Source organism: Rhodamnia argentea, chromosome 9, assembly GCF_020921035.1.
Source record: "Rhodamnia argentea isolate NSW1041297 chromosome 9, ASM2092103v1, whole genome shotgun sequence".
NCBI lineage: Eukaryota > Viridiplantae > Streptophyta > Magnoliopsida > Myrtales > Myrtaceae > Rhodamnia > Rhodamnia argentea.
The window spans coordinates 2,332,350-2,455,809 of record NC_063158.1 but is presented as its reverse complement, the minus strand read 5'-3'; the positions used below and the strand labels follow the sequence as shown (position 1 = coordinate 2,455,809).

General features: G+C 40.1%; 12 protein-coding genes, 2 long non-coding RNA genes and 1 other non-coding gene across 24 annotated transcripts; 7 read left to right on the top strand and 8 right to left on the bottom strand.

Annotated features, from left to right (window-relative positions):
* The first annotated feature begins 2,248 nt into the window (after nucleotides 1-2,248).
* LOC115756105 (transcription factor EGL1-like) lies at nucleotides 2,249-7,531 on the top strand. The gene is made up of 8 exons (XM_030695788.2): nucleotides 2,249-3,442; nucleotides 4,076-4,330; nucleotides 4,565-4,661; nucleotides 4,816-4,830; nucleotides 5,470-5,526; nucleotides 5,635-6,465; nucleotides 6,566-7,009; nucleotides 7,220-7,531. Exons 1-8 carry the CDS (start codon nucleotides 3,318-3,320, stop codon nucleotides 7,307-7,309), a joined length of 1,914 nt encoding a protein of 637 aa, XP_030551648.2. The 5' UTR covers nucleotides 2,249-3,317; the 3' UTR covers nucleotides 7,310-7,531.
* A 2,550-nt stretch (nucleotides 7,532-10,081) lies between these two features.
* On the top strand, nucleotides 10,082-14,143 carry LOC115756107 (UDP-N-acetylmuramoyl-L-alanyl-D-glutamate--2,6-diaminopimelate ligase MurE homolog, chloroplastic). Its single transcript, XM_030695789.2, has 5 exons — nucleotides 10,082-11,996; nucleotides 12,398-12,514; nucleotides 12,602-12,777; nucleotides 13,213-13,358; nucleotides 13,695-14,143. Exons 1-5 carry the CDS (start codon nucleotides 10,103-10,105, stop codon nucleotides 13,711-13,713), a joined length of 2,352 nt encoding a protein of 783 aa, XP_030551649.1. The 5' UTR covers nucleotides 10,082-10,102; the 3' UTR covers nucleotides 13,714-14,143.
* An 8,109-nt stretch (nucleotides 14,144-22,252) lies between these two features.
* LOC115756111 (cytochrome P450 86A22-like) lies at nucleotides 22,253-24,867 on the top strand. The gene is given in 2 exon segments (XM_030695793.2): nucleotides 22,253-23,517; nucleotides 23,519-24,867. Coding segments are annotated over 2 exon segments (1,659 nt in total). The 5' UTR covers nucleotides 22,253-22,695; the 3' UTR covers nucleotides 24,356-24,867.
* Nucleotides 24,868-26,938: 2,071 nt separating this feature from the next.
* Nucleotides 26,939-30,325, bottom strand: LOC115756118 (short-chain dehydrogenase TIC 32, chloroplastic-like). The gene is made up of 8 exons (XM_030695804.2): nucleotides 30,067-30,325; nucleotides 29,039-29,270; nucleotides 28,732-28,811; nucleotides 28,345-28,498; nucleotides 28,126-28,204; nucleotides 27,634-27,718; nucleotides 27,346-27,389; nucleotides 26,939-27,241 (listed from the first exon to the last, which is right to left on the bottom strand). The coding sequence occupies exons 1-8, from the start codon at nucleotides 30,170-30,172 to the stop codon at nucleotides 27,077-27,079; spliced, it is 945 nt and encodes a 314-aa protein (XP_030551664.1). The 5' UTR covers nucleotides 30,173-30,325; the 3' UTR covers nucleotides 26,939-27,076.
* Nucleotides 27,739-28,088, top strand: LOC125316513. Its single transcript, XR_007199654.1, has 2 exons — nucleotides 27,739-27,846; nucleotides 27,929-28,088. It is a non-coding gene; the product is annotated as an uncharacterized LOC125316513 (long non-coding RNA).
* On the top strand, nucleotides 28,730-44,502 carry LOC115756121. Its single transcript, XR_004017202.1, has 3 exons — nucleotides 28,730-28,866; nucleotides 35,553-35,680; nucleotides 44,491-44,502. It is a non-coding gene; the product is annotated as an uncharacterized LOC115756121 (long non-coding RNA).
* Nucleotides 33,858-37,013, bottom strand: LOC115756120 (short-chain dehydrogenase TIC 32, chloroplastic-like). Of its 4 annotated transcripts, none has more exons than XM_048284908.1 (8): nucleotides 36,756-37,013; nucleotides 35,745-35,976; nucleotides 35,419-35,498; nucleotides 35,078-35,231; nucleotides 34,855-34,933; nucleotides 34,445-34,529; nucleotides 34,172-34,218; nucleotides 33,858-34,063 (listed from the first exon to the last, which is right to left on the bottom strand). In XM_048284908.1, exons 1-8 carry the CDS (start codon nucleotides 36,859-36,861, stop codon nucleotides 33,899-33,901), a joined length of 948 nt encoding a protein of 315 aa, XP_048140865.1. In that variant the 5' UTR covers nucleotides 36,862-37,013; the 3' UTR covers nucleotides 33,858-33,898. The 4 variants fall into 4 exon arrangements, with proteins under 4 accessions (XP_048140865.1, XP_030551666.1, XP_048140863.1 ...); XM_030695806.2 differs by having other exon boundaries at nucleotides 34,172-34,211; nucleotides 36,756-37,010; XM_048284907.1 differs by having other exon boundaries at nucleotides 34,048-34,069; nucleotides 34,178-34,211; nucleotides 36,756-37,011.
* LOC115756119 (aquaporin PIP1-3-like) lies at nucleotides 43,825-46,836 on the bottom strand. Its single transcript, XM_030695805.2, has 4 exons — nucleotides 46,367-46,836; nucleotides 45,707-46,005; nucleotides 44,223-44,363; nucleotides 43,825-44,102 (listed from the first exon to the last, which is right to left on the bottom strand). Exons 1-4 carry the CDS (start codon nucleotides 46,692-46,694, stop codon nucleotides 44,007-44,009), a joined length of 864 nt encoding a protein of 287 aa, XP_030551665.1. The 5' UTR covers nucleotides 46,695-46,836; the 3' UTR covers nucleotides 43,825-44,006.
* A 3,268-nt stretch (nucleotides 46,837-50,104) lies between these two features.
* On the bottom strand, nucleotides 50,105-57,554 carry LOC115756117 (signal peptide peptidase-like 2). The gene is made up of 14 exons (XM_030695802.2): nucleotides 57,279-57,554; nucleotides 56,371-56,529; nucleotides 56,143-56,254; nucleotides 55,770-55,889; nucleotides 55,240-55,391; nucleotides 54,946-55,128; nucleotides 54,672-54,706; nucleotides 53,515-53,671; nucleotides 52,553-52,606; nucleotides 51,404-51,496; nucleotides 51,160-51,302; nucleotides 50,901-50,971; nucleotides 50,730-50,813; nucleotides 50,105-50,638 (listed from the first exon to the last, which is right to left on the bottom strand). The coding sequence occupies exons 1-14, from the start codon at nucleotides 57,423-57,425 to the stop codon at nucleotides 50,523-50,525; spliced, it is 1,626 nt and encodes a 541-aa protein (XP_030551662.1). The 5' UTR covers nucleotides 57,426-57,554; the 3' UTR covers nucleotides 50,105-50,522.
* A 6,587-nt stretch (nucleotides 57,555-64,141) lies between these two features.
* LOC125316515 (puromycin-sensitive aminopeptidase-like) lies at nucleotides 64,142-71,010 on the bottom strand. 2 transcript variants are annotated; one of them, XM_048284934.1, is made up of 32 exons: nucleotides 70,934-71,010; nucleotides 70,797-70,841; nucleotides 70,491-70,628; nucleotides 70,320-70,395; nucleotides 70,006-70,082; nucleotides 69,702-69,815; nucleotides 69,542-69,616; nucleotides 69,336-69,443; nucleotides 69,031-69,243; nucleotides 68,872-68,933; nucleotides 68,712-68,739; nucleotides 68,525-68,611; nucleotides 68,393-68,418; nucleotides 68,182-68,245; nucleotides 68,015-68,095; nucleotides 67,776-67,823; nucleotides 67,661-67,679; nucleotides 67,499-67,503; nucleotides 67,399-67,410; nucleotides 67,254-67,310; nucleotides 67,020-67,129; nucleotides 66,858-66,938; nucleotides 66,584-66,767; nucleotides 66,339-66,487; nucleotides 66,102-66,240; nucleotides 65,836-65,982; nucleotides 65,664-65,745; nucleotides 65,389-65,564; nucleotides 64,938-65,048; nucleotides 64,728-64,844; nucleotides 64,565-64,636; nucleotides 64,142-64,467 (listed from the first exon to the last, which is right to left on the bottom strand). In XM_048284934.1, exons 3-32 carry the CDS (start codon nucleotides 70,551-70,553, stop codon nucleotides 64,387-64,389), a joined length of 2,664 nt encoding a protein of 887 aa, XP_048140891.1. In that variant the 5' UTR covers nucleotides 70,554-70,628; nucleotides 70,797-70,841; nucleotides 70,934-71,010; the 3' UTR covers nucleotides 64,142-64,386. The 2 variants fall into 2 exon arrangements, with proteins under 2 accessions (XP_048140891.1, XP_048140892.1); XM_048284935.1 differs by having other exon boundaries at nucleotides 70,491-70,594.
* Nucleotides 71,011-81,576: 10,566 nt separating this feature from the next.
* Nucleotides 81,577-86,039, top strand: LOC115740807. Of its 2 annotated transcripts, none has more exons than XM_048284932.1 (3): nucleotides 81,577-81,603; nucleotides 81,971-82,119; nucleotides 82,728-86,039. In XM_048284932.1, exon 3 carries the CDS (start codon nucleotides 82,795-82,797, stop codon nucleotides 85,783-85,785), a length of 2,991 nt encoding a protein of 996 aa, XP_048140889.1. In that variant the 5' UTR covers nucleotides 81,577-81,603; nucleotides 81,971-82,119; nucleotides 82,728-82,794; the 3' UTR covers nucleotides 85,786-86,039. The 2 variants fall into 2 exon arrangements, with proteins under 2 accessions (XP_048140889.1, XP_048140888.1); XM_048284931.1 differs by having other exon boundaries at nucleotides 81,583-81,804.
* A 1,296-nt stretch (nucleotides 86,040-87,335) lies between these two features.
* Nucleotides 87,336-87,407, bottom strand: TRNAT-UGU. Its single transcript has one exon. It is a non-coding gene; the product is annotated as a tRNA-Thr (tRNA).
* A 5,520-nt stretch (nucleotides 87,408-92,927) lies between these two features.
* On the bottom strand, nucleotides 92,928-96,947 carry LOC115733036. 2 transcript variants are annotated; one of them, XM_048284941.1, is made up of 7 exons: nucleotides 96,664-96,947; nucleotides 95,268-95,796; nucleotides 94,178-94,319; nucleotides 93,928-94,085; nucleotides 93,497-93,559; nucleotides 93,340-93,408; nucleotides 92,928-93,239 (listed from the first exon to the last, which is right to left on the bottom strand). In XM_048284941.1, the coding sequence occupies exons 2-7, from the start codon at nucleotides 95,460-95,462 to the stop codon at nucleotides 93,159-93,161; spliced, it is 708 nt and encodes a 235-aa protein (XP_048140898.1). In that variant the 5' UTR covers nucleotides 95,463-95,796; nucleotides 96,664-96,947; the 3' UTR covers nucleotides 92,928-93,158. The 2 variants fall into 2 exon arrangements, with proteins under 2 accessions (XP_048140898.1, XP_048140900.1); XM_048284943.1 differs by having other exon boundaries at nucleotides 93,928-94,064; nucleotides 96,664-96,944.
* Nucleotides 96,948-113,196: 16,249 nt separating this feature from the next.
* On the bottom strand, nucleotides 113,197-115,551 carry LOC115740806 (zinc finger protein CONSTANS-LIKE 4-like). Of its 3 annotated transcripts, XM_030674400.2 has the most exons (5): nucleotides 115,238-115,551; nucleotides 114,563-115,205; nucleotides 114,253-114,432; nucleotides 113,911-114,039; nucleotides 113,197-113,732 (listed from the first exon to the last, which is right to left on the bottom strand). In XM_030674400.2, the coding sequence occupies exons 2-5, from the start codon at nucleotides 115,127-115,129 to the stop codon at nucleotides 113,640-113,642; spliced, it is 969 nt and encodes a 322-aa protein (XP_030530260.2). In that variant the 5' UTR covers nucleotides 115,130-115,205; nucleotides 115,238-115,551; the 3' UTR covers nucleotides 113,197-113,639. The 3 variants fall into 3 exon arrangements, with proteins under 3 accessions (XP_030530260.2, XP_048140895.1, XP_048140894.1); XM_048284938.1 differs by having other exon boundaries at nucleotides 114,253-114,429; nucleotides 114,563-115,551; XM_048284937.1 differs by having other exon boundaries at nucleotides 113,198-113,732; nucleotides 114,563-115,551.
* Nucleotides 115,552-115,587: 36 nt separating this feature from the next.
* LOC115740848 lies at nucleotides 115,588-119,465 on the top strand. 2 transcript variants are annotated; one of them, XR_007199656.1, is made up of 9 exons: nucleotides 115,588-115,859; nucleotides 115,997-116,018; nucleotides 117,088-117,142; nucleotides 117,225-117,308; nucleotides 118,417-118,512; nucleotides 118,608-118,732; nucleotides 118,826-118,844; nucleotides 118,943-119,235; nucleotides 119,272-119,465. XR_007199656.1 is itself a non-coding variant. In XM_048284940.1 (9 exons), the coding sequence occupies exons 1-8, from the start codon at nucleotides 115,760-115,762 to the stop codon at nucleotides 119,183-119,185; spliced, it is 744 nt and encodes a 247-aa protein (XP_048140897.1). In that variant the 5' UTR covers nucleotides 115,588-115,759; the 3' UTR covers nucleotides 119,186-119,232; nucleotides 119,269-119,465. The 2 variants fall into 2 exon arrangements, 1 of the variants encoding a protein (XP_048140897.1); XM_048284940.1 differs by having other exon boundaries at nucleotides 118,943-119,232; nucleotides 119,269-119,465.
* Nucleotides 119,466-123,460: the final 3,995 nt, after the last annotated feature.

The following is a 123,460-nucleotide window of genomic DNA, read 5'->3' as shown; positions in this document are numbered from 1 at the left end:
TTTCTAACCTTTTTTTTTGTCCTTATAAGAGCCTATTAATTGGGAGTCGTATAAGCCGCCTGACCCAGCAGCAGCAGGAGAAAAAATTGTTAATACTCGAACACAATAATTTAAACGGGGCTGATTAAGAACAACAGCTTAATTAAAAGGCCTAATCATTGAAGAAATCTATTAATAGGACCCTTGTAATCAAAAGGCTTCATAATATTACCTGTAGCACATGTTATACATGAAATAAGTACCCAACCATCCACTTTTTGTGACTTATTAGGACAAAAATGATGATTAACTCACCGAGATTTTTTCTAAATTTATCTTTTCAAGTATGATCGACCGTCTTACTCTATGTCCATCACAAAATAAACCCATCTATTATCGAGAATTCATATTTAAAACTCTATTTGTTTTGTGAAAAATGAATGGTTTAAAATACATTTTCTTAAAAACGATAAATATTTAATTTTTGAAAAATATTTTCACTATCGGCAATAATTTACGTCATCAAATATTTTTATGGACGAGGAAATATTCTCATTGATTCATCTTTCTAAGCGGGATAATGGATCATTTTTAGCAAAATATTATTTTTAATTTTTTTTTTTTCGCGAAGCAAACGTATCTTAAATTTGTATTATTCGAATCATCAAAATCTATTGCTTTTCATCTGGGCCACTATTCGACCACAAAAAAAAAAAAAATTCTTGGCCCCTAGGGAGAGGAGAGGGGGGCAAATGAGTGGTTGCGTGGGCCCTGTCGGTCCCCCGGAGCCGCGCCAAGAAAAACAACTCGGCGTGTCACGCCGAGCCGAGCCGAGCCGGAAGAGGGCCAAATAATTGATAAAAAAGTGAAGATTGGTGGCACTAGGGGGATAATCATTTGGGCACATGCACAAATCTCGGCCAATGTACGACTTTCAAATCCCCCACTGCCGCTTTAGCAAATCCCTACATCTTTCCCTATTCGCAATCCCCACAACTTAACAATGTCACTATTGAGTAAATGCGACTCATAATATAATCTCCAATATATTAAGACAAAACGTAGATTACCCTTATGCAAAAAAAAAAAAAAAATACACAAACAAAACGACTCGTAAAACTCGTTTTTAGCAAGGAGTAAAATTACTAGCACAGATGAATGAAGTGAAGATAAAAAAAAAAAAAAACAGAACGATTGAATTAATCTCATACAAGATCACGTCGAATTGAAAAACTTCACAAAACCACGTACTTTCGTGCTATGATGGATCTTTTATGCATATTTGGCGTTATCAATTCGGTGATATAAATAGCACACAATTTTCGCCCAGAGAAGAATAGTGTTTAAATCCACTTTCGAGTTTCGATAGAGCAAATCATTTGTAAAAGCATTTATTTTAGCATCGTTGAAGGAAATGCACATGTATGCATTTAGACAATGCGATCAATATGATTTCCCATAACGACCCCAAACACAATTTATCTAATACTCCTAGTAGTCATAAAACAAACGCTTAGGCTCTATTTGTTTCATGAGAAAATTTGAAAAACATTTATAGGAAAATGATCGCTTATATAGCTAAAAGAGCGATCTAATACAATTTTTTTCATCGTCCTCGAAATATTGAGGCATAAATTATCGTTCATATCAAAAATATTTTTTATTGACTAATTATTAAGTAATATAAGTCATCATTCTAGTGGAAATGATTTTCAAAAAGATTCGTTTTCGTGAAACAAACGGAATCATTAGGCTCGTTATTTTGTCTCGAGATCGGATAAAATCCGTATAAAAGAGACGGTATACATGGTCAATAATTTTGCTTTGCTTTGGCGGAGCAATTTCATTGCACATACAAAATACCATAGAGAATTAAAAAGAAATTGATAGAGCGCAACGCTCTCAAACCACAAAAATCAATAAACGGGGACAGAAATTGCTCCCACGGGGTTTTCTCTAATATCTCTAATCTGCGATTTTCTATTACATGGGCAGTGCATGTTTTGTCTTATTTTCTGGAAAATTCAGATTCTATTGGTGGAGGAGGACAAAATAACTTTCGTGGAATAAAGAAACGACAACATATGAAGGGGTTTGCCATGGCCAGGGGCCATTTTTTTGTCGGAGCGGAATATGAAGAACAGCGGGAGTGGAAATGTGGATTTTCGGACCCGCACTGCATGTCCAAACGGATGAACATAATTATTATTCTTGGTTTTTTCGTTATAATTCCCCCACCAAACCGCACCATCAAGGATATACGACGACCGTGCAACTGCTTAAAATTTCCCCATGTGACCACTGCTCCTCGACCACGTCCTCTCTCTCTCTCTCTCTCTTCTGCCCTGCGAACATCGCCATGGACAGTGGAGTGAAGGAGCTCCAAAAGAAGCTAGAGTCTTTCTAATCCTCGTTAGTTTTCTGCGCCTTTTTGGTTTTGGGGCTTCTGGGCAGCTTAGAAACCAAGAGGCCAGCTCAAGCAATTCGCCAAGTTCTCTCCTTTTTTTGGTTTTGCTGTTGTTGTCGAAGTCCCTTTTGCCCAGGCGACTTTTCTCAGCTCTGTATTATTAGGGACTCGATCTTGAGCTGGTTGGATATTCTTTTTAGCTGAAAATTAAAGTGCCCGCATTGCAAGAAAGTGGGGGTTTTTTTAGGGGGGTCTCTCCTTGTAGGGCCAAAGTGTTTTAGTTCTCTGGGTGAAAAGGGCAGATCTTTGGTTTGGTTCTTGGTTTATGAGCTTCAAAACGAGAGGCACAGGCTAGTGATACTGATGCTTTTCCCCACCACTAACCTTTCGTTGGGGTCATCCGATGAGGGTTTACAACTATTTATCTTCTATTTTTGGTGAAATTCGACTCATTTTGATGTTCATGCCTTCAACTCAGATAACATTTCCCTTTTGTTCAGTTCTGTTCCTTTTATCAAGCTGTGTGCTTTCTTAGTAACAGGAAGTCATCTACTTCTTTTATCAACCCTCCAGCGTTGATTGAAATTATTGGCTATGCCCAAGAAAAACGCCATACCTTGTTTTTTTTTTTTTCATCTCATTTGATGCTCTGAACAGAAAGTCTCTAGTTTGACCTTCTCTCTGTGTTTCAGTGAACATCTTCTTGGGCAAAAGCCATATTCTTCTTTCATTTGGAGTTATTACTTGTCGGTTCAATTTGGAGGAGAGTAGTTGAGGAAAACCCATCTGGGTCATTGCTCTCCGGATGCAAGAGCAAGCAATTCGGAACAATTACATTCCTTTTTCCCGTTTCTTGAAGATTCTAGAACAAGAGGAAGAAACCTAGTGCAAAAAAAGGTATTTCTGCTGCTTTATTAGATTATTTTGGAGTATGGCAAGTGGAATGGAGAACCAGGGGAAAGTTCCTGCAAATTTGAAGAAAAAGCTTGCTCTTGCTGTGAGAAAAATCCAATGGAGCTACGGAATCTTCTGGTCCATCTCAACCAGACAGCCTGGGTACTAATAGTTTCATCTCAAACATTTTATTCCTAGTCTATTTTTGCCATTATAATAGCTATTAATGTTACGCTAGGCAGAAAAGATCCATTATTATTAGTATTCCATCCCACAATACTTTGTCCTGGCTCCAACGTTTGTCCTCTTACGATTCTGGAAACATTGCAGCGTGGCAAGTATGATTTGCAGTCTCAAAATCTGAGGGGTAGATGCGAAGAGACTATATGATGAAAAATTCTATGTTTTGATTTTCTTTTCCTTTTTCTGCGAATGCTTGCTTTGTATTGTTATTTGCCATTGTCTGTCTCTTCTGAAGTTTCAATTATAGGAATTAGCTCTATTACTTGCAATGCACTTGATGGCTGTCTTTTCATACTTACATGGTATCCAAGAACTCTGGATTTCATCGATGATTTTATGCTCTATCTGTTGTTATGTGAAATGGTTGGGGAATGTATCTTTACGGCAAGGTAAGGGAAATGAATAGCTAATTTTTATTGTTCAATGGTTGAATTATTTTTCTTGTATTTGGTAATTCCCACATTACTTCAACATATTTAATTAGCCCTTCAGCAGTGAAGGGTAAGTGTTTGATTTTGATTCTGAATGTGGTCCACAATGTGATTACTGCAGGGTCTTGGAGTGGGGTGATGGGTACTACAATGGAGACATCAAAACCAGGAAAACAATTCAAGCCGTGGAACTTAATACTGACCAGATCGGTATGCAGAGAAGCGAGCAACTGAGGGAACTATACGAGTCTCTATCTGCTGGTGAATCCAGCCCACAAGTTAGAAGGCCTTCAGCAGCATTGTCCCCTGAAGATCTCACCGACACGGAGTGGTATTATTTGGTTTGCATGTCGTTTATCTACGACATTGGCCAAGGGTAATCACTGATCACTCTCTGAGTCTGTTGCACTTGTGATAAAATGATTGGAATTCTAATATGCAGTCTCGTGTTCCTTGTCTGCACCCTCTCCACCTCCACATTCGACACAGATTATTGAGTTTTGATGCTACAAACCTCAATGAAGCTAAACCATTTGCGATGATTCTAATGTGCCAAAGGTCTGTCTGTTGAGGGTCATAATGGTAATTCTTCAGCTGCATTATGCTGCAGGTTGCCAGGAAGAACTTTAACTACAGGTCAACCTACTTGGCTTTGCAATGCCCATTATGCAGATAGCAAAGTGTTCAGTCGTTCCCTTTTGGCAAAGGTTCGTGACGATCTCGCTTGAGCTACGAGTTTTTCATGGATGGTATCTGATCTGCAAGGATTTTCTGATATGCTCAAGATGATTGAAGACCACTGATATAGTTTTGTGTTTGATTTTGTTGCACAAATGGAACCTGTGGGACCATCCTCCTCAGAGTGCATCCATTCAGGTACATTTTCGTTTTCAGAAGAATTTGAATCAAAACCCTAAAGTCCTCAAAATATCTTTAGCTACTTCTCAAGTCATCCACTCATTCTGGAGCCACCCAGACCAAGAGGAGGGTGAATTCCCATGCAATTTCATTAGTATTTGAGTGCCATATCCACCATTACTGTTGATATAGCAGGACCACCTTGGCCATTATCATCCATTATGCTTTTGGACATTCATAAAGTAACTGATGGCTTTAGAATCAGCAGAATTTAGCTAGTCTTAACGACTCTGCATACTTTGATTAGTTGTAACCATCCACTTAAAAGATGCTGGTGGGAAGTGATTGAGTACTTCAAAAGTAACTCATGGCGGTACCTCTATGCCCATAAATATTGCTCAACTGGGGCTAATGAGCCCAAACGATACATGAGTTGGCTTGTTTTCCCTGGTTTACTTTTCCCTGCTCAATGGCACATTTCCTCTTTTACAGTTTGAAAATACGTTTTGGGGTTGTAGTCAGTAAGCAAGTGATTGAGCTGATTCTCTTGGTCTCAAACTGTGAATAGCTAGTAGAAAGCCTGACTTAACCACCAGCCATTGTAAACATGGCCCCCAGATTAATGTTAATTGATATGTCATCTTTTCTGAGTTTCAGACTGTGGTATGCTTTCCATTTCTGGGGGGCGTGATTGAGCTCGGTGTGACTGACCTGGTATGATATCAGTATCTAACTCCTGTTTCATTTACGAGGAATTTCTTCGTTTTTGGAGAATGCAAATGCAATTTAAGCCAACTGGCCCTAATGGAATTGTTTGCGAAGGTTTTGGAGGACCCTGGTCTCATCCATCACGTCAAAAGTACTCTTTTGGAAATCCAGTACCCAACAGCTTCCAAGAAATTCAGTGCTCTCATTGGAGATACGAGAAACCAAGACGATGTTGATATTCTCGATCATGACATTCTCGATGCCAAATTGGTTCCTGTGGTAAGAGAACTGGATATGGCTTCTCCAGACACCTGCTCAAATGATTTTGAGGCCAACCAGCTACCGGAGAATTCATTTGTGGTTGAAGTGATAAATGGAGTAGCTTCTCAAGCACAAAGTTGGCAGTTCATGGATGATGAGTTCAGCAACTGCTTACACCATTCCGTGAACTCCAGTGATTGCATATCCCAAACCATAGTTGAACCTACGAACTTAAGGTCAGTCCAAGACGATGACAAGGCAAATGACCCTCAAGGATGTGATTACACAAAACCAACCTTGTTGGAGAGTGAAAATGGCGATGTGCATTACCAGAGTGTCCTTTCATCGCTTTTGAAAACGTCGCACCAGTTGATTATCGGTCCACATTTTCAAAGGGGTAATAAGGAGTTGAGTTTTGTCGCTTGGAAGAAGGGACGGTTTCCGTCTCGGCAAACAACACAAGGTGGGACGCCGCAAAGGGTACTGAAGAGAATCCTATTTCAAGTTCCGCGGATGTATGATAATGCTCTTGAGTCCCCCTTAGAAGATGGCAGGGAAAATGGAGTTTGGAGGCCGGAGGCTGATGAAATTGGTCTGAACCATGCAGTTTCAGAAAGGAAGCGAAAGGAAAAAATAAACGACCGCTTGTGTATACTTAAATCAATGGTTCCTTCGGTCAGCAAGGTACCTGAAAAATTCTCTGCTGCCTCAAAGCTATCAGAGTAGCTCGTCTATAGAATCTCTTATTATGGCTTTCTATCTTTTGTGATTGCATGTGAAGCAGGTTGACAAGCTGTCCATTTTAGATGACACAATTGTGTACCTGAGAGAGCTCCAGAGGAGGGTCGAAGAGTTGGAATCTTGCGGGATTTCGATGGAAGTAGAGGCAAAATCGAGAAGAAAGCCCCATGACATGGTCGAGCGGACTTCTGATAACTGTGGGACCCATGTGACAGGCTCGGGCAAGAAGCCGTTCGTGAACAAGAGGAAGGCCAGCGACATCGATAGCATGGAGCTGGAGACCAATTCTGTGGTGCAGACAGATGTGCCTGCCGATAATTTGACAGTCAAGATTAATGATAGGATTGTGCTGATCGAGATGCGGTGCTCTTGGAGGGAGGGAGTATTGCTGGAGATCATAAACGAGGTGAACAATCTCCATTTAGATTCTCACTCAGTTCAGTCATCGACCATTGATGGGATTCTGTACTTGACCATCAACTCTAAGGTAGGAATCAAGTTAAAATTTTGTTTTCAGTTTTCAGAAAAAAAAAAAAAAACATTAGCTATAATATCTTGCCAAGATCAGTCATTTTTCACTGAGGTTACTGCACTTGATTGCATATAACAGATGCACAGCACAACCTACATGAGCCTGAACATTTCGGTTATGGCCCAGATTGTACTTGTTCTAATGACTCCATCTCTAATTTTGCAGTTCACAGGGACCGCGGTAATGTCTGCTGCAACAATCAAACATGCACTGCAGAGATTCGCTCTGAAACGTGGAAATTCATCTCCGTTCTAATAACTGCATGTGGTTGTACACGATGCTGCGATATTAGCTTAGTCCTGGACATCGCAAGACCACTGTTGAAGTTTGTTGAGTAGTTTTTCACGACGGTCTCGGTAGATAGTCTAATAAAATGTAGGCGATGTCTGCGAACATTGCAATCTGTACTTAATATGAGACATTCATCACATGCCCTTGTACCTAAGAGAAATCAGTGACTTCATCTGTATTCTTGCTGCTGCGGATCTTCTTACGGTATTGGCGTTCAATGCGGCGCATCGAGCTGCATTTAATCGATAAGAAAACTGCTTTTCTTGATGTGCCTTTGTGTCGACTCGGAGAGTAGTTTACACAGGGCCTGCTCCATCATATGAATGAGAGAAACTGCTTTCTTGCCAAGCAGGAATGAGTCTTTCAGGTAAAAAAGCTTCTTAGCAAAAGCGCCAGCAATTAGTTTGAGAGTAATATGAGAAGTTGACTTCCAAGACCACCTTTATCTTTAACTCCTATCTATTTGAATAATAACTTCTGCCCAATCTGTATAAAATGATAATATGACCGACTAGTTGGTATTGAGATGATCTAATAGTCCATTTCATTAGGGTAATTGTCCAAAAAGTTCTAAATTTATTGTAAGGCGGTCAATTCGGTTCTAAATCTTTGAATTGTGCTAATATAGTTCTAAACCTTTTGGCTATTTGTTAATTCAATCTTAAATCTTTTGACGATTTGATGATTTAGTCGTAAACCTTTTAACGATTTCCCAATTTGGTCCTAAACCTTTTTGGTAATTTGTCGGCGTAGTCCTTTACGCCAATATAGTTTAGGGCTGACTTTAAAAGGTTTAGAACTAAATTGGTAAAATTTCAAAAGCTTTATGATTAAATTGATACAATCGAAATATTTATGACTAAATTGACGAAATTTCAAAAAGTTTAGGATTGAATTCACACATTTGAAAGATTTAAGACGGACTTGATCGCCGTACAATAAGTTCAAGACTATTCGAACAATTTTTTCCCCTCGTTTCGCTGGAAACATAGGCAAGCAAAACGTTTTGAAGCCCATGCTTGTTGAATGTTTCCGTGCAAAATGTGTCTGGATTCAGAATTGGGAGGCTTTCAACGACGACCCTCGAGCGAATCCCTTTGTCGTATTGTCCCTAATTGAAGTTGTCACCATTGACATGATTTTTCCTTTCCAAACTGCTCCACCACCCTGTATATTCAGCCACCGAGACGGCAAATCAGAGCTTGACTTTCGAAACCAACTCGTGATGAGAGATTTATCGATTCTCATTAAAAAAAATTTCAAGGTTCCTCACGTCAGCAAGAAACCCAAAAATATTTCCCTCTTATTTTTTATTTATTAATATCAAGAAAAATCCTCCAAACTTATATTCTTATGAAAATTTATCCCAGATTGATTTTGCCATAACGAAAATTTCAAACTGGTACATTCGCGATAAATTTATTATAAAAAACTGAGGGTGAGCAGCTGCGAAATTAGGTCAATACTACGAAAATTTCAAATTGGTACGGCTAAGGGTGAGCAACTTTTGATCCGGATCGGTCCGGTTCTCGAGCGGTCTAATGGAACCGGTTAAAATACAGCAAGATGGCACGGTGCAATCTTGTTGGAGCTGCGGCACCTAAATAACAATGGCACGGGGTTGCAGCTAGATTGGAGAAGCCGCGCGTTACCAGCAGCTCGGGGATGGCACGAGCAACTGATAGCACTTTCTGGCATTGCGCCGAGCCACCAATAACAGAGACCGAAGCCTTCGAGTCTTTCCGCTCACGCAGTTTAACAGCCGTCTCAGCACTCATCAAATACATTTTTGTCTCTTTGATTTCTTTTGCCCCGTAAGCATTGACATTACGAGCAGCAGCCGATTTAGATTTCATAAATGTCCATTTCAATTATCTGAGTGAACAAGGATAAAGTTTGCAGAAGAAAATTTACACTTGCTTAGAGAAAGCAACGACAAAGAGCATATTTAAAACTCAACAACAAAATCGACCGGTCCAATTTGGTCCGGTCGTGTGTCCTTGGAACCGGGAATAGGATTGCCCGGTCACCTATTCTAATTTTAAAGACCGAAAACCAGACCTCCGCCCCTTTGGAATTGAGAATCCGACGCCGCTCCGGTCTAATCCAATTTGCTAACCCCTAGCAAAAATTCTAAGTTGGTACACTTATCAATTGCCATGTGTCGTCTAATTCAGCAATCTTTAACGAAAACTGACAAAGAGTAAATCTGTCATAGGTGCACCAAATTAAGATTTTTTTTTGATCAAAAAATTAATTTGAATAAATTTATCACACGTATCAATTTGAGATTTTTTGTGGTATTAATATTTTTTTGGGTCAACATAATGACGTTGAAAAATGAGCATGAACCAAACAAAAAAAATAAATAAATATAAAAGTAGGTTACCGTTACACCGTCGGTGCAAAAAAACAAAAAAGCTTATTTCTATAAACAGTCAGGAAATAAATCATCTGTTAATAGAACGAATTCATTTGCCAAAATTAAAATCTTTTATGCGAGCGAGCGGGCTTCGTCTAGGCTGATTTGGGCTTTGGACAATAATACTCTCTTAGGCCCGAGGTGTGGCCCGACTTCGGGCCTTCGACTGTTTTATGAGCCCGGCCCGTAGAAGAATACTACAGTGACGAAACAATCGTCACCGGCCGTGACATGAAAAAAAACTCTCTCTCTCTCTCTCTCTCTCTCTCTCTTCCAACTGCCAAACCCGCTATCCATTTGTGCTAAAACCCTCTCTCTCTCTAAATCCACCATCAATGTCTCTCTCTGTCACACTCCTCCCTCTCCCTCACTCTCTCTCTCCCCAAGCCCCAAGCTTTCTCTCTCTAAAGCCCCGGCAGCACTACTTCCCCTCCAGACCCCACCGACCACTTCTCTCTCTCCGCCTCAGCCCACCTCTTGCGCTCCCCCCGAACGGCCAGTCCTACCCGGACCCCTCCGGCGACGACCCGCCCGAAGCCCCCGAGGACTCCGAGCACGGCGTCTCCAAGTTCCAGCAAATCCACCGCCAGGCCTCGCGCGCGCGCAGGATCGAGGAGGACGACTTCAAGAAGCACCGGTCCACGTTCCTCTCCGCCATCGCCGACGTGGAGGACGCCCCCGAGGACGCCGACGCGTTGGCCCCGGCGGACGCTGGAGACGATTTGTTCGGGGAGATCGACAAGGCCATTGCTTTGAAGCGGAGGGAGTTCGTGAAGCAGGGCCTGCTGAAGCCGAATCCCAAGAAGGGTAAGGTGAATGGGGAGGATTTGGCTGATGCGGTCGAAGAGTTGGAGCCGGAAGAGGTTGTGGACTTGGAGGAAATTCAGGAGCTTCAAGGGCTGCAAGTCGTCTCTGAGGACGATGCTGATGATGGGGAAGATGATGGCGCAGGGGAGTTTAATGACGAGGTGAGTGGTAATTTGAGTAGGAGTAATGGTGGGTCTGTGTCGGATTCTCTGTTTGATTTGGATTTCGATACTTATGGTAGGACTAAGGCTAGGATAGTCGAACCCAAGTTTAGGATCACTCTGGCTGAGCTCTTGGATGAGAGCAAGGTTGTTCCAGTTTCGGTTTATGGGAACTTGGAGGTCGAGATCACGGGGATTCAACACGATTCGCGGGTGGTGAGTTCAGGGGATCTGTTTGTGTGCTGTGTTGGGAGGAAAACTGATGGGCATTTGTTCTTGAGTGAGGCTGATAAGAGAGGTGCGGTTGCTGTGGTGGCCAGCAAGGAGATTGATATAGAGGAGACATTGGGTTGTAAGGCGTTGGTGATCGTGGAGGACACGAATGCCGTGTTGCCTGCCCTGGCAGCGTCGTTTTATAGGCAACCTGCAAGGCATATGGCAGTCATTGGGATAACGGGCACGTATGGGAAAACCACCACCTCGTATTTGATTAAAGGGATGTACGAGGCCATGGGATTGAGGACTGGGATGTTAAGCACGGTAGCTTATTATGTGCATGGGGATAATAAGTTGGAGTTGCCAAACACAGACCCTGATGCTGTGTTGGTCCAGAACTTGATGGCCAAGATGCTTCATAATGGGACTGAAGCAATTGCTATGGAGGCTTCTTCACATGGACTGGCTATGGGGAGGTATAATGAGGTTGATTTTGACATTGCAGTTTTCACGAACTTGACGTGCGACAATTTGAATTTTCATGGAACTGAGGAGGAATACAAGGCTGGTGAGGCCAAGTTGTTCTCGAGGATGGTGGATCCCGAAAGACATCGAAAGATTGTTAACATTGATGACCCTAATGCCCCTTTCTTCATGGCACAAGGAAACCCAGATGTGCCTGTTGTCACCTTTGCAATGGAAAATAAGAATGCAGATGTTCATCCACTGAAGTTTGAACTTTCCTTGTTTGAGACTCAGGTTTTGGTTAACACTCCTAATGGGATATTAGAAATATCATCTGGGTTGCTCGGAAGGCACAATATTTACAATATACTTGCAGCTGTGGCGGTTGGGATTGCAGTTGGAGCACCCTTAGAGGACATTGTTAGAGGAATAGAGGAAATTGACGCAGTTCCTGGTAGGTTTGAGCTAATAGACGAGGAACAAGCATTCGGAGTGATTGTGGATTACGCTCATACACCTGATGCCCTCTCCAGACTCCTTGATTCTGTTCGAGAGCTTGGGCCAAGGAGGATTATAACTGGTGCGCTTGTGTTGCCATCTTTAACTTCTTAATATCTTATAGTCACATGTCTAATTGCCTTTTCTATAAAAGATCATCTCCTTTCTCCAACTCCGGTCAAAGGTGATGCCGCTTGATGTGATACAAGAGCTTTTAGCAATAGAATTTTTTGGTAGATTCTACGGGCATGTTTTACTGGATATGTATAGTGCTTGCTTATTTCGCAGTCAAATGCAATTTGTCCTATGTCTTTTATGTGCTTCAAAGCTTGTAATCAGATTCACTGTGATTACCTTTTGAAAAGTTGGAAAAAACCTTGACATTGTTTTACTTTTTCCTTGAATTTCAAGTTTTGTTATCAATCCCTAATCAAATTTTCTGGAACTACTCTTTACATCTGACTGTTGCTGTGTCCTGTGAAGTAATTGGCTGTGCTGGTGAGAGTGATAGAGGGAAGAGACCCATGATGACAAAAATAGCTACTGATAAAAGTGAGGTGACAATGCTGACATCAGACAATCCAAAGACTGAAGATCCATGTGAGTAAAGTAAATGGAGTTACTTGTATATGTAGGTAAATTTCTCCTTGAAGTTCTAACAACAATGAGCTGCTCTGTTGTCAACAGTGGACATTCTTGATGACATGCTGGCTGGAGTCGGATGGACAATGCAGGACTACTTGAAATATGGGGAGAACGACTATTATCCACCTCTATCTAATGGTCACAGGCTTTTTTTGCACGATATTAGACGAGTAGCTGTACGTGCCGCCGTAGCTATGGGTGAGGAAGGCGATATGGTGGTAGGTTTTTCAGGCCTTTTTTCTGGTACTCTTGTTTTAGTAATTGCTTGACATCAATTATGTGCCACAAGATAAGTATCTAATAATTGCAAATAGTAAGCAGTGGCACATCCCTTTGGAGGGTGCATTTGTCGGTGTTGATTTTTATTATGTGTACGTATGAGGAGCTTATTTTACTGTGCTTTTTATGTGATATAGTGTTTTTACCTGTTCCTCTTTGGAATCAAGAATTTACCCTCTCAAAGAATTTTCATAAACATGATATATGTTCAAAGAGATGGATCATTGAATTTTGTGAACCAGCATATAAGTGCACCTTAGGAGGTTCGATAAAAATATCATATGCGAAGCTCCTACAGTACCTTTTGCATTATTCTGTTTTAATTATTCCCATTTTCTTCTAATCTTATCTCGGTTACTACGTCTTTCATATAGGTGGTGGCTGGCAAAGGTCATGAAATTTACCAGATAGAGGGTGACAAAAAGGAGTTTTTTGATGATAGGGAAGAGTGTCGAGAAGCATTGCAATATGTGGATGAACTTCATCAAGCCGGAATAGACACAAGTGAATTTCCGTGGCGGTAAGTGAATTTTCTATTGGAATAGCATGATATAATCTGATTTGGGTGATGATAATTTATTTCAAGGAAGATTTAGCTTTGTCAGAGAAATTTATATACAACCTACAGTTAGATAATGAGGTGGTGAAGTTGAAATTGATATCTATTTCCACAGCAATTTAGGGAGGTTACGCTCGACGCACATGACCTCGCTGGGAAGAGAGTGCTATTGTTCCTTGCACTTATCATGCCATTACATATTTTCAGCATGATCTACGCGTGTTTGCAGTATAGACTAAAAATTTGTGTTGTAATGTGGTTCTATGACTCATCTTGCTTGCTTTTGCGGGTCTGCAGATTACCAGAAAGTCATTAGCGCAGTACCGAAGGATAGTGCGGAGATATTTGAGTTTTGCTGGTTATAGATGAAGCTGGTGCATTGTGCGGCTCGCGTTTTCGGCGCTATAAGATTAACAATCACCTCAAGCTACAAATCTGAAGAGCGCCCGAGCCGTTACCCAACCTGTAAGGTAACATGGTTACTGTTTGAAGTGAAAGTGGGTGCTCGACTGAGCAGAGGACGATAGATCTCACTCAGTGCTTTTTCGGGGGTCGTTTTTGAGTTGCAAAGGTTATATACATGGTAGTAGCATGGGAAGCAGCCCAAAATTCCTGCAGATCGATGACCATTTTTTAGTTGCATCCGGCATGTAAGTTGAGCTGTTGTATTCGATTAAGAATTGGCTGGTTGTCCAAAATATTGAACAGAGCCAGTTGATGAGTTCATGGTAAATGGTAGATCAACTGCAATTGCCATGCACTGGATGTTTGCATGCATTTAAGACCATGCAAAAACATGAAATTTGGAATGGACCAAAACGAAATTCTGAAGTTAAATCTTTTCCCTATATATTCTTCTTTTGAATATGCAAGGTAAAAAAACTGCCTAAACATCTCCTGTGTTCTGAATCTGTTGGAATTTGACCTCCGAACCTTCTGCTTTTTCTCCTTTCCAAACCCTAGACTATCTTAAAATTAGACAATGATCCTCCTTCCATGAGTCAACAGTTAAGTCTTCGAATATCGATTGAGACTCTGTCCTTCAGGCAAAAAGTGATATTATCTCCCCTACTTTGATGAAGATTCTGAGTTGAACTGTCACAACTTAGAACCTTTTATACACTGCAGGTGTGCAAGATTTTTAGCTTCTAAACGAACTAAACTGCTTCATAATCTGAAGTTAATTGCAAAACTTTAAAGATGCAGTTTCAGAGGTAGATACTTCAATGAAGGTAGTGAACTATTGCAAATGCGCACCTAAGTCACTAAAAGAGATATATTCCCAAGGTGGTGATCATTTGAAGGTGACGGTTTACTTATTAATTACTTAACAGGGCGTGGGACTTAGGAATTGCACAGAGAGAGCAACGGCGGCGTCAATCATACAGCTTCGCAGGTTTGATTGTTCGAAAGACGATTTTCTTTCCTCGAGGAAACGGAAGGGATGCGCAAGGAAACGGAGCATTTACGCCAATTGCATTTAATATATACATGATAATTTATCATATAGATATAAAAATATACATTTAATATATAATGTGTTACAATGTGTCGGAATTCTCTAATTTTTTTTTTGAAATAACGTGTCGATGTATCGTGTTGTGTCGCTTGTCACTTGTCGGTGTCGGTGCTATTTAGGGAAGCACTATCGATCAACCATTTCGGTGGGGTTCCGTCCACGTTCATTATTGCATTCTCATTCATCATTTGCTTTTGGTCGTTAGGGCTGAGAATGCAGTTGGCGGTTATGAACTCATGACTTGGTAGCATCTGTGCTAAGACAATGATCGATTTTGTACACACTATAAACTGACTACCGGAACTTAAGGTTTGCATTCACTCTACTGTATCAAACCAAGAAACACGACATTTATATGACACCCACAAAAAAAGAATAACAATGTTTTTGTAGTGAAAAAAACGAAGACGTTTTGGTCGGCCCACAATGCCCGCCTAATACTATCGTGTAGAGGTGTCGAATGGCTGGGTCGGTCGGATTTGGATCGGGTCGAATATGATCCTTCCATATTGATCAATTTAACCCGTTTTGACTTATATTCATGCAATGAAAATTCAATGACCCATATCCGACTCGATCTATACCCTACTCAATCTATATTGACACCTCCCGCCCTTCTCCGCTACCGCCGGCCCGCTCTCCCGCCGCCCCTACTCCTTGCAATTCTCTCCGCTTCGAACTTGTTCGACTTCAACAGCAGAACTCCTATTCATCACAGATAAGAGAGTCCCAGGTAAAGTTAATTATAAGGATCGTTTAACCACTTTCATTAGTGTATAGCCGACTGACCGGTGCTTGGTCGGTTGGCTTGCCATGGGACTTTGATGCAAATCCTTCGCAAATGCAAGTAGAAGGGTCATTGATCAACATTTATTCTTGCAGCATTCATGCTCAGCTATCTGCACTAACAAAAGCCATAACGATACGAGTTCCAAGAGAAAAAAAATTCTAAAGTTTGATCGAAGCCTTCAAGCACAATCATTTTGTGAAAATTCTAGTACTTCAATCTTCCATCATACACATACGTGTGGAGTCAATGACATGAATAAAAAGTAGGAAGGAACGACCTACAAATGGTGGTCCACTTTTGTTCCTCAGTGCTAACTCCGGTACTTACTTTAATAAAAAGTAGGAAGGAGCGACCTTAAAAGGGGGTGAGGCCAAAAATGATCGAAAATGAGTTGAGCTAAAATTCATATTTGATCAATTTTTAAGGTAAAAGGATATTAAGAGTACCAATATTCGTATACGGCGCTTACTTTAATGTAAATATTTTTTTTTGGATTACGTAAGTGCCGTTTTTTTTGAAAAACCGTTATTTCAGTGCTAACTCCGGCGAGCTTCGCACAAAATCTGACATGGCATCTACATGGCTCACTGGAGCATCCTAGTCAGCAAAAAAAAAATAATAATAAAAAATAAAAACCAATAAAAAAAATCCATGTAATATTAAAAAAGTAAAATAAACTAAAAAACTAAAAATAAGCTAAAAAATTAAAAATAAAAAAAGTTAAGTGCCCTTGCCTCCTTCGGCTGGCGATGGGTGGGGGAATGTCCGAGGGAGTCTTCGAGCCTCGCTAGGGGTCAGCGAGGCCTAGTTGTCCCTCCCCGCCACAATTGCAAGTTTGTTTTTTTTTTTGTTTGAGTTATTTCCCTTTTTACTTTTAATTTTTTTTTTAAAAAAACTTAATTTTTAGTTTAAAAGTCCACGTGACCTCCACGTGGACTGAATTTTAAAAGAATAATTGCCACGTGGATGCCATGTGGACAGACTTCTTTTTTAAAAAAAATTACACATAATATTAAGAAATTAATAAAAAAATGTCACGTGTCTTGTTTGGCCTGATTTGGCTCTTAAGTGATCGTTTTTGGTCGGAATTGGCGCTTAAGTGATCATTTTTCTCCGATTTGGCACTTAAGTAATCCAAAAAAAATATTAGCACTAAAGTGAGTGTCGCACACAAATATTGACATTCCGGATGTCCTTTTGCCCATTTTTAAAATTTAATGAACCCATATATGACCCAAGTATATAAAAGTGAACTAAAAAATACCCATATTGACACCTTTACTGTAGTCCAGTTTTCGAGAAAAGTACAAAAAAAAAATCATAAACTTATTACATTGTTTTCATCAGTCATAAACTTTTTAATTAGACCAATTTAATCTTGAGCTTTTTTAGATTGGTACTAATTCAATCCATCGTGCAAATTTTGACCTGAAATTATTGATGTGGATACCGACCATTTTATGTGGCAAGGCCAGACGTGAACATTTTCAATATTATTTTAGTAACTTTTTGAGTGTTTTATAATTTTTTTGTTGTTTCTTTTCTTTTTTCTTTTTATTTTGACCGGTGAGGGTCACAACCCTTGCTCAGAGTCAGCGAGGGCCTTCGCGGCCCCGTTTGTCGCCCCTCACCCAAATCTGGTGAGGGCCTAGACGAGGGGCGCAACCCTTGCCAACGGCTAACAAGGGCTTATTGGGTCTCACCTAGTGGTCCGTAGTGACTCTCGCTAGCCAAAATGAAGGGGTAAAAAGGTAAAAGAAGAAGAAAAAAAATTCGCTCTATCTTTTTTTTTTTTAATTTCTTTCATAAAACATGTCCACCTCATAACTTACTGTGTCACGTAGAATGGCCAGTATCCACGTAAACGATTTCCAGTCAAAATTGGCCGCATAGATTGAATTTGTACCAGTGTGAAAATATTTAGGACTAAATTGATCCAATTGAAAAGTTTAAGATTAAATTAATATCAATGCAGTAGGTTTATGGTTTTTTTGATACTTTTCTCTCAAATTTTCAAGTATGGTGACTTGCTCCATCAATTAAATCATCATGAAATGGGTCCAAGTAATATCTTTTCCCCTAATTAACCTAACTTTTAACGGGGAATGTACAAACCATGAAAGTAGGACTCGTAGATCTTGAGGAAATATACCTAACGGCAGTTATAACTTCAATGCTGCAACCGACATCACAACCCGATTCTTCAAGCTGAATTTATTGCCGTTGACATTTGGGATTATCAGTGTCCCCACCACCCATTTCACGCATGCTAATAGGTTTAATTAGCCGTTCGAATTAGAGGACCGAAATTTGAAATTGACTCCATAATTTTCGGACATGCTATCATGTGTGCCAACGGAGTACGTATATGCTTGCACGACCATGCTTTCTGATTAGAAAGTTGCACGGTCAAATCTCAGCCGCAGATCACAAAGATGGAAAAGAAAAGATTAGAAGTTAGAGTAGAGCCCTCCTTTGATTTGTGGTTGGAATTTCGCCTTTAATGTTGCCATCCCTTGCTCCGCTGTTATGATAGCCGCTCCCTAACCAATTCCTCTTACGATATAAGACACGTGGCTAACTCAACACGGACATTCTCGTACTTTCCTTTTGAGTTGAAAGGATATAAAACATGTAAAGTGCCATGTTCCGATAGTTCGATCTTTTATTTACAGACAGTCAAGGAGATTTGTCGAAAATTCCAACGAGGCAATAGCTGGAGGGTTGAGTCGTCGCGAGTTATCTAATTAATCGCCTAACAAATTTATGGTGAGACCTAAAGCCTTGCATGACAATTCACGTGCTAACATGCGCTCGAGGGTCAATTAACTTTTCAATTTAGGAGGATTTCGACATCGACCTCAAACGTCGTCGTCCTCCAATACCTGCTACTGTTAGGTCCCACGAACAGTTTGATGTAAGATGTACGCGAGGAAACAGTTCCACCACCCGATGCGATACATTTCAAGCTGAATTCTAAACTTAGTACCCATAGCTCATGATACTACTTTAAGAAAAATTGTCCAAAAAATCCTAAATCTATTGTACTTTTGCAAATTCAATTCTAAACCTCTCCATTTTTGCCAATTGAGTCCATCCGGTCAATTTTAACTGAAAATTACTAATGTATAGACACCGGCCGTCCTACGTAGCACGATCGTCGTTGACGTGGACAATTTCTAATAATGTTTTAATGCACTTTTCATTTTTTATATTTTTTTTTCTTTTGTTCTTCACTATGGTCGGCGAGGGCCGTGGCGACCCTTGCCGGCACAAGAAAAAAAGTGAGGAAGAAAATAAAAAAGGCAATAGAAAATACAAAACTTAGAAAAATTTTGTTAAGATGTTATTAAAAATTATCCACGTCGATCTTGGTAGATGGTCGGTGTCCACGTCAACGATTTTTGGTCAAGATTGGCCAAATATATTTTGTTAAGATATTATTGAAAATTATCCACGTCAACGCCGGTAGACATTCGGTGTCCACATCAGCGATTTTTGGTCATTTGGCAAAACTTGGAAAGGTTTATGACTGAAATAGCAAAATTAAAAGGTTTAGACAAATTTAGAAATTTTTGGGCAAATTTTCTTATATTTTTCTCTATTTCTTTGTTAGAGATCAATTGAGTCGTGAGGAGTCAATTAGAAAATTATACATTTCATTTTGTTCCAATTTGAATGGTTAGTCCTTTTTCAAGCACGTCGTGCTTTTCAAATTCTGCGGGTCACGTGACGTAAGTCCTCATTTAAAGAATTATACATAAAACTTTTTAAAACTAAAAATATGGACAGGCAAATATAAATGTCATTTTTCATAATTTTTTGTATTTTTTTTTTCAATTTCATGTTTTGGAAAAAAGCAAAGTTGGCTTTCTATTTTTTCTAAAAGGGTAAATGGCACCCATGTTTCCCGAACTTTGGCCAAATGTGTGTACTATGGTAATTGAACTTTAAATTTATTCAATGATGTCCCTGAATTTTTACCCAATGTGTAATGTCGTCCTTGAGCTTTTAATTTGTTCAATGTGATCCCTGGACTTTTGATATATATTCAATTTAATCAATGTACTGTATGAAAATATTTAATGTGGTCTTTTGGCTAAAATTTAGGGACCACATTGAACAAATTTAAAATTCATGAATCACATTACATATGATCCAAAGTTTAGACGCCCGTTCGTGTCGTTATCCTTTTTTTCAAACACACTCAGGCAAGTGGGCTTGGATAGTGCAAAATACATTACACAGACCCATACAAATAACTCAAAATTATAAAGTTGATTTAAGCCACGACTTCTATTTCTCCTAGAAGATTTACAAACCTGTCCGAATAAATGCAGATTGAAGCTTTTCCGCGAAGGTTTTGGTCTCTCTCTCTCTTTACTCTCTGCCAAGAGAAATTCTTCATTTTTCTAGTGATAAAATCAAGTGCAAGATCTCCTTGTGGTGTCAGGTTTCACTCTTATAAATCTGCGTTTTGATTAAAGTCAATACATATTTTACCTTTATAAAAAAAAAAAAATCAAGTGCAATGAAGTTTCATTTTTTTTTTCGTATGATTTTCATTTTACGATGAGATGGGTAAACTTTTGTTTTGTTTTCTCTTCTTTTTTTTTTTTTTTTCCATAGCAAGTTATCTTTTTATGACAAGGAAGTCCATCTTAAGTTGGTAAACGTTGGGCACATGAAAATACCTTACTAATCTCGTGGACCAGTGAAGATGAGAAATCATCAAAAACTCATATAGCCACGGCCAAACATACTGCCAGACTTGGAACGTAAGTGGCGCAGCATGACGACAACTTTGTTGCCATGTTTTTAAAAGCAAATGGCAGTGGCATTGTCGGAGTGAGTGAGTAATTTAGGCGGCGGCCCAAGTGGATGACCGGGTTTTCGAATCAGAAGGCAACTCGGATCCATTCCATTGAACTTCACCTCACCGTCTCCGCCACGTAGACGGCGGGCCGCGACCCTCGCGCGAGGTTTGCATAGACAACGACCACCATAAGGCAGCCGACTGAGAGGGAAGCGCATGGGACGGCAGACTCGAGGGACTACGGGGTTGCGTCGGAAGTGACGGGCGGAGACCGATAACATAGCCTGTCATTTGTCAAGATGCTCACTCAATAAATATAGTACGATTAGCCTATTTTCAGGGGCGTCAAGTTCACTTGCATGTTTGGAAATCACTTCAAGAAAGATCTGTCCTTGTCTAGGTTGCGAGTTTCAAAAGGTCGGCCACATGCCGCTCTCTTGCGCTTCCGTGGGTTTCCTTTCCTTCGTATGTTGAGTACACACACCCTGTTTCGAAAATTGGACTAAACTACATCATTCGGTCCAATCAGACATGCCTGGCTTTCCTCGGCCGCTCTAATCCAGCTCGACCGCATATTGTAATCGCTTTCTGATGCCGATTCACATTATGGGCTACGGCTAGGAAGACGCTAATCGCACTAATTATAGAGCTATGGTATGTGATCACAGAAAACACTTGCTAAGATGCATTGCTTCAGAAAACGGAATAGTAGGGAACTACATCCAATCAGTTCAAATAGAATGCCGTGAGAAATGGGTGGTGTATGAGAAGCTATTAAATGTGGGGGTGGGCGGCTCACCGAAACCAAACCAGTCACATGAACAAGAACCAAGAAACAACACCCCCCCGCCCCCCAGCAATCAACAACCAACGTCTCAAAATGGAGACTCACGCATGTCGTAATATGTATGTATGTATATGCATGTATATATATAATATATATTTCATGATAAACTTGATGTACGTGCATATATTGATACATAAATGGATTTATTCCACGCCAATAGTTCCTCAACTAATCCCATTTACTTTCTACACCCTTCATTGAATGCGGGAATTTAAGGTGGGGAGCACTTTCCTGCAAAATTAGGTGAGCACCTCCCTCTCCTCTCTCTCTTTCTATTACCCCACATGAAGAGAAATTCGAACCTCCCGTATAATTAATGAGACACATAGAAAAAAGCTCTTGGTTTGGCAACCTGACAGTACTTTTAGTTATTTTTGATTACATAATCTTTCAATTAATGAGTATTTTATGTAAAACACGCGGCGATGATGTATGGATCCGAGGTTGAGATAGTATCGCCCCTGAAAATACTGTCGGGAAAGCATTTCCTTGAAAAAGAAATGGGAAAAAAACAGCAGAAGATGCATGGTTTCTAAGGATCCGGGCCTTGGTTCTCGATATTATGTTATGGTGTTAAAGAGATTAATTAGTAATGCATGAGGAGGAGGAGGAGGAGGAGATTGGATGGAAAGTCTATTCGGTGGGTTTCTACCTTAAATATGTCCAACGGCCTCAGTTGGCATTTAATTGTTGCTCTTCTTCGTGAGATGGTTTTGTTGTAATTGAGGTCCATGCAATAATAAACCCTCCAGGATATAGAGAGATAGATGTGAAAAATTCAACACCAGCGTGGCTCCTCCATATTAATGGCCTCCCTCTCTGTTTCTCTTTCTATATAATTACCTCCTTTCTCTTCTCTTTCCCTCAGTCACACACACTTCCTCTCTCTTCTTCTTCTTCTTCTTCGAGGACATAGCCTTTTTCATGGTGAAAGCACCAATCTTTTTCATGCTTCACAGTCTGGCTTCGATCTCGGAACTCCAGGAACGACACCCACTTGTGCTTTCTCGTTGAATCTCTCTTTCTCTCTTTCTTACTTCACTTGTTGCGTCTTTTCGTTCTCTTTCTGGGTTATCTTGGACCCGCATTGTTCATCTCTCAGCTTCGCCTTCACAGTTCCTCAGGCCCTGACAGCTACATTCCGACGGACACCTTATTTATATTTGGCGTAGCGTGAGAGTGTGCATGTCTGCTTTCTCTTTCGCTTGCAACGATTAGTAAAAGAGAGAGCGAGTTTAGTGCAGAGGCGGGGTTCCAGTGCGGGGCGGTGCATTGATACATCCTGTGCGGTCGGTGCGGTCACGCACGCTCTGAGGCCCGGATCGCATGGATCTATCGGCGGCTATCCTTTTCCTTTCGGCGTTCGCGGCCTATCTGTTGTGGTTCAAGCTCATCTCCGCGTCCCTCAGCGGTCCACGTGTCTGGCCCCTATTGGGCAGCCTCCCGGGCCTCATCAGGAACGCGGCACGGATGCACGACTGGATCGCGGACAACCTCCGGGCCGCCGGCGGCACGTACCAGACGTGCATCTGTCCCGTCCCCCTCCTCGCCCGGAAGCAGGGCCTGGTGACGGTCACGTGCGACCCCAAGAACCTGGAGCACGTCCTCAAGGCCCGGTTCGACAATTACCCCAAGGGCCCCACGTGGCAGGCCGTGTTCCACGACCTGTTGGGCGACGGGATCTTCAACTCCGACGGCGACACGTGGAAGAACCAGCGCAAGACCGCCGCGCTCGAGTTCACCACCCGGACGCTCCGCCAGGCCATGTCCCGGTGGGTAAGCCGGGCCATAAAGCACCGGTTCTGCCCCATCTTGAAGGCGGCGCAGCTCGAGGGCAGGTCGGTCGATCTCCAGGACCTCTTGCTCCGGCTCACCTTCGACAACATCTGCGGCTTGGCCTTTGGGATGGACCCGGAGACGCTGTCCCTAGGCCTCCCTGAGAACGGCTTCGCCACGGCCTTTGACCGCGCCACCGAGGCCACGCTGCAGCGGTTCATCCTGCCCGAGTTCATATGGAAGCTCAAGAAGTGGCTCCGCCTTGGGATGGAGGTCAACCTGAGCCGCAGCCTGGAGCACATTGACGCATACTTGTCCGACATCATCAGCACGCGCAAGCAAGAGCTGGCGAGTCAGCAACAGGTCGGCACCGGGCGGGCCCCAGCACGACGACCTGTTGTCCCGGTTCATGAAGAAAAAAGAGTCCTATTCGGACAAGTTCCTCCAGCAGGTGGCGCTCAATTTCATCCTAGCTGGGCGGGACACGTCATCGGTCGCGCTGAGCTGGTTCTTCTGGTTGGTCAGTCAGAACCCGAGAGTGGAAGAGGAGATCCTCATCGAAATCTGCACAGTTCTCATGGACACACGTGGCAGCGACCCCGCCAAGTGGGTGGAGGAGCCGCTCGTGTTCGAGGAAGTCGATCGGCTGATTTATCTAAAGGCAGCACTGTCAGAAACCTTAAGGCTCTACCCATCGGTGCCACAGGACTCGAAGCATGTCGTTGCTGACGACGTCCTTCCGAGCGGGGTATTCGTGCCGGCCGGCTCGTCGATCACATACTCAATATACTCGGTCGGACGGATGGAGTTCATCTGGGGACCGGACTGCCACGAATTCAAGCCGGAGAGGTGGTTGTCTTCTGATGGCAAGAGGATTGAATTGCAAGACTCTTACAAATTTGTGTCGTTCAATGCAGGACCGAGGCTTTGCCTTGGGAAGGATTTGGCCTATTTGCAGATGAAGTCGGTGGCGGCAGCTGTATTGCTGCACCACCGACTAATGGTTGCGCCTGGTCACCGCGTCGAGCAAAAGATGTCGTTGACATTGTTCATGAAGTATGGCCTAAAAATGAATGTCCACCAGAGAGAACTGAGGCCTATCTTGGCAAAGATAACCAAGAACAACGATGATTTGTGTGGGAAAGCTGGTCTGAGCAATGGACATTTTCCAGCAGCAGGCGAGGTCAAGATGGTCAATGGGGTAGCTTAACCCATGGCATTATTTTGGGGTTTTGGCTCATGATTTTGTGAATACTAAGTGCAAATGGTCATGAAGGCTCTCATATGATTGTCTTTTGCTGGAAGTCATTCATAAATAGCAGATGGCTAGATCTGTGCCATCTTTTACTTGAACAAATAAAGCTGGTTCACCATTTGGTTGTATGAGGATGTGAATGCTGGTGATGGAACAATGATGTCATACCTCTCGACAAGATTTCGGATAGTTTAATAACACTGTCAGAAGCTGAATCCATGGTGGAAGCAGAAGGATGGTTTGGTATTACAGAAACTACTTGTCAGGGCTCTGAAGGCTGAAGAAGAGCGCGGAGCGGAACTACTCACTCTTGATACTCAAAATTACTTGTCTGTATGAGATTAAGTTGTTGGTGTTATTCAAACTTAGCCCGAATAGAACCATTTATTGTCAGAAAATCAGTGTCCGTACTGCCTCAAGCAATGATTTAACATATGTAGATATTATATACTCGGACGTTTTCTTTCACAAAGTTGAATTTTATACTGGATTAGCAAATGTCTTGAGTGTGAATATATAGTTCCCTAGGGGAAAATTTCAGGCGCAACAGCTACAAAATATTACGTAATCTGGTTGTTGTTTATTCAGGCAAGTCCTGGTCTTTTTGTGTTTTTGATCCTTGACTAGTGTCCAGGATCAAAATCAGCAGATATCACCCAGCATTAAGAGGGAAAATGAATCCAGGCTAATGTCCGCAGAAAGTTTCATGACTTTTGGCTCATAACAGCACACATCTTTGTCAACACACGATGTCGGGGAGAATCCAGTGGCTCAACTTCTGCAATCATTGATTCAGGAAATTGGGTTCACAGAATTTGAGGGCGCTATCTAGGATCTGCCCTTTCTGGGTACTGTCAATGTCCTTTTGCTTCACAAGCTCCTGGGTTGCAGACTCCTGTGTTGCCTTTATTCAGGCAAGTCCTGGTCTCATATGTGTTTTTGATCGTTGACCATGGTGGAGCTGAAGCAAAACTTGCTGCGCCAATGATCAAGACCAGCAGATATCGCCGGCATTCAGAGAAAAAGGTGAATCCTGACTAATGTCTGCAACAAGAATTCATCATTTTTGGCTCATAACAGGACACATCTTTGTCAACACATGACGTCAGAGAGAATCTAGTGGCTCAACTTCTGCAATTATTATATGAGGAAAAATGGGGTTCCCAGGATTTGAGGGAACTTATCTACTATCTGCCTTTTCTGGGCAGAGTCTTTGGCTTCACAGGCTCCTGTGTTGCAGGCTAACCTGGTCCATCTTTGGCAGCTAGATATCTTCTCTGATGTGCCTCACTCTCTACCTAAACATTTATTGATTCTTGACCTGTTTGTGCCTACTCGGTGATTTTTGTGCAGTATGTTATGGACGCTAAAGAGTAGAGAGAGATTGACATCCACAAGATGATCTTGAATGGCTCAAAATATTGATAAGGGTCAAAAGCAGAATTTGTTGATAAAGCTGGTAGAATCCCTCCTTTAATTGCTCTGTAGTCATTAATAAAAAGTTTAACATCGCTCTCCGTCATTTCGTGCAAGAAATAGTGCACCAGTTCAAGTAATAGAGGATCTCCCAGGAGAACAGAGAGAAATCTTCTCTTTGATGCCACTGTCAGGTTCTGAGACAGAAAAGAACAGGGCAAATCTCAATCAGTCCCCCCTATGGTCACATTTTTTGTTTTCTTGTGGTTTCAGACTGCCAATTTCAACTGCCAATCTCAAACAGTGCACCAGTTAAAAAAAGGGTTGTCCTATTCGAGAAAACTCGAGTTCTTGTATCTCTTAACGAGAATATTTAACATTGAAAGTTGAAACTGACAGAATCTACTGATCTTCTCCCTTCATTGATGCTACAGATGGAATTCATTCTTACCCAAACTCTTGATCTTTGCTAACATGATGATCAGAACAATCACATTTCACAAGATATAGATGCTGTTAAATTGTTAATAGATCCTGAGTTGAACAATTGTTTGTGACACTAAGTGCTAGAGGATCATACACTGGCATCGGCACAATGGACACCTGAGAAAATCTGTTATTAGAGATGATTCGAGTCTAAGACGCTATAAGCTTGTTTGAAGTGGGATGGGCTAATGGAGTACCAGGTTAAATGAGGTAGAGATAGATCTAAAGCAATGTGAATTGAAAATTTAGGGAGATCACTGCCACCAAGCTTAAACTATTGGATGAATGCTTAGTTCAACGTTAAAATATTTAACACCTCCCTCCACGTGTAGTGTTAACTTTGGCCTAATGACTAACATTACAACTGTACAGCGGAGGAAGAACATCTTCCAGAATGATTAAAACCAGCAGAGATTACCTAAAGAAAGTTGTCATGAGGGAACTTTGGTTTCTACTGATTTGGAACTGCTAACGGATATCCTTCTTTTCACTTCGTTTGGAATTACCCTCAGCATAATGATTCAAGACCACTAGTTTTACAGAGGCGACTGAAAAATGAACAAGAACCTGCTTCCAAACGCTAGTTTTCACATTCACCAGCCCTAGCAAGACCAGATTGGCCCTCGACAATGAGTGTAGACATTACAACATGTTTGATTCAAATGCTCGTCTCAGTGAAGTTAACATCATATGGCTTCTTCATATCAAGTTCAGAAACGACTTGGTTCTCTTGACTAAAAGAAGTAACAGACAACCTATTCAAGCAGAAACTTATTATTTAGGAACAGTCAGGCTTATGCTGAAATCCCATAGTTTCTTTCCGAGTTCTGCATCTTCCGCGAGAGAGCTTGCTTTGGCTTTATTACAATCCATGAAGTATTCGCCACTAACCCCTTTCACCTGTGGGTGCAGAGCCACATAGCATGTAGTTGCCGCTCCCTACATTTATTTTTATTGAGCACACCAAATTCAGTGAGAACACGGATTATTTGTCGAGCAAATTTTGTCACACTGACTGCAGATGTAAGCAGAAATTGGCATACCTGCGCAACATTTTTTAGGAAGAATTTTCCAAGATTAGAAAGTACTGCATAAGCCAGGGGCAAGAAAGCATTAGAAATAAGAAGTTTTTAAATAGGTAGAACGGTGAGCAATTTGACCAAGTTTTAGTATCTCGACAAGCAAAATTCGTTTGCTCAACTGAGAACAAGCCTCTCGCTTAAGTCCTCCATATGACTAGTTTGCGCTTGGCACAAAATTTTATCATGATGCCATGACACATTTCTTAGCCATGGCATCAATAATGCTACTCGCCCTGCATGGCGATTTACCATTGAGAATGCTATGGTGGCGAGCAAGATTGGTCGCTATAGCTCCAGGATGAAGTGAATTAGCAGTTATCTGCACCCCTTCTTCCTGTTCGATTAAGGAAAAATCAATTTACAGCTAATTCACGAATACAAGAGGGAAAGGATCATGAAAGTTGACACTGAGCAAGAGAAAACTCAAGAAAATATAAGGGCGTCCCATTGCATGGGGCTCCAGTTTTGAAGGATCTAAGGGGGTGTAGATATACAGAAAACAAAACGCTATAGCATTTAACAACCAGAATCAGCGTCATGTAAGGTATTGAAGGATCCAAGGAGGTGTAGACATACAGAAAACAAAATGCTATAGCATTTAACAACCAGAATCAGAGTCATGTAACATGTATGGTCACTAGAATTTTAATAATAGTCTCCAGGACGAGAAACAACAAAGGCAAGCATTCTCGTTATGCAAATGCAAGTTAGAAGAATAAAATATGTAAATTTGAACCTTACCTTTAAGCGCCTTGCAAGCTCGCTAGCATGTAATATGTTTGCGAGCTTCGACTGTCCATAGGCTTGTATAGTATTGTACCTGCAAGTAGCACGTACATGTAAGACATCCACAAAATCCAACTCGAATAAAGTGATGTGCCAGACTGAAAAAGGACTGCTATAGCCTGAAAGAAGAAGGAAACAAAGAATCATCCTTGAGATAGAGCTGTCTTTTCTTACTCTGATTCGTTATTGATTTTGTCAAAACGAATTCCTTCACGGTATGTGAAGCGGTGACCCCCTGAGGACAGATTAACTATCCTTCCTTCTGCATGGCTTTCCTGTGCCGTTTTCTTCATGGTGTCCAACAGAAGATTTGTCAAAAGAAAATGACCTTGAAAAACATTTCAGGAGAAGGTAAGCCATATGACTCGCACACAACTTAGCAAAGACTGAAGGAATGTTATACAAGTTCCTCAACAGTATAAAAAAATATAAAATTCAATGCTAATGTAAGTCAATTGATCCAGAGTTTGGGACTTGATGTTTGAAAAAATAACTCATATAATCTAATACAAAAGGATGTCAGTCATGGAAATTCATGAGTGAAACATATATAGGACACACCTATATGGTTTGTTGCAAACTGTAGTTCTATGTTGTCTTGGGAAAGCGCGAAGGGACATGCCATTATCCCTGCATTATTACTTCCAAAGAGAAGAAACATTATCATACTGCATTCATAACACGTAATCCAACAAGGTAAAATAATCAGGAGCTTGTGCATGCTGAAACTTGTAGAAGCGTGAAATTGAAAAGCACTCAGCACATGACTCCTCATTCAGCATTTGCTAGATGGCAGTCAAGAGAAATTAAGTGACAGTTTTTTGAATGTTAAGGGCCACATTTTGGTAAAATGATTAAGATTTCTTACATAAGGAGATTCAAGGGAAGAGCAGATGATTGATAATCTAACGCGAATTTCCTAACAGATGCCATAGAGCTGAGATCCAACTCCATCACATCAATCTTAGCAGATGGGAGTTCCTTAAGTATAGCTTCTTTGACACTCCTACCAGCATCAACGTTCCTCACGGCCATAATAACATGGACTCCATGTAAAGCAAGAACTCTTGTAGTCTCCACGCCAATACCACCAGAGGCACCTGAAACCATAGCAAACCTCTGTAAAATTGAAGTAACCAGAAGGGATATAGATTAGCATCTCAAGTCAGATCGACACATGAGTATGAAGGTTGTCTGATTAACGGTCAATACTCGCTTCAGACAGGAAATAACTTATACCCTGAAAACCATTAGAGAGTCGGTGTCGTCAACATGCACGAACATCTAGGAATTTACCCTACCAAACCCGCAAACACAAAACGCCATAATCTTCATTTGAAAAATTTTCAATATGTGGAACACTTCAACATTGCAACAAGTGATCTAAGAATTGAGAGAGAAATGATTGGTCTATTAAAAAAAAAAATTCCACCTCTGAAACACGTTGACCAGACAATTACCAAAAATTTCTTTCTCGTGGCCAGATTAGATATCAAGCTATGGAGCAAGACCATCTCAAATCAACCCTAATGCAACCAATCATAGTTTTCTCCTAAATCATCTGCATCCACCAGTTGACAACATCTCAACCCATGCTAGACTAAGGGTGCTTATTATCCTAACAACATTCCCCAAGCATTCCACAAGCAGCAATCCAACAGAGAGTCAAATTCTAAACTCAGTTTAGTTCCTGCAACAAAACATTGATTTCTCTGCAAAGTTGACAGGCGAAGTCAAGAGTTTCCCAGTACCAGTAACTTGACACACACCCTTTTAAGGAAGAATGATTAAGATCCTTCGGAAGTGTTAAAGTATGCATTTTTATACGATCATCCTCTTCAAGAAAGGAAATAAGCTAAAGATGGGGGAAAAGCGCAGATACGATTATAACAAGACCTGTGACAATGGCAGTGAAACCAGTTCCATCGATTCCCTGAGTGACTTCTTCAGCTGTAGAGCGAGCAGAGTACCCAGAAGGCCCTTTCCACCCAAAAATCCACATCTTCTTTTCCGCTCTTCCCCCTCTTGTTTGCAGATTCAAGACACTACACAACACTTTATAGCATACACCAAGGCAAAAAACGATACTCCACAGACACAGACAGAGTTATATCGGTGGAAAAAGGAGGAAAGATGGGAATCTGAAACAGAGAACGCTGTCGTCATCCTCTGGAAATCGCAGGATCTCCTGGGCAGGGCAGGAGTAACATTGTTCGACTTAAAAAGGGGCAGAGACCAAATCGTTTTGGTTGGATGCAGAAACTATGAAAGTGATATTTCTCCTGGGAATGACGATGGCCCTTGACGAGAAATGCCAAAGCTGTGCCTGTTTATACGTGGGATGCAACCATGGATTTGACGTGTGGATTAGTCCGAAGCAATTCCCACTCAGTTAGTGGGAAAAGTGCAAAAAAAAAAAAAAAAAAAGAGCCTATTACATTAATGCCAATTTAACCTTAATTTTAAAAATATATATATTTAAAAATATTAAAATTATATTAAAAAATATTCACGTTAGCACCGATCATGCCGCGTAGAAAGATCGACGTCCACGTCCACGTCAGCGATTTCGGATCAAAATCGACTTGATTAACTCAATTTGCACAAATGCAAAAAGCCTTAAGATTAAATTGTCACCAATAAAAGGTATATGATTGAATTGATATCGATATAAAAGATTTAGAATTGAATTATCACAAAAAAAAAAATATTTATAATTAATTAAATTAATGTAATAAATTTAAGACTTTTTTTAAGCTTTTCTCCGTGGTCAGTAAGGTCATGATGACAACGTTGAATTCGATTAGAAAAACGACCCTCTTTGTATTTTTCCTTTGTAATTTGATGTTTGGATATGATGCGGGCCACTCACTCATTTTCTTTATATCTTTATTTTTGCAATAAAACCGGGCAAAAGCTGTCAGAGATTACATACTGTGGACTTCAGGATGGAAAACTCCAATTTATCACTTAACAGGAATTGACAAAAGACCACAGGTGGACATAGAATGATCTATAACTGATGCCATAATTTGCTAACTATCAGCAATTCAGTTGCCATCTCTATACAAATTCTTCACTCAAATAAGCAGATTTTACCGGAAGCGGTTTTGGATATCCCTATAAATCTGAGTTATGGCAGTGAGATCCTTTAATTGTGTTATGAGCATGAGCATTAGAATTTCCTCGGGAAAAATTGTTCACAAAGTCCTAAACTTATTATACGACGGTCATGTCACGTAAGACAGATGACGCTAATATGAACAAAATTTATAATTTTATTCATTTTTCTTTTTTTCTTCTTTTAACATAGGGCCGACAAAGTTGCCAACCACTGAGCATGGGCCGGCGATCCCTTCCAACCCCTAGACAAGGGTCGCGACACTCTCACAATGGCCGATGAGGGCTGCGACCCTCTCCCGCGATCAATGAGGGTTTTGTGGTCACCCAAGGGCTAGTGGGGGCTTGCTGGTCCTCGACCCCGTGTGAAAAAAGTGCCACGCAGGACGACCGACGTTAACGGGATCGACATGTCGGTGATTTTCGATCAAATTAGTCGGAAGGATTACATTGGCAATTCATTAAAATGTTTACAATTAAATTATCAAATCGTTAAAAAGTTTATGATTGAATTGGTATAATTGAAAAGTTCAGGACATTTGTATATAAATTTAACCAAGCTCCACACATAGGTTTTCTCTTCTCCCAAAAAGGGCTGCCAACCTCCCTCTTCCTGCAGGGTCTTTTCTGTGGGGGAGAGGGGGACCCCTCTCTCTCTCCTCTTTGTTTCCATATCTCTTTATATCCTCATCTTAAGTTTTCTTTGTTGATTTCGTAGATGATCCCGTCGACTTTCTCCACATGGAGAGTTTTGTTTGGTATGCTCAGAAGTTCAAAGTGTGAGCGTCTCGGAAGAATCTGTTATTTCAGATTTACTCGCTTGCTCCAGTTCCGGCGCTTACTCCTATAGTCAAGCGCGGCTCTTCTATTACTTCAACAGTCGATTCAAAGTTATTTTGTAATCAATAGATATCTATTTGGCAGACCTTCTCCCCCGATCTAGAGTTAAACTTAGATTTGGATGCTCTCCTATTCTAATCTAGAAATAGATATGGGATTTACAAGGCGTTATCTTTGCTTTTTTTACCGGTTGGTATTGTTGTTGTCTCTATATAGTGATGGTGCTGAGGCTAGGAAGCACATTTTTCGGGGGCCTTCGTGTCGTGTCGAATCAAGCACATTGAGATTGATTGTCACTTTGTACAAGAAAAAGTTCATCAAGGGGAGATCATTCTTCAACATGCAAGGATGGAGAATCAACTTGCAGATAGTTTTACTAAATCTCTACAGGGGAGTAGATTGAATTTTGTATGTAACAAGTTTGTATCGTTTGATATTTGCATACCAACTTGAGGGGAGTGTTAGAAAATATGTTAATGAGGGTAGAATAGTTATTTTATGTTTGTGTTTGGAGTGTTATATATAAGCTTGTAATCCCCTTGTTTAAGATATTGAATAACATAAGCATCTCTTCAAATAGCAATGATTCAAGACCACTAGTTTTACAGAGGCGACTGAAAAATGAGCAAGAACCTGCTTCGAGAAGCTAGTTTTCACATTCACTGGCCCTAGCAAAGACCAGCTTGTCCACATGTGCTTTTGCAGAAAAATTTGTTTTCAGATACTTTTAGTACTACTGTTTCCAGCTTTGGTTGTTTCTATCTTTTTCACGAGCCCCTGTTGAGTGTTGATGCCCTAAGCCAAGTTGGTGAGCATTTTGCGGATCCTTTTCGCAGGTAATACTTCCCTCTTGTTTCTGCATCATGCTCATGAAAGTGAAACCACGAAATAACCTGGTTTTCTGACAAAAACTAAGTTTAACAACTCAAAAAAGACAACCTCATTGAACTGAGAACGATCACGGTTAAGTCGAGCGTATGCTGAGTTACCATAGTTTCTTTGCCATTTATGCATCTGGAGCGAAAGAGCTTGGTGCGGCCTTATTGCTGTCCTCGAAGGTACACATCGCCGACTTCCTTAATTTGCGGGCACAGGGCCGCAAGGAAGAAGTTGTTGCTGCTTCCCAAACCCATTTTGATCATGTTCTACCGAGACAATCTCCTTGAAAAAATAGAGGCCTTCGTGTTCTAGGAATTCTTTTTTTTTTTCCTAAACTTAGATTATATCCACATCAAAAGTCACGAACCTGTGCAGTATTTTGAACAGGAATTTCCCACGGCTAATAGCAATTCCTGCATAAGCCAGAGAATTGATAGCACTAGTCTCAAAAGAAGAAAGACAGCTTCAAAATGATTAGAGCACGGAAGAAATTTCATCAAGTTACGGCGTGTTAATGTTAACTATGTCAAAGAGCGAAATCTAAATGCGCTTTCACAGACAAATTTGTTTTCCAGATATTTTAGTACGGTTTCCACACCAATTTTCCCTTTCGGCAACTTGGTTTTCTGTGATTCTCTCATGCTATCCGGGGGAAGACCGTCTTTAGAAATATCAAGAAGGACACTAATCAAGAAGTACGACTACCGTCTGCAGCATCCACAAACAGTAATTCAATGATGAATTCAATGACGAGTCTTCACAGCAGGTTTTATTCAAATGCTCGTCTCAGTGAAGTTGCCAATATATGACTTCTTCACATCTAGTTCAGAAATGACTCGGTTCTCTGGACTAAGAGAACAACAGACACTCTGTTCAAGCAGAAACCTTATTATTTAGGATCGGTCAGGCTTATGCTGAAATCCCACAGTTTCTTTCCCAGTTCTGCGTCTTGTGCGAGAGAGCTTGCTTCAGCTTTATTACTATCCATAAAGTATTCGCCACTGACCCCTTTCACTTGTGGGTGCAGAGCTGCATAGCATGTAGTTGCTGCTCCCTGTGTTCATTATTTTGAGCAACCAGATTCAGTGAGTAACATGGATTAAAGGGCTTGAATGTTGGGGAAATTTTGATGGGCTGACTGCAGATGCCGAAATTGGCATACCTGTGGAACGCTTTTTAAGAACAATTTTCCAAGAGAAGTACTGCACAGCCAGAGGGGAAAAAAGCATTGATGAGAAACAAGAAGTTCTAAAATAGATGGAACAGCAAGTAATTTGACCAAGTTATTATAATGTGTTTGCTCAATTGGGAACAAGCCTCTCCTTTCAAGTCCTTCATGTGACAAGTTTGCACATGGCACAAAATTTTACCATGATGCCACAGCCCCTCCCATAGCCATTGCATATAATGCTACTCGCTCTGCAAGTAGACTCACCATTGAGAATGCTACTGTGGCGAAAAAGATTGGTCCCTATTCCTCCAGGATGAAGTGAATTAGCAGTTATCTGCACCCCTTCTTCCTGTTCAATTAAGAAAAATTCAATTTACAGCTTTATATTCGGGAGTACAAGAGGAAATGAGGCATGGAAATTAACAGAGCAAGAAAAATCTCAAGAAAATATAAAGGGCATCACAGTGCATGGGCCTCCTGCATTGATGGGTCTAAGGAGGATAGATATACAAAACACGAAACGCTATAGCAGAAAACAAGCAGAATCAGAGTCATGTAGCATGTATGGTCACTTCCAAATATAATGAGTCTTTAGAACGAGAAAAAACGAAGACAAGCATTCTTGTTATGCAAATGCATTTTAAAAGAATTGAACTTATAAGTATGAACCTCACCTTCAAGCACCTTGCAAGCTCGTTAGCATGTAATATGTTCGCGAGCTTCGACTGTCCATAGGCTCGCATACTATTGTACCTGGAATTAGCAGGTAGCACATACTTGTAGGACATCAACAAAATCCAACTTGAATAAATTGGATGCACCAGACTGAAAAATGACTGCTATAGCATGAAATAAAAGGAAAAAGAATCATCCTCAAGACAGAGGTGCTTTTCTTACTCTGATTCGTTATTGATTTTGTCAAAACGAATGCCTTCATGGTATGCAAAGCGGTGAGCCTCTGAGGACAGATTAATTATCCTTCCTTCTGTATTGCTTTCCTGTGACGTTTGCTTCATTGTGTCCAACAAAAGATTTGTCAGAAGAAAATGACCTGGAGAAATGTTTCAGGAGAAGGTAAGTTATATGATACACAACTTTGCAACCAAAAAATAAATAAATAAGTCAGTCAGTTGGATCCAGAGTTTGAGACTTGATGCTTTGACACAAAAACTCGTATGATCTAATACAAGAGAATGTTGGTCCCGGAAATTCATGAGTGAAAAGTATACATGACATACCTATATGGTTTGTTGCAAACTGTAGTTCTGTGTTGTCCTGGGAAAGCATGAAGGGGCATGCCATTATCCCTGCATTATTACTTCAATAGAGAAAAAAATTACCATTCTGCGTTCTTAACATGTAATCCAACAAGTGCTCAACTCAAGTTCAAATCATCAGGAGATTACACGCGCACTCAAATTCGTAAAGTGTGAAATTGAAAAGCACTTGGCATGTGACTCCTCATTCAGCATTTGCTAGATTGAAGTCATGAGAAATCAAGTTACACGAGTTTTTAATGTTTAGGCCCATAACACATTTTCGTGAAATGATCAGAATTTCTTACATAAGGAGATCCAAGGGTAGACCAGATGATTGATAATCTGATGCGAATTTCCTAACTGCTGCCAGAGAGCTGAGATCCAACTCCATCACATCAATCTTGGAAGATGGGAGTTCCTTAAGTAAAGCTTCTTTGACACTCTTACCAGCATCCACATTCCTCACGGCCATAACTACATGGACTCCACGTAATGCAAGAACTCTTGTAGTCTCCATGCCGATACCACTAGAGGCACCTGAAAGCACAGCGATCCTATGTAAAATTGAAGTAACTAGAAGGAATAGGGATTAGGATCTCAAGTCAGTTCAACACAGCAGTATGAAGGTCGTCATGAATTAATGGGCAATACTCAGCTCCAGACAGGAAAAAACTTATACCCCGAAATCAATTAGAGAAGTCAGTGGAATCAAAATGTACATCTAGGAATTTACACTACCGAACCCGCAAACGCAAAATGACAATCTTCATTTAAAATATTATAAAAAGTGGATGCTTCGATGTAACAAGCAATCTAAAAATTGAGAATGAAATGATTGACCTATTCAGAAAAAATTACAGCATAACTGAAACACGTTGATCAGACAATTACCGAAAATTTCATTTGCGCCACCCAGGTTAGATATCAAGCTATGAACCAGGACCATCTCAAATCAGCCCTAGGGCAACCAATCATAATTTTCTCCTAAAAAATCTACATCCACCGGTTACAACATCTCAATCCATACTAGACAAACGGTTTGTATTAACCTAATAACATTCCCCAAGCAGCAATCCAAAGACGACCAATTCTAAATTCAGTTTAGTCACTGCAACAAAACATTGATTTCTCTGCGAAGATGACAGGCGAAGTCAAGAGTTTCCGAGTACCAGTTATTCGCCATAAACCCTTCCAAGGAAGCATGATTGAGATTGTTAGAACTTATTAAAGTTTGCATTTTGATTCGGCCATCTTCTTCAAGAAAGGGAATAAGCTGAAAAGTCAGGGGGGAAAGCGCAGACATGATAGCAACAGACCTGTGACGATGGCAGTGAGGCCTGTTCCATCGATTTCCTGAGTGACTTCTTCAGCTGTAGAGCGAGCAGAGAATCCAGAAGGCCCTTTCCACCCAATAATCCACATCTCTTTTTCTTCTCTTCCTCCCGTAATTGCAGAATCAAGACACTAGACGACAGTCATTCGCTGAGTTACTTCACAGACGGAGGCAATGTTACATCAGAGGAGAAAAGAGGAAAAGATGGGAATCAGAAACAGAAGAAGAGTGTCATCATCCTCTGGAAATCGTAGGATCTTTGGGCAGGAGTAACATTGATATCATAGACGCTATGGATGATCTATAATTGAGGCCTTAGTGTGCTAACAACCTCCACTTCCATTGTATTCTCCATTCACATGCTTTGTTATAACAAGCTGATATATGTCGTTATGAATGTCCTTATGAATTGAGCTGGGATAATTGTCTAAAAAGTCCTCACCCTTGTGCGGCGTCCAATTCAATCGTAAACATTTTAATTATGTTAATATAGCTCTAAACCTTTTGATGATTTGCCAATTTAGTCCTAAACTTTTCAATTCTGCCAATGTAGTCCTAAACCTTTTGATGATTTGTCAATTTATTCCTAAATATTTCCATTGTGCCAATTTAGTCCTAAATCTTATGACAATTAAGCGATTTAGCCGTAAATGTATTGATAATTTGTCAATTTAGTCATTTTTTACAATATAAGTTTAAGACTAAATTGGCAAAATTTGAAAATGTTTATGATTAAATTGAAAATAGTTCAAGAGGTTTAGGACTAAATTGACATAATTCAAAAATATATAATTAAATTAGCAAAGTGTCAAAAGATTTAGAACTAAATTAGTGCAATTGAAATGTTTATAACTGAATTAATCATCGTACAATAAGTTTGGAAAATTTTTGGATGATTTTCCCGAATTGAGTCATGGCGGGCTGTGAGATCCCTTAATCGTATGAGCATAAAATTCTGTTATTACCAATAGAGAAAAAGCAATAGTAACAAAAGAAAGCTCCATTCAAATTATATAGCTTTAGAGCGATGCCAATTCGATGCACCATTGATTAATGTGCTAAACTCTGTTGCTTATTTGAATATCATCAATCACTACAGATCTCTCAATACTCAATCTTAAATGTGAGCGGTTTCAAGTTTCAAGGTCAAGTCAAGTTCTAACTATCCGTTGAAACCGATTCTTTAATTTTTGAAACCCGAAACCTATCTTATATATCTTAGAAATTAGAACCTACCAGGTCACAAGTTTTGGGGTCGGGTTAGGTTCCACCTACCCATTAGAACCTGTTCTCTAAACCTACTATGCATATCTTAGAACGTAGAACCTACCATGTCACAAGTTATAGGATCGATTTTAAGGTCTACACGAATTACATCTATTTACTTCATTAAACAATTGCAATGAATCATCACTTCTAATGACCACTATTAGCTATAATCCACCGACGGTAACTCATATTTAGACACACGAAAAAGTGTGAAACATTAACAAAGTAAAAGTCTCAGTCATGGATATTGCTGGAAATGGAAGCTCAAACTAGTGTTCTATATTACACACTCATCTTTAGATATCATGAAGTATTATAGGATTGTGTGAAAATATAGAATAAGAAAAATACAAAAACATGTTCCAGATTGTGGGTTTCAAGTTCCAAGACCTGGAACCTGAAACCTACTCATCGAAATTTGTCTCCCAATTTTTGGAATTTGAAACATACCTTGCATACCCTAGAACTTGAAATCGGTCCGATTCCCGATCTAACCTAGAACCATACTCTCCCCTATGCCCCTACCAAATCCACACACTTTCACGTCTTCTGTGTACTCTTTCTTTCCAAATAAGAGGTACAAGACCTGTCACTTTTTTTGGAGAAAAATATTGACGGGGATGTTTACACGTTTCCATTACTTAGACTCTTTTTACATGATTAATTCGTATCTGTATTTATCGATATTTCATATTGTTGCGACCCTCTCGATTTTTAGGTCGAGGGAACGAGGACTAATGGATCGTTGTCGTCCAACTCGTAGTGGATGGATTTCAAACGCGAGCCCTTTCCAAGGCCCATTACCCAAATCACGATGGTGAGGTTTTATTAAAATTCGACCCTTATTTATAGTGGGGGGTCATATCCATGAGCGACATATGCATAGTATGCATGCCAACGAAGTCGCCACCATTTATTTTTTGAAGAGTATGATTAGAAATCCTATTGAGTAGTCGGAAGAGTCCGTTCGATTTTACGAAAACCAGAGAAGTTGGCTTAGGGACTTAGTTACATCAAGATTGTCACCGACGCCTTTTGGATACCTAAGTTGAGTGATTTCCTAAACTAAGAATTCATGCAAATGCGTCGGAAGATGAGGTAAGTTCTAACGATCTAAAAGGTGTTATGCGGATGAGAATTTTCTAATTTATCACACATCAAATAATGAAAAGTGCACAAATCAAGGAATCAATAACATGCAGATAAAATGCATCAAATCATCAATCAAATGGTCACATATCACATCTAGTATAGCCCTAAAGGCTTAAAGAGTAGTCCATTTAAGTTCAGAGGTGGTTGGAGAAAAATTTGGGACGAAGTGTTTAGAGGGGGAAAATGGTCATTTTCGAAGGCTTGGAAACCCAAAATGGACAAAATTGGGTTGGGCTAATGGAATGTGGCCTTTTTCCATTTTTGTGATTTTCGGGGATTTTTCTGAATTTTTCTGAATTTTTCTAATTTTTATTTAATTTTTATTGATTTTTATATTTTATTATTTTTTAATATTTTCCGAACCGAGTTGACCCAACCCACGAAGATCTGGACATCCGACCCACACCCTAATGGCCTAATGGTCCCGGGTTGGTCTAAATGACACCGCATTTGCATTTTTTTTTATTTTCTAATTTTTAAATTTTTTTTAGATTTTCTGAGGATTTTCTTTGATCTAATAACTAATCCTATGGTCCAAGTTTGCCCACGTGGCACCCTTGGATTTGATTACTAAAACCTACGTCCTAGATTGAATGTAGACTATCATCCTGTCCATCCAATTTGATTACTAGAACCAACGGCCGAGATCGAACGGGGGGACTAATTCTCAACCGTTTGATCAGATTACCAAAACTAACGGCCCAGATCGGACAACTCGGCTAATCCTTAACCGTCCGATCTAAGATTTTATTTTTTAATTTTCGAAAATGGTTTTATTATGCAAAAATGATTTTTATTTCTGAAAAATTTTCAGATCGCGACACGTGGTCTTATACCAATAGTTCGATCAAGGTTTTATTTTTAATTCTTAAAAATGCCTTATAATTCTCCGCTCAGAGCCACGTAGTGCTATGTCAGCATCACGTTGGACGTTGACCAAGTCAACAAAGTCGACTGGTCTTCGTCTTCCTCGCGTAACCATCGAACGGACGGCCGAGACTTCTCCAACTCCGATTGACGGTCAAACCTGAGCCAAATCGGCTGAAATGGGTCACGATTGACTTGTCTCGCTCTCCATAACAACATATGTAAAAATCAAATCTATTCAACTACTAGAACTCGAGAAATCAAGCTCACACAAAGAGTATCCACAGCAATCTAGTCATGTAGAATCGAGCATAACTATTCAATCAAAGCTTAGAGCACTCTCAAATCAAGTTCAGAACACTTACCCGTGAGTCCGATCGACTCGGTTTTGGCTAGCTTGAGCTAGGGAAGTCGCGACAGGTTTACAAGGTGTGGAGGTTTCGACTCAAGGTTTTCTCGTGGAATCGATGCAAAAAACCAATGCGATTGTGCTTGGTGATGTTCTAGAACAAAATGCACTCACACTAATTCACAAGATTGTGGCCGGAATAGTGAGATGCCATGCAAGCACAGTGAAGAATCTCAAAGTTCAACTAACTTTTTTTGGGATCGCCGAGCTGCGAGGCCGGTGGCGATCGCCTCCTTGGGGCTTTAGCAAGCTTCCTGAAGTGATCCAAAGGCTTGATTTGCCCTGGATCGTCCGACCTGAAGTAGAGAAGTTTCGGCTTGAAGCTTCGCCAATGGCGATGTAGAGAGCTCACGAGAGCTTCTCTCTCTTCTTTCTCACTCTCTCTCTAGTTTCTCTAGTTTTTTGTGTCTTGCGAATAGAATGAGCTCTTCCTCGGGTGAAAACGCGTGGGATTGATATAGCCCAAGTTTAAAAAAAATTTGGCGCGGGAGGTCCTCCACCAACTTGCTCCCGCACGTGACAACGCATGCCGATTGGTCCGAACGGCAATGGGGACGGCAAGGGATTCCGTCAGATCCGTTAGCAGGTCCATCAAGCGCAAATGGAGGTCTAATTTGGACGGTTTGTGCAACCGTTGACTTTTGCACCTTCGCAGTATTGACTAGCTTCACTGTCGCAACTCCAGCGGTCTTAGGCGGCGAGATTGAGCTTGATCGAAGCGGGATGGCCTGGCAAACAAAACCTCTCCCATAGCATCTCCAATTGAGCTCAGGAAGGTTGTCAATTTTATTGCTCAAACTCAACCTGCAAAACTGTGCGTGGGAATGGTTGGGGAAGAAGGTGGATTGGCCGAATCGTTGGGTCGGATTCGGTCTGAGCCAGGCATACCCAGCTGATCAAAAATTGCTAAATTGATCTGCCAAAACTTAGAATTTGTCAAATTAAATCACATAATTGAATTTAGGGGCATGAATTCTATTTAGAAATGGAAAGATTGGGTAAAAATAAGACAAATTGTATGAAACCCCCAAATCTCCCATTTGACCGAGATTGAGAATTGGTCAATTCAAACCCCAAATGGCATAATCAGTTCAAGACACCCCAACCAATTGATTCAGGAGATCGAAAAATATAGGATAGTGGCCTTACATTTGCATGATGATCCCCAGAATTTGATTAATTGCATTTTAATTGAGATCCGGGGACTTAAACTGAAAAATATTTGTGCATTTAGGTCCTTTTAGTCCAAATGGGGCAATTATTTAACATTCTGGGCCAAAATGGAATGCAAGGTATTAAAGACAAATATCATGACTCAAAAGAATAGAAAAGTTTGGCTAAAATGATTTAAAATGTAATTTTTTGGCCAATTTAGGACTACGCTCAATGAAGAGACCTGCGGTCCCACACTCAATTTTTTAAATTTTAAGAGGCCAAAATAATGAGGGAATTTAAAAAAAAATATATTGACTATTTTTGTGTATTTTTGCGGCCTCAAATGCTATTTTCCCGATTTTTTCAAGTATTTTTCTGTTTTTTTAAAATATTCAAAAATATTAAAAAAAATGTGAAAAATCATTTTTTTTTTTGTTTAAAAATGGTTCCTCAAGATTGGCCAAGGCTCCCAAAGTTGATTTTATAAAAAAATTTTTTGACTTTTTATGGATTTTTTTATAAATTATTTAAAAATAAAATTAATTAAAAATCGGCTATCAACACGTATGAATTTATTTATACTAGTAAAATCGTCAGCAACAAATTACCGAGACTCTGATTTCAGTGACTGTCTGGTTAGGATGAAAACATTCTCGTGGCAATTACAAACTAATATCATTGGGTCAGATTTACCAAAGAGTATGAATTTCCAGTTCCCCACCATTTTCCCATTGGGCAAGTTTCCATTTTTCATTTTTTTTTTCCTGTCATTTTCGATTCAAGCAATTAACGGACATTCCACATATGATTGTTTCTTTTTTTTTTAATCGGCCAGAGCACTCCATTTCTCAAACGAAGCTTTTCTTGATGCTGTCGAGTTGGTGTACATAAGGTTTTGTTTTTTTTTCTCGAAATGCACATGATATGCATGGACTTTTACAAGAGAAAATATTAAGGGAAAATACATTCAAAAACCCTAATTTACGCCCATTGTGACACATTTACCCTAAATTTTTTATTGTCATGTCAAAAAGCCCAAATTATACACGCCGTGACACATCTGCCCTAAACTTTTTATTGCGTCATTAAAAATCTTGAACTTGTACCATTGCGACACATTTACTTTCTAGTTAGAAGAAGCGATTAAAAATATAATGTGAATTCAAAGTGACGCTGATATGGCGCCACACAAGCGCCACATTAAAAAAAAAAAGAAGAAGGAAAATCTAAAGTCACCATTCATTATCTTCAACCTCATGAGTTCCTCAGCATTGCCGGGATTGTGCTGACGACAATGCTGCCGAAGCGCGTCGTCCAAAAGACTTTGGCGCCTTCGTCCACAAGCTCTAGCTCCTCCCTCCTCCTCCTCCTCCTCCTCCGCAGCCCACTCCTCCCAAAGCTCCTCACCCTCTCACCGGCCTCACGTTCGCCGTCTCCGACGTGTATGAACACCTCCCCTTCTCTCTCTCTCTCTCTCTCTCCGGCCTCTCGTTTCTTTCATGGAGGGATTCTGCTTCGTTGATTGCCGATGATCGTTCTAAGTCCCAGTTTTTTTTTAAAATTTTTTTTTCAGGTTGCTGCGGAACGAATCGCATAGTGATGTTACGGGCGTTTCATGTTTTGAGACCCAGAATTGCGAGCTTATCCGGATGGTTTCAATACCCAGTCGCATCTTTTTCCTGATTGTTATCATCTTCATTATGAGTTTCGAGTAGAGTTACTGACTGAACTTGTTTGACTAGCACTGATGGGCTCTTGGGAGGGGGAAAGAGGATCATTGCTCTGTCCAGTAACTTTTTTTTCCCTCTTCCCCAAAGGGATGGGAAACATCAAGTAATACCTACCCGTAATTCATCATTTTTCACTTTTCCTCTCTGCAAATATTCGCATGCAACACAGGGAAATTGACTCTATTGTTTTTTTTTTTATAAACTTTTGAATCCTGCAGTTTTGCTATTGAGAGGTTGAAGACGATGAATAGTGAGTGACTTCAGATTTTCCTTTTTTTTTTTTCTTCTTAATATCTTTCATATCAGCACCACTTTAGATTTACATTATATTTTTAACTGCTACTTTTAATTAGAAGGTTAATGTGTCACAGTGGTACAAGTTCAGGATTTTTAGTGTCACGATAAAAAGTTTAGGGTAAATGTGTCATAGTAGACATAATTTGAGGTTTTTGGTGGTATTTATCGAACTATTAATTAATGCATTCATAATCCGTCACAAACATAAATAGGAAAGCCGGTCCAGAATTTACACCATAGGATCAACACCTTAAAAAACCAACCAAATACAAGCCAAGAAATGGGAAAAGAGGATAGAATGATAAAGAGATGTTTCGACTCAAAATTAAGAGCAGCAGAAGAAGAGGAGACTCTCTTAGGCCCTGGCCTTGAAAGGGATGGCTCTGATGATTAGTTGGTGGTACACTGCAGCCAGTGCAGCTCCAATGAAGGGCCCAACCCAAAAGATCCACTGCAACCAAAAAATAAAAGGTGTTTTAAGTTAAAAATGAAAGACAAGAGAGTGTTAATGATGCTTGTTCGCCAAGTCAAGGATTGGACATATTGCAGATTGCATCAAGAAAAAGGATACCTGATCATCCCATGCATGGCCCCTGTTGTAGATGATGGCAGCTCCAAGACTCCTGGCGGGGTTGATGCCGGTTCCTGTGATGGGGATGGTTGCCAAATGAACCAAGAACACCGCGAAGCCGATGGGAAGAGGAGCCAAAATCTGCAAGATGATGGATGAAAAGGGAAATCTGGTTAGCACGTGCGCGGGGGAGCGCAACCCCGAGCGGAGATCAGGCAGAACATTGCACGGAATGTTGTGGCAACCATTAATAAACTTCGGAATGTAGATGACATTATTTAGAGCGAACGGGGAAACAGTAGATACAAATCAATTAAGATCACATGGGAGCAAAGCCAAACTTTATGCTAACATCTGGGTTAGAACTGGAGGATCTCAGAGAAATTTGTACAGAAGCTAACTGTGCCGTTAAGCTTGAAATTAGCAATGAGTTCACTTGTTTTGGACTTGAGAAATGTAACAGAGCAAAGTAAGTTCCTTTTTCACATCAAGCTCCTCTCATATTAGGAGGAGGATTGGAACCTTTTGCCGACTGCTTCCGACTTCTTTCATTGAGTCCCAAAACATCAATAATTGAATTGATTATGTTTGCCAATATATTGGAAAAAGATTGGCAGATTACCATGATTAAAAAGAGGAAAAAATACGACATGCTTGAAAAGTGCAAACACAGTAATTGCTATCATGATGAGGCCAGGATTTGGAAACAAACAATGAGAAATTTTAGCATGCATCAGTAAGTTTAAGATGACAAACATTCAGTAACGTCGTTCGTCTGCTGCCTATCTCGATATTAGGAGGAGAAAAACAAAAGCTTTTTTATGTACCTAAGGCCAATTATGTGATGAACGACCACCTCAGCTTTAATCAATGTAAGGCCATTTATCTACCCGCACGGCACATCAGCAAAAAAATAGGAACAACCACCTCAGATTTAATTAATCTAAGATTGGAACCTAAAGCTAACGACCACCTTTTTGGCCACCCTAATTTCCTCAACACTTACAGTTGATTGAAAACATACTGACAATGGAGCCAGAGGCATCTCAAAAATTTTTTTAGATAAATATTCATCGAATATATGATATCGCATACTCAATCAATTACAATGCACAAATCATGGGGATCTAGTGATCAACCCCACTTTGGTTTTCTGACAACCCAAATCAGTTGAGTGAAAAACACGCTTATGTAGCCAGAGGCATCTTGGGAATGTTTTCCATGAAACGTCACACAGCCATGGTGAACTCAATCAATCACAGGGCACAAAATCATGTGAATTTACCTTATTCCTCAGAAGTACATTATTTTTTAAGCAATATTTAGCAAGAATTACTTGAAAACATAGTGAACCCAGCTAAAAGATCACGAAGCCAAACCAAACCCTACATTCACAATGCTATTAACATGCCAAAAGGAAGGCTTTCAAGAGTTCAAAGCAATTCATAAACTTTAGATCAGAAGAAAAAGAGAGAAACACATACAGGAACATGGGAGTCTCTGGCATGTCTCTTTGCATCAGTGGCAGAGAAGACAGTGTAGACAAGCACAAACGTGCCAATAATCTCAGCACCAAGGCCATCACCCGTGGTGTATCCATGGTTCACAAAGTTGGCCCCACCTTTGAGCAGCTCATACCTGGCCTCACCTTGCAAGCCCTTGACCACACCAGCTCCACAGATGGCACCAAGGCACTGCATGATGATATAGAACACTGCCCTGGTGAGGGACAGCTTCCTTGCCAAGAACAGGCCAAAGGTCACTGCCGGGTTAATGTGTCCACCTGTATCAATCAATCAGAAAGCCACTCAGGAACACACATGCTTAGACCAAAGGTCTCTCTTTTATTGCCAGATCTGTACTTGTTTAACCATAAATGGCATAAAAAGGGAACTTTTAAGATGGGCTTAATCGAATTGCATAGGCTAAGCTGATGAGTTAATGAATGTATTCGCCTGTAATCAAGAACCACCCAACATACGTATGCTTTAGCCAAAGGTCTCTCTTTCATGATTAGATCTACACTTACGCAAAACAAGAAGAACATTACTAATCTGCCCACATATGGCATAAAAAGGAAAACTTCCTTTCTTGGGCTAAATCCAACTGCATTGGCTCAAAAACATTTCAAGAGAGGCTCTAACCTGAGATACCAGCAGTACAGTACACGAGGGCAAAGATCATGCCACCGAAGGCCCAAGCAATTCCCTGAACGCCGACAGTGGCACACTTGGTCTTGCCCTGCGACACACCCATCACAGTCAAGATGGCGATGTAGAGGAACAAGAAGGTGGCCACAAACTCTGCAATCCCAGCCCTGTAGAAGGACCATGACTGGAGCTCTCCGGGCTCAAAGAGTGGTGCTGGCGGTGGCTCCTTGTAGTCCTTGTCTGTCTGAGCAGCTGTTCCAATGGGTTGCCTCTCAGGGAACTTGTTGGCTCCAAGCTTCACATCTTCTTCTTTACCCTCCATTATCTCTTCTTCTTCTTCTTCTTCTTTCCTCACCCAAAATGCTCAACAATGAACAATGCTTGAGAAGATTGGAGCGAGCGAAGCAAAAGGTGGTGAAGCAGCAAAGGGTGGTGAAGGATAAAAGGGAAGATTTATAGACAGATGGAACTTTGGAATGTCTTACCTGCACAACAAAGTGGGAAGGCTATGATTATTTGTTTTCCATTTTTCACACTACCAATATTTGTCTGGTTACTATTGGAATTTGAACTTCAAAGTAAGCTTAGCAATACAAAAACAAGGAGGATTTAGAGGTGGAGCACAGTTCTTGAGAGAGAGAGAGAGAGAGAAGAGATGATGATGACACGTATTGGCTGGTTGGTTGCCGGTTGGTGCCTTGGTTGTCCGGTTCTATGTACTCAAAATAACTTTTTTTTTATTTGTCCTTTAAAGTTTTTATTAAAGGTTAAAATTCTCCGACAGTTGTATTGGCCGGTGAGTCCAACCCATCCAGGCCGTCCGTTCCAATCATAAGAGAATTATAGTTCAAATATAATCTCCGCATATGAAAATGAAATTAGGATCACGTTTGTCCTTGGAAATTCAAGTAAGAACAAACAATGGACTCTTTTTATGGTTCGAACTCATACCGAGAATAACGTCGAAACCTTTTTTTCAATTATTCCCGCTCAAAGAGCTTTTCTCGGTATAAGTATCACAGCATAATTCAATATTTTCTTCCTTTTTTTATTGTGAATTGAATTCTATCGTTCTTCTTTTTTACCTCACGCAGCGAAATTCGAACCGTACGTCCTTAACTCGTGATGATAATGTTTACGGTTATTTTCGTAAAATCATGTTACTTTCTGGGCCACGGTGGGAGAATATATAAAAGAAAAAAAAATTAGCAACAACAATGTTAAACTTATTTCATGGAATATCCCAAGAGATTATTAGTTTCTTTTGCATGATTTGTATGCAAAAGAATCGTCTCCACCTTTGGTTGTGACCGTTGAGGCGAAAAAGAAAAGGAAGGTGGCGAGAGGGCCCGAGGAAGCACATGGGGGAAAAGGCAACGGCTACCCTGCTCGTGATTTCGTAAAATTACATTACTGTCCCTACCGCCAAATGTGTAGGTGAGTCGGTGGGCTCCACTTCAACGGCATGATGATTGATTAGACATGATGATGGTGATGGTGATGATGATGATGATCCGACACGTCGTTGCCACCTCAATGAAAGGACGACCGTTTTTGCAACCTCCCTCCGTTCCGCAAAAAATATCGATTTTAATTTTTTTTAAAATCAATTGACTTGTGTCGTTTAAAAAAATTAGTCCATAAATTTTTGTTACCGTTAAAAATAATTCGGTTCCAAAATAATTTTGCGGACGATGAAATCTTTTTCGTGATTCACTTTTTATAAACAATATAAGCAACAATTTTTAGGGAAATCTTTTTTTTAAAGTCATTCGTTTTGCACCAAACAAACTAAGCGGAAAATAGCATAAACTTTCCTTTGGAGAGATAGATTGACCATAGGCTCGTAAAATATCCAATGTCATGTGAATGTATGTCCAAGCTATGTGCTTCCAATTCATGAGAACTTTAATCAATTAACCTCGATTGCAGACTTGACGAACGCTTTAAGCGTGAGATACTCGATCTTGAGAGTAAAGAAGAAAACGTTAATTGGAGCGGATCTACAAGTACTCCTCGATATTCCAAAACAATGCTGAGGTTTTTGCAACACACCCACCCCCAACCCCCCCCCAAAAAAAAAAAATGAATTTCTCAAAATAATTATCGGTAAGCCAAGATTAAATATTTTCGATTTCAAATCATTCTCACAATAAAAACAAACACTCACACATTTCCGAAAACTATATACATGTACTCACTTCAAATGAATAAAAGAATATGACGGAAGATCTAAATAAAGATAAAGTGTACATAGCTCGAGGATAAAAAGGAAAAAAAAGGGAAAGTAGGTAGTGATCCCAAATATGACTATAGTCAAAATCACTTTGATTGACCCAAAAAAAAAAATTTCACTTTGATGACTCGACATGATCCATGAAGTTCTTTTTTTTTTTCTTTTTTTTTTTTTATGGCCAAGAGTCGTGAACAAGATTGGTTTAGTTTTAAGGTCACTTTGAAAGGGGAAAACAGAATCGTGGGGGAATCAATGATGCTTTACAGCGCAAAGACATAGGATACCCACCTGGTTTTGTGGCCGCAAATCACATGCGAGCCCCCTTTAGTCCCCACGATGCACTGCAGCCTTTTTGGCAGAGTGGGATACATCATACATCTGTTTAAGAACTACGTGGAGGGAATTCGCTAATGAAAGCAAAAAGACATGGTTTAATACCATAAAAAAAAAAATCCTAAATCGATATACCTATGATAAATTTATTCCAAAATAATCGGTTTTTGACCGACCATGGAAAAACGTTCAACTCCATTTGGTCACCTCTAGGTTAAGACCATAAAAAAAAAACCCTAAATTGATATACTTATGATAAATTTATTTCAAATTATTTTTTTTACCACGAAAAACTCCAAATTAATACTCCTGCGATAAATTTATCCCTAAACTATTTTTTTAACCACCAAAAATCCTAAACTGATTCTTTTAATTTTTGTAATAAATTTACCCTAAACTAAATTTTTTACCAAGAAAAACTCCAAATTGGTGTGCACTTGTGACAAATTTACCATCCGTTAAATTGAATTAATATCACGAAAAGTTTCAAATTGATAACATAAGGTAAAAATCCCAAACGGGTGCACCCGTGAACCGCCACATGCCATTCGATTTAACAATTTAACTGTTAGATTTAACGAAAACTAACGTATGGTAAATTTATCATAGGTGCACCGATTTGAGGGTAAATTTATCACAAGTGTACCAATTTTAGATTTTTTACGGTAAAAAAAAATTATTTGAGGTAAATTTATCACAGGTACATCAGTTTGAGATTTTATGTGGTATTGTTAAGCCAAGGAAAAAATGAGGAAGAATCCTCTGCCTTTCTTGTGGGGTAGCCTTAGGCGTGCAGTTTTCCAAAAACGAACCTACCGAGTCGCCATCATTTGAGAACCCCATCTCATAAATCCTAGTCCTGTGTTTGCATCATGTGTCCTAAAACTAGAAACGATTCAATTCCCTGACGGACGCCACAAGGCTGTTACCATCCATGAGCGGTTTAACTTGAGAGGATGATCGGACAGTCGGATCCAGCTATTCGGAAAGCCAGCAATGGAGAAGTAGAGGACACCTTCAGATTCCCTGTCCTAGAGCATCATCAGTGAGAACTTAGCTTTGATGGCGAGGCTTGATATTCTACCTTAAGTGAAACGCGGGGAAGATGGCAAGCACATCATTGTCATGTGCATACCGATTGACACAGCAAGCAAAGCTCTCAAAACACACAGGGATCTTACTTCTCCATAGCAGGAGTTTGCAGTCATAGAGCCTACAAAGTTACACCCTATACTAAATAGCATCGCTCTAGACAGTGATAATAATACTACGAATATAACATGTTGTTTCTCCATACATGGGTTAGTAGCCGTTCGCACATCTAATACAGCCTTAGATGGCTCTTAAGTCTTTAAAGTTGAAGCGGGTACCGGACAGGGAAGAGAAAGATCTGCCAATGATACACAGACAACGTTTTTGTCAACTTTTGCTTTGTTGCAAGCCGAAGGAAGCAATCTTGTTCTTGCATACAAATCATCATCTCACGGTAAGCATCTGAAAAGCATTTTTCTACCGCATAATTCTCAGTTTCGGCAGTTGACTTCACCTGATGTGCAATTCCAAGCTCCAATCTTATTTTTCTTAATCCTGTTCCTGGCTAGAATGTAGTCGGACGTGTTGACAGGGTCTCTCTGGTTCTCCTCTGGTCCATAGTACCTTTAGATCACCTCGTCTCCTTCCCAATGCTAAAAAGGTTCCTGCAGAAATGCACAAATCTCCCAGTTCGTAAAGAGTTCTGTCAATGTGGCATTGATACATGCTTTAATTAGGTTTGCATGAGGACATTACCAAGTGTAAATGGAACAATGTAAAGCAAGGCAGGTTGCCCATGCCCATCCATCAAATTCAATGCCACATAAGTTACAAGAAGACCTGCGGTCGGTTGTGCAGCAGAAAATTGTTACAAAAACAGTTGTATTCACAAGAAATGGCAAAAAACATTTAACAATTTTTTCATACCTAATCCATAAGCAAGCATTGCCCACAAGAAGTATCCAGCTCGAAGATTCTTATTTGCCAGCCAATCATATCTGCAAATAGCACATTATTGCAAAATCCAACGGTGGACAGACAGCAGTTTACCAAGATATTGATTTGCTCATGTTCCGCCAGTTACAAAAATGAATACGTGTCAAAAGTAAGCGAGAACTTATTCAATTAAACATTTTAGTTATACAGCATAACCGAATCTGATCCAAGCTGGAGGAAATGGGTAAACCTGAGAGAAAATGCTACCACCAGTCCTGGCAAAAGAATGTCACCAAATCCTATGATGCTATAACCACCCCATGGATCGAACATCCTGGGAATCTTCAGCAGCATCGGAATTCCATCCTCTCCACTTCTATCACCACGAGCTACCTATGGAATTGCAATCAAAAGATCAACAACAACATTGTTGAGCTCTAAAGAAAAGGCACTTCTAACCTAACTTTGACTAAATGATTAGCAAGAATACTTACCACAATCATCACACTTTCGTGGAACAGCTTCTTTGAAACGAACACCCAGAAAATGTCATACAAGAAAGCACAGCTTAGAAGAACTGTTCCCACCTGATTAAGGAAACAAGAAAAGTCATGTTAGAGAGAGATTCTCCAATATCCAGGATATCAGCCCTATACAGTTAACTCACTCAGAAGACATACATAGTCAACTACCTGTACAAGGTTTAAACAATGCCGAAACATTAAACAGGGGAACAACATGCGGAGCAACTCTCGAAATAAAGCAGGGGAACAATATGTAAAAAAGATTTAAACAATACTGAAATAAGTCGAGATCAAGGGAGAAATGGCAAATTCCACAACCTGACTGATTCAAATTGAATTTCGACAAAGCAGTGGTAGAGAGTACTGGGGTTGCTGATTGGTGGCATATTAAGGGAGGATCGATGGGAATGGGTGAAGGGTTATACTCTCTGTTCAGAAAAACTTCCGCATTTGCTGCAGAAGTGTGAGCTGTCAAGGAGGGACTATCTATCCCTTTTTAGAGTAAAATATAACCTGTTGAGAAATTGAATCTGATGCTAGTAATGGGACATATGCTTTGCAGAATACTAGCATTGACATTGCTAACTTGAACTCAATTTGTGAATACAAAGACACGTTAGCTGAATTGCAGCAGGCGAGGATTAAGCATGAGGTCAGGGCAGCAAATCTAAATCCAGACAAGCTAGCAAAGATGGGATTGACGGGATCTTACGATCTACTTACTTTTGATTGTATTCCTTTTGGTTTAGAAACAAGAATGACTTTCACTCTCAACTTGAAGCCCATGTACAGCCACTTATGCTGTGTATCAAGCTTAATTATCCTAATTATTAGGCCTGGGTATGTTCATAGATGTCAAATCCTATTCTACTAGGATTAGGATTTATTATAAACAAGGAGACTAACCAACTACTGTATGTAAGCAGCAAAGATACAAGATTCCTTCTTCACAAGACATATCTTTTGTCATAATAGAAGACACCAAACAACCGAAGAAAGAATGACGGCCTCGAGAGAATCTTATTGATAACAATGATGTAGAGCTTGTTCTTTACCATGTTCATTGGACACCAGAATTCTAAGAGCAATCATCTGAGCAAAGTTAATTGGAATGACTACCTTGAGATTTGGAATTCGAACAATTTGAAGGACGGTGACTATCAGAGCAATCCCCTGAAAGGAAGCAGACAAAACAAGTCCATAAATTTAATGTTCCAACAAAATCTCATAAACCTTACTTTAGCTGGATATTCAACCAACAATTGTCCCTGCTTTACGCATAAAAAATCCCAAAGAATGGTCTCACTTGTTATATTCTCGTACAATGTAAGCAGCAAACACGTTAAGAAAGATCTAAAAGAGTTAATAACAGAAGAGGCGGTGTAAATAAATCATTTTCGCAGACACTATGGTAACCCTATTTATCAGGAGAAATAATAAAGTAAATGATGACATGTGGAACAAAGAAAAGTAAACGTAGCATCTTCAAGTCACTCTTCAAAACAGCTAGTGCACTTGTAAAAGAGGCAAAAGTAAGAAAATATGTAAATTTATGCTGTACATACTCGTATAGCAAGATATTATAGGAGAGGTTGACATATTCTTTCCTCAACGAAAGCAAGAGGAACTACAAAACCAATGCATATGACTCAGTGACAAAATAAGGAACAAAAAATATCAGAGATCAGCGTTAGCAATTGCTCATCCCAAAAAATATAACTTATCCATTAGGATGATGAAATCTCCAGAGACCTGACCAACCTTGAGCTTAAGCAGTGACTGTAAGTTATTATACCCAAGTCATTTAAAGATGGAGGCAGTTGGATGTTTGTCAGGTAAAGGAATTTTACTTGTATAATAAGATTGATGAACACAACAATACTTAACAGTCAAGTATCTGCAAAACATACGACAGATACAGTCAAGAGATGACAAGAGGACAACTTCTGATGCAGATTCTCCTTACTTAACCAACTTCACTATTCTCGCAGAAAGGGAAAAATCATCTAGAGCATCACTGGGACTGCGCTAAAGATTACATTAAAAAGATTGCAGAAAGCATAAGGGCAATTGAAGCTTACAAGTATGTCTTGACCAATCCAGGCGAAAGAATAGTTCCGATAAACAGCCCAAACAACAGCAAATGCTATGCAGAATGGAGAAACAGCCAAGGTCAGGTACGACACAGCTCCAAAGATCGGTACTTTGGTGTATGAATCCCCAAAATTTCTGAACCATCTGTAGAAATGGACAAATAATTAACTCTAGCACAGAAAAAGTATAAAGAGAATCCAAACTGTTGTCTAATAACCACCTACCGAACCGAATACCATCCCTCCTATCCATAGCACCTTAACTATTTCACCTTCATATTCTAATGTGTTAGCGTCGTCTTGTCAAGAAAAACTATCGTGGGCTTGCTATTATCAGGTTGTCAGAGAATATTTATACAGGGAAAGTTATAATCAATAGCCAGCCTCGCATTCAGGGAGAGGTGTCTCTAGCCACTAGTAGTGATAGTAGTTACCATGCAATACGACCTTATATTACATGACCATAGAAGATTGTAAAGGCGCTACAAAAAATAGGTAAAATTCCAAAATAAGATCCAATAAAAGGACCAATTCCCTATTGAACATTGTTTTTTGGGTGAATTCTCAAATCTTAGCCAATTTCTCTTTACAGCTTCAATTGACAAGTTTTTATGTTTGTTCTGCACAAAAATGCACATTGATAGGGTTACCACTGTATTCAACATAAATAAATGACTTCGGCAGAATAAAACCACCGTCTTCGACATAACAAACAACAACATAATCAATTAACCAACAAATGTTTCTATAGCGAAATAATGAGACTTTAATATTCTATTGTAAGAATTTGGCCCAATAAATAACATGCGCCAGTTCCCGTAGAGAACCAGGAACCAGACCAGAACCAGCCGGTTCGGGAATTCGGGAACTGGCAGTTCCAAAACCGACAGGTTCGGTACATGTCACAGGGCCAGTTCCCAGTTCAAGGCCAGACCAAGAATCAACTCACCTGAAACCAATCACCCCAACTGCATTGTATCGCATCTTTTGTTAGGTAAGGCACGATATTTAGATCCTTATACCAATCAATTCAGCCAAATGCACAAGATTAATTATCCTTGCAGTCGACCAAGTATGAGAAAGATGAGCTTATGAATCTAAATTATCATAACATGCAAGAAAAAACATGTCGAATAAGGAACTACCTTGACAATAAAGCAACCAAGCAAGTTTGTAAGCCCTGCACAACAAAGCAGCTACTATGTCAGATTTGCACTTAAAGAGTATGCACACAGAAGCACAACAATCCCAAAAGATGAAGCAAATGCTGGAGCTGCATCATGAGCTATTGTCCTCTAGTAAAATGGAACAATCTAGAACTATCAAGTGACTGGCCTGTCATTAGCTTAGCAGGCACAATTCTGTGCAAAAGAATGCGCATATTTGCAATAACAGGGGATGTCAACCAAAGAGTTATACCTCTACACCACCTATGCAGAACAGAACTACCAAAAGTTCTATGAACCAGGAAGACATAAGTTTGTAGAGAAGAATCAGGAAGCACGAAGCAATGATGACAAAGAGGACGGCTGAAGTTGTGCTAATTTCTACAACACCAGTTGCGCCTACATGTTTGTCGTCTGTAAGTTCATCCACAGCATCCTACAAGATTGATAAATGCAGAGAAGGTAAACCATTGAATCAGACGAAAAGCATCTACCAAAGGAAAGCCCAGGTGTACATTGTTTCCCAGCACCAAATCAGAAAAACAACCTTCATTAGCTTGTCCTGTTCTACAGCTGCTTCTCTAGCACTCCATGCAGACCAGTATGAGGCACACAGGATGGTACCAACAGCCATTAGCCAGAGAAATACTTCAGCTATGTCAACTAAAGGACGCCTAGGAGAGTATAGCTGCACATACACTGCAAACAATCTGAATGTTTAGCAAACGAACTGCATATTGAGCAAGTTATACTTTAAAGATAAAAGAGAACTTGAAGTATGAGAAATGGCAGACTGAGAATTGAGGTTTGAGAGGGAATTTTAATTAATACTATAAGGAATTGTTGGGCCTAGGGAGGGGGAACCACCACTGCCCGTCCCCCATCCCACAACCCCCCCCCTCCCCTTCCTCTCCTAGGCATCCGCCACTGCATATGACTAAGAAACTTCTGTAGATAAATAAATTTTGTACACTTGAAGTTATCTATATGTTTTCAGATTGTATCAAGGTATGGAACCTTAATGCGGAAAAGACCTGACATTAGACATGCAGCTAATTCAAAAGAAAAATTGCTTACCTGATGAACTATTCATCAGCATTTTCTCGAGGCTTGAACCAGCATCCTGCGGGAGCATGATCGCTGGTATTTTTATGTCCAGCTCAGTTTCATCGGGATCACAAACCATCTTGTATAGTTCTGTCGTGGAAAAGAAAGCTTCATTAATGTGGCGAACAAAGCCACGTACTAAACCGACTTATCTCAATGGCCAATGAAATGCTCAAGTTAAAAAGATTTGGTTTCTATTTGGTTTCTATAGGCAGGCAGGAAGCAGCAGTTATCTTGTCCAAGTTCCAATTTTCATGTCACCCACATACTCTTCATTACCAGCAACTCATGCTTGTAGCAAGAACAAGTATTGGTTTTCTTGACAAACTACAGTCACGATTACCTCTTTGGTTGTTTACAATTAGGATAGCTGATGCATTAGCAGCTTCTGCATTATTTGCTTTTGCAGTAAATGTGCAGCTGCCTCGATCCACCAGGATGACATCACCAGTGAGCTTAACAATATTGAAATTATAAAGTCAGTCATACTGACGATGCAACAATACATCTTCAGATGTAAGTAGGGCTTCTTGTGAGTCACTGGAGTGTTGAGGCGACCTAAAAGAGATACCTTCTTTGTTTGCGAGCTGCAACAATCGCGAGGATCTGATAGAGTAAGGCGCGAATGGTTTGCATTTTTCTCCTTTGAAACAATTGGTTTACCGAATCTAGCACCAACACCAACAAATTCGCTGCTCTCATGTCCATCAACCAAGGTTTGGACTTTAACCTGACAGAATCATTATGAATCAGTCCCCAGAAAGGCAACTATGGTAACACTTTGCTTTAAAATGAGAAATAATTCCAACTCTACCAATTCATAACCTACGCGTAACCTAAGAAGATACCCATCTTAAAATCAACAGCTATTTCCCCAACCGCAGCTCAACAATGATAAGGGCAGGCAGAAATTGGGGTAATGATATATCTACTGAAGAAATGAAACCTTCTTCACAAATAACGTGTCCCACCTGGGGAAATCTCCTCAGAAAGACACCGAAAACCAAATTGACAGCAAATCACACCAAAGAAAAGAAACACCGAAAACAAACTTTCCCGGATAACAAGCTATAGCAGCTCACAGCTCTGCATGATTGTGCCTAAAGTAGTAAAATTGCTCTAAGCTATCAACTCCATCAGCTCCCTCATCCTCTTAACAAGCAGCAATAAAATGAAAAACAACCCGGTGAAAGCATCAATGATTGCTATAATCAGTCCCTCCCTTGCATACAATCAAGCAAGAAAAATCAAGCAAAGCACATTCCGACCCCGAATTCTAAGCATGACTGGGTCGCTCATCCACCAAACAAGCGCCGCGACTAGTTTCGACCAACGCGAACAAAGCAAGACCCAGTCAACAACACACGAACTGTGACCGGCGACCAGCTCAAAGATCGCCAGATCAAAGCATGCTCCAGTCAAGAATCGGACGCAACAAGAGCTGCGAAGGAGGAGGGGGGAGGCAAAGTCATGAGTTACCAGAACAAATTGGTTGTTGCAACCGGGCTTCTTCGGAGCGGATTCGTCGTCGTGGACTATGTCCCCGGCCCTCGCTGAACGCGGACCACACGCCAGCGAAATCACGGCGACCACAGAGATCACCCACCACACTCCCCGGAGCTCCATCGTTTCCCGACTGCAGATTCAAGCAGCGCGCATCACAGCTTCAGAGAGAGACCGTCAAATTAACTGTTTTTCTTTCTTCTTCTTCTTTTTTCTTCCTCCTCTTGCCGGTGGCGTTAGGACAGGGCCGGTGGTTAAGAAAATGGTCGAAAAAAAGAAAGAAGTCAAAAAAAAAAAATAAAAAAAGGTGTAATAAAGTTGAAATTCAAACAGGTTAGCTGATTCCAAGACTCGACCCCAATTATTTAAAAGATTTAAAATACTCTAACTCAAACTCATCGACACTCTCAAGACGATTCCACCACTAAAAGCACTAGAAATTAAGTTATTCGATTGAGTTCACAAGTTATAACATACTGTATTCGAATTAGATCTAACTTTTGTGTCCGATCAGCATTCGAACCGTTTGAAATCAGCTCGAGAAAAATAATATCTATCGAGCAAGCCCTACCAATTTATTAGCAATTTGACATTCGATTTAACCACCGACATATTTATGTCGTTATCTTATTCATCGATAGCCTAATCGGAAAAGACATTACCAGCAAAAGAAATTAGTTGTTGGATAATTTTATCGTATATTATCGACTATTAATTGTTGAGTGACATTATTAATAAATAAATAAATAAAAGGGATAATTTGTCAAAAAATCTCAATCCTTAATAATTTTCCAGGAAAACCAATGGTTGGAATAAATCACCGGCAGTGGCCGGTAAATGGACTATTTCCGTACGTTTCCACCGGTCAGTTACGGTCGTCAATCTATTTCCGCATCTTCTTCTTTTACTTTATTTTTTTTGCCCAACATTTTTGTTCTTGATTGGTCACATAGTCAACGTCGTCAAAACCGGGGCACAAAGAAAACGTCACATATCACGTCAAATCTTTAAAAATTATACGAATTGACATTTAAACCCCTCGAATTCTTTGCAAGGAAAAAAACTATCAAAAATCTTGAATTATTATCACCGTGACACATTTAACCTAAACTTTTTTTGTAATGTAAAAATTCTTGAATTTATATTTGTGTGACGCATTTAGCTTTCATCAAGCTTTCGTCAACCAGTGATGCTAAAAATCTGTCTTCATGAAACGACGAAAGGCAAACGATGTTTGACATGACGCAGATGTGACTTAAAGAAAAAAAAAACGACGCCGTTTTTGTCTTAAGATCGACAGATTTGCAGTTCAGAGCTGAACACACGGCAACAAGAGAGGGGAGACCGTCCTCCTGCCCTTTGTTCTCCAAGTCTCGGACCGACCATGTGGTCTTCACTGTGTGTTTGCGAATGGGGAATGAATGCTTGTGACAATGTAACTAGTACCACTCTTCAATCATAGTCATGGTCGCTTCAAACCCACCCACAAATCCTCCTCTATGCCGGTTGGATCTGATCACGAGGCCGACGATCCGCGAGCTTGCCCGAGACAGACGAAATCGATATGGGGCGGACATGAATAAAGTGCATTTTCTGGTTAATAAGGCCCGCCAGTTCTGATCATGCCCAAGCAAGGCCCGACTCGATAGATCCCGTATATGTTTTTTTTTTTGGAGATAGGCGGGTATGAGCAGGTTAAGTTTGTCTTCAACTTCCAGTTCGCGGAATGATCACCCCTAGTTTCACTTCCAGTTACATCTATTCTGAGTTATTAACAGGAGGAGCTGAGATGGAAGAAGTTGGGTGATGAGACGAGGAGCATACGAACTGTACTGTTTGCTTCAGACCGTTTCACTTTAAGATGAACACAGAATGTACCATTACATATAATATATCAAGGCAAGTCAATTGATTAATTTCCTGGAAAGAAAAGTAGACGAGGCATCTCTGACTTGTAGATCGAAGTTGTTCATTTGTCAATTCTTCTGCTTCGTGGAAAGAACAAAGTCCGTCGTGGGAATCAACAACCTTTTTTAGGATCCGGGCTCTGGAATGCGGCGAGCCGACCGTCTGAGCTAGGACTAGGACGCATGAGGCCGAGGAAGTTGTTAGGAACGTGATATTCTGATAAACTGTGCCTGTTGCTCCACATTGCTCCACCGCTCAGTCTCAGTCCTAGCGCACTCTCATTCGCTCGAAGCAAGTTCTCCAAATTCGAAAGCTGGTCGCTGCCGAAGCTCATGTCCATGCCCGGATAGAGTGTCGTGGGAAGCCTGGCCAGTGTGCTCGGTTCCGAGGCGCCGCCGTGATTCGACGAGCCTTCTTTTCTAGGACATGCCTGAGCGAGGCTCCCGAGTCGTCCTCCTGGATTCAGAGCCTCTCTTTGAGAGAATCTCGACAGGACAGGATTAATCCTGAGCATGCAGTTTTCACTCAGAGCGGCGGCTTTCGAGATGGTAGGGAACATTGAGCATTCTGGGGGACCTGTGGGATTCGAGTGATTGGACAAGCTGCTGAGATGCGAAAGGAAGCCCGAGTTTTGCCCATTGTCCTTCTCGACCGTCCTGCAGTTGGCTCGACTGTCGGGAGTCACCTGGCGATTGCTTGAGTCGGGTGCGGCTTTGCTTGCTAAAGGCCTCTCCAGGAACCCAATGTTCCAATCCAGAGCACCCTTGCTCAGGTCAAGTTTGCTCGGCTGGAGTTGGAGATTGCTCTTCGAGGGATCAGAAGATTGTATCGGCTCATTAGTTCCCGGGACTTCTTTGACGTTCGTCTTCGATTTCGAACCACAACCATCGCTTATGTGATTTTCAGTGGGTCTAGGACAAGTAATGGAATCCGACGCCTTCTTCCTTTTGGCTGGTTGCGTGGAATCCCTGCCCTTGCTTTGCCTTTTCTTGGCCGGCTTCAGCTTCTGTGCTCCAGCATCATCATTGGCACGAGTCCGATCCCTCATCTTCACATTCTCCTCGATGCTCTTCTGGTGCTGCGATTGCAATTCCTCTCCTCTGTTTCGTCCACGGCGCGTCCGAGTCTTATGCCTCTCGCTTTGAAGAGCCAGGACAACACCCTTTGCAGAGCTCTTCCAATGCATCGCCTGATCGTTCTCCACGCACGCGTGACTCAATGCTGGTTCGGTCTTGTCTCCACTGCAAGTGTTGTCCTTCCTGGATGTGTGCGCCGAACCATCTCTGGACACCATCTTGTCAATTTCCTCCCTCATCCACGCAACCATCTTTATCCTTTCATCTTCGAGCTCCTGCACTACGGACTTCGTGAATGCTCGAAGCTCGCTCGCAATGGAAGGATCATAAGCAATGCCTTTTCGCTTCTTAGTACCGGCTCCAGCATTGGCTCGCCTCTTCTTTGTTTCCTTTACTGAATTATCCTTCCTACTCCTTGTTTTCGCCTTCTTGGTTTTCTCATTGGCCTGATCTGTTCCATCGGGGCATGATGCTTGTCCTTTCTCCTGAGGCCTCCTAGAATAGCTGGACTCGTCGTCTCCTGGAGAGATCTGATCGTGGACCAGTTCATTCTTCTCCGACGCTCGATGACGGCTCGAATTGGACTCGTCATCGTCGCTGGACGAAACATCTTCGCCGTTCCTGAACTCCCATCTCTGCTCAAATTTCAGGTTGCATCCGATTTCGAATCCTGGTGACATCACATTCAGGGCCATCCTAGCTAGAGTTTGCGCTTATGCAGCCTTACGAGTACGTGATTTCTCGTCTGCCCTATAGTTGATCTTCTTGAGATTTGAGAAAGATTGCATTATCAGATGCCACAACGAATCAATTATCAAACACTGGTTGAAACGACAACAAAATTAACAAAAAGATCGAGAGCATAAAGCAGATTCTCTTCAAAATCCATCCCGGGCACGGCATACTCCCTGTGGAGCAACAAATCAATCTCAACCAAACTGCTTCAGGCATAACACTGCCGGAGCTTATCACTTTAACAGTAAGCTGACGAAACCGAGCAACGCCATAAAACATTAAGACAGCAAAATGGAACCGGCGAAAATCGTTGCGGACTGTAATAAAACTCTTGGCATCGCCCATTCAAGTCCCAGGATGGATGGGTGCAAGAACTAACCTATGCCCTTATCAAACTTTCACAATCTCCTTTTCAACAGAACAAACCAGGAATTCGACGAGTATGATTTGATAACTATTAGTACTCCTTCGCCACATTCAACGCCGAATGGCATGGATTCAAGGACCCGATGATCAATTTTTTCTTTTCAAAAAAAAAAAAAAGAGAGAGAAAAAACTAATACTGCTAAAGAGCAACAAACGAACTTAGTCAATATTGCTCCATTATTTTCAGCAGTTGGAGATTGCTTCTCACCATGTAACCACCTTCATCTTACTGATGAGAAGAAACTTCATGCAGAGCATCATCTTCTTCACGACCTTCAGCTCCAGTTTCTGCACGCCATCTCCGGCTCTCTCTCTCGTCCAATTTATCTTCCCGCAGCGTATCTCTAAAACGGGGAAAAGATCAACGTGCTCTCCGTAACTTGAACGCGGGGTTTCCATATACTTCGCTTGTTTCCCTGTACAGCGAGTCAGCTGAGTTGGGTGTCGAGTGGCACAGACGTTACTCACCATTTTCGACGGCTGTGGTCATTCTTTAGCCTCTCTTTTTCCCCCTCAAGAACAAGTCTTTTCCTTCCCCATTTGGCTAGAAAACTTTATTGGTTTGAACTTTTCAAGAAGTGTATCAAGGGTTAAGGGCTTGAGGGAAAACACAGCTTATTTGGAGGATTCTGCATTTGCTGCATGGAGAGTGGTCAACATGATTTGCACAGAAATGCAAATAGCAAGCATTAAATGCGTGCCATCAACCGAGTAAGAATTACCAAAAACATCCTAAACCTATTGTAATTATGCTAATTCAATCCTAAACTTCTTTTTTTTTTTTTTTTACCAATTGAGTCTTAAACCTTTTGTATATGGGCCAATTCAGTCCATTTGGCCGGCCAACCAGCGTTGACGGGAGAGAAAAGCTTAAATTTGGAAGTAATAACTATTTTGCTTAAATAGGTAGAGTGTTTGCTGGTTAACATATGAGTGATTATGATATAGTCCCAGCTCACAGTGCAATGCCACTGTTTAGATGAGTTTTGTACGTCCTTAATTTTCGCTAAATAAGACAAATGTGTGTCTATTTGGTAACAATTTTGATTCTCAAAATCAATTCTGATCAGAATTGATTTTTTCTAATTATGTTCCCTGAACGAGTTTTAAAGAATCAAAATGCATTTGGTAGTTGCACAAAAGTTCTGTTCTTGAAACAGAAATACGTTTGGTAAATGTACATAATTTCTGTTCTCCGGAACAATTTCTTTTCCCATTTTATTTTATTTAAGTCAAATAATTACGTCTTGTCACTATAAAATCAATCTATATAGCATCACTAATAAAATGAATACAAATCATGCATAATCCATAATTAGTTTATTTATTTCATGAAGCATAAAGACACATGCAACGTCCTTAAGAAAGAAAATAAGCTCAATAGACAATTTACACTTGAATTTTTACCACGAATTTGCACTTAAATACTTCTATATTTAGCCAAACTCATACCCAACCCGACCCATATTAATTAAACACTTTTATATTTAACCAAATCATGGCATGTTTGTTTCTTATAATTGGTTAAGAGTGCAATACGAATCTAGAGAATTTTTATTTTTTTAAATTACTTTTTTAAAAAATTATTTGTTGTTTTTAGTACTAAAAAAATAATATTTTTTAAATGTATTTTTATCTTGCTTTTATTTTCTATTTTCTTTTTCTTTTTCTCCGGCGACCGGTGGCAATTGGCGGTGGTCGGCGACGAACAATGGTGGACGAAACAAAGTAATTATGGAAAAAAGAATAAATTTTTTTTTATTCTTGTTTCTGCTCCAAAAGTGTTCTCGGGAATATAATCAAAAAATTTTATAATCGGAATCATTTACGTTATCAAACAAGTTTTTCATCCTTTTTTGTTCCGACAAACAAAACCAGAAAATCAGAATTGTTGCTAAACAGGCTTTTAGTGATTTTCTTGAATTGCTTTTTTCCCATTTCACTTCTGAGGTTTCGAGTTCGAATCCTTAAACATTTCTTTCCAAAGAAAGAGACTCATTGCCTCTTGACGGTTATCTTGAAATATTTTAATCTTGACCTCTCAAGAATTCGCAGAAGTGCCCGTTCTAAGTAATGTTACAAGTAAAATAGGACAATTGTTCAAAAAGGTCTAAAAATATTACACTTTGGTCAATTCAATTATAAACATTTCAATTTTGTTAATTTTTTTTATGTCCGGCTCTCTTTCATCATATTTTACTATACAAGCTACACTATATGTACTATGTGCCATGTGCAAGTTGCGAAATCTTGCTTCCTCCTTACACATTCTCGCCCCACTCCCCCCCAAAGGTGGGGATTCGAACTCCCCACGTTCTTAACACCGACAATCTTACATGACACCACTAGAGTCCAAATCAGCGATTTTTGATTAAAATCGACCGATGAACTCAATTAGCATAGTATCAAAAGATTTACGATTCAATTTGCAAAATCGAAAGGCTTAAAGACTTTCATTTGGAAAAAAATCAAATCGTCCAGGGTTGATCACTAATCAATTTTTTTGAATTGCTGTTTATTATTGGCACTAATTTCTTTTAAGCTCACGAAAGTTCTTTCTGGAGCTTGGGGCACATTGGAAGAAATTCCTGCATTACCTAATGAGCTGACTCCTTTCCATATCATTAGTTTTCTGAGGCGAAGAAACATGCTCTTGCTGACCAAGTTCTGAAATATTTGGCAATGGACAATGAAAAGTGAGTGTATCACTCTTTGTTGATCCTCTTACTTTTAAAAGTGCCAATGGAATATGTATTAAAAATCAACCCAGCCAGAGTCTCCTGAACTTTCCCTTCTTAACACATCATCATCCCCATACATAATTTCCACCGCAAATACAGCGTGCAGCAGTTGTTTCCGGGCAAAGAGATTAAGCACTTATTATGATCGTTCTTTCTCAAAGACATAGCAAACACGCGAACACCAAGGAGAGATGATGTTCAAGCCGCCAAGCTTTTCGAGGCGATCTCAAAAACATTCTCGGACAGTCCATTGGTAGACATGATCATCTCTAACTGTGCCTGTAAAAGAGGCACGGAAAACAGCATCGATGAACGAAATTGGCAAGTGAAGTAAAACAGGGTACAGAAAACACCGTCCATGACAGGAACTCCATACCTTAGCAAGGTTCTGCCTCGTCTTGTCGTAGCGTCTCCATCTTGAGAAGGCAGAGACCATGCGGGACGCGACCTGAAATTTATGAAGAGAATGCAGGTAAGCACTAAATTTACCTAGGATATGTTAGCATACCATCACATGAGACACGGTTTTTCAAACCAACCTGAGGATTTATCTTGTCTAGTTGCACCACTACTTCTCCCAAGAACTTGTAGCCTGAACCGTCCTTCGTGTGGAAGTTCACAGGAGAACGACAGAACCCGCCAATGAGCGAGTATACCTTATCACCCAGAGAAGCAGATTGGTTAGGTCAACATGCATGTAGAATGCAGTTGAGGATGAACACACTCCTATCCATGGAGCAAGTGCTTACCTTGTTTGGATTACGCAAATCAAATGCCGGATGGTTCAAGAGATTCCGGACATTCTCAACATTACCAGGAATGTCAGACGTTGCTTGAAGAGCAAACCATTTATTCACCACCTAAGGGAAAGAGGTTGAAACATGTCATTGAAGACTATACCCGACAACAGTTGGAGATTCCAACTGTCACCCACTAAATGAATCCACAACATGCTAATACTGACAAAGATTTCACAAAAGATAAGCTTTTAAACACTATCCTGCGGTAAACAGCTAAATTGAAATAAAAATCCATAACAAACCCAAAGTTTTCCCACATAAGGACACACTGAAGTTGTATTTTCCTTATAAATAAATCTGGACACACTTCTTATTCAACAAGCTCCATTCGTTCTCTTCCCCAAAGAGTCGCAGGCACATTCTCAACCAAGGAATTCGAGAATGGATATGAAGATATTACCAAGGAGTTGTGCTGCCACTTGCTGTAGAAGTCAGCTAGAACCTCCTCACGAGTTTTAGTAGGATTCTGGGCAATTGCCGCCAAAGCTGCAAATTGTTCGGTCATATTTGCGGCAGTTTGGTACTCATGCATAGCAAGGGCAGTACACTCGGGATCATCCAGTGCAGCCAGATATACTGGTTAATTTTGGAAAAAGAAACACGCAAACTGGTCAGTAAACTATAGCTTTCTTATGCTAGAATCTTAAACACAACTTCAAAATGCTAAACACATACCAAGGGCAGTGTTCTTCAGAGCCCTCCTTGCCATGTTGTCATGGTTAAACACATACACATCTGAGCTTCTATTATTTTCAACCTGAAGGTTTAACGAGAAGAGCAAGCTCAATAATTTTATTAGACATATTACACCTTTTTCACGTGCAAGAGAAAGTACCAGAATGGTTACCGTGCTTATTAAGTCACCCTTCAACTCCTGAGCTATCTGCTTCCTGATGAATACTCGAACAGCATATACTGCATCAGGATCTGCAACATCCATCATGTCCATTATCTCCCCCTCACCAGGAAGAGTTATTGCCTTCGCAATGAATTCCTGAGCATAGCAAGAATGTCAAGGTTCTTCTAAGCATTAATCTTGTTCTCTCAAGGAGGCCAAGAAAAGATAAAGAAGAATCACTAAATCAGGGTGTCTGAGTAGGAATGAGACCCTACTTTGTCCAGACTTGGATCACGGAGGATGCTTCCAAGTCCATGAACGAATTTGGGGTCCAAAACCAATGGTTTCTTTTGTCGGAAATCGGCAACCAAGGTAAGCATCAGCTTCCTGGCCAGTACTTGCCCGGCTTCCCAACTAACACAGAAATAAAAGTGGTAAAGCTCCTCCATCATTTGGTAAGGCAAAAGATCGGTATATGAAGAAATAAAAAAACAGTCCTCATTAGGACGAACCGGTTGAACTCATCCGAATCGTGGGCAAGGAGGAAAAAGAGGTCACTATCTGCCAGATCAGATTCAAGGCGAATAGGAGCACTGAAACCCCGCAAGAGAGATGGGATTGGCCTCTCATGGACATCAGCAAACACAAATTCTTCTTCTTTCTGCTTCACATTATCAAACCGTAAAAGATGTTATATCCGAACTGATGGATAGTGAAAAAACTACGGATATTTGATCATGAGAGGATATCAACAAACCTTGGTAACACGAAGAACTGTAGAGTAGACTGGCTGACCATCTTTTGCTATAGATTGCAGTGTCCCCTCATGATGTACGGAGGACAAAGGTATGTCCTTGCCAGTCGAGTCCAGTAGACCAACCGACACGGGAATGAACATCGGCTCTTTAACTGGCTGCCCTGGAGTTGGTGGTACCTCTTGGCTGCACATAACAAGAGTCACAAGGCAACACACTGATTGAGCTGGAAAAGATGAAAGGACCAGACCAATGCTTCATTGTTTGGATGCATACCAAAATTTCAAGGAGAAAGTATGAGCTTCAGCATTGTAGGACGAAGTCACTTTTACCATGGGGGTCCCGGCTTGCGAGTACCTATAATACAATCATAAGTAGTTATTGACATGAAACCAAACTAGCAGTTTAGCACAGACATCGGGGCAACATGCTGTATACCATAGTAAGAAATTGGAGAATTCTGCATCATTTGCATCCCTCATTGCAGCAAAGAAATCTTCACAGGTGACAGCCTGACCATCGTGTCTCTGAAAGTACAGATCCATACCCTGAAACAGAAGATAGAGTTAAGTATCAACCCCAGGATGAGGTCTTGTCAGGATGAAGACAGACGTAACTCTTCTCACTCAATTTTAGGTTCTCCCATGACCAGATGATCACTCTCAACCTTACCTTCCTGAAACCTTGACTACCCAGCAAGGTCTTGTACATCCTCACAACTTCAGCTCCCTGAAAGTTTGATCCCCGGTTATCAAACATGAAATATGATTACTTGATACACCAAAAGAATTTCCAAGTCCAGATAAAAGAGTCAAACCTTTTCATACACCTGCAGACCACCAGAAACAACCAAAAAAGAGTATTAGAAAATAGAATCAAAGTATGAAGTAGAGTAAGCAAGAAAATGTTAAACCTACCGTGACTGCATGTCATGCGATAGTGAATCCCCAAGTTTTAATCCAAAATGATTGCAAAAGAACCAGAGTCAGAGAAGTCAAAGGAAACAAACAAAGAGAAAAGGAAATATTAGAGGAAGAAATGTACTGCCCCCCTAGGAATCACATAAAACAAGTACTTGCCTGTGTAAAAGTTGTCCATCTGAGAAATAGAATATGGAAAAAGTTAATAAGGCATTCCAGGACAATAATCATGAAAGACAAAAATTAAACTAACAGCATATATTTGACTCCAAACCTTGATGTAAGAATGTGGCCGCACAGGATGAGCCATTGGACCAGCATCCTGAAAGGAAGAGGGAAAGCAGAATATGACCAAACAGTTTGGAGAAAAATTATCAGCAACTGTATCATCCTAATTCAAGAATAAACCTGGCTCACCCGCAAGATTAATACATGGATAATTCCATGAAATCCTTCCCATCAAAAAGATGAGTGAGGAAGGCATAGATTCTCTAAACACATGAGAAGACAAACCTGTGGATACTGATAAATACGAAGCTTTGAAACATCACTAATCCGCTTTACAGTTCGGCTTCCCATGTCAGAAGAGAATTCCTGCCAATCTTATGCACAATGTTCAGAAATTCATGTAACAAAAGGATAATAACTTTGCTTTAAAAGTAATGAATAAGACACCATACTTGATCACGGAAAACAGTGAGCCCTTCCTTTAGACTGAGCTGGAACCAGTCGCGACACGTAACTCTGAAGTCAACCAATCCACCGGAGAAAAATGAAAATGATGCCATCACAAAATGAGGAAAAAATTATACAGTGCAAAGCATAATGTGGCATGCTGACTGCAGAAGATTTGCATGGTTATGTGCGGGTGTGGGTGAGAAAGAGACAGACCTGTTGCCAGTCCAGTTGTGAAAATACTGCACGGATAATAAAAAGAACCAAAGTCATGATTGACTTACCATGCAGATTACTAAAATAAATTACAATTTAACTTATCTTCAGCAACAAAGACAATTTATTAACCTCATGGCCAATAACTCCTAAAATTGCAGCATAATCAGCATCTGTGGCAGTCTCTGGAGATGCCAAGACAAGCTTTGAATTGAAAATCTGAGGAGAACAAACACATATGTGATTCCCAAAACCTAGGTAAGTAGTAGAAGATCGATTATGGGGGAAAGAAAGCTCGAGACAAATGAGAAAACATTACATTCAGACTCTTGTTTTCCATGGCTCCCCTGTGCATAAAAAACAAAAGCACTTTCACCGAAAGAAAGTTGAAACGGAATCATAATACCACTAATCGACAAATGTTGTATTGAGTCTACAATTACACCATCAACTTCAACATCACCAAAGGTAACACATACATGTTAAAATCTGGAACGGCCACAATATTAAAGAGATCCAAGTCATACTCGAGACCAAAAACCTGTTACACGAAAGTATCATAAGTTAAGTGATAATGGCAGTTGCTTACATAACCTAAAGATTGCAAGTGAAAACTTGAAAAGCTACCGAAAACATACATCCTCATCCCACTTCATAGCTGCTTTAAGTGCATACATGGCGTGTCCAGTCTTAGGCAGGTCCTGCGAAGGAGTCCAAATCCTAAGGGACACTTTACGTCCAGAACGAGTAATGAATGAGTCATCTCTGCTCTCCAACTTCCCAGCTACCAACGCGAATAAGTAGCATGGCTTCTTGAAGGGGTCCTCCCAAAGGGCATAATGGCGGTCATCCTGCTTAAGAGCGAAAAAGAATTGTTACTGATGATCCATTGACGGTCAAACTTTCGAAATTTCATCAACTGGCAAGAAAAAGTAAAGTCAACCTCAAGATCGCCTTGCTCAACAAGGTTCCCATTAGACAGTAACACAGGATATAGAGCCTTATCAGCTTCAATTCGGCAAGTATATCTTGCCATAATATCAGGGCGGTCCTGTTTATATAAAAAATCGATCATGAAATATTGAATTCACAATCATTTATTTGACAAAATAAAAGAAAAGGGGAACATGCTAAATCAACTAATCAGACCTGATAATACGTGATCTTACGAAAACCCTCTGCTTCACACTGAGTGCAGAAGTTCCCAGATGACTTGTAGAGGCCCTAACAAACATTGAAATATACGAAACATTAGAAAATGTAAACAGAAAATACCAGGAAATAACATAGCCAACGAGGCAATTTTCACCTCTAATGATGTGTTTTTCTGAGGATAGATTTCAGTAACAATTTCCAATGTGAATACACTGCTTGGTGGTGATGGAAGAGTCAGATGGCGTGAATCCAAAAGGTAATCCCCATCCTACAAAGGAAATCCTTTGAATTAGAAAGGCTGAAATAATACAACCCCCATAATGCTGTTCAACCTGTGGGAAGGAGTAGAGACATATTTTCCTAAAGCATTACCAGATTCACATTTTCCTTGAAAAAAGTGAGAACAATGTAAGTCCTAAGTGATGGTTTGAGAACACCCTAATGTGCTATGTATATACCTTCAGCTCCTTCTCATTGACCTTGGCAGAAACTAGATTTAAATCCTGTCCATTCAGAACCAGCGGTGCTGAAGAACCTGTTCGTTTACATTGTAAGTCATCACATGAAAACCGTAAGATTGCCTCACAAATATTTTTCCAGAAAAAAACAAAGCTCACAGTCAGACCCCTGGAGTACTGAAATTAACACAAGAAAAAGGTAAAACGTGCCCCCCACCCCAAAAAAGAAGCAAAAGAATAAAACAAAAGTACACTAGACATAGATAGTTTTTACTTTCTATGTATAACGCATGAAGAGCAGATCATGAAGCTACCTTCAACTCTGGGAATAACGCTTATCTTTGAACTGACAAAGGTCTTCTCCTCGCCCAGTGAAAATTTCAGATCCACCTGAATGGCAGTTTTACAAGGAGACAAATGATCTAGCATGTTTAAGCAGAAGATCCCAGAAGCTCACATCACTTGGCTGATGAAGCAATTCATACCGTATCAAAATAATAATATGGCAATTTGTAATCCTTCAGAAATATTTCTTTTGGGCCATCCATTTGTGATTCCTCAACTTGCTTAGGTGTAGCCTCTGTGGCAACTGAACAAATTAACCTGCTCACTTGCTTAGATCTCTGAGTCCACATTTAGGATAAAATCAGTTTCAATCAGCAATAAATTAAATAATATTCTGCATGCCAACTATAATTACAGTGGCTAATGACCAGACAATTATAGGTTGTACTGTTTCTACTACCAGTATAAATCCGGAAGAAAAATTAGATTTAGTTGCAGCGACTTACACTTAATGCAGCACTCAAAATCCTGTAATTCCTCCTGCTCGTAACCTATGGAGAAGCAATTACCAAGCGAAGCTCAATACAACAATTGCTTCAAAATGGATATCCTCCTTTATGAAAAGCACAAACTAAGGTCCTACCCCTGAGCTAGTGAAAGTCCTATACTAAATAATATTTCTTGCTGACTTGATGTGCGAAGCACCACGGAAGGCTGAATAGAAGCCAATAATTGAAACCTTTTAGCAAAAGTAAATGACAATAATAAGAACCAAAAGAGAGAAACCATTCAACCGAGAACAACCAACGCCTTCAATTTTCCCTGACTTCCCCAGATAACCATATCTCTATCTGGCAAACCAAGAAAACGGAACTAGACACAAGCGCGCGCATATAAGGAGTTGATATTATACTACAAAAGTGCAGGCTCATTCATATGCTCGAGCAGACTAGTCCCATCACTCCACTCGCATATTTAAGCAAAAAGAAGTTAAATGTCAAATAAGGGTCTGAGTTTGAGTGATCACAGGAGATGAGGAGATCAAACCGAACAGATTTGTCTTTGCAAAAGTCGAAGCTTTGCACGGAAGAATCAAGCGAGCCATTCAGCTGGGTAAAGAGAAACGAAGACGAAATCCAATCCTAGACGTAATAAATTGAAGTAGCTAGTATCAGCTCTAAAAGCATTGAACTTTGGAAGAAACAGAAACACCCAGAACCAGATCAGAGAGACCCACGAAAGCGGAAGAACAGACGAAACTTCAGTCGCTAACTCCTATCGTCACCAGGTCTCAGAATGACATATATAATTGGATGAGGATAATTCAGAATATGGACAAGAAAATTTCAAACGCAGGAAAAACAAATTAAATCGAAATAAAACCAAAATGGGCACAACACTGACTCAAGCGTGCAAGCAATAGAAACCGAATTCTGTCGAGAAGATCGAATGAAATTCAAGAGCCGAGGCCTTTACCTCTGTCCGACGATCAAAATGGAGACGAAAGGTGAGACAGAGGATCTCCCGAAACCTGAGATGGAACAAATTGAAAGTGTGCCCCACCACTGGAAGTCTATACCGGAAATAATTCATCTTCTAAAATAGAAAAATCGATATAATGGCGCTATTTTTTTTCCCTTTTATTGGCTCCTGCATCCTTATCCTATTGATTTGACTATATTACCTAGGGATGGCCGGTTCGACGGAACCGCCGGTTCCGGTTCCAAAAAAAGGTGGAACCGGAACCGGCCCTTAAAGAGCCGGTTCCGGTTCCGGTTCCAAAGCCAAATTGCTCTTTTCACCCAACTTACTTCCTTTTTTTTTTTTTTTAAAAATCGGGTTGGAACCGGCCCGGAACCGCCGGTTCCGGGCCGGTTCCAACAATTACAAACCGGAACCGGCCCTTGAGGGCCGGTTCCGGGTTGGAACCGTGGGCCCGGTCAACGGGCCGGTTCCGGGCCCACGGGTCCATTATTACCCCCTTGTCACTCTTAATTTAAGATTATTTCTTTTCTTTTCTTTTCATTTTTTTTTTGTTTCGACTTACTAAAACATAAAACTACCATGCTCCTCTCAAATAATATTTATTAAAGTTAGATGTGAGGCGGATCATTTAAGATTATTTCTTACCATCTTTTCTTCTTTTTTTGATTTTATTTTCCTTTTCTTCTCCATTTGGAACAAAATCGGTGCTCCCATCTTCCAATAGAAATAGTATATTTAGTATATAACCAACGCACTACTGTGTTAATAAGTTGATATTTCTCTATCTTCGTACTAGGAAACTATTATACAAAAAAATTACCTAAGCATAAATAAGGGTGAAAAGAACCATTTATCAGTCATTAATATATGTCATTAATGTTGTAGTATGTATATTGTAACGGCTCAACTTTCATTTTATTTGGTGAATGCAGTAGTCCTATAGCTATTATTTGTCATGCCATCGATGCATGATGTTTTAAAAAATACTTTAAAAAAAATAAAAATACGACAAAGCTAAGCACATAAAAAATATGAACATCTATTGTTATCATACAAATGCAAAAGAAAATGTTCCCTAAACATTATTATATAGAATACTATCTTTGTTACAGGTATAATCAAATTTTGATAAGAAATTATGGCAATTGTAATAGCATTATAAGACAACATATTCAAATCATTTGCAAACACATATTTTTTTTGTCAATTCTAAATGCATTAGAATTTTATAGAACCATCCTTGAAAAGAAAATTATCCGCAAAGTATAAATGTACTGCAATAATATGTTGCGTATGCAGCTTAATAAATGATATTATCTATTCAGCTACTGGGCTGCTCTCATGGAGAAAATATTGCACCTAAATTAGACAATAAAATTTTTCAATTACATTAATGAGAAGTAATTATTTACTTAAACCATATATATCAAGGAATAATTTTGGGTAGTTTTCTCAAAAATGGACAAAAAAGGGAAACATTGATCTTAAATCAATAGCGGGACACACAAAAGATAATATAGTAAGTCAATGCAATATGGGGTGTCGGGAGTCAATAAGGGGTGAAAATAGCTCAAGCAAGTACTAAAACATCTCGTAAATTGTTCGATAAATGTACACTTTGGCTATGTTTTTTTTTTTTTTTACGAACACTTTGGCAATGTTTGGTAAGAGAGATTTAGCGTGGATAAAATATCACATATGTCATACGGGGAATGATAAAGTTGGGTGGAATTTTTTATGTCCATGATATAAAATTTATTTTTCTCTAATAATTTTTTTTATTAAAACATTAAAACACTAACATAAATAATATCTAAGTTTTAATATAAAAAAGACAAATCAAACACTAATTTTTACTTGTTTCTATTGTTAGTTATAGAGGAAAGTACACTACTAGTGCTATAACTTTTGTACGGCGATCACTTGAGTGCCATAACTTTCAAAAATTGATTACTTGAGTGTCGTCGCTTATGTGGACGCCAAAAAAGCTGACTTGGCAGCCGGACAAGCCGACGTGACACCAACGAACTATTTTTAAAATATTTTAATGCACATATGAAAATTTTCAAATTTTTTTTATTTATTTTGAAAATTCCTTCTTCTTTTTTTGGTTCTTTACTGATTTTTTGTCCCTTGGCCGGCGAGGGTCATCGGCAACCCTCACCGGCCACCAATGGAGGGCCTAGGGGCCATGGCCGACTCGTCCCGCCCAAATGAAGCCGCAACGGCCCCGAATAGTGGCCGTCACAAGCTCTGCGGCTACGGGCGAGGGCACCAAGGCCCTTGCTAGATCTCGGCGAGGGCCTTCACGACCTGGCCGGCCACGGGCGACCAACTTCCATGACTTGCACACCAAGCTGGTCTTCATCGCGTCCGTCGCCCCAACAACCTCAAAGTCTGCACCAGCACATCCTCCGGAAGACTCTTGAAAGCCCCCGGGGACGATCGGGCCGGTGAGCTCGCGCGGTTTGTCGACTAGCCGGCGGTAGTGGAAGACGGCCGGTTGGATGCCGCCAGTTCGACGATCTTCCTCAGGATCGTCGACATCGCAAGCCAGATTCAGCGGAGGAACGATGAGCGGAGATAATGACGAACAAAGCGAAAAGAGCAAGTGAAAAAGGGAGGATTTTCATTTTCATTATTCATTTGTATTTTTGTCTTTGGTTTGGGGAATGCAAAACTACAATTATCTGGATGTGGAACTCGGCGAAGCGAGAATCCAGACCGTCGGCAACCATGAGCAGGTGAGAAAGAGCAGATGGTGACGAACGCCGATTGTTGACACAGATGCGAGAATACGGACCGTCAACTACCACGGCAACAGTTGATGGGACGTCGGACCGGCGACCAAATATGGATGTGAAACTCAACGAGGCCGTGACGGCTCTCACCAAGTTCGGGCGGGGGCCCCCTCCCCTGTGGCCACCGGGGCTGCAAGGGCCCTCGCCCAAATCCAGCAAGGGCCTTCGCGCCCTCGAGTGCGGCCGTAGAGGCCACGACGACCGCCGCCCGGGGTCGTCGCGGCCTCGTCGGCTCGGGGCGAGTTGGCCCTCGTCGCTAGACCGACCGATCGTGGCCAAAAAATATCAAAATAAAAAAATAAGAAAAAAATCCAAAAAATTTAAAAATATTGAAAAAAATAAAAAATAAGAAAGTATTCTAGAAAATATTAAAAAATTTAAAAAATTCATGTGTCATTAAAAATAAATAATAATAATAATAATAATAATAATAATAATAATAATAAAGTCCACGTATGATGATTTGCCGGAATTGGCACTCAAGTAATCGACTTTCGTCGGAAATGGCACTCGAATGATCGATTTTTAAAAAATATGGCACTCAAGTGACCGAAAAAAAAAAGTTATGGCGCTCAAGTGAGTGTTGTACAAAAATTGTGACACTTGCGGTGTACTTACCCCGTTAGTTATATATGTGAATCTTTTTCTACTCTACAATTATATTCTCTTTATATATTTATGATATTCACATTTGTTACATGTTTCAAGTATATAAGCATAGCTTATTATTTAATAAAAATTTAATTAAGGAATGATGAGCGAAAAAATGAAAGGAAAAAAAAAGGAAAAAAAAAATAAGTAAATAATAACGAAGCGGAAGAGCTTAAATTGTAAACAAATTGATTCATACTTATAAAGGATAGTTCTAATTATTAAAGAACGAGAAGCAAGAAGATTTCTTAAAAAAGCTACCCTCTCTTTCTCCTTCTCATTCGTTAGTCCGGTTCATATTAAAGCTTCATGACTTCTTGGTAGTTTTCTCAATCACATTGAAGCTGCATGAAAACCACGAAAGAGCAGAAGCTTCATTTCCTTTGTAACTCTCTAGTTCATGATAAAGCTCATGAAAGCAACAAGAGAGTCAAGACACTATACTACTCGAAATCACATATGAGAATGATCATAGTTATTTGTCTTACTACATTTGGAATTCGTTGATTGATCTATTGCGTTGATAACGTTGTAGCTCATTTATATTTATCACGACCTATGATTCTAGAATGCTGCAATGAACTCATTTACCATTCAATGTTTAGCTCGTACAATAATCACAAGTTAATTGCCAGAATGCATTCTTACCACATCCATTGTCGTATTTTTGGGTTCTTTTTATAATGTCATACATTTCCCTACCAAAAATGCATATGATAGGATATAACATCTTGTTTTATTATGGTGATTCACCAAATAGTGGATAAAATATAGCAAACTCTTTGATTTCATATCCCATCATTTTAGTTCTATCATGGTTAGAAATTAGCGATCAAACACAACATTTGAAGCATGAGATAAGATCTTATCATGGGCATAACAACCAAGACTCGACTATATGAGCGATCAAATTACGAGAATTCTGATTGATTGACTTCAATCGCTATCACAATCTTCTCAACAATCGTCCAACGGTTAGATTGGAGATTGATCCTCTTGAAGATTAGATGTTTAAGAGTATAAAAGGAGACCAAGGCGTCGAGAGAGAGAGAGAGAGAGAGAGAGAGAGAGAGAGAGAGAGAGAGAGAGATCACAAATTCAAATTAGGGAAAGCTTTAAATTTATATTGTCTTCTAAGAGCATTCAATTCGCAATTTTTCAAAAAGTGTTTGCGGTGTTATAGTTTATGCTTAGGTATGAGATAATGAGGTCTATCAAATTGGATATATGTAGCACCAGCTTCAAGGAGAAGTGCTTGAGTACAAGTTGTATATTCTAGTGTAATTTCAAGAATATTTTTAGTGGAATCCAACAAGTATGCTGTTGATCTAGGAGAGTGGATGTATGCTTACATTAAGCCGAACAATTATAAGCTTTGAGTGAATTGTTATTTATCTTTTTGCTTGTCGTTTATTTACTAACTGATAGAAGCACCGCACTACATTGCTTGATATAACCCTAACCTATTTACAGCAACATACCGTTTACCCAATCACGATCATATCAAACTTGACATTTTTAATTTCGTAATATTTTTCAAGGTATTTCAAATCACTTATTCACCCCTTATAGGTGATACGGTTTGCCAACATCACCTCTCTCTCTCTCTCTCTCTCTCTCTCTCTCTCTCTCTCTCTCTCTCTCTCGTCATAATCAAATCCGCTCGATCGCAGTCATCATCTTCTCCATTTGAGCAAACTTTATTGCAGAACCTCAAGCTCAACCAAATCAGCTCGATAGTAGAACCACAACCTGTTGCTGGACCGCTGGCATTGAACCAACTAACTTTGCCGCTGAACCATCTCAGATTGAGATGCGGTCCCCTACTTGGTACCACAAAATCCACATCGATACTAAACGCACAAATAAAACTGTGACGTGCTTTTGAATTGGCCAACTCAACACTCCCTCGGCCAAACTTAACGGCGATTTTGATTTTTAAGGGGGGTGTCATTATACCTTAGATTTATTCACAACAATGGGGATAATGGTTTAAACAAGGGGAGACATAGATTTAGGCTTGGGCTCTGATAAATGAATTGTTTTTGGGCCAAGATGTGGTTGGACCTACTCAACCCAAATAAGAAGTTTAAAACGTACAAGATTTAGTGTATGCAAACAAATGATGTTCTTCACTTAATGATACATTAGAGAATATAATTTCAGTAACGCCCAACTCTTCAAAAAAAAAAAAAACAACCAACTCAATTATCATGTAGGTTTTTTTTGTTTCACTTCTTACAATTAATTCACCGATTAATAACCTTAAAAAGGGGGCAATTACAGGAGCCATACAGTGATAAAGAACCCCTTTCCTAACTCCGTTCAATATTCAAAACACGGTCGCATGTTCTAGAGTTACGGTTGAAAATCGAGGTGCACGTACCGAAATGTCCAACTAAGCACTTGTGATAATTTTATTTTCTAGGCAATGGACTAGATCTGAGGCTAGCCCCCGTCGCTCTCCACTTATAATAATACTTCCATTAACAGCTATAAGCACATTTTTTTCTCCGCATAATCGATTAATTTAATCACCCAATATTCTATTTGAAATGACACGAAGGCTTAGGACAACTAGATTATTAAGGTTTTTAATACGACAAAAAACATGGAGCAACGTTGCTGATTATGGGCCTCATTATGAGTGATTGTGACTGTTGGACTTATATAGACTTGGTATAATCACTTTCCAGGTCGGATGTTGCGCCCGCATTGTCCTAGGCATGAAAAAAGTGCAGAAAAGAGGACGACGCACGAAGAGAAATTAATGGCTTTTCTTTCTTTTCTTTTCTTTTTTCCTTTTGTGTTGCATTAAAATGTAATTTATTTGAATAAATAAAACTGAAATTATAGGGGACAAGGTCAATTTTAGAGACAAGAAAGCCTAATTTAGTGGTGGACTTACGAGGAGGTCGCAAGCAAAAGTTTGACTTTTGAAAATCTTCTTTCCATGATAATGTCAAAAGGCGAGGGGTTTTTGGTTGGTTGAGTTGATTGATTAAGTAGAACACCCCTTATTACGATAATATCCCTCGTTTTATCCGTGCCATTTCTAAGTGATTTTGAAGATGATAAATTTACAGTTTTTTTTCGCTAACATCAATAAAATCTTCCCCGGACTCAATTCCGATCAAAATTCATTCCCATTCGTTTGGATAAAATCGGAATGAGAATTGCACGAGAGCGAAAACTCGAACCACATACTTCTTTAGTCGGAACAATACGAATTTGGTCATCGATCCCATCGCTACTAAGTCACCACCCAACGAGCCGATAAGTGCGGTGATAATGCTGTAAGCTTTCTAAGATTAGTTGGACTTAAAAGGTACATGACAATATACACGAAAAGAGAACCAATCGGCCACAGACAAAAAAAAGGGGGGGGGACCTAACATGTTCTATCTTCATGTGTATATTTCCTAAATTTTTTGGCTTATCCACATCTCAACAGGTATTCGAAAGTGGAATAAAATTTGGGTTCTCCCCTCCATCCGAACACAAGTTAGCCAATTTTAATGTCTTGTTGCGTTTCTTAGGAATGGACAAAGGGCCTATGGTGGAGATGATTGATTAGACTTGGGATTGGGTGACAATCTAATCGGACCTCTGTCCGAATCGGGTCCACCTACGCTTTTGCTTGCACGAAAGATGGGGAAAACATGGACATGAACATGACAACCCCATTAATATTTCGATTGGAAAAAGGCAAGAGATTGACGACCTGTTCTTAGCTTCGCCTCTTCAGACGATGCCGAAGACCTTCGTTTTATTGCGCTCGTGAGATCTTCAAATGTTAATGTCGTGTTCTCCGTTGCACAAGCCAGGAGCCATTTGGGGAGAGGGGGAGGCGATTGTCCGACCCCACTTCTTCTGTTCCCTCTATCTCGAGACCCGCGACGTGTCGGACCCTAGAGGTGATGATCGATCTTCGGAATTGGCCACGTGGGGAAATCGGAGCCGTTGAGAGCAGCTTCTTCCTCTTGTTTGGGGGGGGTTGGTTTCCGAACCCTTCTTCTCGAGACCCGTGACGTGTCTAATTCCATAGACGATGATCGAGCTTCGGAATCGGCCGGCGAGAGCAGCTTCTTCCTCTTTTGTTTGGGGGCGTGTGTGTGGTGTGGTGTTGTGTTGTGTTTCGGTGATCACGTGATTGCATGTGCTTGGAGGAGCCCCAGCCAAATGTTCTTTGGACTGATGCTGGAGAACACGGCCAAAATTGGACATCGCACGAAGTCAACTGAACAGTGTCCTTTCGGTAGACGAGAGAGTGATTATCTTACATCGATGGAGGGACCCGCGCAAAAAAAAAAAAAAAAAAACAGAGAGATAAAAGGATTCGTCTGCAATGTGATATTTTGATTTTTTTTGTTTTTGGAAATTCGTTATTATCCGACAATACAAAAGATTATTTTTTTATCTGTCCTATCTTTAATTTTCCTCTTTTCAAGTTTTGTTCCGCCTTTTTGAAGAGCGCGAAAGTTGAATCCCCGTACCTTTAATACTAATACCATATCGGCCAAGAAATGGTTGAATCCCGAACATGCTCGCCACTCAAAGTCTTTTGGTCAATATAGTGTCTCCACATTTATAATTTCTTTTTCGTGAGAGTGATATTAACATATTACTAATGCCGATATGTTTTTTATTAGATCGAGTTGATGTTGTTAGTGCATTTCTTTTCTATTTACAACAAAATAAGAAAGCAATTAAGGAATCTATTAACATCATAAATGGATAGGGGTAAAGGGGATACGTAGGTTTTTTTTTTCTCCTTAATTTGACGAAAGAGCCATCAAATTCAAATACTTAAGAAAGTTTAAGCAAGATACTCATATTTAGATACAATAATTACCTATAATTATGATATCCTCGCTGCATATATCATTATGAATTATCCAACAAATTACTAACAAAAATTACGTATGAAAAAAGGGTCTAAAAAAAAAAAACATTCATTTGGGCCATATCATGATCTTACTTGTACATGGTAATCGACTCGGTCAATATCATTTGGCTCCCGGTTAATGGAAGCTCTAAAAGGTAAGCTAAAAATGCAAGTCAAATCGAATCGGATACGCCATAATGACGAGGATTAATTGCCAAATCTGGACTTAAACACGTCCGTCCGCTTCCATACTAATTGATATTTCAAGGGTTATTCCGCGATTATCTTCCCTAGGGTTGCTTAACCTCCGCCGGTACACTTATTACTTGACCATTAGGCCTTTTTAGGCTTTCATAAAATCAGAAAACTTAGAAACCCTAGGCCCAATGTTATGCAAGACCAAGGGCAGAATCAAACGGGTGTCTATACGAGGTTTTGCACCTCAAAGGTTTAGAGTTCATTACATCTTGCAATACGAAAATGACGAGCGTGCCGCGGCGACGATAATCAGCGAGTATATTCGAGCGATTGGAGCAAATCAATGCGGCCAATAGATAGCCGGTTTTGCTAGACTATTGTTGTCGGTGTACTTAATTTTCTTGTTCGACCACACTTTGTAGCACAAGTACGGTCACTCGAATGATTGAAGTCGGAATGATATAGTAACCGTGAAACATCTCTATTGTGGAGTCTCATATATATATATATATATATATATATAGTGGAGTACGTAACCAATCACATTTGAGAAATCGGTAAAATTTCAAGAAAAATTGAAGATGTATTTATGACTTTTTTGTATAGAAAATAACCGGCAACTCAATTTAATGATGATCGAGCAAAATCACGTCGATCTTTCTTTTTCCTTTTGCCGTGTTGTCGAGGTTACGATCTACCTTCATCTTATCCATTAAACCGGCGAGTCCGGCGATAAACATAGCTGATAGAATGAAGGAAAAATAACTTCGAGTAGTTTAATGAAGGAATGCACATCTTTTGCGTGTTTCGATCGAAAATTAGAATGTCCAATCTAGAAGCTGAAATTATGGTCAGGGGAAGAGCATTTCCGACGTCGGCCTCACTTGGTTCTTTTATCTTCTAGGAATATGAAATATTTCTAAATTTTGACTGACTAAAATTCAAAAAAGAAAAAAAAAAAGGAAAGGGAAAATCTAGGATTGGATTGGATTGGGACCCCACAACATTGTATTACCATCACCATCTCGTCAGATCCATCTCTTCGGGGTGGGATGGGGCCCACGCTGCTTCTTCTCCTTATAAGTACTAACGGTGCGGCCTTTTTCTTCTTTTGCTAGAAAACCAGAAACTCATCGCTCATCAGCAGCACAGAAAAATATATTTTCCTGAGAGGGAAAGCGACTTTTAGAGAGAGAAAACAGCTTCTGCTTTTCCAGCAGGCATTGAAGGCAGTGTGGTTTTTTTTTTTTCCTTCCTTTTCTGGGCTGCTATGTGTCCCTCGAAAGGCTGGTGAGTTTCCATTTTCCCGTTTCACCACTTCGCGCTGAGTTTTGCGTTTTTTGCCATGTTTAGGCCTCGCATTCGTTCATTTCCTTTTCGAAGCCAAAATCTTCCTCCACATCTACTACTGCTGCTGCTGCTACTACTACTCTCTCTCTCTCTCACGCAAATCTGAAACTTGGGTTGTCTGAAAAATTCTATCTTTACGAGGTACGAGACTCAGATTGCTCGCTTCGCTTTCCCATTGACCCCGTCGCTCTCCCGTCCGATTTGAATTCTGACCTTTTAGATTTCGAGCCCTTTTTTGGTGGGTTCTCTGTAATGTGCTTGATTACGAGGCGGTGTTTCTTTCTGTGTTTTGCTGGTCTCTCTGCAGGTTTAAGTTGGATTGACTGCGTAAAAGAGTGAAGTGAGATTTTGGGGTTGCTTGGAGTTTACGTAAAAAAGTGGGATTAATTTGGATTGGAGACCGTTTTGCTTTGAATTTGAATCCGCCCAATCCAATGATCGACGATTTCGAGCTCAGTGAGTCTCCAGATCTGAATTTCATTGCTAGTTCTGTCTTTTGTTTCTGATGAATTCTTCAGCCGACTTTCTGTTTTTTTTTTTTCCTTTGTTTTTGAATTTTGGTTCGTCTTGGATAGCTCAGCTGAAGCTGTGCTGTGGTTTTAAAAAACTGTACTTGTAGAATGCAATTCTCTTTTTGTGTTTTTTCAGGTCTGCGATCTCATGTTGTTGATTTTTGTGCATCTGTTGCTAGGAGTAGGGACAAAAACCTTGACGTGTACCCATCATGTCCTGCTCTCATGTCTGTGCTACTGGGAGCATACGGAACACACTCATCTGGCTGCTGTTTATCTTGTAGTATTTTGTTGATATCATGTTTCGTTTTTCAATTTTTTGCTTGTCGAGATGCTGAAAGGCAGTTAGTTGCAGTTGTCATGCTGGATAAGGCTTGTTAGATTGTCAATGGAACTTTTCCATTTACGACAATGATGACACGCCGATGGAATTTACTTTGTTCTGCTTTCCCAGATCAACTGTCTCTATATATTCGCTTCATTTATGTGTCCAAGAAAACTGACGGAAATCGGCAAGTGACCTTACCTAATTTTGGGTTGTGCCTATTTCAGGACGATTCTCATAATTAATGTGGTCTAATGGAGCTTGACGTGTGTTGAGAATGGAAACTGCAAAGATATGGATTTTCGAGAAGATAGTTCCAGGTCCGGGTCGTTACCAATCGCTACTTCGAGGAATATGTCGTCATCGTCTTCAACATTCTTCTCGGCAAACCAGTCGCCCTTTTTCTCTCCGAGGTCTTCGACATGTCAGAGATCCAGCTCTATAGGATCGAATGTTCTGCGCGGCAGATTAAAGCACCAAACTTCTAGTACAGGAATTTCGGACCCCGAAGTTCTTGATGCAAATATCGCATTTATTTTGTCCAACTCATCACAACCACCCGCTGCTGGAATTTCTGGCGAGCCCCATAAGTTCGACCATGTATCTAGTTCAACCACTTTGTCAAACAGCGCCGCATCCGTCTTCAGCAATGCCAATGACATAGTCTACTCTGGGCAGCGAGAGAAGCAGAGTAGGCATGGGAGAAGCCATGGAACTCCATTAACTCCAAGTTCAGTCTCTCTCTCCACTAACAGATTGAGGAGCTGTGATGTCTTTATAGGTCTGCATGGTCGCAAGCCGTCATTGCTCAGATTTGCCAATTGGCTCTGTGCCGAGTTAGAGTGTCAAGGAATTAGCTGCTTTATTACTGATAGATCTCGATGTAGGAACTCTCGCAAGCATGGCATTGTCGAGAGGGCCATGGATGTGTCGACTTTTGGTGTCGTGATCTTAACGAGGAAATCCTTTAGGAACCCTTATACCATAGAGGAGCTGCGATTTTTCTCGAGCAAGAAGAATCTGGTCCCAGTATTTTTTGACTTGAGTCCAGGTGATTGCCTTGTCAGGGATATTGTCGAGAAGAGGGGAGAATTGTGGGAGAAGCATGGAGGAGAGCTATGGGTTCTATATGGAGGTATAGAGAAAGAGTGGAAAGAAGCTGTCGATGGCCTCGCTAGGGCTCATGAGTGGAAACTGGAATGTCTTGATGGTAACTGGAGAGATTGCATCATAAGGGCCGTTACTTTACTAGCTACGAAGTTAGGAAGGAGAAGCGTCGCGGAGCGGTTGGCTAAGTGGAAAGAGAAGGCAGACAAAGAGGAGTTCCCATTCCCTCGAAATGAGAATTTCATTGGTAGGAACAAGGAATTGTCTGAGCTTGAATTCATTCTTTTCGGAGACATAAGTGGCGATTCCGAAAGGGAATATTTTGACCTCAAGGCTAGACCTAGGCGAAAAAATCTGACGATTGGTTGGAAGAAGAGCAACCTTTTGGAGGAAAGAAGGAAGGAGCATCAACTAGATGAAGCCCGCTGGAAGGGAAAAGAACCAGTCGTGTGGAAGGAGTCAGAAAAGGAAATCGAGATGTACGGCTCAGACTTTTGCCCAAAGCAGTTCCAGCCAAAGCAAAAATCGGGTGGAAGGTATGTGAAAAGAAGGAGATCTACGAAGATTTTGTATGGGAAAGGCATTGCTTGTGTTTCAGGTGAATCAGGCATCGGAAAAACGGAGCTTCTTCTGGAATTTGCTTATAGATACCATCAGAAGTACAAGATGGTTTTGTGGATTGGAGGGGAGAGCAGGTATATCAGGCAGAATTATTTGAACCTGTGGTCGTATCTAGAAGTCGATGTTGGGATTGAAAATACTCTGGAGAAAAGCAGGATCAAAAGCTTTGAAGAGCATGAAGATTCTGCTGTTTCTACGGTTCGGAGAGAACTCATGAGGAATATACCATTTTTAATTGTGATTGATAACTTAGAAAATGAAAAGGATTGGTGGGATCATAAGCTTGTAATGGATCTACTTCCTCGATTTAGAGGAGAAACTCACATAATCATCTCGACACGCCTTCCTCGGGTCATGAATTTGGAACCGCTGAAACTCTCTTTCTTATCAGGTGTTGAGGCACTGCAATTAATGCAGGGAGGTGTCAATGATCATTCACTCACTGAAATTGACGCCCTCAGAGTTATCGAGGAGAAAGTGGGACGATTGACCTTGGGTCTTGCTATAGTGGGATCTATTTTGTCGGAGCTCCCCATAAACCCTAGCAGGCTATTGGACACCATCAACAGAATGCCCTTGAGAGAGTTGTCATGGAGTGGAAGGGAACAGAATTTGTTGAGGCGGAACACTTTCCTATTGCAACTCCTTGAAGTATGCTTCTCGATATTTGACCATGCGAACGGACCAAGGAGCCTAACTACCAGAATGTTTCAGGCAGGTGGTTGGTTTGCCCCAGCTGCAATCCCAATTTCCCTATTAGCCCTAGCGGCTCATAAGATAACTGAAAAGCATCAAGGTACTCGGCGGTTCAGAAAAATATTGGGCTCCTTGACTTGTTGCTGCTCTTCATCATACATAAAGAGATCGGAGGCGGAAGCTGCATCGATGCTGTTGAGGTTCAACATTGCGAGAACTAGCATCCGACAAGACTGCATCCATTTTAATGAGCTCATCAAGCTTTATGCACGTAAGAGAGGAGTTGTAGGAATTCCGCAGGTCGTGGTTCAGGCTATAATCAGTCGTGGTTTTGTATACGATTACTCTGAACATTTGTGGGCAGCGTGTTTCTTGCTCTTGGGGTTTGGTACTGATCCCGTAGTTGTGGAACTCAAGGTGTCTGAGTTGCTATATTTTGTCAAAGAAGTGGCTCTTCCTCTTGCGGTGCGAACATTCATCACATTTTCGCGTTGTAGTGCCGCCATAGAACTGCTGCGCCTCTGCACCGATGCTCTTGAAGCTGCGGACCAAGCGTTTGTCACTCCAGTCAATAGGTGGTTGGACAAATCACTTTGCTGGAGACCTGTCCAGACTAATGCTCAGCTCAACCCTTGCCTTTGGCAGGAGCTTGCCTTATTAAGAGCGACGGTGCTGGAAACCAGAGCCAAGCTAATGCTGAGAGGGGGACATTTCGACATAGCGGACGACCTCATAAGGAAGGCCATTTTCATCAGGACTTCCATCTATGGTGAAGATCATCCAACAACTGTATCAGCTCGTGAAACTCTGAGCAAAATCACCAGGTTTCTTGCAACTATGCAAATCAATTCTTCTCCATAGCTTTTTACCTTTGAGGCAAGCAAAGGAAAATCAGAATAGATTCATAGAAGAGTATCCAATAAACCCGCTTCGAAATTCCCCAGAGAAGTTTGTATACCATTGTCTTGTTATTCATAAGATGACTGACAAGTTCTCTGATTCGACCCACCTTATCATCTTATGATTCGCTGGCCTCAGTTTGACAGGAGGTTGTATAGCTTTTGACATAGAAAATCGTTGTTAAAGTCTTATACTAATCTTCAAATCTTTTTTCTCTGCTCTGAGCAATTGGTCTGATCGGCATAATTTTTTTTTGTTTTTAATCAGCTATCGACTTGCCTGAATAGCTGCAATGTATGCATATATTTCTTCCTTTATGTCTGGAGCTTGTTGGAGACTCAATGGAGACTGCAAAGTAATTATGTGCCTTCTTCTGTTTGTCTTGTTGAATCAGCGGTAAGCTTCTATAAATCAATGATAGCTGGCTATATGCATATGTGAAGCTTCAGTTTCTGACAGAGAGGTTCAAAAGACAGCAATAGAAATTCAGGGGATTTCTAGCATGTTTCGTGGTATATGCGCGCTACTGGGCTAACTTTTTTTTCTTGGCGAGTTTCGGTTTTGCTATTTCTTTTTATTTGCAGAAATTTTTGGTGTTCAATTAGATAACCCTCGATAGTTTCTGGAACCTACATTGAACAAGAACTCAAGAGCATTGCTAAGTTGTCTTGAAGTTGTGCTAAGTTGTCTTGAAGTTGTAGTCCCAAGTTCCAACAGATCTCCAACTCTGAACTATATGATTAGTCTTCTCCTCTTTGATCCTGCATAAGATCGATTTAATCTGTTGTAGTACGCGTTCATGATTATTCTGTTAAAGACTACCCCGTAGAAGAGCTATTTACCATCATTATATTCAAGAAGTACCAGAATTACAGATGAGCTTCTGGGCCTGAAAATTCGGCGTAACGACCTGTCACGTAGAAGGACGATTCTTCAAATCTTTGGTGAAAAAGCCACACCAGAAGATTACGGCGCAAGAAAGAGAGTGACAGGGCATCAAATTACTCATCCATTTGAAAAGTTACTATCATGCATCGAAATTTACCTTAAAGGACTAAACTTGTCGGAATTCTGCGATTCGGAAAGGTGAACCGATGACCTTTTCACACTTCCAATTGCCGGATGTGTGCATGGGTGATGTGTGAGAGGGCCAAAAGAGAGTCGGAAAGAACCCAAGGAGGGAGGATACATGAAGGAAGCTTCAGGAGAAGATGGTGAATTGTGATCACTGTTTCTTGCTGTTGTTGTTTCATATAGCTCATGAGACACACTCGAGTTCCAGCTGCAGCATCCATCGACGATCCTTTCCTTTGTACCATATGCCAATGTGCCCAACCAAAAAGAAACACTGCTTTGCCTGCCTTCCGATCTCTTGCCGGCCGGAATGAATGGTGTTATCTCACATCTCCAGTGCAAAATATCCAGCTCGATGTCTTCAGTTCCAATCGGAAATTCATCTGAATTCGAGCAACACCGCGCGAGACAGAGAGGAACAGAAAAGGCAAAAAGAATGCCCTCACGCAGGATCGAACTACGGACCTTCAGTTTACAAGACTGACGCTCTACCACTGAGCTATAAGGGCCTCCTTTTGGACTCATTGACTTGAATATTATCATTTGATCATAATTATGACATATGTTTTTGACGTTTAGCAACAAAAATAGCGGAAATATCATTAAATTCCACGTAAATCGTAAGATATGCTTTTATTTTGGTTTTCCGAAACCCATAAAAAAAAATGAATTCATAAGAATAGTTGGTTAGAGTTTATGAATTCTTAACGGGACAAATTACTATTCCTCTCTTGATTTTGATAGATCAAAAACTTGAGGGAGAAGTGTCAAAAAAGTTCTAACCCTATTGCATTAGTGCCAATTCAATCGTAAACCTTTTTTTTTGTGTCAACCTCTTGCATTTGTGTCAATTCAATCTTAAGCCTTTTATTGGTGACAATTTAGTTCTAAATATTTTGCATTGGTGCCGATTCAATCCCAAACATTTTGCATTTATACTAATTTAATTGGCCAGTTTAAGACTGAATTGGCACAAATGCAAAAGATTTAGCACTAAATTGACATCAATCCAAAAGGTTTAAGAGTAAATTGGCATCAAAAAAAGGTTTAGGGCTGAATTTGTACCAATATAAAAGGTTTAGAATTATTTTGACACTTTTTCCAAAACCCGATAAGCGACGAGCCCCGTTAAACCTCCAATTACAAGGGTCGTAAAACTCGTAATGCTCACTTGCTTGTCGATGGCGGTGGCTTCACCTCCATGATACAGAAAATTGACCTCCTTGTAAGTTTCTTCCAAGTCTTTGTAAAAAGCTGGCTCCTTTAAAAGTATCACGAGAAGTACTCACTATGGCTTTAGTGCATCCCAAGCCAAGTATGTTCTTGCAAGGTCTTGGAAGGGGTCGCACTAGAACTAACAAAACCGAATTATAAGAGTCTCGGAGGAATTTGTCTACGGCAACTGATTTTGTCAACCGAGAGTCAAGTAAGAGAATCATTATGAACAAGCTTTTGAACATAATCAGCAATTGTGTGAGAGAGAGAGAGAGAGAGAGAAGGTTCATCTAAAGCTAAACTTTACTTTGGAAATTTTGCATTATGCTCCAAAATCCTCTTTTGACAGCCAACAATAAGGACAAGAATGCCCGATAAATTTTGGTATCTTCACCACGTTCGGCCCACTTACAAAGGCCAACAAGGTCCAATAAAAGGTTTGGTACCACTCAGCCCATTAAATGTATTTGTAAATATATTCCCTAGGAAGCACCGATATTCTCATGGAGCCTCCGTGTCGTGTCGGATACTCCAATACTTTCTGACAAGCGATCGACATGTGGTTAGCACTCCGAGACACGTTAGCGGCACTCTAGTCTAATATCGCGACAAGTACGAGGTCAATTTTAAACATTTTTAATAAACTAAAGGTCAAAATATAAATCTATTAAAAATACATATATACTTAAATCATATACCCATTCACCCCAAAATTAATTTAACATAAGAAGAAGAAACTCACTGTTGATATTGTTATATATACATGATATTTTATCATGTACACATAATATAAATATACAACGTGTCCCAATGTGTCCAAATTCTTTATTTTTTAAGCAATGACGTGTCTGTGTCTCGTGTCGTGTCGTGTGTCGATATCGGTGCTACTTAGAATATTCCCTACCCAGCTCCTATGAAGAATTTTGTTGTATGGTCACAAAAATGATAAACAAATTAAATTGTTAACATCACAAAAAAAAAATCCCAAATTAGTACATCTTGCCACATTCATTCTAAATTAATTTTCATATTGTAAAAAAAAAAAAAAAAAACCACATCACACCAATGTCCTATTTATCCCAACCTTATTTTCATCTCACAAAAAGATCCATGTGGCATCCCAGTCCGCGACTTACTTATTAACTACGCGTTCTACTTTAATCTCTTATTATAATATAGAATAGTGGTGCATGGAGAAGGCTAACTAAAACAATCGGTCGGCCATGCAAGGTCAAAAGTGCATGGAAAGAACGATTGACAAGCATGCCTAAAGGGTATGGCATTTTATGAGTTCTCTAACCTCTTGTGAATATAATCATGCACGCATAAACAAGATCCTCTCATTTCATATATATCTATATAAAACAGTTAGTTACATTATTCAATTCAACAGACAAGTGGAAGGCAATACAAATATAACTACTTCCTTGTCTATAATCACGAGTTATACATCCGACACCACCTCCTACTTCAGCTTTATCTCCATCTTCATGTTCTTCTTCATTTTCTTCGGCAACGGCACCACCGAGAAGCTCCCTCACCACGCTGTTCGCCGCCTCCCGTTTACACCCACGAGCCCTTGCCTTCTCGCTCGTGGTTGCCAAAGCAAGCTCGAGAAATCGTGATGCCGATACATGGCAGTTCTTACACGTGGGAAAATTAAGGCTAGTTCAAGCTAGTGGTCGCGGTGGTTCGGACTCGTGGTAATTTCCTAGCATAGGATGTCAGGCGAGTAGAATTTCTAATTCGTCGACTTTTGGTTCATTGATTCTCCTTGCATGTCCCTCATTTTTGCTGGATGAGGCACTATTGTTAATGGATTGATGGATCTCGAGGTGAATTGGGCAAAGATGGGCCACGAATAGTGCGTGGGTACACGAGATGGGTCGGAAATGACTTCGTACAAATGCATGGGCGAACTCGATGACTTGCTTGTTGTGGATATTGTTTGATTGGTCTGGAAGGTCGTCGATTCGCTGGTTTTACTTGCCCCGTATGGACTGCTTGTTAGGTGATTGATGTTTCCGATTGTCGAAGTCTTAGAGATTTTACTTGCAAACCTTCGGCTCATTCTCGTGAATCTAATTTTTTTTAGATGAGCAAGCTAGCAAGAATGAAGCCAGTATGATGCTTTGGTTGAGGTGCTCGTGAGACCTAGCTACGGTTACGATTTGTTAATGACGTCGATGGAGCATGCCGGTGATGCCAGTTTAGTTGGGAGTAGTGGGGAATTCGTGCCTTATGAATCTTCCAGCAATACTTTGAACTTTTGTAAAAAACTGGTTAATATATATATGAAACTAGAATTTCGTGTTATGTGCTATTATTAGATGTACAGTAGTGGAACCTAATAAGGCCATACCCTGTAGGCATGCATGCCGCTTGTTTTGTCATGCATTTGTATTCGTAGAGCCGACTGAATGTTTTTAGTGAGTCTTCCGCATGTGCTATTGTATATATATAATAAAAAATTAAAGCAGAGTGCTAAGTTAATAAGCACGTGCGAACAGGGATGCCATAATCCCAGACATATATCTTGCGTCATATTTACCCCAAGTTAATTTTCGAGTTAAATAAAATCACAAATTGGTATATTTGTCACAATCCACCAAAATCTTAGAACAAAATTGTGACAAAATTAGGAATCTTAGCAATTTTTATGAACCTCGGTTCATTTTCTTCAGATCCAACTTCCCAAAAATGTCCTTTTGGAAACACATTGATGTTTAAATTCCATTTCGGATCCATGTCACACGCCGATCATCCGAGTTATTCACCACGTGTGTTTCCACGTCGCAATTGAAACGGGTTATTGGATGGAATCTAACTGTAGGCAAATTTGTCACGCATGTATTAATTTGTAATTTTTTTTTTTTAAGATGCGAGAATTTGCATGGGACAAATGCGATAAAAGTGTACCATTTTAGGATTGTCTTTTTTAGTATTAACCCTAAATAAATAGATAGTACTGTTTATTGGGTGGAGAAGAAAAAACAAAGCGGCAAATTCTAACATATCCTGCTTCGGCCTCCCACAAGATAAGGTCTGAGGTTCATTTGTCTCAGTTTCGGAAAACTAAAGGATGGGAACCTAATGACAAATAAACTACAAAAGATCTATGTGCACGTCAAATTAGATCTTGCTTTCATATTATTAATTTTGTAGTTATATGTTATGGTCATCACTAATCAATTTATCTATGAAAATGACCCGATTGACACAATTCAATCCACGTGAAGCTTTTCTTGTGGGCTAATTCCCTAAAAAAGCACCAATTTTAGGTCCAATGATGATTCTAACCTAAACTTTTTTTGTTCCCATAAAAAATCACCAACTTTAATACGAGTCTTAAATCTGGCCCCCGTTGGACCATTAGTTGTCCAACATGGCAATTCGCCGTCATCAATAAATCAATATGGCTTGCTGACGTGGATTTAAGACACTATTCACCATCTTCTTTGCACGGAATTCGAAATTGTTCATCCTCTTCGCCTCGGTCACGGCTTGAAGGACAACTATTTCGAAGCTTCAAGGGAGTTGGGCTCGTTAAAAAAAAAGGCTCTGGTGGTGAGCTTGGCAAATGTCGTCCATGGCATCTCTTCACAGGTGATAATGTATAGCTTCGAATTCCAGTGCAACAGCGAATGCTTGCGAATGAAGTGAAGGAAACGATGAACAACTTAAGCGTCATCCTTCAAAATGTAATAGAGCTGAAACGGATGAATAATTTGGGCTTCCGCGCTAAGAAGACGATGAATAGTGCCTTGAATCCACGTTAGCAAGCTATACGAATTTATTGATAATGTAGAATTACCACGTTGGATAGCTAATGGTTTCGAATTAAGGGGTATCAAATTTAGGACTTGAGTTAAAAGTTCGGGATTTTGTACAAGACAAAAAAAAAAATCGGGGCAAAATGGTCATTGAGCCTGAAGTGGGTGTTTTTTTAAAAGCCCCTTTTCTCGTGCAAGGTTTGTTTCGACCGGTGGAGCTTTTGGATGGACCCCACGGGGCCCATAATAAAGAGGAAAGGAATTGGTGGGGGCCATTTCCAATTCCACGTCACATCATGTGGTCATGAGAAAACATCAACATCACACCATCTGTCGCATAATGCCTCGTGACAGCCTGGCTTGTCCCCTTTCCTTTTGACAATAATCTTTTGAATAATGCAGAATAATGAGGGTGGTAGCGAGACTAGTTAATCTTAATCGCACCAATTATGATAACATCATCCAGTCCATCGTGATTGAACATATATAAAATCATGCGAAGAAACCTTAATTTGGGGGGAGCTTTGTCTTCTCCAATTGCTATTCTATCGGCTAACCATCGAAACAGTACCAAGTATCGTTTTAATTTTAAACAATTTAATTGAACTAATTTAACCCTAAATCCTTTCATATTTTACAAATTCATTCCATCCATTCAATTTTGATCGGAAATCGCTGATATTTACGCCGGACATCTTATGTAGCACAATCGATATTTACATAGATAATTTTTACAATTTGAAAAAGGTCAAATTTTTAATTACACTTTATTATTTTATTATCATTTTTTATTTCATTTTGATCAGCAAAGCCTACAAGCGAGGTTGCGAAGGGATGCAACTCTCACCGTCGACAACCCTCGCCGGCAAAATGAAAAGGGGAAAAAAGCAAAAACAAAAAGGTAAAAAATAAAAAAATATATATCAAAAATATCCACATTAATACGGATCGAGTAAACAAAATGTCTTGCATCTAGCACGATCTGCGAAAAAACAAATGTTGTCGGAGTGCCACGCATCGAAGGGAGAAAAGACCATTCAATTGAAAGAGAAGAGATGGAGACCGCTAAAAGTTGGAATTAACAGTTAAAAAGCGTTATGCTGCATGAGCCTTCAGACTTCAGTCACGACTAAATGGGTTAGGATCTGTGAGATAATGAACATGGTTTCTCATACCAACCGTTTCCACACATCATTCTATCAGTCATCTAAAGGTGTTAGGGTTTGAGGAGTGAGCACTCTAATCACAAGCACCCCGGCGTTCGAGGAGTAGTCAGTAATCGCGGGTGTCGCCCGCTTTTTGTTTTTTGGCCAGACGGATGAAGTCCATGATCACTTCTCTCTCGTTCACTTGCTGCAACATTGTATGTGAAATATGCAAATGGAGTAAGTTTGTTACTTTCAGAGAGAGGAAATAAAAAACGGGGAGCGTGCTTGCACAGAGAGAGAGAGACCTGTGATGCGAAATGCCGACCCACGGCTTTAAGCATCTGTTCCCTTCCAAGATTGGAACTGGTGTTCACCTATGTACAGAACATCAAGAGCAAAGCTGAGCAGACAACCCTTTCGACTGGCAAAAGTGTGTATAAGAAACTTCTCAGATAGGCTTACAAGTTTGTAATGTTTGCAATATCTCCACAGCGAACTCGTCCCTAGTTTCGACAGGTTTACCCTCTGAAGAGCAAATAACAGAGAATTCATGAACTTTCAGCGGGTAATGTTAAACCTACCGCTACCCTTGTAATCTGCAGTTTAAGTAGTTAAGTGTAGCAACACTGGTTCTATAGATGAAAGGACCTAAACCACAAATTTACTTCTTCGAAGCAATCAATGTCTGAGGCGTGGAATGAACGGGTATCATCACATCCTCAGAGACCTAAACTTTTTTGTTGATGCTATTGGAAAAGGTGAACAAAAAGACTTGCTGCATGTTACTTGTGCTGTGATGAATACACTCGGTTACTTTCTTGAGGACTGTGAGATTAGTTTAACAAGAACAAAGTAATCCAAAATGCCACATGAAAGAGCCATAACTTTCTTACCAGCTGAGGAGTCTGAATAATGGATTGTACATCTCTATAGCATCCTCGGTTCACTGATTTGGCTGGTGCAGATGTGATCCATGGCCTCATATGCCTAACTCTTGGCTTGCAAAATTTGTGGAAGTCAAAGCTACTGGCTGTTTGGATGAAAAGATCACCGTAGAAAGTTTTCCCATAAGATGTGAGATCGATAATACAACTAGAGAAACAAGGTTGGACGACAAAATAAAAGAACCAAAACACAACATACAGAAATGACGATCCTTTTCAACGGTTTCAGAGCCGCTGCTAGAGTCGAAATCATAATCATCATCCTCTTCATTGCCCGTTGGATGTTCAAGCACACTTAACGCGTTCCTTTGTAGCTTGACTTCAACCCCATTTTTCAGAACCTGCAGTACCAAGCATCTGTGTCTTAGTAATTCGTCATGAAACTTGTGTCCTAATGTGTAATTCCAAATCGATATCCAGAGTAAAAAAGACTAATCTAACATGACCATTTTAGCTAATTAAGAAGGAAAAACATGTCAAGTTTTGACAAAGACAGGAATTGTCAGTAGCATTGCACATGGACATTGAGTGTCTTCATACGGAAGGTCAATGACAACTTAATGACATGAATTTGCTCCCCAGGAGTTTCTTCTGATGGAACTTTTATGATCAAATTATGTTTAAATAGGAAACAAAAGCCTAGTACACAGAATGACAGACGAGTAGTAGTATTAAATAGAAGTGAACCATCATTGTGCTCGATAACAATTTGCTCAGTTCATCCTCTGAAAGGGTGTAGTTAATATAAATCACCCACATCACGCAATCTTTGATATTTGCTTGAGGGCCACATAGCCTACAATAAACAAATCGTGCGATCGAACTTTACAAGATTCGCTAATAAAATATTACACCACCATCATATTTTAAACAGAGTACCAACTACTGACCAACTCGTCGGACATTCATATTCTGAACTAACTTTAGATTAGCAAGAGCTATAGCACTTTTTTCCAGGTTTGCAATAGAAGGACAAATTAAATGAAACTTTGATAAGTTATCATGTCACTCCATCCAAGCAGAAACAAGGCAGGCAAACACGTCCCAGACTATTTTACTCAACAACCAATTGTTTCTGTTCATTGATAGGACATCACAACTAGACACTCTAATCCTTTCAAAATGTTCAGATGATGACTTTCTTAATTCACAAGACATTGGTTATGCAGTTCAAACAACAAGCAGATACAGAATATTTTTACCAACCAAGCAATTACCCCAGACAGATGGATACAAAATCACTAATTTAGCTAGAGCAAAACAATGGATGCATAAGAGAGGAGACATACCAGCCAGTGCCAGCCACCGAGGCCAACTGCCTTCTTGACAACGCCTTGAAGTCCCACTAATACAGACTTGGTCCGGTTATTTCCAGTCACAATGACTTTGGTGTGCCTCGGAAGCACGGAGAGCTCCTCGTCGCCGCTTTCCTCGCGGAACGGCGACAAAACCCGAGAAGAACAAAACTGAGGCTCCTCTAACATTTCTCTCAAATTAGGGGCAAAACAAAGATGCTTAATTCACAAGGAACCCACCAAACCACCTTTGATAGTCCAAAAAATCCCACCTCTCGGAGTTATACCCAGAGCCTCAACTACGCAAAAGGCAAATGCATTTTCTTGCCAACTGAAAACCCATCAATTTTTAACGAGAGTAATGATTCGTCTCAAGAGATCTTCCTCAAAATTCGCAATCTTGGGTCACGTTAAAGTTGGAATTTTGAAATATGAATTGCGAAAAAGCAAGGTCAATGATAGAGCGGCAGTTAATGAAACTACAGGCTAACATCCTGCCTTCCTTTGCTTTCAGCTGGACTTCCTGAAGAAGAGGAAGAAGAAGAAGAAGAAGATCAGAATGTGTCGTTAAAGAATGCAGAGAGATACTACAGAGCTCGTGAGCTTCTTCAATTTCATGGCATTAGATATGGAATGACCCAAAAGAGAGAGAGAGCTAACAGTAAATGGAGATGAATGAGCCTGACACGAATTTTCCAAGTACGTGTCCGAATAAAGGATGATTCCAAATATGCAAAAAAGGGGTCACAATGAATGCGTGAGTGGATTTATTGGTGATTCAGCCATTTTAGCTCTGCTTTCAAGTCAGAGTGACATCAATTTACAGTACATTGGGTACACGTACACTTCCCCCGATTTTCAAAAGAAGAGATCAAAGGAAAAAGGTGAGCACTCTGCTAAATATACGCTAAGTTCCTTCAAACAGATAATTAGCTTAATTTTCTGCGAAAAAATAGGAAATGATGACTTTTCTACTTCTCCCTCAGCGATAGATCATCAAATCCCAAGAGGAACAGAGCATCCTCAGGGCAAAACCCCCCATTTCTTCAAATTTTTTAAAGAAACTGATGTAAGAAAGGAGCGAAACCCAGAACGAAAAATCAGCAGGAACAAATCGATAACAAGCGAGGGTCAAATAGAAATCTTTTGCTTTCATTACCCAGAAAAGAAGGCAAGAAGCCAAAGAATCAATCAAAGGCTAAAAACAAAATCTTTGGGGCTGGAAAGAGCTCAATGGGGGGAATGTCGGTAAAATCCACCATTTCAGAATTGCACTCTTTTTCGCATAAATTACGAGAAAAGCTCGTTCCAAAGGGAATGCGCGAACATGGAAAGCTGGAGAATCGTCGCGATCATGAACATAAACATCACTCACTGCTCACGCACTTACCTGTACGGACGGAGAAGAGCGAACCAAATGCTAGAAACCAATAGAACAGGGCTTGAGAGAGAGAGAGAGAGAGAGAGAGAAGGCGTCTCGTGTTCGATTTCTTGAGCCGGGAACGATCGATCCCGAACGAGGAGGATAGCGAGGGTGAAGAAGAGAAAGAAGCTAATGATGGGAGATTTTTTTGCATGGAACAGAGTTTGAAATTGAGGCACAGCTTTTGAGGAGCCAACTGCTGATCAGTGTACTCTGCTCTGTCCTCCCAATAATTCCAAATGTTAGAGAGAGAAAGAGACAGAGAGAAAACAGAGTACAGATATATACATATATGAGCATAAGTACTAAGCTGAATATTGTCCTCACAAAATTTGATGATTTAATTCAATTTCTCATAAGTGAATGGGTTTCTTTTTTTTTTTTCTCTCTCTTTTGAAATTTTGGTTTATCCATATAATTACTCAATTTTAATTAATATCGATCTCGCGTGCATTTTGGGTACAACTTGAAATCTAAGATAACTGACCTAAATTGAGGATTCACTTTGAGGGACTTCTTCAGCGATATAAATAATTTGCCTCTCTCGATTTAATCTTTTCTAGATGCAGCACAGTTAAGATCTTTCGATTATCATTAACATTGATATGCAGGTATCATGTAGTAATTGTAAATAATAAACAAAATTTTAGTATGGCAAAAAAAAAAACAGAATTTTAGAGCTCTTTTCTTTAAAAATAAAATAAAATAATTGACCATCTTATTTGCATTGATAATGTACTAGCTAAAAAATATGTTTCTTTTTTTTTTTGGGTCAAAAGCTAAAAAAACATGTTTGAGGGGCGGGGGAAGAACAGTTAATGCTTGCCAACTGCCGGTGGGAGCGGACCTGCCATATGTGCGCCGTACGCTGGCGATTTTTTTTGGAACGGTCACCGGCTCAACCGGTTTACCGGGTATTGCCGGTAAGCTGTAACGCTCGGTTTAGTCAAACTTCTTGCGGAAATGAGCCGCTCCATTCTTTCCGGTTGTTGTTTTTTTTTTTTAATGTTTGGTCTCGGTGGCGTCGGGTGAAAACTTATTTCATGTGACGTACTCGTCGTGAGGCATTGACTCGATAAGTAACCGATTAGTCAAAGGCGAAATACATGCGAGGAGTGAGTGAGTAAGATGGATCGATCGGACTGAAAATCGCCTGAATCAAAATTGGATCGATAGGTTTGATTCGGTTCTGGAGGTTACCGGCCTGAACCACCGCTCTTCAAAATGAAACATGTGTTCGAGAAGTTTAGTTCTCGATTCTAAGAGGGAACCGGACCAATGGATCGCCCACTTGGATAGATAAATTTTTAATTTTTAAATACAATCGGTGTTCGTAGAAATGAAATTCTAGGCAAAGAAAAGAACTTGCACCTGAAGAAAAAAATTTCTGTTAAATGTTTTCTCGTTAAATACATTATTGTACATAAAAATGAGATTCGCATAACTATGGATGTTCATTGCGACGTGGACATCTTCATACGAATCACGAAAATATTATACGTAGATATGTGAATATGGAACAAGCCCCATTTTATCGGACCTTGCACACTTCTAATACATACATATGCAACGTCGATAAAATGAAATTCATAGCATACGAACAATAATAATTAATCAACTCACGCATGGGTGGCTCGGTTTGTTAGGGCGCACTTGGAATTGTGTGGTTAAACGCACCGATCCCAGATTCGATTATCCAACCGAGCACCCGTGATTTAAGTAGGGGGCCATAACGGTGGGTTGATGTGTTAGTCTCCCTCGAGGAATAATCAAGCTTGCGCGCAAGCCGGCTCGGTTATCTCGGTTATAAAATAATAATAATTAATCATATGCACGACGTGGTCGTCATCGCATCTCGTGACGTAAAATGTTTTTCTCCAAGATGAAGACTTCCACCCCCACATAAATTAGTCAACATATAAAAACAACTGTTATTATTTTGAGAAATATATTCATCTTCCGAAAAACATTTTACGACGAATAGGTTAGTGAGATTAATTACAGCAATTATTTTAATTGTCCAACTTTTTTTTTTTTTGTCCGGATCGTCCACTTAATAGTTCACTTTTTTTTTTTAAAGTACCAAAAAATTTGGAAATCTATTGCATTTGTATTAATCCGATCTTAAATATTTTAATTAGTCAAATTTAGTTCTGACCTTTTCACATTAGTACCAACTAAATCCATTCGACCAATTTAGGCCGAAAATCATCGACATCTGATGGGACAAGGATCACGTGTAGGCACCACCACCGCACGGCATCTTACACGTACGTACCTTATTCATTTTTGTGTGTGAAGCATTTGTTCGAACCGTATGGTCCTTTCATTTCTGTCCATGCCATGCTCCTCCATCCTCGACTTATCTCCCTTTGTACAACTAAAGGACTTATTTAGTGGCTTAGTGGCATGTGTGGACTCTATAATGAAGAAACAAAGGGAGAGAAATCATCTTAATTCATACTTAAAACTTTAAAACGATAATTCCTGCTTTTGAAAAGAGTCATCGTTCATAAAAATTAATTGTCACCTCCACTCGTCTTCTCCCAATCGCCGGCGATCGGACCGGAATCCTCAGCAGTTGTCCTGTAACATAAGGCCTTGTTGTCCGCATCTGATCGTCCGGCGTTTGGGTCGAAGTCCTCAATGTCCCGGACCTTAGATCCTTCGATCCCAGCGGTTGAAGCCCGAGCCATTGCCAATGGGATCCCGAGTCCTAGGACCCGAACAACCCGGCCCAAATCGCTATTGCATGTCGAAGAATCTTAATGCGCACTCTAAACAAATAAATTACTTGAAGAGAAGAATAAGAGCGAACTTCAAACCGGAAAATGATCCCATGGAAACGAGACAAACGGTGCAGGCGACGGACACGTGTCGGTGAGGGAAAGGGACTGTCGGACGTTGTGCTACGAAATTTGCCCCAAGTTGAGGAAAAAAGGTTTTGGGGGGGGAAGAAGGGGGAGAAATTGCATAAAATTTGAATTTGGATTTGAAGTCCGCTCCCCTGCAGCTGGAGCGCACTCCCTTTTAAGCTTTACCCCGCTTTTACAAATTTCAGCATTCAAAAACATGGGCCCCACTCTCTCTCTCTCTCTCTCTTATCTACAAGACTATTTATAGCACCATTCTTATGTTCAAACAGTTGCCAATAGCGATGCGACCCTGCTCGGAAAGATAATCGAAAGTGGAGATGCTAGCATTATAAGCGCGAAATTCGAGCTTTATAAAGAAGCAGAGCAAAAGTCAGAGAGTATAGAATTAGAGTTATGACATACCAAAAAAAAAAAAATGTTGAGCTCCACAAATTAAATTCTATAATTGGAATAGGTTTTAAGACGGTACACGCTTCGAAAATGTTAAACGTGTGAAACTTTATGTCTCAAAAAGTACTTGCTTGAAATCCATTTCCAATAAGCCAATCCTTTTTGGGGTGATTTCTACTTTTAGCTATCTAGTACTTCTCGATATTATAATTCAACCGGGATAAACGTCTCGCTTTTGAATGCGCAACATCAATCGCGTACCGTTATGTAGAGATAGCGATGAGACTGAGCGGACCTACTCCCCCTCCCCCCGCGAACCCACTTATCGCTCCACTATAATTGAGGTGGCCCCCACATTCGTCACACGCACGACAAATCTACATGTCAAAGCCTGAATTGGATTATTTATGACAAGATCCGATCCACCCATTCGACGGATCTGATCATATCTCTATGCCCATCATCTCGTTTTTCTCCTCGTGTTTCATTTATCTTAAGCAAAATTAATATCCTAAAAACTTATTTAAATTTGTGCCCAACGGGCTTTCTTATCTTTGTAAAACCAGGGACCGGTCATTATCTTGTAGAAGTCTAATCAAATGATATTGCAAACACCTATTTTACATAAATTACGTAACGCTAAACCACGAGAAATTAATTATTAAAATGGTTTTGGAAGGATTACAGGGCAAAGACAACTACATCACCGTCAAATCCGCACGCCCTTTAAAATGATTCTCATGCCATGTTACGCGCTTCGCTCATTTGCCGTAATGATTATATTGATGTAATTGAAAAAAAAAATTAAAATCGAATTGATATCCGTATGACGTACATTAATTTTTATATTGCTATTAGATTTTCAAAAGTCGATGATATACAATATTTGGCATTTGAAATGCAAAAAGAAATAAATACTGTTTTTGTTTGTTTTTTATGTGAAATATATACCATTTTGAATGTCACAAAACGGACAGACTTTGGGAGTCACAACTTCAAATTCCGGGATTTGCCCATCAAAGAGGTTTCGAACATAACAAGTAGAATGACGAAATTTGTCCGCTAGATGAGAGCTGGTTAAAAATTACAAGGCGTCGGTCACTTCATTAAGATGCTTCATTCATGTAACGAGCGTCAAATGCATGGGGCATTATGGATCGGAACTAGGGGTGTCTTATCTTTGTAAAACCAGGGACCAGGGATGTGCATTATCTTGTAGAAGTCTAATCAAATGTAATTGCAAAGACCCCATATTTTGGACATAAATCGGACGGAGCGGCTAAACCACGAGAAATCGTAACTATTTAAAATTTAGTTACTTAATAAACTGATTACATGGCAAAAACATAACGACTACGTCATGACTTTTAAATTAGCACGCCCCACTAAAATGTTCGGATTCAATACCAAATTAGCCATTACATGATAAAAACATCGTAACCGCATTAAAAAAACTAGAGGAAAAGATGACAAAAAACAAGATGGAAATTAAGACTAAAAAGAGAGTAGGAGAGTCCGCACAACGAAAAAAATATTCAATGGACTTTTATTATTGCTTTGTTTTCAGATTTTTTTTGCAATTGTATATATTTATATATAAATAATTATATATTATTGGGGTTTGGCCCAATACAAAAACCGAGGAGAATGCCAAAATATTGTCCCATGCTTATTGGGCTGTAACTGCTGGTCCACCGTCATCTCAAAATACCATCTAGAATTCCGTAGTCTATAACATCAATGTCCTACAAAAACTGACTTTACAGACTGGATCGGAACGATTCCAAGTGCTTGGAATCGACCAGTCTTGGCATCTGTTGGCTTAGCAACACGAGCCTAACCTTTGCAAACTCGGGTAATTGAGTTGAATGCTTCTTTCATTTTGGAAAAAATAATATAGATAGTCCTTGAATTTTGACTCGATGTGTAATGTGAAAAATTACCAAAAAAAATTCTTAAATCTATTGCAATTGTGCCAATTCATTCGTTTCGATTAGTTTTGGCCGGAAATCGTTGACGTGGCACGATCGGTGCTAACGTGACCAATTTTTAATAATATGTTAACATTTTCTCAATTTTTTTGTTTTATTTTTCCTTTTTCCTTTTTTTTTTTTTTCTTCTTCCTCCAGCTGGTTGCTAAGCTCGGCAACCGGCTAGAGACAAGGGCTGGAGTAATCCAAAATTGGCCTAAAGGATTGTACATGCACAACTGCAAAAATTTTATGACTAAATTAGAAAAAAAATATTTAGCATTGAATTGGTATCATTGCAATAGGTCTAAGATTTTTTTGGTAATTTTTGTGTGTACAATGTGTTCTCTAATATTTTACTTTGTTCAATATAGTCCATGATTTGTAACCTAATATGTAATGTGATCCTTGAACTTTTAATTTATTCAATGTGGTCCATGAACTTAATTCCTAAACTATATGAAAATAATTAATATTGTCATTCCGTTAATTTAATTCAAAGACAACATTGAATATTTTATCAAAAGTCTAGGGACCATATTAAACAAATTAAAATTTTAGAGATCATATTGCACGCCGGGTTAAAGTTTAGGGATCGTATAGAATAAATTAAATGATTGGGACTACATTATACGTTGGATAAAAGTTTAAAGGCTATTTGTTTTATTATCCCTTGTTTTTATGTGGTCTCGAGGCACGGGCCAGACGATCTTATCAATCAAGAAGCAGAATTGCTGCATACAACGCACAAGGAAACAAAATCCAAATGGGAGCACAATAAGAGCAACCCTACTTATTTGGAGCATAACGTCGCTTTCTCGGCGGCATCGGCAGTTGACAATCTCACGACCTTTCTTAATGCAACAATTGATGGCCGACATTTCGAAGCACGATCGAAATGGAATCTCCAGTAAAATAACGTTAGCTAAACGATCTCAACGGTACAATTAAAATCAAGTGCTCGGCCGCCGGCCTTGAAAAATGAACCGCAAAAATTACCGAATTACGAATTTATAAGTAAATCTTATTTTCATATTCGTGAGAAAGAGGTCGATCTCCTTGCTCTGACGTCTGTCCAATGCTGGAAGGTCAAGGAAATAGAGCTCCACAACGAATCCAATCAACTACAACCGATACAAGAGTTACAATCAGATTTCGCCAGAGCTCATACGGACCTAATCCTAACTCATTTCCTGCGATTTCTCCCAAGATCAAGCAGAAGAACAGACACCCCGACACAAAAATAAGAAAAACTACAATTGCATAGCCAGCATTCAGTGCAAACCAACAGATCTAGTCGATAATCCTAATCGAATCCGCAAGACAAGCACCATGAAAGCGGAGGCACAGAAACGGATCAGTGAAGATCGGATATCAACGGTGGACAAGAATGCGAGACGAGATTGAGACCTTATCGTGGGAATTGAGCTCCTTCTATCCGAAGAAGACCAAGGTTCAACCCTTAAAATATCTCAAATTTTCGGGTCGGATCCGACTTTTTTAACCGCTTTAATTGAAATCACTGAGTTTGTGACATCACAATTTTGCGAAAATCCACGTAAGTGAGGTACGATGATTGTGGAGAAGAGGTCAAATCAAACTATTGGGTAGAAAAAATTAAAAGAAATAATAGAGAGTGCTCTGAACAAATATCCATAATGAAGTCTTCGGTCAAGAAAGGGAAAATTGCACATTTCTCTCGTACATGTTTTTATCCACTTGACTCGGGACAGATTTTGAAGCGAACTTCGTTTATTTTTACGAGAAATGAATGATTTGAAAAATATTTTTTTAAAATGATCATTCACATCGACCGAAATAATTAGTCGATTAAGAATGTTTTTATTATCGGCAATAATGTATATCTAAATTTTTTTCATGAATGATAAAAATATTATTCGTGTATTAATTCTTATAAGTGATATAACTGGTCCTTTTTAATAATTTCTTCTTCTTCTTCTTTTTCAAATCATTCGTTCTCCTCGAAACAAACGGACCTTAACTAGTACGCTATTTTTCTATTGGCAGTAGTGAATAGAGCAAACAAATGGGCTCGGCCCAAGACCAAGCCAAGACCAAGCCCAAGCCCAAGCTTAGCGATCCGTCAATTTCGTGTTTTGTGAGATGGGAAAACTCGCTGTCGATTTGGACGCGATTTCACTTGAGGCCTGTTATCGTGAGCGATCTTGTCTAAAAGGACCGATGTCGGGGACATGTCGTAGACGTGTCTCTATCCTCTATCTAGTGATTTTGCTCCCCCTACAAACGAAAAGTGCTCTGTTATCACTTCATTCGAGCTATAAAGAAAGGTGAAATGGCTCGGGATGTTTGCTTGTGTTCGTCATTCTGGAAGAAACCGTCCACCAATGACGCAAATACATTGCCTAATTGAAAAAGGCCTTCGTTTCAATACGAGAACGGGTGTTTTTTTTTTTTTTTCCCGTGTTGTAGACACAACTCTATGCTCCATTTAGTGCCTTTGATCCTCCTGCAAATGAAAAATCCGGGGTTATCATGTCATTTGAGCAAGGAAAAGGAAAAAAAAAAAAAAAACATTATCTTCAGTATGGAATAAGATTTGTGCTTCGCGTAATCAGGCATTTCGAGCATCGGAAGAGTTGAGAATAACGAGGCAAAAGAGAATGATGGAATTTGTGTTATTTAGATATACACTAATGAAGGACACATTAGCCTATTCTAGGCTTTATTAGTTTAACTGTTTTAAGATGATATCTCAATCAAGATATGTACAATAAAAGTGAGATGTACGGGGCAGTATACGTGCAATCACAAGAGGCACGGATAATTAATGGAAATATCATATAGAAATTGTTGTATATCTCTAATAGGAAGAAAACCTTTGAAGGAGTGATGCCACGTAATATCGAGAGCATATAGTCGTTGTCGAAGCTCAGATTATGCCACCAGCCAAGATCAGGAGGATTCAAAGAAATACAGAGCAATGGCCCCGAAAAGCCAAGAACAAGCCACGAGCGAGTTCAGTGGCCACAATAGCTAGGATGGCCTTCAACACATCCAGCTCAAGCTGTGGGGGTCAACAGACTACCCGAGTGATGGACTCAGGAAAATGGCAGAGGATGGTTGTCACGCAAGTTGGAGGCCCTTAATATTAATACGAATTGATAGAACAAACCCTTATTTCGTAGCTTCATGAGCTCTGACCTGTGGCTGTGTGTTAGTAATATTAGGGGGTGTCAATGGGTCGGGACGGGTTCCCATAATGCTCGATCGGACCCGAATCATTAGAGGAGTGTGCGTGACCCGACCCAACTCGATCAAGATGTTTTTGTCAAGACTAAGAAGAGGAGGCGTCTCAAGAGCCTTAATGCTGATTTTGTTCCCAATAAACAATTTTTTATCATTAATATGTTGATTCTAATAATACTAGGTGTATTATAAAAGTGATTTGTTACGTGATATGACAAACTTTTTGTTAATGATCAATGTAACTCGCTCATTCAAATGGCCCTTTATGATCCAGAACGTCAACTAATATTTTCATTTAGTAGGTTTGCGAATTTTTTTTTTTTTGGGTTGGAAAGTTTGCAAATTGTTAATAACGCGCTTTTTGTATATGTTTCGTACCATATATGAATTTTATATGAAATAAAGAGTTGCACCTCAATGAGAAAGATAATCGTTCCTTTTTGTTTATAATAACTCGCTCCTTATATAGAAGTAGCTTTCGTCGAGGGCTCCTAACTTCTTTCTTTCATTCTAAACCGTACACAAGGATCGGTTTGTTAGTAAAGTATGAAACATATCGTCGAATTTTCTCATTTATCTAATTATCCATTCCTTGCATTTATAATTGATATGTGTGTATATACACACACACTCACTTAGACATATCTGAGTATAAAATGGGTCCTTTTCAAATGATAAGCTCCAAATTTTGCTCTGACACCATGGAGGGGCTATAGTATAACATCATGAAACTCGAAGTAGGTATGCTGTCCCATGCAGAAGTGGCTCTTAAGCCTAGAAATAAGCACTATCTGTTGGCTTCCAAGTACCATGACATACATTATAAAATTTTGAAAGACCAGAAGTTTTTTGATCCACAAGATTCATTCTGACAAGTGGAGAGCATACTCAGAGCCATGTCATCATTTCAAGCTAACAATACAATTCAAATCGTATAATGATACTATCAATACACACACACACACACTCACTTAGGCATATCTACGTATAAAAATGATTTTTTTTCGGATGACAAGCTCCAATTGCTTCTCCTAAGAGGGGCTATAATTACCTTAAAAATCATAAACCCATTACAATTGTGTTAATTTAGTCCTAACTTTTTTTTTTGGGCAATTGAGTCCTAAACCTTTTGCAATTATTTTAATTCAATCCATTTGACCCACCGAGAGCTGACGTGGTAATTTTTTATTAATATTTTAATAATTTTTGAATTTTTAATAACTTGTCAGCTCCGGCGCTAACGTGGTAATTTTTTAGTAAATTTTTAATAATTTTTGAATTTTTAATAACTTTTTTTCTATCTTTTTTAAACTTTCATGTTTTTTTTTTACTGTTTGGTCGGTAGCCTTGCCCGCCACAGGCCGACGGGCGCATGATCATCGACCCCCAACCCTCGACCGGTTGTGGTGATGGCTCGTGGCCATTGCCCCCCGACCCTCGCCCAAGCCGCAGCGATGGCTTGTGGGCGGCCGTCGCCCAGGTTTGGGAGACGGCCACGGCAACCATGAGGAGGGTCTTGAGGCCTCGATCACGGTTGGGCGAGGGCTCATGACCCTCCACGCGGCTGTTGCCTAGGTGAGGGCTCGCGGCCTTGGCCTAGATCCGGGCGATGGTCTCAAGCCATTACCGCACCTGGGCGAGGGTCGGGAGCTCTCGCCCATCGGTCGACAAGGGAGACGACCCTCGCCTAGGGGGCCGGCGACCTCACTCAAGGGGCCGGAGATGAGGGCCGACAGGGCTGCCGGCCAAACCCTCTAAAAAAAGAAAAGAAAAAAAAAGGACTGAAAAAAATGAAAAAAAAATTAAAGATTCGAAAATTATTAAAATATTACTAAAAAATTATCACGTTAGCACCGGTAATGCCAAGTCGGTTCTTGTAGGTCAAATGGACTAAATTGGCACACTTGTAAAAGGTCTATGCTCGATCGAAAAAAAAAAGATTTAGGACTGAATTGACATAATTGTAATAGATTTAAGATTTTTTTTGGTAATTATTCTTTTGAGAGGGAGAAGGAGAGGGAGAAGGAGAGGGGATGAATACTATTTCTTAAGAAAATTAAACAGGAAGTATGCAAAATGTAACTGACATTTATTTTAATTCTTGGGTTATGGTGGGGGAACCCACTTGGACTCGAGCGCGCTTGTAGAAAAGAGTGAGTTTGGTGATGATTAGACCTTTGACAGATTCCCCACACGTTTGCCAGAAGTCTCATCCTAGCTGAAGACCTAAGGGGCTCAGTGAGCTCTAGCATTTTGACCACCTTTTGAGAACATTCCCCTTTGTGCTCAAAATTTTCCTAATCACCTTTGTAATCAGAACAAATTGCACTCCATGAAATAATTGCCCCTCCCGCACCAATAAAGACAGAGTGAAAGAGAGGGAGAGGGAGAGGAGGAGGCAAAAGGGAACCCCAAAAGCCAAGAACCCAAGATTCACTCATTTGAGTCAAAGTAAATTTCACCCAACAAAGCCCACATACATTCCTCTTAAACAAACCTTGAAAAGGACCCTTTCCCAGAAAAAGAAAAAAAAGGTTATAAGAATGAGAGATGGAAAGAGGGACAAAGCAAAGGAAAGCACTTTTGCTTCAACATGGACACCTCTCCTCGTCCCTTGTAGTGGAGCGAGAGACCGTAGGAATATTTTACCAAACCTTTTTTTTGCAGCAAAGGAGGACTAATGGCACCAATCGTGTCAAGGCCTTTATGAGTATCATTTGCTTAATACGCTTTCGGACGTCCTTGTCCACCATCGATAAGTTTTTGCTATGCCCGGGGTGCGGGGTGGTGTGGGGTTGGTTGGTTAGCCGAGCTTGTTAAACTAGAATAGCAAGGTTTGAGACTCAAGAAGCGTGATAATGTGCTCCAGTCTCAACGAAGAAAACTTACTCGAGCAACCGGAAGACATTGATTGCTTAACTGCAGAAATGGGAGATACAACTGTGTCCCTAGCAAAATTAGTCGGACGTTTCAAGAGCCCACGACAATCATTGATAACGTAGAGGTATTGATTGGAAGAACATCTCCCAAGCATTTTAGATTATTTATTAACAGTTCTTCTATGACTTGCATGATGAATTATCACGACCAACATATTTTGGGATAAAAGTTAGGTTTAGTTCATATTACAAGATCTAAGAGGGTTTTTACTCCGATGATCACTAGAAAAACACCAATTAAATTATTAAAAGCATTGCTTTTAAGAAGAGCTTACAATATCATAAGTTCTTTAAATATGTTGTGGGCTTTCATGACTTGCTTAAAAATGGCCACTCAACATGTTTAAACATCCCGTTAAAAATCTATTTCTTTTCATAAATGGAGTTTTTTTTTGGGTGAATATTTGTGCGTCTCCTCCTGATTTTAGCAAATAAGTAGATAAATATCAAGGGAGCAATCTCAAAGGTGCTAATTTTCCAAGCAGCTGATTGGTCCAGGCACAAAGGAGCGTGCTTTTTAGCTTGTTTTATTGTAAACAACATTAGATTTCCAATTTCTTTTCCCAGCAAAAGAAACAACATCGAACTTTACCGAGAAAAAAAGAATTATAAATCAAAGAGTAGTCCAAAGACCTGTCAAAGAAATCCCTTTTGCTTTCTTAATGTTCCCGAATTTCGGTTCCTCTCATGATTTATACTTTTCTCATGTTTGTCTGCTACAATTACATTACCACTAAAGCAATGCCAAGTCACCAGCTAATCATACACCATTCGTGCAGTCAGATTTTTATAATATTATCAACTTGCAATCCAAAATTAATAATTAAATCTCCATTTGTTTTGCGAAAAATAATAATTGAAAAAATATTTTCCTAAACACAGTTACTTGCATCACTTACAAAGATGAACGAGCGAAAAATATTTTTCATGTTTCATAAAAAATATTTAGATATAAATTGTTGTTGATAATAAATTTTTTTTTCATTGGCTAATTATTTTAAAGGATATAACTAACTATTTTTTAGGAAAATATTTTTTAAATTATTCGTGTAAAATATACATCGAATTCTTTCATGTACTAGCAAAGAACCCCTTTATCTTGAAGGGAACAAAGGGGCATTTACATACAAGCAAACAACTTTTCTTTTTCTCGGCCATGTTTTTTGGGGGGGTTCTTTTTCCCTGGAAAATTCCTTTCTCGGGCATCTATGGAATAAGCATACGGACTAATCATGCCATGATCAATATCGGTGCAATCATAGGGTATTGAAATGGCTGGCCTTTGTTTATTGCATGATGCTGGTCAAAAGTGCTATTTGGAATCATTACTTGTTTTGATGCAGAAATGATCTAATATAATAAGCTTTCTTTTCTTTACTGCGCTTCCCATTAAGACGTCGGCATGCGGTTCTCTGTCCTTCACAGATTTGTGTCACGACAGGAAGCTGATTTTTCATCATAATTAAGCAAATTGCAAGTACATTAGTGGAAGAAAACGAAGATTAAGAAGTGATTAGTCACCTTGTTCCGTAGGCATGACCTATATCCTAAGAGAAAACGGCGTCAGATTGATTAGAAAAACAATAGGGTTTGTTGCTTTAATCCTCTATTTCTTTGTGGATTTTAAAAAAAAGTTAAAGCATACATTGTTAGTGTAAAGAAAAATTCAATAAGTGGTTTTTATTCTCCATGGATTTGAGGGTTTTAACTACGCACTATCTCACAAACCATCATTAACAATGAATAAGGCGGCTTACGGAAATATTTTTATACCCTAGCATATTCACAGCGTATGCTGTGCAATTACTCTAGAGGAAAAAAAAAGAAAAATTCGACAAGATTCGGTCAATTGTATCTTCCGATTGTGGGCTACCAATCTGAAAGAAGGAAGCTAGCCTCTTTTTATAGCTTAATTATCTAGAATCGTGTTGCTGGGGTCCTTCCAATTAACAATTTTTAGCAACTTTTCCTAAAGGAGGTGGTCAGAGTACGAATACGAAGATGCCAAGCTTAAGGAAGACAATGACTGCTTGGGATTGATTTGATTTAAACATGAACATGATTTGTTTCTCCTTCCCCCTTTGATATTAATTAATTGGATGTGAGCGAAAGCTAGATTATCAAAAGCATCTGCCTCCTCGCCAGATGTTGAAGAGAAAGGACACCGTTTACTTCTCGCATCGACTGGACAAAAGTTTATGTTGGCCTTTGACTATATTCTTATGTTTAGATGCTACTTGTCTTGTCGTAAATAGTTATCTCAAATGGCAAAAAATGGACTGTAATTGGCCGAATTATATGGTAAAGTGTCGATTTTCTGATGAATGCTTTTTGACCTTTATCTGTGCATTTATATGATCTAAATAGTACTTATATCCTTGTGTTGGACGCAGAATAATATTGTAAGAACTATAGTGCAACGGATCCGCATAAGATATTTGGAGTTACAAGAGCAATTAACAAACTATTTTTATATGTCCATTTGGCAATAACTGTAGTGCTTCAACTTTTGATTGGAATAAAGTCGATTTTATTATGTTAATAAGCTCGATTCTCTCTCTCTCTCTCTCTCTCTCAATGATGTATTTACGTGTATTTTGTTAAACCCATTTCGATGTAACTGTCTTGCATTGTTACAAACTATCTACTACAAGATATATGACAAAAGGTAATTTGAACTTTTAGAATCGAAACCCAAAAAGTTCGAACCGATTGATCAATGTAGATCGGATGTACGTATAAAGAGCATCTAGACTCCGTAAATAAGTAGTCTAAGATATTTTGCGCAGGGCAAAGACTTAATCAGCAAGTTGGAGGGTTGTAGCTTCAAGGGAATTAGAGCAATAATAGCTGCCAAAAATGATTTGTCCTTCATTAGGAAGCTGCCATTTTTTATGCTTTCGTACACGAAGGATTGCAAGTGGGATTCTGAACTGTTTTGAAAAGCAGATTCCTCAATTGCCTTTTGGGATGTAAAAAGAAGTAGAATTACAAGGGAAGTTTTTTTTGGTCGAATTATTACAAAGGAAGTATTGTTACTAGCTTGACAAATCGACAATACAGTCAATTATTTTTGACAACATAATCTTTCAAATCAATGAGTGCTTTATGCAAAACACGCGGTGATGGTGTGTAGATCTACGATTGAGATTGTATCGTTCCTCATAGTATTATGAGAGAAGCATTTCCCAATTACAAATGGTAAACATGAGACGGTTTGCTCATTGGTCTTTTCAATCAAGGCACTAAAATGACAACGTCATTTCAAAACTTTCACGAATCATAACTTTCATTGAAAAAAGGGGAAAGAAAAAAAATAGTCATTCTACACAATACAATAGGCAAGCTCGTATTTTTGGGCGAGCTCGTATTCGTGGGTATTACGCGAACCTTGCCGATATATTAATTAACTTAGGTAAGTCTATACAAAGGCCATCCCGTGGTAGCGATAGCTCGTAGTGGTCAAGACATCTAGTTCGATGCTATATGCGTCTACACATCAACTATGCATCAACCTATTGAGTCATTTCTAAATAACGGCGTCAAAAAAAGGTGCTTAACACAATAACCGCGATTTCATTTTCATGAAATCGAGACAGCTCTCTCCTAGGGTTTTCTCTGCCTCCCCAAACTGCCACCCAAGCCCCTCCGTTCTCCTTTCCGAAGCAACTTTCCAGAGTCCCTCCCCCTTTCTCTTCTCCCGTTTCTTTTTTGCTTTCCAATTTCTCTATATTCTCAATTTTTTCTCAAAGACTTCTTCGTTGCTTTCACAGACGACCCGTCGACTTCTTCTTCTTCCACATGAAGAGTTTTGTCTGGTGAGCTCGGAGTTCGAAGCGTGAGCATCTTGGAAAAATTCCCTATTCCAGATCTGCTCACCCACTTCAGCTCTGGAGCTTGCTACTATAGTTGAGTGTGGCTTCTCTACCGCTTTAGCGGTCAGCTTATTTGAAAGTGATTTTATGATAAGTTGGCATCTCCCTTGTAGATCTTCTCTCCCGATCTAGAGTTAAATTTAGATTTGGGTGCTCTTCTATTCTGATCCGAAAATAGATCTAGAATTTACAAGACGTTATCTGTTGTTTTTCAACTTGTTGGGATTGTTGTTGTCTCTATATAGTGATGGTGCTAGGGACGCCAAATTTAGGCGCACACCGCCTTTTGGCAAAGTCATAGTTTCTAGAGAAGGAAATCTTTACGTATGCTCATCGCTGATGTTGATGTGAGATTCGAGGATCGGCTGCCGATTATGCTTTGATGCGTCTTTATGGAATTAGCGAGTCCGTGGAAGTTGCATCACGTTGATTTATCTTTCAGAGTTACTCACTTTGTTTGTTTTTCATCTTTATCTTGAAGTGATGTACCTCTTTATCAAGTGAAACGAAAATTTTCTTTCGATTAACAAAAAAAAAAATTGAGTCATTTCATTCGGTGCTCTAAAGTGACAAAAAGAAACCCTAGATGAGGAACCATTATAGCATGTAAAATGCAACTTAATTTATATTGCGTGATGGGGCAACGTATGGTTGCTTCAGAATTTGGTCATATAAGATCGACAAGTCATGATGCACTCATCAAACTACCAATAACCTCGTGTTTTCCGTTCATCACGACCTTGAATAAGAACCAAGTCCCGCATGGTGTGTGAGACAGAGCACAAAGTAACACTCATAAGCACAGATTTTCTTAGGACACCACCACGATTGAATTCCATAGCTCATGGAACATCAAGTATGTGCAGGCGGCCCCGACTTGGAATGATTTGCAAATAGTTAGTGAGATTTCAATCTGCCGACTCTATTAACTGTGTTTGCACGCTCAATGATGATTTTACCGGTATAATGAACCATCTCACGATGCTACTTACGTCATACCTAACGTAAACAGTAGACAATATCCTGACTTTTAGTATAAGATCGAACCATAGGCATGCACGATCAAGTAGATTCATCTTTTGTAATCAGCAAGCGAGGTTGTCACGTCAACTATTCTCAACTCCTACAAAAAAAAAACATGGATTCCGAAGAAGCCAATGACTAATGTAAAACAAATAATCGAACATCTAGCAAAAGGCCACCACTTGAAGTTCTTTATCAGGGTGGTCAAAAGTCAGCATGTCCGTAACAGAGATCAGATGCTAATCCATCAAGTCATTTATTATTCATGCCACTATATATACAACCAAGGATCAAATAACCAAAAATCCGACACAAATTAAAGGAGAAGACAAAAAATTAAAGGGTAACAAGAAAAGTCCGGAATATAACAACTGCTACTCTTTGTCAATACCTACCAACTGCAAATTTTACCTCTAATCACCAAAGACACTTGCTGTCTCTTTATTCTTAAAAAGCACCCACAGGTCTCCTTTCGATCGAAGGGACCTTCTCATGCTTCCGGACTCCATGCCGGAGCATCGATTCCCAATTTCACGATTTACGTAGTCTTTGTTCGGGTATGCTTGGAGTCCCGACTGAATTTAGATACGTAAAGCCCGCGTAATTCAATGGTCGGTCCATCGTGGACCTTCGATCTTTTTATTAGTACCCGTAGTATTGGAATTGTGGTTGACTGTACGTAGTGAAAAAGGGACCTCCTCTTCCTCCTTGTTGTTCCTCCTCATGCAAAGCCATCTACCATCCGTAAAACCACAAGATCTTGATCAAATGAGAACTCGAACTTAAGCTAGAAACAGAGCAAATTTTGACAGTGACGGAATGAACACGCTTACGAACAGTTAAACGACGAGTTTTGAAGGGGCAAAAGAGAAAAAATAAAATAAAAGAGAGAGAGAGAGGAGGAGAAATTTACCCAGAACTCCTCGTCGTCGTCATCTCTAGCAGAGGACGCAACCTTGTGAACATAGCCGGTTTCGTCGTTACGTGCGAATCTGCCACGTATGCGCGGTCTGTTGTCGGCTAGCGTCTTGCGGCATGCGTACTGTCGCATCATCAATTTCACCAAACAGAAGGAAAAATGCAGCCGCATTCAGAGTTCAGTTATGACACACCCTTTTTTTTTTTGTTCGATAATCACAGATGGGTCACATCGCAGCTCTTATGCTAAAAAAAAAATCAATAAGCATGTAAAGGAAGATGAAATAACAAGTGGGTCGTTTTGTCGTTTCTTGATTATGGGGATTGATGTTTTTACCTTGATCGTCTTGTTGAAGTTTCTCTGGGTGCGTTTGGCTCTGTACTTGAGGATCCTCTCCTTCCTTTCTTCTGCACTGTAACGTCCAACTTTGGCATTTGCTTCCTCAGTGAAGGAGCTCTCTGTGGCCAGAGGGCTCGAGAAGGATCGTGGTGTGGATTGGGGTGTTCCAGTGCTCTGCTGTGTAAGCAACAAATTGTAGATTCTTCTTCAAGATCGCGATTTAAAGAGAAAGGAATGATCTTGTGCGAGCTGAAGGCCGAAATGAAAGAACAGCGTAAACTTTCGCGACAAATTTGAGGAATTATACCTGCAAGTCTCCTGTGCTGCACGCCCTCCTGATTTGACCACCCAACAGGCAATGCTCAGGCGAGCTCAAGGCCTGGTGGGACTGGAAATCCGGAGACTCCACGGCAGCATCGAACAAAGGCCGATGAAACAGGACAGAACTCCCATCCACAGAGTTGCTGCTATAGTTCCTCTGCAAGTACTTGGCCACATTCCCGGGCCCACTATAACTACGAGCAAGATATGGGTAAGCCTCATTACACAATTGGGGTTCCTCACTCTTGACCTCATAACCGCCAAGAATCTGAGCACCATTGGACATATTCGAACCATTTGGCACCGTTTGAAGCTGGTTTGCCTGATAAAGGCTCAAGCTTCCGAGCTGGTAACATGGAGGTGAAGATGAGAGGAAAGAGCTGGAGAGTTGGTGAAGAGAATGGTCATCAGGAGACTCATCAAGTGGGTTTTGGGTGTCTGAGATGGACTGGAGGATGTCAATGTGTGAGTCAGTGTCAGTGAAAGGGAAGAATGGGTCAGACAGGAACTGCAACTCTTCATCACAGGCATAGAGATCATATGAGGATGACATTGAAATGAAACTCAAAAAGGACTTGTTGGGTTAATGAGAAAGCTCAGAATTCAGTGAAGAAACAGCAGGAAAAAGACGATCTTTTGTCTTCTTCTTTTGCTGGGTCTGTGTAAAGTTGGCTTCTTTTTTTTTTTTCAATCAGGAAGGATTGAACTGGGGATTTCATGCTACAGCAACAACACAAGCGAAAGCCATACTCGCAATCACTCAGCACTCTCCCTCTAAAGAAGTTCAAAACAGCGACGCAACTAGCAGAGACCTTTGCACTCGTGCTTTGCAATATATAGAAGCCACGTTTGCTGATAAGTCCCTCATAACTTCCGTATTGTTAATTTCTGCCCGTTTATACTTTTTAGGAAGCCCCTCAGGAAAGTCAATTGCAAAGACACCCTTTGACTTCAAAGCGCCAACCAAGCGCAAAGACTCGGGCTTTGGTAAATTTCCCAAGTGGGTCTCCTATTGGCTATCTCGGAGAGACAAAGCCAGTGGTTTTGAAGAGAAAGGGACGACTTGCCGTCTAGGCATACCCATCTCCAAATTCATCTCCCTTGAGATCGATTTGTAACTTCTCCTTCAGTCTCTACAGAGAAGAAAGATTCTTGCTTAGCGTTTGATTTTCTGCCAAAAGTCATGCCGTCTCAAGATTACATGGACAAGCTGCAGGTCCGGCAAAACTACCGGAACCTGTGGCACACTGATCTGATGCACACCATTCAAGCTGATACTGGCTGTGAGCATCATCACAAACTTTTCGCTGTCGCTGTCTTTGATTTCTTTTTTTTTTTTAAATCGAAGTTTGTGTTCTCAAATTTTTTGCTTACCCTAACGATTTTGGTGTTTGGGACCGTGGTTGTTTTGTGAATGCAGATTGCTGCTTTGCCTTCTGGTGGTGAGTAGTCTGGATCTGTGATTTCTCTGTGTGAGGTTCATGTGTGCCTGTGGGCTGCAGATCTGGTTCTGAATAATTTCAATTTTGTGATGAGCTTGCTCATCGTCTGGATTTAGGGGTTATTGTTCTCATGTGCTTGTTTTCTGTGTTGCAATTGTGATGATTGTCAATTTTTCTGAAATTTTAAGCTAGATGAAAGCGCGGATTTAATATTTGAAGGCTTAAACACTTGGATAGCAATTTGTTTATACTGCGTTGTAATTATTCATTTTTTTGGACATGGTTAAAGCTGCGTTGACTTATCATGCGTTGACTTTAATATATCTCTCTTGGCCTTTCCAGGGGATGCTCGTGCACTTTAGAACGTAGAACTGAATCGTGATCCTGTCATGCCTTTGAGTTTGTTTGTTTCTGTTTCTTTGTGCCCTCTCTCTATGATGGTGGTCCACTTCTATTTCGCGCATGATTTGATCAACCAAGACTAATGGGGATCTTATTCAGTTTAGATCTTAAAGTTGACACATAAGATTGAGTCTTCTATCCCAATGAGCAGTTAGACTGATCTGTTATTAACACAAAGTTCTAGGTGGCAAATCTGCTTCATCATGTGTCTGGTGATATATAACTGAGGAGAAGTTATAAAAATTGGAGTCTAAGTTGATTACTGAATGAAGCTTTGATGAATGTTTTGACTTTTTGTATCAAGTAATTGCTGTATATTATGCTTGCCGCATTACCTCAGGGCTAAGTTTCCTTCCTGTGCTATGTACTTCGCTTCACTGCCCAATTAAGTAGTTCCTTGGTTGCTTTTCCTTTCTGTTGGCTTGAGTTTGGTTTAACACCAGAACCTGTAGTATGATGATATCATCAGCAGATTTGCATTTCTTATTTTTCTTTTGAGTGGATTGATGGTCAACTTCTGCAAGCGAGGATATCAATTTAAAGCTAACGTTTGTCTAGCTTGGTATTGCCTTTCTAAGTGAAACTTGTAGTTGTCATGTTCTATTCCTTCGACCAACATCATTTTTGGAGCATCTTTTGGTCTTCTAACAAATTGGTTTTGTTATAGTGCACCATGTGCTTCATACTTGCTCCGTAAAAGAGCCCTTTACAATGACATGTCAAGAGGTAACACTCTGGCTCTTAAAAGTCTGTTTTAAATAGATATGGCCTTTCTCATGGATGAAAAATTTCTCTTGTTTGTTTAGATATGTCTGTTGTGCTGGTTACATGCCATGTAGTGGTAGATGTGGAGAGAGTCGATGCCCCGAGTTTTGTCTCTGCACCGAGGTATGGATCTTATTTAATATTTTAGATTGATTCTTCCAGTTAAGTTGTTTTGTTTTCTCCAGATACATCTTTTTTCCACTCTGTACACTAACAATAACCTGTAAGATATCCAACTGAACTGATAAAGGCTCTACATTGGGTCTTTTAGCTTCATTTTCTTGCTTGTGTAAACTTATTTTTCTGAGGGTTTTCTGTTGTCAATTATGGATCTTGCTTTGTAAAGGGTTAACCTCTAGGATAGTGTTCAATTGCTACTTCTGCGGGGGTTGTTACCCGGGCCCTGCTTGACCACTGGGCCTACTTAACTTATGTGCAACCAGCGAGAGCAGATGGTGAGGTCTTTTTTTTTTTTTTTCATTTGCTAGGCAAGGATGGGGAGAGAGAGATGAGTTGAGCAATTGATATAGTGCCGGAAATTTTCTTGAACTTGTAGATGTTTTGTCTAGATAACGCCATTACTCGACTTTTAAGTTTTGGGTATGGCTACTTTCATTGAGAGAGGCACATTTCACCGATGAAACAAACAAAACAGGGGTTTGCAATCAGTAGCCATATTTTGGGATTACTAGAGCCTTCATTTGTCTTGCAACAGCGCCCTCCCTCTCGGCTGCTTGCTCCCTCATTCAAAATGCAAACTTTATGGTATGAACTTAGGCAATGAAAAGACTTACCTTCTGTAAATGATTTTGCATCCATTTGTTGAAAGCATCTGCCGATATTACAGCCCCTCTTCTTTGCCTTTTGTTGGTGCTGCCTATAAAATTCTGTTCACAGTGTGGAAAAGCTAATGCAGTTACATCTTGTGTTCGACGGTAGAGTTGAAAGAGGAACATTGGTCCTCTAAGATCTAATATGTTTGCAGTAGAGATACAATATATGGTTAGATGTTGATTTTATAGAAATGCTCTGTTGTTTTGGCACTTTATTTGCTATATGTCTGCACCTTGCAATATGCTTTCTACGCCATCTTGCTGATAAACACTAGGAGGCTTTGGATGGTGGGTTGCGGTTGGAGCTTTTCCATTAAAATTAGCTAGTCGTCAAGTACACGTAGATATGATAAGCATGGCGTCGTGATCATTTTGCCATTCTTTGTCACTGAGTCCAGGTTTTTCTCTGCTTCGGAAATTCGGTGGCCTCCACTCGCTTTTGGTTGCAAGATGAGTTCAACATACAGACTACACAATGTGACAATTGTATCATAGTACGTCCTTCATTCTGTCTCTTCGTCCCTCTCTTAAAACACAGAATGCAGATCATATCATTATGCTGATTTTGCAGATCTAACTGTGATTTCAGGGCTTTATGTTCTGCCTCCAACAACTTGCCTGCATATTCTCAATAGTTGCTATGCTAGTTGGGAGTGAAGAAATTTCAGAGGCTTCTCAGTTGCTAAACTTGTTGTCTGATTTGGTTTATTGCACGTGCGTCTATTTCTCCCTTTTCCTCTTGGACGTTTTTCTAATCAGATCAAAACTTCAAAGCATCTGACTTGCGATTTATCTTTCCTTTGGTAGGGTTTGTGCTTGCATGCAGGTATGTAAAGTGAAAGATAAGAAAATCTCACTTTAATGTTCTTATTTCCTCGATCAACGGTACTATTTCTTGTCGCTAATTGGTTCATTCATTTTCAGACACAACACAAGGTTGAGATGGACAAACGAGATGGCATGTTTGGGGACCGACCCATGGCCGTGCCTCCTGTTCAGCAGATGTCCCGCATTGATCAGCCTATTCCTCCCTCAGCCGGTTATCCACCTCCGCCACCACCGCAGGGTTATGGCTATCCGCCTCCCCCTCAGGGTTATCCTGCTCCTAATTATCCTCCCGCAGGTTATCCTCCGCCTGGGTATCCGCCTGCTGGCTATCCAAAGTGATCCATTCCTCTGGCTTAAACATTTATATACAGTTTCACTGATTTCTCGTGTTGCTGTGAGTTGTGTGCACTATGGTTGGGTAGATAAGTGCATACTAGGTTCGGGTATTTTGTTTCAGCGTTGTTTTCTTGCGGTCTCTTAATGAAGCAGTGTACACCCAGGATTGTGTGGGTTTTGCTGTTTCATCTTGTTCAGACTTGTGATCTGGATGCCTTTTCTTCTTGTCTGTCTACGAACCATAACATATGCATGAGAAGGACCCTTCTACTATATTAGAACATATGATCTGTTGTTTATCACTTGCAAATTCTGGTGTGATTGTCTTGCCGATCTTTCCGTCGGCCTCTGTTCTGTTAAATCACATGATTCATGTATTGCTTCATTAAGTGGAGCTCTATCATCCTCTGTGGTTCTTTCTCGCTTGATACGTGCCTCTGCCCATCTGTTTGCTTAATTTTGCTGGTGCTGGTAGTTTGATGCCGCTTCAAAAAGTCAATCTTAGTCTGAAAGCGGTTCTATAAAAAACGATGCAACTCCTTTGATTCCCATCTAATTCGTAGAAAAATAAAACTATTTCGCTTGCACATCTAGTTAAAAAATCTGGCATGCTATGTTAGATTACATTACCCATGTTCCAGGAAATGCAAGCAGCAACAAAGCACTTGGGACCCAACTTCTAATCCGATGGGTCAGCACCAACCATACTGGTAACATGTTATGCTCATGAATGAGTCGGGAGGACATTGCTCCTCTTGATGAATGAATGTGTCGGCTCTTGATGGTGCGATTTGGTTACATGGTAATCTTTGTGATGTTATTAAGGTCCCAAAGTGTTTAGGCTTTCATTTCTAAACCCGAGGACCGAGTTCGTATCTACGATTGCCAGACTAATTGCTACCGCGAAAGCTAAGGATTGCAGTATTGTACATGTGTTGTGAAGTGCAAGATGGATTGTTGGAAGGAATAGTATCCCAAATGCAAGTGAGATTGACAAGAAAGATTTAAACTGAGAGTTGGGATTATTTCTTTTATTAACAAGCGTGGACGTATATAAACACGCAATGGTAGAGACGCCTCACCTCTCATAAAGCTAGGAATGGTCACCGTAATTAGAAGAAAGCATGGATTCAGGGTAGAATCGGGAATTGGACTGAACTGGCTATAGGAACGGGTCCACTTTTAGGTTCCCACGGTTATCGATCCAATTCCGATCCCAAAAAAGGCGTAACCAGACCTGTGTGGTTCGGTCTTATCCGTGGGTAAGAACTGGACTAGTAACCGGGAACCAAAGAACCAGAACGGGAACCAAGAACCGAGAATCGAAGAACCGGACCGGTGTTATTATGTGCTTCTGCTTTATTCTTTGAAAGATAATTGAGCGTTGACACTTTAAGCAGGAAGATAAATGGCCTAATTGTTGGGGTTAAGTTGCCTTTCGGCCTGGGACAGGAAATCCCTTTCTTCTCCCGCCTCAGTCGCCAGGCTGAACAAAGAGCCCAAGCCGATCATCTAATCCTAGAAGTAGAACCAGAGCAATGAGAAGCAAAAGAACAAAGGGGAAATTAAAAGGATAATTACGCAAGATTAAAACAAACAAATACTGAGGCGTTGATTCACGCAAACTGCCATAAAAAAAAGTCAAACAAAAGGAAGCAAGTATGAATGAAGGTTGTCAAGACAATCTAGGGTTAGCCGACGAACATAGGTTCGTTTGCAACAATATGCTGCCTCTCAAATCTCATCCGCCTCTCATCTTCTGTTGCTCAACACAATTTTTGTTACGTGTTTTGAACTTTTTATTATTCATTTTATTTTACGTGTCCACTTTTTTTTTGGTAAAGATGTGTCCACTTTTTATGTATTGCTGCTATTGACAAATAAGGTTTTTTTTATTGTTACGCTCACTTTCATTTTACTCAACTTAAAATGAAACAAAAGAAGAAGAAGAATAAAATGGAAAGAAAAGAAGAAGAAGAAGAATTGGCCGGTTCTTGGGTAGATCCTGAAACTGATTGACAGGATAGGTTTGTAGAGAGGTTACTGGTTCAAAAAACAGAGAAACAGGTTTCTACAAGGTACATTCTAGTCCAAGGTATGCAAGGTATACTCCAAGTTCCAAAAATGAGGGAAATTGTTTGGACATGGTAGGTTCCAAGTAAAACCTAGAATGACCTTGAAACCGCTCAGCGCTAATTGTAATGTTTCCATGATCACATAGCCATGACTACAACTTAGGAATTGCCACATATAAAGTGTTAGAAAAGTCCTAAATATATTGTATTGGTGCAATTTCAACCATAAACCTTTTAATGGTGCCAATTTAGTCATAAACCTTTTGATCTAGAGTTAATTCAATTATTCTGATTAATTTTGGCCGGATATTGCTAACGTGGACGTCGGCCGGCCTACATGGCACGACCAGTGTTAATGTGAATTTTTAAATAATTTTTAATAATTTTTCCTTTCTTTTTATTTCTGTCTTTTTCTTTTCCCTTTATTTTTTTTCTCTTCTTTCCTGATGGCTAACAAGGCCATGCCTGAGAGAGGCTGGCCCCCCGCCCGAGCAAGCTTGGCCCTTGCCGCCATAAGCAACCATCGGCCTCGTCCTAGCCTTGGTGGCGCCAAGCCACGTCGCCCTTGCCGAGACAAGGGTCGGCCTCGCCCGGGCTAGGGTGGCACCGCCAGGGCCCGGGTGGCATCGCCAAGGCCAGGGTAACGTTGCCAAAGCTAGGGCAAGGCCAACCCTCTCCAGTCATGGCCGTGCCGGTAACAAGAAAGAGAAGGAAAAAAAATGAAAAAAAAGACACAAACAAAAAGAAAGGAAGAAAAAGAAATAAAAAAAATCAAAAGTTATATCCACATCACACTTGCCGTGCCACGTCTATAGGCCAACGTCCACGTCATCAATATCCACCAAAATTAGTTGGAAGGATTGAATTGGCTCTTGGTCAAAAAGTTTATGACTAAATTAGCTTTGGGTCAAAATTTTAGGACTAAATTGACATCATTAAAAAATTTAGGACTAAATTTGTACTAATGTAATAGTTTAAGACTTTTTTTGACACTTTTCCCCACATTCTTGATTCCTTTTGGGTCTTCCCATCTCCGATGTTCGCGATGCTATTTGAGTTGCGGCTGGGTTGCCCCACCGTTTATGCTCTTTACATCATAGTCTAGTCAACAGTCTTTCCCTGTTCTCGGTTGCGCGAGGCCCTTGGCCATAAGTGCTTACATTATCATGCCGGAACGACTAGTTCAATGATCGAATCCGACTTCGATTGTGTTCGGATTCGATCTTAGGTTTGTCCCAATGAAGATCCGCTCGAAATCGACGATACAAATAAAAATATTGTAAAAATTGCAAAAAAAGTACAACAAAGTGGTCGCAGGAAACTCCAAAAACTTCAAGGCCTAACCTACCAAACCAATTGGACCAAAAAAAAAACCTACCAAACCAATGCTTTGGTCTAGCCAAGTAAGCTGGCGCCCACAACTATCCTATTGATTTCGTCATATAATCTCGATAGTACAAAGTTGTCTCTTGCTACGCATATTCGCCGTCTGCATAACGTTTCCTTTCCTTTTTCTATTGTACGTTGTCAAGATAGACATCCTAAACAATTAGCCAAATGGTCTAATTTTTCTTTATTCTTCCTGCTTTCTTCTTAAGAAAAGAAAGTTGTCAAAAATAAATAAAAAGCAGGCTCAAGGAAACGCTCGTGGAAGTGGTCGTTGTCGCGTCGCGTGTTTTGACAATTACAGTGACGAGTTCATTGATCGTTCTGGTGGTAGTTGAGGATCGTCCTCAATTCTAGACGCACTTCTCAGCTCCTTTTGTACTCTAGTGCCGCCTCCTGAGCTCCTGAAAAATCGCAAAATTGGGAACTTTTAAACTCTATTTCCAAAACGCTTTTTCAGTTTGCGTGTGTACATGCTTCGAACTAGATGCAAAAGCAACCGCGTCTTTGAATGTTAATTAAGATCTAATCCCTCTTTGACTAAACAGCCTTGTCAATGTGAACTCGGCCGTTGACTCGGAAACCGTTTTGATTACACGAGGAAGTTTGTATTTTCACGAAGGAGCGTTCCTTAGCCGGTCGGCGTCGCGACGTCGTGGCCAGGCCAAGCGAAGCAACCGTGCAAACATGTTGTAGTTCGAAAATATTAAGCCGTCCCTTTCTATGTTCGGATATAGTTTATGCGCCATGCTCCTGGTTTAGGAAAGGAAAAATGTTCAAACGATATTGCCATATGATGCCCGCGATCCTATTGATG

Excerpts from the sequence above, each read along its gene's own strand:
- LOC115756118 (XM_030695804.2), bottom strand. The coding sequence starts at position 30,172 with ATGTGGATTTTTGGGTGGAAAGGGCCTTCTGGGTACTCTGCTCGCTCT. Across the intron at positions 28,205-28,344 it reads AAAATCAATAACGAATCAGA|GTACAATACTATACAAGCCT; the intron begins GTAAGAAAAGAC and ends TGCTACTTGCAG. Across the intron at positions 27,242-27,345 it reads TCCTAAAAAATGTTGCGCAG|GGAGCGGCAACTACATGCTA; the intron begins GTATGCCAATTT and ends AAATAAATGTAG.
- LOC115740807 (XM_048284932.1), top strand. The coding sequence starts at position 82,795 with ATGGATTTTCGAGAAGATAGTTCCAGGTCCGGGTCGTTACCAATCGCT.
- LOC115756105 (XM_030695788.2), top strand. The coding sequence starts at position 3,318 with ATGGCAAGTGGAATGGAGAACCAGGGGAAAGTTCCTGCAAATTTGAAG. Across the intron at positions 3,443-4,075 it reads ATCTCAACCAGACAGCCTGG|GGTCTTGGAGTGGGGTGATG; the intron begins GTACTAATAGTT and ends TGATTACTGCAG. Across the intron at positions 4,331-4,564 it reads ATCTACGACATTGGCCAAGG|GTTGCCAGGAAGAACTTTAA; the intron begins GTAATCACTGAT and ends ATTATGCTGCAG.
- LOC115756120 (XM_048284908.1), bottom strand. The coding sequence starts at position 36,861 with ATGTGGATTATTGGGTGGAAAGGGCCTTCTGGATTCTCTGCTCGCTCT. Across the intron at positions 34,934-35,077 it reads AAAATCAATAACGAATCAGA|GTACAATAGTATGCGAGCCT; the intron begins GTAAGAAAAGCA and ends TGCTAATTCCAG. Across the intron at positions 34,064-34,171 it reads TCTTAAAAAGCGTTCCACAG|GGAGCAGCAACTACATGCTA; the intron begins GTATGCCAATTT and ends TAATGAACACAG.
- LOC115756107 (XM_030695789.2), top strand. The coding sequence starts at position 10,103 with ATGTCTCTCTCTGTCACACTCCTCCCTCTCCCTCACTCTCTCTCTCCC. Across the intron at positions 12,515-12,601 it reads TCCAAAGACTGAAGATCCAT|TGGACATTCTTGATGACATG; the intron begins GTGAGTAAAGTA and ends TGTTGTCAACAG. Across the intron at positions 12,778-13,212 it reads GTGAGGAAGGCGATATGGTG|GTGGTGGCTGGCAAAGGTCA; the intron begins GTAGGTTTTTCA and ends TCTTTCATATAG.
- LOC115733036 (XM_048284941.1), bottom strand. The coding sequence starts at position 95,462 with ATGTTAGAGGAGCCTCAGTTTTGTTCTTCTCGGGTTTTGTCGCCGTTC. Across the intron at positions 94,086-94,177 it reads TGAAAAGGATCGTCATTTCT|GTGATCTTTTCATCCAAACA; the intron begins GTATGTTGTGTT and ends AAACTTTCTACG. Across the intron at positions 93,560-93,927 it reads TTATTCAGACTCCTCAGCTG|AGGGTAAACCTGTCGAAACT; the intron begins GTAAGAAAGTTA and ends TTTGCTCTTCAG.
- LOC125316515 (XM_048284934.1), bottom strand. The coding sequence starts at position 70,553 with ATGGATGGCCCAAAAGAAATATTTCTGAAGGATTACAAATTGCCATAT. Across the intron at positions 69,444-69,541 it reads GTAAGATCACGTATTATCAG|GACCGCCCTGATATTATGGC; the intron begins GTCTGATTAGTT and ends TTATATAAACAG. Across the intron at positions 64,637-64,727 it reads TAGACAAGATAAATCCTCAG|GTCGCGTCCCGCATGGTCTC; the intron begins GTTGGTTTGAAA and ends CATAAATTTCAG.
- LOC115756117 (XM_030695802.2), bottom strand. The coding sequence starts at position 57,425 with ATGGAGCTCCGGGGAGTGTGGTGGGTGATCTCTGTGGTCGCCGTGATT. Across the intron at positions 56,530-57,278 it reads GCAACAACCAATTTGTTCTG|GTTAAAGTCCAAACCTTGGT; the intron begins GTAACTCATGAC and ends TGATTCTGTCAG. Across the intron at positions 50,814-50,900 it reads AATGCTTGCTTATGGATTAG|GTCTTCTTGTAACTTATGTG; the intron begins GTATGAAAAAAT and ends AACCGACCGCAG.
- LOC115756119 (XM_030695805.2), bottom strand. The coding sequence starts at position 46,694 with ATGGAGGGTAAAGAAGAAGATGTGAAGCTTGGAGCCAACAAGTTCCCT. Across the intron at positions 44,364-45,706 it reads CCAGAGACTCCCATGTTCCT|ATTTTGGCTCCTCTTCCCAT; the intron begins GTATGTGTTTCT and ends ATCATCTTGCAG. Across the intron at positions 44,103-44,222 it reads GCCATGCATGGGATGATCAG|TGGATCTTTTGGGTTGGGCC; the intron begins GTATCCTTTTTC and ends TTTTGGTTGCAG.
- LOC115740848 (XM_048284940.1), top strand. The coding sequence starts at position 115,760 with ATGCCGTCTCAAGATTACATGGACAAGCTGCAGGTCCGGCAAAACTAC. Across the intron at positions 115,860-115,996 it reads CATTCAAGCTGATACTGGCT|ATTGCTGCTTTGCCTTCTGG; the intron begins GTGAGCATCATC and ends TTGTGAATGCAG. Across the intron at positions 116,019-117,087 it reads TGCTGCTTTGCCTTCTGGTG|TGCACCATGTGCTTCATACT; the intron begins GTGAGTAGTCTG and ends GTTTTGTTATAG.
- LOC115740806 (XM_030674400.2), bottom strand. The coding sequence starts at position 115,129 with ATGTCATCCTCATATGATCTCTATGCCTGTGATGAAGAGTTGCAGTTC. Across the intron at positions 114,433-114,562 it reads GCAGCACAGGAGACTTGCAG|CAGAGCACTGGAACACCCCA; the intron begins GTATAATTCCTC and ends TTGCTTACACAG. Across the intron at positions 113,733-113,910 it reads ACGACGACGAGGAGTTCTGG|ATGGCTTTGCATGAGGAGGA; the intron begins GTAAATTTCTCC and ends TACGGATGGTAG.